Source organism: Syzygium oleosum, unplaced genomic scaffold (assembly GCF_021117445.2).
Source record: "Syzygium oleosum isolate NSW1041296 unplaced genomic scaffold, Sole_v2.1 Sole_v2.06, whole genome shotgun sequence".
NCBI classification, from domain to species: domain Eukaryota; kingdom Viridiplantae; phylum Streptophyta; class Magnoliopsida; order Myrtales; family Myrtaceae; genus Syzygium; species Syzygium oleosum.
In genome coordinates this window covers 12,316,333-12,421,846 of record NW_026607490.1, presented here as the reverse complement: position 1 = coordinate 12,421,846, position 105,514 = coordinate 12,316,333, and the positions used below count along the sequence as shown (strand labels likewise).

At 40.7% G+C, this 105,514-nt stretch overlaps 7 protein-coding genes and 2 pseudogenes across 10 annotated transcripts; all 9 read right to left on the bottom strand.

The window, feature by feature from the left end:
- Positions 1-1,111: 1,111 nt before the first annotated feature.
- On the bottom strand, positions 1,112-1,803 carry LOC115682862 (major pollen allergen Que a 1-like; annotated as a pseudogene).
- Positions 1,804-7,701: 5,898 nt separating this feature from the next.
- On the bottom strand, positions 7,702-8,654 carry LOC115682861 (major strawberry allergen Fra a 1-3-like). Its single transcript, XM_030607220.2, has 2 exons — positions 8,370-8,654; positions 7,702-8,271 (listed from the first exon to the last, which is right to left on the bottom strand). Exons 1-2 carry the CDS (start codon positions 8,548-8,550, stop codon positions 7,976-7,978), a joined length of 477 nt encoding a protein of 158 aa, XP_030463080.1. The 5' UTR covers positions 8,551-8,654; the 3' UTR covers positions 7,702-7,975.
- Positions 8,655-34,685: 26,031 nt separating this feature from the next.
- LOC115666688 (major strawberry allergen Fra a 1-3-like) lies at positions 34,686-35,509 on the bottom strand (annotated as a pseudogene).
- Positions 35,510-37,756: 2,247 nt separating this feature from the next.
- Positions 37,757-38,447, bottom strand: LOC130138322 (major allergen Pru ar 1-like). Its single transcript, XM_056312046.1, has 2 exons — positions 38,205-38,447; positions 37,757-38,107 (listed from the first exon to the last, which is right to left on the bottom strand). The coding sequence occupies exons 1-2, from the start codon at positions 38,386-38,388 to the stop codon at positions 37,812-37,814; spliced, it is 480 nt and encodes a 159-aa protein (XP_056168021.1). The 5' UTR covers positions 38,389-38,447; the 3' UTR covers positions 37,757-37,811.
- A 9,686-nt stretch (positions 38,448-48,133) lies between these two features.
- LOC115663604 (major strawberry allergen Fra a 1-3-like) lies at positions 48,134-49,026 on the bottom strand. The gene is made up of 2 exons (XM_030585593.2): positions 48,736-49,026; positions 48,134-48,637 (listed from the first exon to the last, which is right to left on the bottom strand). Exons 1-2 carry the CDS (start codon positions 48,914-48,916, stop codon positions 48,342-48,344), a joined length of 477 nt encoding a protein of 158 aa, XP_030441453.2. The 5' UTR covers positions 48,917-49,026; the 3' UTR covers positions 48,134-48,341.
- Positions 49,027-50,918: 1,892 nt separating this feature from the next.
- Positions 50,919-51,814, bottom strand: LOC130138321 (major strawberry allergen Fra a 1-3-like). Its single transcript, XM_056312041.1, has 2 exons — positions 51,542-51,814; positions 50,919-51,443 (listed from the first exon to the last, which is right to left on the bottom strand). The coding sequence occupies exons 1-2, from the start codon at positions 51,723-51,725 to the stop codon at positions 51,148-51,150; spliced, it is 480 nt and encodes a 159-aa protein (XP_056168016.1). The 5' UTR covers positions 51,726-51,814; the 3' UTR covers positions 50,919-51,147.
- Positions 51,815-54,101: 2,287 nt separating this feature from the next.
- LOC115663603 (major strawberry allergen Fra a 1-3-like) lies at positions 54,102-103,108 on the bottom strand. Of its 4 annotated transcripts, none has more exons than XM_056312037.1 (4): positions 102,854-103,108; positions 96,848-96,928; positions 68,561-68,608; positions 54,102-54,483 (listed from the first exon to the last, which is right to left on the bottom strand). In XM_056312037.1, exons 1-4 carry the CDS (start codon positions 103,035-103,037, stop codon positions 54,236-54,238), a joined length of 561 nt encoding a protein of 186 aa, XP_056168012.1. In that variant the 5' UTR covers positions 103,038-103,108; the 3' UTR covers positions 54,102-54,235. The 4 variants fall into 4 exon arrangements, with proteins under 4 accessions (XP_056168012.1, XP_056168013.1, XP_056168014.1 ...); XM_056312038.1 differs by lacking the exon at positions 102,854-103,108 and adding an exon at positions 97,027-97,314; XM_056312039.1 differs by lacking the exons at positions 96,848-96,928; positions 102,854-103,108 and adding an exon at positions 68,707-68,983.
- LOC130138324 (major allergen Pru ar 1-like) lies at positions 80,711-81,394 on the bottom strand. Its single transcript, XM_056312047.1, has 2 exons — positions 81,175-81,394; positions 80,711-81,077 (listed from the first exon to the last, which is right to left on the bottom strand). Exons 1-2 carry the CDS (start codon positions 81,356-81,358, stop codon positions 80,779-80,781), a joined length of 483 nt encoding a protein of 160 aa, XP_056168022.1. The 5' UTR covers positions 81,359-81,394; the 3' UTR covers positions 80,711-80,778.
- LOC115663602 (major strawberry allergen Fra a 1-3-like) lies at positions 99,210-100,118 on the bottom strand. The gene is made up of 2 exons (XM_030585591.2): positions 99,831-100,118; positions 99,210-99,732 (listed from the first exon to the last, which is right to left on the bottom strand). The coding sequence occupies exons 1-2, from the start codon at positions 100,012-100,014 to the stop codon at positions 99,437-99,439; spliced, it is 480 nt and encodes a 159-aa protein (XP_030441451.1). The 5' UTR covers positions 100,015-100,118; the 3' UTR covers positions 99,210-99,436.
- Positions 103,109-105,514: the final 2,406 nt, after the last annotated feature.

Below are 105,514 nucleotides of genomic sequence, written 5' to 3'. Positions count from 1 at the left end.
CGCGGTGGTGAGCTGGCGGCGACTGGCTCGGCCAAGGCACGAGCAATCCGGCCAAGGCAACGGTGATGGCGGCTCAGGGTGAAGAAAGCTGGGTGGTGGCGGCGAGCTACGGCAGTGGGACGGGCGACGGTGGCGGCGATGAGCTCGGCGACGAGCTCGGCCAAAATCGAGAGAGGCTGGAGAAGAGAAAAATTGGGGGAAGGGAGGTTGCACGGTGGTCGAGGCGGCACGACGAGCAACGGTCGGCAGCTGGGCGACGCAGGACCGGCCAGCGAGCGGATGAGTGAGCTGCTGGCGTGGTTGCGGGCTGGCAGTCGCAAGGGCGACGGGCGTCGGTGCGGCTCGGCTAGAGCGACAATAGAGGCGGTGGCTAGGCTGGGGCGACGGTCGGGCAACGCCGGGCGAGCAGTAAGCAGGAAGCCAGAGCAGAAGAAAAAACAGTTGTGGCGGGAGTCCAGATAAGAAGGAAAAGAGAGGAAGAAGAAGAAAAGGAAGAAGAAGAGAAAAGGAGGAGAGAGAGTGGCAGGGGGTAGGTCTGCATGGGTAGGGGGGACGTGCGCGAGGGGACGTTGCATGGGGGAGGAGAGGGAGAGAGAGACAAAGGACAGGCGCTGGGGGGAAACGTGCGCGAGGTGGCATGGCAGAGGGGGGAAAGGAGAGAGAAAAAAAGATAGTCAATGCAATGATCGCGATCCAACGGCTCACGTTCGAATCCGAAAATGATCTAACAGTTTACGAAAATCCTAATTATAAATTAGGAAAAAGGGTCAAAGATAATCAAATAAAACACACTACGAGGGAGGTCTACTAGTTCAAATCCGCATCCGATCCAAATTTCACTTTTCACTTATCCTAGGCAATATTGACGCTGGCCACAATAATATCGACACCGTCCAATTAAATTCGTCACAAAACTCCGAGAAAATCGACACCAAAGTTCGGGCTCTAAATAACGGCCAAATTCGATCGAGTGCGATTCTAGCGAAATCTCTAATTTAAAAAGAGATAACCCAAGAGTGATAAGTTCTGGGCGAAATTTTGTTATAAGCGCACTGACGAAATACAAGTTTTATAATTCCATAAAATGGGTCGAAATTCGGAATGTCACAACTTAGCTCACATCACTCAATAGAATTTTAGAAAGGCCATTTAAGAGCAAACATCAAGATTTGCCAAAAGGTACTCCTCAACGGTCTTGTATAGTCCCATAGCTTTGTCCTTGCCCTGCTTTATATCATCTTCCTTGAGCTCGGCGCTATCTTTGGAATGGTACTCACTGGTCATCTTGCAAACACATCCACCGTCATTTGACGTGACAAATTTCACCTCTTAGACGACAAAGTAGATTTTTTCTAACTAAATATCACTTTTGCTCAAAGTATATTTGCAGTAGAAGTTCTCCACATCAAGAGCATCGATCTTGTGCTTGATGTACTTGATATGGGCACCTATTCCACAAATTCATGAAAGTAGATGGTTCAATTCCAAGTTCTATATACTATAGATCAACTTGACATAGTAAAGCAACGTGTATGATCCCACTTACTTTCGCCGAAGTTAGTTTGTTTAATGCTACCAACTCCACCATCTCCCTCAATGAACTCGACACTCTTGATGCCTCCGGGGACAATCTTGGGAATGATGTTGTGTGAGTCAAGGACCAAAGCCTTGAACATCCTCGATGGAGCAACGGCATATGTGAACTCTTGAGAGTAGGTGATGTCTCCCATTTTTTCCTTGTAAGAATTGAAGAGAAATGAACTCGAGAAGGTAGTGGAACGATATGGTGTGAATGCTATTGAAGAAGGCTTGAGCTGATGAAGACGATGAAGAGAAGCAGTTGGTATTTATAGGCAAGTTTGTTTGGCAGTCCATAAGCATTCAAAGTTCGAAGCACTCCAAATTGGCCTGATCAACCTTGCTTTAAGCCTTTCTTCCTTTCTCATTGGTAGACCTGTTAAGTGGGTGGGTTCGGTCGGATTGGTCGGGTCGCAAATGATCTGACCCAAATTGACCCATTAACTCGTTTATGGCCTATTAATGCGCAATGCAATTTTTTTGACCCATACCCGACCCGACCTGACCCAACCCGTATTGCTAAAACACTTCCATATTTAATTAAATCTAGGAAAACTCATACCAAAGCTGAAATGAGAATGCAAAGTGAGTGAAGGCGAGATTGAGTGAGGGCGAAAGGGATAAGTTGTGTTTAAATAAGTTGTAAACCCATTTACAACCCATTTACGATCTATTTATGACCCATTTAACACCCATATTATACATATACCCATTTATGACCCATTCACTAAATATAACTAACCTATTTATGATCCATTTACTAATATATGGGTTAAGAAATTGGTTTATGATCTATTTTGATAGATCTATTTATTGGGGCAGAGCCACCACTAATCTAGAAGATCAATGGAATGGACAAATTCTTTACAGATCAAACATGAAGGACTATAATTCTTTGTTTGTGTCGGGTTCACCGATATGGTGGGCAGTGTGCAATCTAAATTGGTGTATATAAATAGAGATATTAACTTCATAGAAATTATTTATCATGCCGACAATATATTCTTCTATACATTATTACTCCATTTAATGAATGTTCAAGTTCAACATTTAAGATTCTCTGGACATCCTATCATGTTAACTACTACATTCTCAAGTCACTATTAGAATAATTGGACATGTCCATATGAAGCCCCCGGCTATAATATTATTTGTCTAGTAGTGCATTAAAAAGATGTTTCTATGTGATATGCATTGTGGTACAACCAGATTCCAAACTATTGAAAATGATGAAGTGCAATCTTCCACATTATAGCAATAAATATTGGGGTGGATGAGAAATGCGAGTTTTCAAGGCGGGTCTAGATTGACTTCACTTAATAAATCTTTGCATTGCACACAATTTGACTTGTTTTTACCCAAAAAAATTTAAATCTTTCACCACATATAAATGGGAAAATTGCACCAATTGTCCTAAAAGTTGTGCCAATTATGCAACCAAATCCTAAACATTTGAATTATGCAATAAATTTCTAAATGTTTTTTTATCAGCATCAGTTTGGTCCTTCTAAAGAGGTCACGATCGGGTTCAATGATATTGCACACAATAATCCGTCATGGTAGTTTTTAATACTTGTTAGCAATGTGGCGCCACATTAGAAAATATATCAAATATCTAAAAAATAAATACAAAAGAGAAAAAAATTGGAGAAAACAAAAAATTTTAAAAAAATAAACTAAATCAAAGTTAGAGAGGAGAAAATATTCGGTGAGTTAGCTGACGTGGCAAGCATTTTTCTAAATAAACCACTTATTATTTAACACACGTGTCTCAAATAAAAAAAATAGTAAAAAATCTTATTTTCCTTTGTCTTCTTCCTTCATCCAGCCACCTCCCGCTCCCCCATCCAACCACTGTTTGCCCAACCACTCGAGCATCCGGCTCGGCTGTCTCCACCACACAAGCCGCCGCAACCTCCATCCTTGACACTCACCGCCACGCCGTAACCGCTGCGCCCAGCAAAAATTTTCTCCCTCTGCCTTTGTTGCCGCACCTCCCTCATGCCTCCAGATCTAGCTTGGAAGATCCCGACGGAGATTGCAAACTTGACGAAAAGATAGGGGGAATGGCTCGACTTGACAGAGGCTGCCGGGATGACAACCCTTGATGGAGCCTACCGCAGAGACTGCGACACAAGACAAAGCCGAAAACTTCCAGATTTGGCTAAGACTTTTGACGAAGTCGACCACAAAATCCACGATGTAAGACCACAAACAAAGCCAAACTTTCAGATCTGGAGCCATGCCTTCAGATCTTGCGACGGTGGCTCATCAATGGCCCCAAGTCTCGACGGTGAGGTCGAGATGCCATGGATGACGCACCGTGATTGGCAGCACTACGAAATCAAAATGCAAAAAGAAAAACAACGTAATAAAGGTCATGCTTAGGAAGATGGAGTTGACCACGAAGACGATGGAGGCGGTGGCTCGCCTGGACGTGGCGCCGGTGGCAACGGCCGAGGGAAGTATGGAGCCCAGGAAAGGCGATGGCTAAATGTAGGAGAGAGAGAGAAAAGAAACAGATATTTTAGTTTTTTTTATTTGAGACAAGTGTCAAATTGTAAGTGGTTCTATTTTTAAAAAAAAATACGCGCCACATCAGCTAGTGCTGTGGCACTGACAAATCACTGAATATTTTCTCATCAAGGAGAGGGGCACCTTGGATGAAGGCGCAACCCCCACGACGCGAATGAGGGTTGGGATATTTTTCAATATTCAAATAATACTACTAATTTTGACACGAAAATAAAACATACATTTTATTTATATGTAAATGTACATAAATAAGCATTCAAGTATAAAACATTAAAATAATCGCAAGAAGCAAGCGTGAGGAAACAAAACAACCTTCAATGCACAATTATATTCATAAAAGAAAAAATATAAAGTTGATTCATTTCTTTTGTTTAAGGGCGATAGCCACTAAAAATCTTAAATTATGTACACTGTAACATATTTATCCTAAAGTTTTTTTTTCTGTGACACAAAAAATCTCAAACTTGTACCTGCATGATACATGTATCCTTTGTCAGAGTTATGTCAATGACAATCATTAAAAATTTGTCTACACAGACGCTAGAAAGCAACAGTATACATAGGTAAAAGTTTGGAGTTTTTATGTCACAAAAGAAAAGACTAGGATAAATGTGTCACAGTATACATAGTTTAAGATTTTTAATGTCACAAAGAAAAAAGTTCATGGTAAATATATCACAGTGGGTATAGTTTGTAATTTTTTTGTTACTTTCTTCCTTTTTTTAATGGCTTGTCCGATTGAATTACAATCAACTTTGAGTCTCCAAACCATCATTCTTGTGGACTCTCTCTTGATTGCGGTTGTGTTAACACCAAAAAATGCCCTAGTGTTTGGTCGGCAATTTGATCGATAAAAAAGCCTGTTAAGATGGTAATTGTAGCTGATGATTACTAAGTACTGGGAGTATTTAATCGATAATGTAGAAGCGGTTTATAAGAAGACCTGCTTAGTCGATGGAGATGTTGGCGGAAAGTGGCCGAGTGTAGGAGCGAAGAGTCGGTAAATGAGTTAGGTCAATAAGTGTTGCTAAATAATAGGTGTCACAAAGTGAGATTTTAAATACTTGGTAACTGTTTATCATCTATCGCAAGTTATAAATAGTCAAAGTGTATTCTTTCTAAGAGACTACCAATCTATTGAGGATACATGTTCATCTTTATTTTTTGTAAGCGCATAAGTAACTCCATCAATTGGGTTTACAAGTCCAAGCTTAACTCCAACCTGAACTATATTGAAAAAGGAAGGTTGAGTACCCCGAGAGCAAAGGCCCTTTTGTTGGATAACATTAATTAAGACATTGCAACCAGTTTCGAAAATTGCTTTTCGGACGTCGAGGGAATTAGCATCATTGTAGGCGAGAAGAAGAGCTGCTGCTTACACTTCCATCGGCGAGTTCCAATTTTCTCTTTTTGTCTAAGCTAGGACTACCGAGCCGCTAACCGATCATGCAATAATATCTATAGCTCATTCGTTATCTTTCCATGCACCATTTACATTAAATTTCAGCCTTTGATCTAATTGTGGGAGCCAGGGGTCAGGTCCTTTCCCCCAAGAGAATCGGCTCCTAAACTTATTTTCGCGACTGTCCTTGATAGCGCAATAAACGAACATAGAGTCACACCCTTAGCAACGGTGGTCATGGTTGTTTGATATCAAACCTAAAATTTATGTCTAATATAAAAAATTCAATTTCCTTTCTTTGAAAAAGATTGTATCCAGGAACTTCACCTCGTAGACAATGAAGTTGATTTCCTCGAACTTGGTGTTGCTTTCAATCAACGTGTTGGGAGCACGCAATAAAAGTCTAATACCATCACCCGAGGAGATCGCCAAAAGGGAACTCAAGTCTGAGCCCGTCAACATATCTAGTTGGACCCACATTCATTCTCCGATGTGGAACTTCTCTAACACAACTCACACGTGTATCTCAACAATCTCTCTCTCGTGTATGAGCTCAATGTTAGGTCTGTTCCCCCTTAGTTCGGGTATCATTTTGCACCGACTTATACATATCTCATCTTGAATCTTCATCAATATCCAAGTTCATCCCTAGCCTTTTTCTCTAGACCGAACCATGAAGGCTGCCATCGGGACCGCGTTGCTACACCACAGCCCCCACCGCCTTGAAACCGCAATACACATTGGGAGTCTCTTTCTTCAAATCGAAGCATGAAGATTGCTATCGGAACCGCGCTGCTGCACCACTACCCCCACCACCCGGAAACCGCAATACACATTATAAGTTGGTCACCAATCAACCAACGATTCTGATACCATTTGTTGGAAGCATGCAGTAGAAGCCCAATACCTTTACCCAGAGAGATCACTAAGATGGATCTCAAGTCCGAGCTCGTCAACATATCTAATTGGACCCACCTTCACTCAAAAGCTTAAGCCAATGAGTTTTATGCCAACTTGGATATATTAACTGCTCCACACTACACAAATTCTCAAATGTGGGACTTCTCTAACACAACTCACACATGTATCTCAACACAAAGTGTATTTGCAGTAGAAGTTCTCAGCATCAAGAACATCGATCTTCTGCCTGTTTTACTTGATATGGGCACCTATTACACAAATTCATAAAAGCACATGGTTTAATTCTAACGCCTATATGTTATTAATGAACTCGGCACAGTACTACATATATGATCCAACTTACTTTTGCCGAAGTTGGTCTACTTAATGCTACACACTCCACCATCTACCTAGATGAACTCGACACTCTTGATGCCCTCGGGAACAATCTTTGGAATGACGTTGTGTGAGTCAAGGATCAAAGCATTGAACATCCTTGATGGAGCGACAGCAGATGTGAACTCTTGAGAGTAGGTAATGACTCCCATGTTCGCCTAGTAAGAAACAAAGAGAAACGAACTCCAATAGGAAATAGAAGGATCTGGTTTGATGTGATAGAAAAAGGCTTGAGCTGATGAAGATGATGAAGACAAGTAGTTGGTCCTTATCGGCAAGTCCATAAGTTCAGTACTCCATCATCATTCAAAGTTCAAAGCACTCTGAATGGAACGGGCCGAACTACTTTCGGGCCTTTCTTGTTTTCTTATTGGGCGAGCCACCGATCATCCAGAAGGTTAGGAAAGGACAAATCACGATCAAAAGATCGTTTGTCTGGCTCCGATTTGCCTGGATGCAATCTTTTTCGTAAAGAAAATTGAATTTTCCATGTTATGAACTGATTTAGACACGAATCTTAGTCTCATACCAGACGACCGTGACCACCATTGTCAAGGTTTGACTATTCAAATGCCGTGATAGCTACGTCGTCGGACCGAAATTGAGTCTACTCTAAACTGGGATTAATCCACAAAGACAAATGTCTCTCTTGGGACCCTTCTTTAGCTTTTTTTTATATTTTGCTGAGTACTTTTCTACCTTTTATTTTTCTTATTCTTTTCTAGTCAAATGGAGTTTGTTTTTTTTTTTTTGGTCACATATCCTCCATTTTGTTCGGCAGGATGGTTTTAATTAGGTAAACAATCTTAATGTTTGCTTCCATGATTTGCGGAGAAGCACACTATAGCTTAATTCATCAATATTAAATTGCATAGTTCTGATGGATACAGTTAGTGGGAAGATTTTATATTAACAAATCAAATTGGATTAACGCACCTTAATTCACCTTCATGACCCCAAAGGGAGATCTTTTCTTGGGCAAAATCCATAATTTATTAGATTGCTCATTGCTCCTTCAAGCTTTATTTTTTGGCATGGCCTTACACAACAATCAAACCCCTTTAAAACATAGAAATCACACTATAAAAACCTTTCCTCTCTCATAAGCTCCGAGGCAGAGCCAAAGGGAAAACAGAAGTCTCGAAAGGATCTTGACAATAGCATTTAGGCGCAAACATCGGGGTTAGCCACAAGGTACTCCTCAATAGCCTTGTACAATCCCATAGCTCTGTCTTTACCCTTCTTGATGTCCTCTTCCTTGAGCTCACAACCTTCCTGAACGTGGTACTCGCTGGTCATCTTGCAGACGCATCCGCTGCCAGCAGCGACGAACTTCACTTCTTCTACAACACAGTCGATCTTGTCGAACTTGATGTCACTTTCGATCATGGTATATTTGCAGTAAAAGCTACCTGCATCGAGAGCATCGATCTTGTGCTTCGTGTACTTGATATGGGAGCCTGTTATGTGAATTTGTTAAAGTGAAGAAGTTAATTCTTAATTCCGAGATCTCTATATATACTTGACATGGTAGAAATATGAGTATGATCCGACTTACTTTCACCGAAGTTGGTTTGCTTAATGCTACCAACTCCGCCATCTCCCTCGATGAACTCGACGCTCTTGATGCCCCCGGGAACAATCTTGGGTAGGATATGGGAGTCAAGGAACAAAGCCTTGAACATCCTCGATGGTGCAACGACGCTTGTGATCTCCTGCGAGTAGGTGACAACTCCCATGTTGGCCTGTTAAGAAACAAAGAGAACTGAACTCAAGAAGGGTGGGAGAAGGGTTTGATGTAATTGCTAATGGAGAAGGCTTGAGCTGATGAAGATGATGAAGAGAACTACTTGGTACTTATAGGCAAGTCCTCTGTTTAGTACTCCATCATCATTCAAAGTTCAAAGCACTCCCAATTGGACCGAGCCAAACTACTTTCAAGCCTTTCTTGTTTTTTATTGGGAGGAGCCACCGATCGAAGGATTGGAAAAGTACAAATCACGATCAAAGCTCTATTGTTTGACCGTAATGATAACAACGTGAGGTATTGCAATTAATAAGATATTACATATTCATTCGCAGACATTTTGGGCCCATTACGATAGTCTGTACTTGGTGTACCACCTCTCTAGAAAAAGTAATTCAAATCAAATATTTTGGTCATACTGTGAATCATCCATTTTGGTCGGAATGATAGCGTAAAATAGGCGAGTCTATATAAATTAATCATGTCGCAACCTAACCTCGAAGGTGCACCATCTAGAGGTTGACTAATGGATTATTAAGCCTAAACATAGCTCGAACTCTCCCAAGCTCATACTAATTCACGACTTATGTTTCAAATTATTAACATGCAAATCATTTCAGTTTGGAGTTGCCACTAATCTATTTCTTGATGGGTCGATTAAAAATCCAAGTAAAGTATTGGGAGATTTACTTTACTCTTACAAACCAAAAACTATGAGTTCGGGGACATGATTATGCTAGTAGCGACGGAATTTTTTCCGTCACAAAATCCGTCGCAAATTTGATTTGCGACGGATTTTTCCACATTTTCCGTCGCAAATTTCGTCGCTAATCCGGTGTTTTTTTGTAGTGGAGTATGATTTGACTTACTTTCACTAAAGTTGGTATGCTTGATGCTACCAACTCCGCCGTCTCCCTCGATGAACTCAACGCTCTTGATGCCCTTGGGAACAATCTTGGGTAGGATATGGTGGGAGTCAAGGAACATAGCCTTGAACAGTCTCGACAGTGTGACAACACTTGTGATCTTCAAGAAGAGGACATTAAACAAGGCAAAGAAAAAGCTATGGGGTTGTACAAGGTCGTCGAGAAGTACCTTTCTGCCAATCCTGATGCTTATGCTTGATGTGCATTCTAATTAGACCTTTTGTTTTCTAGAAAACATTGTGTGAGGATTTTTCAGTAATCTTTTCTTTCGGGGCATGTTGTATTGGATTTGCTTTGGGAGATCTAAGTCGATCAGTTTGGCACATTGAAATAAATGCATTATTTTGACAAATGATAATTAAGTTTTATGTTATTATTTTTCTATTTGAATTCACTTATAAACGTGAGGCTTAGGGACAAGCTTCTCACACGGATTTGTAAGAATGATAGTCATCTCAGAATCATGGCTACCGGTGCTCAAGCTTATCAACTATTAGGTTCAACTTATGCTTTGAATATCGGCAAACATGTCGATTCAATGCACCGCTGTCAAACTGTCGGAGCATCGTCCCGAACTTTGTCAAGGGAGAATTTTTCACATACAGCCTTATCCATTCTCGATCTGATAGTTAGTGGGAGAGTGATAGTAAGATCCTTCAAATCAAGAATGGATAATACAACTTGTTATAAAATTTTCTTGACATTGGTATAGGCTATAACTGCTCTTAATTACTCCAAAGACATCCTATTTTCCTATGTGACATAAAAATAAAATTCTAAAGAAATAATAATATGCAAGAAATCAAAAGAAGATGAACCTATGTGAAAATAGTTGGGAGAGCCATATTTTGTTTGCGCCCTCTTTTGCAATTATTCCGATCCTTGCCTTTTTTAGACCAGTCTCGATTCATCTAGAATCACAAATTTTCTACCAAAGGTTGTACTTGCTTTGATAGCACTAGCCGAGCCGACTGTGTGATGATGGCTTGGCCTCCTAATATATCACTCATCCAACTCACAGCTCCACCGAATAAGAAAATAACATATCCGCTAGTTAACCTTCTTCTATCAATGTCGCCTCCCCAATCAGCATCCACGAAACACTTCAATTCTAACGCTTGCTGTCCCTTTGAGCTTTTCATGCCTTCATAACATAGCTCAAGATAAGATGTACTGCGAAGGTAACGAAGCACCCGCTTTACTGCCATCCAATGCTCTTTCCTCGGATTGGACATATATCTGCTCAATATTGCTACTGCTTGAGCAATATCTGGACGAGTATATATCAAGGCATACATTAAGCTCCCAACTGCGCTTGCATATGGAACTGTTGTCATCTCTTTAGCTTCATCTTCAGTATTAGGACACTGGAGCGCTGATAACTTGGAACTTGTGGACATGGGGGTTTTCACGATTTTACAATCAACCATGTTGAACTTTTTCAACACACTTTCAACATGTTTCTTCTGACTTAGATACAACCTCCCATTCTCAAGTTCTCTTTTAATCCGCATGCCCAAGATGAAGTTTGCTGAGCCTAGATCTTTCATCTCAAATAGTTTTGGGCAAAAGGACACTATAAGTGCCATAAGTTGTGTACGGAGATCACTTTGGTGCCATAACTTTTTTTTGGATCACTTTGGTGCCAAGTCGGAGGAAAAGAGATCACTTTAGTGACTACGGCCAAAATTCCGGCCGAAAAAAGAGCCACATCAGATTTCCGGCAAGCCACGTCAGATTTCCGGTGAGCCATGTCAGCATCGGAAATTAATAAAAAAAGTGCCACGTCAGATTTCCGGCGGCCATGTCAACATTGGCACTAAAGTGATCGTTTTTCAAAAAAGTTGACACCAAAGTGATCCGAAAAAAAGTTATGGCACCAAAGTAATCTCCATACACAACTTATGGCACTTCTAGTGTCCTTTTGCCAATAGTTTTGCCAACAATCCTTTCACAGTGCTAATCATTTTCGAACTATTTCCAACTAGCAACATATCATCAACATATAAGGTTAAGATAATAAAATCCTCATCTAACCATTTCACATAGACACAATTATCAGCATCATAATGGACAAAGCCAAGCTTCAAGACATATGAGTCGAACTTCTAGTACCACATTCTTGGAAATTGATTCAGGCCATACAAAGACTTGTTTAGTTTGTAAACAAGACCTTCTATTCCTTTGACCACAAACCCTTCTGGTTGCTTCATGTAAATATTCTCCTTCAAGTCATCATGGAGGAATGCAATCTTCACATCAAGCTGCTCTACCTCCAGATTGTATGCAACTGCTGTAGATAAGACAAGTCTTTTGGAATTTAATTTAGCAACAGGAGAAAAAATCTCACCATAATCGACTTCCTCTATCTACGAGTATCCCTTCACAACCAAATGAGCTTTATATCGTTCTATCTCTCTATCTACAGATATTTTCTCCTTGAACACCCACTTGCAACTAATTGCCTTTCGATCAGTAGGTAGTTTTACTAGACTCCACGTTTATGACATTCCAAATTTCGACCCACTTGGTATTTATCAAATGCATGATTTCAATAACGCACTTGTAGCAAATCTCGCATAGACTTGATCACTCTCGGGATACTAACCAGTAGGGAAAGGCTAATTAGGGAATTTAATTCGCGCGGCCATAGAACTTGATCATGGACTGACTTTCGACCATAAGGATTGTCGATGTGATATTTTGGGCTAATATAGACCGATCTAAGGTTGGTCATTGATCGATTTGCAAATGCCATATAACTGGATCGCGGGTGATTCCGCCTCGCCAGGATATGAAATTGCAAATGATCCCAAACCTGTTCCAAACGATCGCGATCTTTAGAACTAGTGATTGATCCTCGCAATTATATGACAATGGAGGTCGCCATGACTCAAGTGAGCTTAAACGTGGTTCGATTTAGTATCGACCACGGGTCGAATACACGAATTTTCCCGGAAGCCGCCCGTTAGTGTGAGATAAGCTCAAGTTGTGTTTATTTGAGTTTAGCTATTAAATAGAGACTGAGTTTGGGTATCGAAAATTTTGATAGTCATGATACAATATTTGGACGACGTCAGAAGTACCGTGGTCAGTTTTGAATTTGCTCGAATTCGTCAGAAAATTGGAATTTTGGAAGAAAATGGAAAATGACCGTTTTGCCTTTGAGATTTTATGAAAGCCAAGTACAAATGAGAGGGGCATTTTGGTCATTTCACACCAACTTTAGAGATAAAAGTTTTTGGACAATTTTGCTCTTGGACTTTTTGTGAAATTCCAATTTTACCCTTGGATATTTTTGGAAAGAATTGATCTTGGCCATCAATTTTTGGATAAGCTTGAATCTTGGCCGTCGGATGGAAAGTAGAGAGAGGGGCAAGATGGTAATTTCGCCGGGGTAGGCTTACACTAGCCTTTTCTCTTCCTATTTATTCTTTTCTCTCTCTCTCCCCTCATTTTCTCTCACGCCCAAACCCCCTATTTCCTCCCGGCCGAGACCCCTCTCCCTCACGTGAAAGTGGCCCGCCAGCCACGCCCTTGGCCGCCACCGCACGTCCGTCCGCCATCGTCTGCCCGTGGCCGCCATGAGCCGTCGGTGGTCCTCGCCACTCGACGCCGTCGCTGCTGCTGTTTCCCCGCTATTCAGCCACCTTTGAGTGCTTGAACTCGCATAGGACCTCGAGTAAGTGATATCCTAAACTTCGCCTAGGATAACGGGTAATTTCGGGTTAGTTCGAGCCCGTTTTAGCAAGTTTTAGGGGTTATTCGTAGAGAAATGGTTGGACTACTTTGGCTGAGCTGTTTGGATGAAATTGTGATGATTTTTGAGGTAGATTGGAGGTTAGAATTGATTGATTTTGTGATTGGAATAATTACGAGTGATTATTGTGACTTATTGCGTGAAAAACGGGCCTAAATGTGCCGTTATAGTGAATTTTCTGTGGTGGCCGAATCACTGTTCATTCTATGGCTGAATTGATGCATATTGGTGTTTGAGACATAGTGCGTGTTGGTTTGGGGTTGTCGGTAGGAGTACGACGCCCGTGAGTGGTGAAATTTGGCTTAAAATGCAAAAATTCGCGTTAAATCGTGCACATGCGAATTGAATTGGTAAAATTGTGAGTTGGCATGGCCTACTGGTAGCCTGTATATGTTGGATGAAGTGTGCGAATTGGTCGTATGAAATTGGCATGAGATTGAGTGCCGATGTGTTACATGGCCATTAAATACCCTAAGGCGTTTTTACGCATGGTCCAGATAATAATTGAAAAATGTGTGCACGTGTGATAACATAATCCCTGAGACATGTTGACGCGGGGAATTGAGCCGTCCTGAGGTGTGTACTTTAACGTGAGACGATGCCCGGTATTGCCGGAAGACCGCCAACCTGAGGCGTGTTCGTTTACGCGGGTTGTGCCGTAGGTGAAGGATGTTGAGCCTGAGGCGTGTACTGTAACGCGGGCTAAGGAGTGTTGTGAAAATGAGACGGTTGTTTATGCCGTAGGTGGAGGATGTTGAGCCTGAGGCGTGTACTGTAACGCGGGCAAGAGACATAGCCTGAGGCGTATACTGTAACTCGGGCTAAGGAGTGTTGTGAAAATGAGACGATTATATGTGGACCATGGATTGAAAGTGGGCCTGAGGCGTGTACTGTAACGCGGGTCAGAAATGAATTGGATGCGTGTGCTCGAGTGAAATGGTAATCATATGATGTTGTGTTTGTTAGGCGAATGTGAGAATGGAAAGTGTTCGGTCTATCGATGATACCTGTGCATACATTGGTCATGTTATGAGGATGAGTGTGTTTTGTGGTGACTGCATGTTATAATGATTGGACTAACGTGCAGGGTGGTGCATGTGCTGAGGTAAGGCCAGTGTGCTTGTGAATGTTATAGCATGTCAATTGCTGATTGATTGTGTGCTTGAACATGCCCAGAGATACGTGTTAGCCTAGGTAGGGTTTAAGGTGTTGCTTACTGAGAAGTGTTCTCACGGTTTTATTTAAAACCATTTAGCCGATAGAAGTTCCAGTGGAGTCGGGAGAGGAGAACAATCTGATTGAGGTCAATGCTGAGCCCAAGTCTTCAGAGGAACAGACTGGCATCGACGAGACTGATTCTGAGTGGACCTCTCTAGGGCGAATAGGGGTTAGTTAGAAGTTTTAGGGGTTGGACAGTTTTGAGAGGTGCCCCTTTTTTGTGGTAGTATTAGTCTACCCGATGCCGCTAGTCCCTTTTTGATATCGGCAGTTGTCAGTGCGGAGGGTTGATGGTTGCGATGGTTTGTATTGAATATTGTGAATATAGTGGGTGTAATGAAGTGGTTGGTTGCTGGTTGTGATGGATTGTAATGGATATTGTATATATCGCAGTGCAAATAAGCTTTTTAGTGGTTTGGTGATTTATTCCTCCCTGTTACCCCTTTTCTAATTCTTGTCCGGGAGTTGTTCTCGTTTCCGCCGTGATCGAACTTTGATGTGTTGGTTTGGGTAGGCGACGTTTCCTGGGACGTCGCACTAATTCGACCGAAGAGGGATGTCACGAGCTTGAAGGAGTTTGGGGCGTGGCAACGTTTCGTTTTTATCTAGTGAGTCCATCTCATCTTTCATGGCTTTCTCCTACTGTTTGTTATCCTCTGCACTTCTTGCTTCCTTGACCATACTTGGATCATCATCTATAATAGACATAGAACAATTCTCATTGCTGGCAAACAGGGTATTCCTCTCAGGTGGTTTTCTCAGCCGTGTGGACATTCTTAAGACTAGTTCAGGTGGTGCTTCAACTTCAGACTCAGTTTCAAAATCTACTACACCATCCGCCTCGTCAAGCTCATCAGCTTTAGAATCTAAATTTTATGTTCTAGCTAATGTAGCCTCTGTCTCTTCCTTCCAACTAACATCTAACTCAACCATCTCTGGTTTTTTAGGAGCTTGGCGAACAATCTGATTTGTGGTAGATTCTCTCACCACATTCCTATTGTAGATGACACGTTTAGTATCAGGATTCCACAGCTTATACCCTTTGACACCATCCTTATACCCAATGAAGATACACTTTTCTGACTTGCTCTCAAGCTTGTTCCTCTTTTCCTTCGGTACATGTACAGATGCTTCACAACCAAACACTCTAACGTGGGATATGTTTGACTTTTTTTCAAGCAGTGCCCCAAACGGTGTCTGATCCTTCAAAGCTGATGTGGGAGACCTGTTTTTCAGATAACATGCAGTAGCCACTGTTTCCGCCCAAAATTCAACTGCTAAGCCAGCACCACTTAGCATACTCCTTGCCTTTTCCATGAGAGACCGATTAAGCCTTTCTGCCACCCCATTCTATTGAGGTATATAGGGCGTTGTCTTATGCCTGACAATTCTACTAGTCGCGCAAAATTGATTAAATTTCGCTGAACATAATTCTCCTCCATTATTAGTCCGCACAACTTATATTTTCCTATGAAATTGATTTTCCACCAAAGCTTTGAACTCGCGAAACTTTTCAAACACATCATCTTTCCTTTGCAGAAAATATATCCACACATATATGGAAAAATCATCAGTAAAAGAAACATAATATCTTGATTTTCCAAACGATGCTACAAGTGTAGGACCGAAGACGTCACTGTGGATCAAATCAAAATCCCTTTCGCTCTTCCTTCTATGGATTCAAAAGATACCCGATTCTGTTTTCCATGTAGACAATGTTCACAAAATCCAAAACCCATAGAATAGCTTGGAATTCCATCTGTCACGTCCTCACTTCGGGGTTATTGATGCGACGTCCCGTTCATTATTATCTTATTGTTACGAACAAGCTGAAGCATATACTCGGGACAATCACAACAACATCAATCAAACAATAGGGTCAGGGAAAAGCGCATCATGAGCAAACCTTATATTTACATGATTGTATTTTACAAGCCCCTTTTCCATGAGCCTTTTTCCCTTTTCAACACAATACACGTGTCCACGTAGGCTGAGGGAAATTCATATCTCCTCTAGCGTGACTACAGTTTCCAAAACTGGCATGAGACTTCCATGCCTACAAATATGAAAAACAACGGAATGAGTCAAGGACTCAGTAAGTAAAACTCACTAAACTCCGGATAGGAGGACGCCTCTCCATCGAACAAAACACATGTCGTAGCCACATCAATTGATAGCAAATCAATAGCAAAGATGTTTCAAACACACTGGTTTCTGTATATATGATGATCTCAACTTGCCTTTCTATTCAAGCAACAACATCTCAACCAAAAGCATGCACACGACGGATTCATCATCTCAACCGTTGGTACAGTTCTTATGGAATTCTCCGGGCAACGTCCCCTAATCCAAGGGCGATGGCTATTCATTCGAACTTAATCGAGTAACGTCCCCTAATCAAGGGCGACGGCTATTCATCCGAACTTAATCGGGCAACGTCCCCTAATCAAGGGCGACGGCCATACTTTTCCCTCATGCGACTATGCCAACAAGCATCATACCAACTTGAGTACTTCACGCGAAGTGTGTATCATAACATGTTGCCTCTAAAGTCTTAAGTCATGTCGGGCACGAAATCAAGTTATGGCCCGAACCAACTAGTCATGGCGCCGACCTACATCAAGCAAGGCTTGGATCGGTATGCCTTAATACCGACCCTCCAAGCAAGGCTCATTCTGACACGCTTCGATGCCGATCCCTACCAAGCGAGACTTGTTCATAGCCCGGGCATGCTCTTAAATATGATGCCAAACACATGAGCAAACCTTACAAATGTAAATGCAAGTACGGCAAGCTATATCAAGTGTTCACAAACCTCGGAATTCATGCAAGCACTACAAGCACATGACTTGCCCAACAACGTAACACGACACCCTAGCCAAGGTTTAGTAAGTCTACTTACTATACCACACAAGCACAACAAGAACATGACTCGTTCAACCAACGTAACACATCGCCCTAACCAAAGTTTAGTAGGTCTACTTACCACCCTCCAAGGTTGATGGCCGGTGGTGGCCTAGTGGCGAACCTGGAGACAGGTGTGGTATGAGCACGGGCGCGGGCAAGGGCGTGGCCGAGAGGAGATAGGGCAGTCTAGAGGATAAGTGGTGTAAGGGAGAGAGAGGAAGAGGGAAATGAGTGATGAAAGTTAGAAATTAAGGGTTGGTGCCTCTATTTATAGGCAAACCTCTCATCATTACCCTTCCATTTTAACCAATAGGAGTTCTTTAAGTGGCAAGCCTATTGGGTTGAGTTGGCTAGTCTAAGAAGAAGAGGTGTCAAGCCTAGTGAGATTGTGTGGCAAGCCTAGGCCTTAAGTGGACATTTGCCTTCTTCATATTGAACCACCTAATGCATGAATCATCCTAGCATTAATGAAGTGTAATGATGTATAAGACACTCAAGCTAGATGACTCACCATCCTTCATTTAATGTCTAGATTTGGTGTAATCATGGGCTTTGGATTTGATTTTATCCAATACTTGCTTACCAAGACAAGCCTTCCTCTCTAGAATCTTCTATTTTGTCTATTTTTCCAAGGAATAAAGCAACCATGAGGACTAGGCCAAAGGAAGTGCTAACTTGGTCGGGTATGAGTTCCTCGTGTCCATCCACGATAGATCATGCCTACTAAACCGAGGTTCATAGCAGAGTCACCATCGAAAATGGCGGGTCTTGGCTAAACTTATTTTGAATGACTAGGTCGGTTGCCCATGGCATAGGCACAATGGCCGACAATGATCAAGCGCGTGGCCTGGCAGACCTAGCACACGGCCCATGTATGGCCTGGCGCAAGGCCTGTCCATCTGGTTCTCAGACTGGACAGGCGCAGGGCCGGGTATAGGACCTGGCACATGACCCCATGCAGATCGAACGCATGGCCCGTGCGCGACCTGGCACACAGCCCATCCGCAGCGTCCACAGGTTGGACGGGTAAATGGTCGGCGCTTGGGCTGGCATTTGGCCTTATAAAAGAGTCCAAGTTAGGCACATGGCCGGCTCATGGCCCGGCACATGGCCTAGCACGCAGCTTAGGCACATGACCCATTTGGTGAGGTCGTCGAACTAATCTGCAACCGATTCACAACTGGTCCATGACCCGTCCAAGTGTCCCATGGTCGATCCATGACCGATCATGGCCAAGCATACTTGTCCCATGGATGACTCTCGATTGTCATGTAGTTGTGTAGGATCGATCGTTTTGTGACCAATACATGGTCACACGGATCAATCCGTGGTCGTCCGTAGTCGATATATGACTGTGCGAAACCACCCGTGTCACGCCCCGCACCCTATCCATCTAGCCTTGGGCGTGCGACACCCCTTTCCTAGGTCATTTAATTGCGACGTCCCAAGAGGCGTCGCCGACCCATCGTATTATTAAACGAATAAGCACGTGCGGAAGCAAATTCTAAATCACCCAACCAACAACAACAACAATAGGGATAGCATATGAAACACGATCACCAAAAGCATAGTTTATATATATATATATATATATATATATATATATATATATATATGCATTGATAACAATCGGACGTTAGCAAAATACAAACCCGCAACTACAGGCCTTTCTTTGATTCAAACAAAAGGGTCGGAGGTTAGACCTAGCTTCTCTACTCATGAGGACCTCCTAAAAAAGGAACACCTCATCGACCCAAATGGTCGTCGTGTGCTCCTCGTACACGATGTCAGTCCCCGGTGCCACAACTTCGGTAATGTCCACCTCCATAGTAACGGGGTACCCAAAACAAACGGTCCGAATATCCAACCCAGAGGCCTGAAAAGAGGTGAACAACAACAAATCAGTAAAACTCAATAAGTAGAACCTCTAAGCCTCAAGTAGGAAGGTACCTCGCCTCGGAAACACGAAGGGTAACTCATCAACTTCGCATGTCCCAAAACCATCAATTAATCACGCATATTTCTTACCTCCCGTCGGCACATCAAATTCACATAACTATTTCACACGCGAAGCCTCGCTTCAAAATGGCATGCGACAATTGCACATTATAATCAAGAACACTCAATATCACATAATAATGCACAATGCATCTACACGAGTTCTGATTATTACGACCGCTCAGGGCCACGATTGACACTCACGTCGGTGGTCTTCCGGCGTAACCGGGCATCGTCCCGCCCCATCGGACATGGCTTCGTCAATCGACCTCACTCGAAGATGGCATTCAATTAAGAGCTTCGTTCCGAAATCCATCTGCAAACGGCAACCGAAATCCATCGGGCGTCCGAAATCCATCGGGCATCGTCCCTCGCAATCATACAAATACAGAACCATTTATGTGATCAAGCAAGCATATCAATCACTCAAGCCAATTATTATCTTCCACTTAGGCTAATGCAAGAGTGTTCCATGCTCACGCACTTAGAACATCTAAATTCCGCACACATAAAAATTTACTAGAGTAATCGCACATTAAAGAAAATAGTGCATCTTTGAAATTGGGTAAATCTGGACCGCTTACGAACTCCAAAAATTCCAAATTTTGGATATGTCACAGAAAACACCTTGATAAACATTCTTATCCAGAGCACAAAACCCAGTTCAATATGTAATCATGTATTTTTATCACTCAAATTCAAACCGTAATCAGCTCGTTAGAACAGACTACTCTATAATCAAAATACATCTCTTTCAGTACCCAAATCACCTTGAAAAGCTTCAAAATTTTTATATATCATAGAAACAGAAGTCCTTAACAACTTTTGTGGAGGAAGTTTGTTGAAAATAGATATGTAAAAATTTATAAAAATTTGGAAAGACAAGAAGGTCAGAGAAACAGCATTTCATGGCAGTTTAAACAAGGTTTGAAGATGGGCTTTCATGCGCCCAAATGACCTCCAAAAATTTCAGATTTAAAATATGTTAAACGTCAAGATGTGAAGAACAACTTTTATGAAAAACACAACTTCAGATTCGGCCCATGAGAATCTCTACGAAAATAGTAAACTGAAAAGGTACAGTAACAACAAATCTGGTTTTCAAACCAAACTTCAAAGATTCAAGCTTTAGTTGGTACCCACGAATCGTCAACCCACAAAACCCGTTTCCAAAAGGTCCAAACCAACATGCAATAGCCACTTGAACATTAAAAACACACATGATAGAACAAGCTCAAACAAGATTAACCTAGGACCGATATGCGTAGAATAGCGCCCTAGCCAAGGTTTAGAGAAACCACTTACTCAACCGTTCAAACTACAAGCGTCAACACGGCATGGACGGCATGGCGAGCGGCTGGCACGGACAGCTTGGCAAGCAGCTGGCACGGTGGTGGTGATGGCCGGCGGTGATGGTGGTGGCGAGAGGTGGTGGTGATGGTGGCCGGTGATGGAGGGGGCATGAGAGAAGGAGAGAAGGGAGGGAGAGAAAGAGAGAAATTAGAGAAATGAGAGTGAGTGTGAGTGAGAAATGAGAGTGTTATCTCCTTAAGGGAGAGAGAGAGAGACCAATAATTCACTTGCACTCATGGCCCTAAGCTTAGGCTAGCCTAACTTTTAAAAATATCTCCATCAAGTCTCATTAATGCAAGACAAGAGCACATGCTTGAAGGTTAAGGGAAAACAACTCTAGAAGCTAACCAAGTGAGCCCTGTTCTCCTTTTTTCTCCCAAAAGTGGCGCCCAAGCTTGCTAGGATAAGACCAAAATTTGTCTCATCTCAATCAAGGCTTCTAAAAGTTGCACTTAAATGAAAACTATAGGTTAAACAATCATAGGACATCGATCATGCACATATTACCTTAATGTGCAATAATATCCTAAAAATAAAGCAAGGTTCAATGTGGTAAGATGGTCTTATCCTCTTGATTGGCGCCTAAACGAGGCCGAATAATCCAATAATATGTAATTAATCGGCATCGGGTTGAGAATGTCATAACCCGCGATCGGAATAAAACTGCGCGGAATCGATCCATGATCATTCATCGATCCGTGGTGGTACAAGACCGTCGCACAACCAACCCTTATAGTCGAAAAGCCGATCCATGGCCGAATAGCTCGAGCCACTTGTATAGTCATTTGATTGATTCACTGCCGATCCCTTGATCATTCCAGGGCCAATCTTTCGATCAGACCATGGCTAATCCCCTGGTTACCCTTCCGATCGGGTTGATCGATCCATGACTTATCCTTGGATTGGTCCATAGCCAATTTCTCCCATAATCTACACGCCAGTTCTATAACCATTTCGTATAGCCAAAATCGTAGATGTCACACCATCCACCATCTTCTTTGAGGTAAGCGTTATCAACCCTTTCTCATCGATGTGACCCAATCTTCGATGCTACAGCATCGAAAGATCTTCTTCCACCTGCTCTGAGATATAACTCTCAGTGCTAATTACCGTGCTTTCCAATAACTTCCACAATTTTTCCTATCGTTTGCCTCTGGCGATTACAATAGATCCACAGGTTAGCTTGCATGAATATTTAACGCCAGTGAAGGTAATGCCAGCATCTACCATAGTTCCCACATAAATAACATTCCTGGTAAGACCAGGAATATGCATCACATCCGGAAGATTCTTAATTGTCTCATCTTTCATCTTTAGCATCACCTTTCTGCGACCAATAATATCAAGCGTCGTGTCATCCCTTATTCGCATTGTACCTCCCTGATATGGCTCATAACAGCATAACCAATCTCTATGAGGCATTGTTGACACCAAAATAAGAATCGGCATAAGTGCTGAATCGGCTTTAATGCCGAATATGGTATGTAATGGAAATCAACCATTTGCCGAAACACGTCTAGACCAAATTCGGAAACATGTTGAAAAGCAAGTGTGAATGGTATCGTATCCCGAATTCGGTAGTTGATGCAAATGGGTATACTTACCGAAATATGGAGAGTTATAGTTCGGGACATTGGAATATTTATACCTCAGGACAACGATACTTTCAAGAAATTCAGGAGGTTCACGCTTCGAGAATGCACTGAAGAATCACAGTCCAATCACGTAAATCACGACAGCAAGAAGTTACGAGCAGAAGTGGGGATAGTGAGCACGAGCATATCATGGGAAGTTACTTGTCCAGATTTGAAACCATCTTAGCGGTTGAGATCAAGTTTTGGCGGACAACAAAACTAAAAAACGTGGTTAGAAAGGCAGTTATTGGAAGCGCCAAATTATTCAAAGTTTGAAAATATGGAAGTAACCGACGAGCAGTTGCAGGACAGGGGGAGATACAAATACTCAGAGGAAACAAAGAAGGAGGACACAACTAACAACAATGCAAAAACACTCAAGCTTAGCTGCACTTTAGTTTCCTATGCATCTTTACTTCCTGTATTTACAGCTTCCTGTAGCTCTATTTAACTTTCGAGTCATTTACAGCTTTCGTAGGAGTATTGTAACGTAGCTTGAAACTCTATTTAGTCCAGATCCATTTTCAATCCATCAGATTTCTATCCATTCCATACAATCCTGTGTTACACTTTACGTTTCACCACAACTCTCCTAGAAGTCAAACCACAGAACCTACCTTAATAAAAACCGAAGATCGAAATTTCGGTGAAGGATATTCCTCGTCGTAAAATGAGCAAACATCTTTTTGGCATGCCCAGTGGGACTTGCGTGGTAAGGTTTGGAGAAATGGTGAGAACCAGGCAATCTGAAGCAATACCGGTCGGTAATGTCAACAATCCAGTTGATGAAGCACGTTCTGAACACTCTGTGGCTAATCAAGTAGAGGAGAATGCCGACATTCCTCGGCAACTAACTGAAGAACAAGCCCATGCGTTGGCACCAGATAACACCTTGGTAGCCACGATGAAAAGGATGTTTGAGGAACAGCAGAACGATCTTACCAATCATATAGTGCGACATGTGACTGATGTGATAAAGCCCATGGTGATCAATGCTATAAATGAGGTAATATCGCGTCCCAGTTCATCTTCTCAAGTTCCACCCTTTTATGCAAATCCTCTTGGGACAACATTATTCCCACCAACATCGGGACCTTCTCATGTGGGGTATAACGGTAATGGGGGATCAAATTCTCAACCTCCTGTTAGGATTATACCAAGGCCAGAGAATCCTACCCCGATAAACCTTGTGAATGGTGTGAGTGCCTATAATTTCCCTCAAAATGCCCCAAATGAGGTTAATTTGGTTAATCCCATGGTCACAAATGCACCACCAGTGATGAATGTACCTTCACCAGTAAATATGCCTAATGTTGATCATATCAGACCACTTGGGCCTCAACCATATCCTCATGTGATAGAAAATCCCCTTTATAGGCCACCACCACCTGTTAATTTTAACATGGAGCAGCAAGGGGTAAATCGACCTCAACAGTTTGATCCTAGGGGTCAAGATCCTTGGTTAGGCCAACAGAATTTAAGACCATGGAACCCAGATAGAGTTGCGGAATTGGTAATGCAACAATTAGGAGCAGAGAGAGGATTGCCAAGGCCATTATATAGGAAGCCACATCCCGATTGGGTTGATAATATACCATATCCAAGGGGTTTCAAGATGCCAGATTTTGCTGTATTTACCGGAGATGAGGATCAGTCAACTGTGGAGCATGTGGGTCGATTCCTAGCACAATGTGGAGAAGCTAGAACTAATGAGTATCTAAGGTTAAGGTTGTTCCCATTGTCTTTGTCCAAAACAGCATTCACTTGGTATACAAATTTGCCTGCGAATTCGATTCAAACATGGTCCGAAATGGAAAGGCAGTTTCATTCTCAATTTTACCGAACGGTACCAGAGGTAACGGTAGCCGATCTGGCCAGAATGTATCAATACGGTACCGAGATAGTAGATCAGTTTATTGCACGTTTCAAGAAATCCAGAAATCGATGTTTAACATCACTCACTGAGAAGGAGTTCACTGATTTGGCTTTTAACGGTTTGAAGTTTAATCTTAAGGAAAGATTTGAAGGATAAGCCTTTGATGATCTCTTTCAGTTAAACGCTCGGGTTTCTAAGTACGAACACTTGTTGAAGGAGAAAGATAAGAAGCCGAATAAGGACAATCGGCAGACAGTGACATTTTCTGAAAGTACCGAACATGGTGCTACAACCGAAGAGGAAAATGAGATAGCCGTAGCAACCATGGTGCTTGAAAAGCCGTATGTATGTCCAGCACTTAAACCGGCTAGGGTGAGAGATGTGTCCAAGTTCAAGGCTAAGGAGACCAATAATTATTCCTTTGATATTTACAAGTTAGATGAAATATTTGACCTGCTGTTGAAAGATGGAATGATCAAATTATCTGAAGGACAGGTAATCCCATCAAAGGTGGAGATAGCAGATAAGAGATATTGCAAATGGCATCATTCTACAACTCATGATACGGTAAATTGCATTGTGTTTAGAAAAACAATCCAGGAGGCAATTCGCCAAGGCAAGATTAAATTTGCCGAAGACAAAGGCAAGGCCCTAATGGAAGTAGACACAAACCCTTTCCCGAAAATGATCAACATGGTTAATATACGAAAGACAACAGACGATAACAACAAACAACTTTGCACTCGTTGTCACCAGGAGCTGACTCAGCAAGATCAGGAGTTTCCCAGGTTCCAATTCATGAGGGGAACGAGAGGGAGACACCGATCGGGATCATTTGTTCGTAGGGTAAGCGGACCACGGGTAAGATCTGAGATTGTATCTACCGAAAATTCTTTACTACAAACAAGAGAGGAGGCAATTTACCCAAGGCAGACAGCACAGGTGTTAGAAAGAAAAGATGTTGGTCATAAGCATGAGAGGAAGGAATATGACACTGATTCATCTCGATTAGCCCCACCAATTCGGGAGTTGGATACGCAAGTTCATGAAGAAAATGAAACATTACCAAAGTCTGCAAAGAAAAAGAGTTTATGGCAGCGATATAAAGAAGGTGATCCCAAGGTTGGATTGCTTGGAGAACCTAGTGGGAAGTTTGACTATGTGGTCTATTATGGAAATACAGACGATTATCCACCTCCATCATTGCCAATTGAGCCAACTGGTTGGGGAGATGAGTTCGATGATCCACCACCATTAATATCTCAGGAAATTCACAGAAGAAAAACGGTTAAGGTACCGTATAACCCTCCCGAGGGAAAATGGTCAACAGTTAAAGCGCCGGGACAGGCGTCTTATAGAACCATCAAGAGGCGTTTCCAGCGAATGAGAAATAGACAAAAGAATTTTGAGAGTGGCCAAGCTAGAGGTATAGCAAGGCAAGGTTTACCTTTCACATCTGTCAGTAGGAAAGGTAATTGGGTTTGGAGAAGAAATCTCGATGAAAAAGATCAGAGTAAATCAGAACCAGGTGATTCGGGAAGTGGCTCTCACATCCAAATGAAAAAGGAGAAAGAAGCTGCTCAGGTTCAACAAACAATTAATTTTGGGCAGGTTACTGTAGCTCTCAACCCAAAGCAACAAGGGAAGGTGGAACAAAAGGACTTGGATCCTAAGTTGTCACAAAAAGACGGCAGGAGTTACCGAACTGGCTATTCCAAGATATCAAAGAGATATGGTTCTCCAATACGGATAAACATGGTCCATGTTAGACTTCCAGCGAAGTATGGAACTAATTTGATAGTGGAAGAAGACATCGAACATATTTCAGAAAAAGAGACAGCCACGGCAGAATTTCAGTTTCCCGACAAAGAAGCTATCAAGTTTGAGAAGGTACCCTCTGAAAAAGCAAAGCATTTAAGATCTTTGATTATTTCAGGAAGGGTCAATGGTAGGCCAGTCGGTAAAATCTTTGTAGATGCTGGAGCTACTTTGAATCTTATATCTTACAAATACTTCAAGAAATTAGGGAAAGATGACCATGACATCATCCCATCTAATGTTCAGTTATCTGATTTTCTTGGGGAAGTTACCGAAGTCAAGGGGGCAATAGTGCTGGATTTAACTATAGGGTCCAGGTCATCTAAAACAACTTTCTTTGTAGTAGAGGCTGATGGTTCATATAATCTGTTGCTTGGAAGAGATTGGATACACTCTAATCAGTGTGTACCATCAACTTTGCATCAAATATTGGCATTTTGGAATGGCGAGAAAGTGGAATATGTTGAAGCAGATTCGGGATATGCTTCAATCGGATGGACTGACATTCGAGATTGTTCACGAGAAGGTTATGCTGTCGAATCACCAAAGACAGATCTACAGTCCTTTGCTTATTGCCGCTTCGGGGATATGAAAGCTGAATGGATCCCCAAGTCAAGCTTGGCATTAGAAGAATTACACATTCTTTACGGAAAACGAGTTTGTATTGCAAGAAGTTTGTGAAAGGTACTTCATATATTTGGCGGAAATGACAAAGCAAAATGTTGAAGCCTCAGATTGTATTGATGAATGGGAAGAGTTGCTAGTCAAAGAAGACAGAACAATGGAGGCTCAAGATCTATTATTAGAGGTTGATATAGGAGAGTCTGGTTGTTTCCGCCCAGTGTATATAAGTACGTTTTTGCAAGGGGGCATGAAAGACAAATTGGTTAATCTGATCAAAGAGTACAAAGATTGCTTTGCATGGGATTATCATGAAATGCCTGGTTTATCAAGAGATATTGTAGAATATCGCCTTCCAATTAAGAAAGGGTTTCGTCTGCATAAACAATTAGCAAGAAGATTTGCTCCAGATGTGGTCGGTAAAGTCAAAGAAGAAATAGAAAGGCTGCTGAAGGCAAAATTTATTGAAACAGCCAGGTATGTTGAGTGGCTTTGAAATATTGTCCCTGTGAAAAAGAAGAATGGAAAGCTGAGAATTTGTATTGATTTTCGGGATCTAAATAATGCCACTCCAAAGGATGAATACCAAATGCCCATGGCAGATATGTTAGTAGACTCAGCGTCGGGAAATGAGATGTTATCATTGATGGATGGTCATTCGGGTTATAACCAAATTTTTATTGCTAAGGAAGATGTCCCGAAGACAGCATTTAGATGTCCTGGTGCAATCGGGACTTTTCAGTGGGTAGTTATGCCTTTCGGCTTAAAGAATGCAGGAGCTACATACCAGCGGGCAATGAACTTTATTTTTCATGATATGATCGGTAAATTCTTAGAAGTTTATATTGATGACGTGATGGTTAAGTCAGCCCAAGAAGATCATCTGGATTATCTCGAACAGGCATTCATTAGGATGAGGAAGTATAAATTGAAGATGAATCCAACCAAGTGCGCCTTTGGAGTACGAGTAGGAAATTTCTTGGGATTTTTGGTCAATCAGAGAGGAATCGAAATTGACAAGAACAAAGCAAGGGCTATCATGGAACTTTCCCATCCTACGTCAAAGAAACAATTGCAGATGGTGATTGGAAAAATAAACTTTCTTAGAAGATTCATTGCCAATCTGTCTGTTAAAATGGAGCCGATGACACAGCTTTTGCGTCTTAAAAATCAGGACGAATTTGTATGGAGAGAGAAACAACAAAAGGTGTTTGATTTGATCAAAACTTATCTAATGAATCCTCTTGTATTAGTGCCGCCAAAGGCAGGCAAACCACTGAAATTGTACTTATCGGCTACCGATATAACTATCGGGAGTATGTTGGCACAAGAAAATGAAAGTGGAAAAGAACAAGCGGTATATTATTTGAGCAGAACACTAACTGATGTTGAAAAAAGATATACCGCAATTGAAAAATTATGTCTATCTTTATACTTTGCTTGTATGAAGTTAAGACATTACTTATTGCCAACTAGAGTGCATGTGATCGGCAAGACCGATATAATAAAATACATGCTATCCCGACTTGTTATAAAAGGGCATATAGCCAAGCTCCACACGATGATGATTAGAAAGGAAATTGAGAAGTTGACGTGTCATCTCAACATCATCTCTAGCTTGAGTACAGGAGTCCTGAGCTTGAGCATATTTCTCTTTGGAATATCGTAATCGGGAAGATTCTTCCTCAACTTGAAGATGAAAGGCGTCAGCTTCCACAATAACAAGCTCTAAATTCCAAATTTCCTTCACATTATGTTCGAATTCATCAAAACTAGCGGGGAATAAAGAGCATAGCTCCCAAACCAGATCCAAGAAGCCAGAATCCGCAGACAGAAACACTTTGGATCTAAAGAAGTTGGTCAAATCGGTAACTTCTACTTTATGCTTGTAATTCAATAATAAAGCATGATGTCCTTGAGATAGTAATTCGTGCAGTCGCTTCCATAAGGACCGATCACCTAGATAGTGGAATAAACAAGTTGTCCATGTTAGATAGTTGTCAAAACCCAAATCTGGTAATGTTCAGTGGAAAATTTACCTTCATAGGAAATGCGATGTCTTGATCGGGACCAGAGAAGCAATTGGGATGAAGAGCCATGTGAAGACATCATGAACAGGACTGTGAGTTTCCAGGAAAGATTTGGTAGCCTGGGCAGTTATAAAGGTAAAGGATATGGAGCAGATCGTGGGTAGTAGTGTGCCAGAGTTCTTTTTGGGAACTAAGATAGAGGCAGAACGTGGTTTATGCATACGGACAAACAGTTATCTTATTTTTAGGAACTAAGATAGAGGCGGAATGTGGTTTATGCATATAGACAAACAGTTATCTTTAAAGTTAGTAATTCCGGAGAGGATAAGCAAAAGGGAAGGTTATTATTTGACTTTTAAGTTATGAAAGTTGCAATGGAGCAATTTTCTTTGAGTTGGTTTAAATGTCAAAGGAGCCGAATCGAGATTAAGTTTAAACTTTGAGCAAGAGGATTAAATTATTGATGTGAACAAAGTACAGCGTCGGGAGTTTGTGTCATCGGGATATTGAGTGAATGTAAAGGAGATCAAAATCCAGCAAGCAAGACTTTCAATTCATTGCCATTTGGCCAACAGAGTTTTGGCCTCGATTACAAAGTCTCTCAATTCAGTCTCAAGCCTATAGTTTTCATCCATGATCTCAGCTCTCTTCTTTTCATGGACTCTGACCACTCCAATGGTAGCATCAAATTCTTTCTCCAACTCCCGACATTGCTTCATTTTGCGTCTGAGTGAAGGACAGAAAGTTGAAACTGTGAGCTTCTGGTCTTCCAATTGAGCATTCACCATCCTCAGCTCTGCCTCAAGCTCTTCTTTTCTGGTCTCCAAGCGTTGAAGTTTGCTCTCTTCAACTTTGAAATTGTTGTAGAAAAGACGAGCATCTTCACGCTTACGGGCTAGCTCATCTTGAATTGCCAGTCCTCGGTTTTCCCCAAAAAGAAGGTGAGGAAGCTGATCAAGGTTGACTCTTATTGTGCTCACAGCATCCACAAAGCCAACAGCAAAGAGATCCATCTTGTCCTGGAAAGGCTCAGATAAAACAAATGATGGATTACCAGAGCACACTTCCTGGAGGAGAATCCTTGCTTGGCATTCCTTATCAGAGTTATTGATCAACTTTCCATAGCCAGGTTCCAAAAAGTTAAAGAGCTTTTCCCATTTAGCTTTGGCTATTTCTCTAGGAATTTTGGCTGATATTGGTAAAGTTGAGGACTCTGGAGAATCAGGAGCTGTGGAAGAGCTAGGATGAGTACCTGTTAATATCCTTTCCAGTTCTGCCTATTCAACTTGAGAAAAGATTTCTGTCTCGGCAGGTGGACTAGGCACAACCTGAGATGTGGAGGGAGGCAAAACAGTAATTGTATAAGTAGCAGGTGGTACACTTGATGCTCTTTCAGGAATTGAGATCTCTTGAGGCTCATCAGTGACTGCAGGTGGTGGTACACTTGGTGCTCTTTCAGATGTTGGAGTCTCTTGAAGCACAGGGATGGGATCATCGGTAATTATTAGTAGTGGCACACTTGATGCTCTTTCAGGAGTTGGAGTCTCTTGAAGCACATGGATGGGCTCATCGGTAATTGCAAGTAGTGGTACATTTGATGCTTCTTTAGAAATTGAAGTTTCTTGAAGCACAGGAATGGTTTCATCAGTAACTACAAATGTTGGCCTATGTATGTTAGACAGCACAGGAATGGTTTTATCAGTAACTACAAATGTTGGCCTATGTATGTTAGACAATAGCATAAAATCTTGAATCAGACAAAAGATAATAATATTTACCGATGAAAGACGAAGAAAAATCTTTTTCAGATCCTATAGCAGGGGTAAGAGTATCCTTTGGCGGTATACTCTCTTTCGGATGTGGAACAGAAGGTGGTTCTTGAATTGATTCAACCTTTGACAACGGAGCAAGAATCAGTGGTGAAAGATTAGAAGCTAGTGGAGTAGGAGCCTTGCCAGGAAGAGAAACCGGAGAAGCAGTACGGGGCTGATAGGTCTTAAGAGTTCCTGGATTAATCAAAAGATAAAAGAGTTAAGGCTGTAATAATCTCCAAAAGTAAAGCCTGAGGATTACCTTTTGGTGTGCGTGGCTTTATCATGGCTTGTAGTGTGGGTTCTGGAGATTGACTCATTGAGGGAGAGCTCTCTGGAGGTGACTCTGAGGATCGAATAAGTACTTTCCTCACCTTGTGTTTTGCTGGTACTTTCTTTGGAGCAGGAGCAGGTGAGTCTGAAGCTTTCCTTTTCTTACTCACTATAAGAATAAAAGGTCAGATTGGAAGTTGAGTATCAAACAAAATACATGGATATGGAAAAGCAGAATCAAGTTACCTTTAGAAGTCTCTGTTGGTTTGGTTGAAGGTACATTGGTAGCTTCGATTATTTTTGACAATGTGAGAGGAATAGCATCCTTTATCTTCAGGAGAATTTGATCCAGAGAATCCAAAAATACGGTCTTTCGATAACCATCCCACCAGAGGTCAAAATCGGCTGAAGCACGGTTAGGATATCCAATGAACTCGACAACACGAAACAATCGATAAACACCCCGAACCAGTGTAGTCAGTTCAATAAAAGGTTGGTTATCTTTTAGCTTGCAGGATATTTTGTCAAAGGAAGCATAAGAAAAGGTATACAGGGCTGGAACAGGAACCCCTTGAATTAGCCCAAGCTGTCTGGCACAGTATTGGGGAGAGTAAATTTCAAAACCAGCAACAAATCTGCCTTTTGTTGAAAATCTTACAGGAAGATCAACAGAAGTCAGAACGGTTTGCCAAAAGTCACTCCTATTCTTCTGGAAAGCAGGGAGGTAGGACTTGAATCGGGAAACGAAGAAAGGAGTGAAGGAATATGGGTTTTCCTCAGCAGAATAGATTTGAGAAATAAAATACCGAAGATAAGAAGATGGCTCTTCGGCAACAGAGATTAATTTCCTACTCAAGGCCTGACAAACTGGATGGTCAGGAATGGAGATCGAAAGGGGCTGAATAACTTGGTCCTTAGAAAACCAGGCAGGGAAATAGAAAGCCGCCCATGCTTGAAGAAGCCACAGAGGACCACCAAAAACTCCACTAACTTCTTCTGAAGCAATGGAGGAGGAAGCATGGGCTAAACCCCGATATAACAAGGCTAACATGGTTTTGCCTAGAGCCAGTGAGGTCTCTGATGCTAGAGTGGAAGCAATAACAACGAAATCATTTGAAATCCTAACTATGGGATGGCAGAAGAGGAATTTACAGAGCCAGTATAAAAGAAAAGCAGTATGCTCCTCGTCGGTAACTACACTCTCCTTTTTGAAGTACTTTTTTATGAATGCCCCATATGCCATTTCAGAATCAGATAGTTTACCAAATATTGAGCGAGAATCGGGAGACAGGGTAGATGGGTATGTACCCAAAGGAGAGAGCCCAGTGAGGCAGTATACATCAAGCAAAGTTACCGACATGGGAGAGAAAGGGAAAAAGAAGCAATTAGTGGAAGGCGACCAAAAGCAAGATAATGCTCTGATTAGCTCACGATTCAAATGGTAATCAAAACAGCTAAGACGCAGAGCATTATGAATTGAAAGGGTATCCCAAAGGGGACCCTTAGAAGGGAGGAGTCGAAGATACCACTAGTAGAAGTCTGGCTCAAAGACAGAAAAAGCCCTAAGGCGAGGTGGACGAGAATGCCACTGATATGCCAAAATAGATGACTCGTGGACTGGAAGCACTTCAAATTGATGACGTGGGAAGTGGCTTGATAGGCACCTTGGAACAGAGAACTGATTGTGCACTGCTGGACCAAGGATGAAAGAATCTTCGAAATCGTTCTCCATAGAGAACAGATGAAATTCTTCGTTGAAATCTTCAGAATCTCGGAATATGTGGTAGCGATCAAGAGCATCTGATGCAGAAAAAGAAAAAGTTTGCTCCTTGGAAGCCTTGGAAGCCATTGGGTTTAGATGAATATCGAGAGAGAATGCAAAGAATCAAGAAGTTGCAGAGAGTCGAAAAAGTGAGAATGCAAGGGCACGAGGAAAGGAACGATTTTTAGAAGAAGGTTTTGAAGACAAAAGGGCAAAGCGCGCGAAGTGAGGTGACGAAGCGATAGCAATAATAAAATGTAAGTGTCTTTTCTTTCGACATTTAAAAAAATTAAAAGTTCTTTTAATTCTTTTAAAAGGGGGCATATGTTGATACCAAAATAAGAATCGGCATAAGTGCCGAATCGGTTTTAATGCCGAATATGGTATGTAATGGAAATCAACCATTTGCCGAAACACGTCTAGACCAAATTCGGAAACATGTTGAAAAGCAAGTGTGAATGGTATCGTGTCCCGAATTCGGTAGTTGATGAAAATGGGTATACTTACCGAAATATGGAGAGTTATAGTTCGGGACATTGGAATATTTATACCTCAGGACAACGATACTTTCCAGAAATTCGGGAGGTTCACGCTTCGAGAATGCACTGAAGAATCACAGTCCAATCACGTAAATCACGACAGCAAGAAGTTACGAGCATAAGTGGGGATAGTGAGCACGAGCATATCATGGGAAGTTACTTGTCCAGATTTGAAATCATCTTAGCGGTTGAGATCAAGTTTTGGCGGACAACAAAACTAAAAAACGTGGTTAGAAAGGCAGTTATTGGAAGCGCCAAAATATTCAAAGTTTGAAAACATGGAAGTAACCGACGAGCAGTTGCAAGACAGGAGGAGATACAAATACTCAGAGGAAACAAAGAAGGAGGACACGACTAACAACAATGCAAAAACACTCAAGCTTATCTGCACTTTAGTTTCCTATGCATCTTTACTTCCTGTATTTACAGCTTCCTGTAACTCTATTTAACTTTCGAGTCATTTACAGCTTTCGTAGGAGTATTGTAACATAGCTTGAAACTCTGTTTAGTCCAAATCCATTTTCAATCCATCAGATTTCTATCCATTCCATACAATCCTATGTTACACTTTACGTTTCACCACAACTCTCCTAGTAGTCAAACCACAGAACCTACCTTAATAAAAACCGAAGATCGAAATTTCAGTGAAGGATATTCCTCGTCGTAAAACGAGCGAACAGGCATCAAGTGGAAAGACGCTCCAGTATCAATTATCCATGCATTGCAGTCATCTTGTGATGAATTGCAAATGAGGTACATGTCTCCCTTACTATTGTCATCATTTTTTTTTGTACTAGAGGATGATGCCTCATCTTGTTTATTTGGACTTACACTTTTGCTTCTGCAATCTTTTTTCAAGTGTCTAGGCTTTTTGCACTTCCAACACGTTATTTCCGATCGATCTATCCTTTTAGATCTTCTTCTGGATTTATTCCTGCCACCAAATCTGAATTTGGATCGTTCACTATTCCTTCCCCTTACGAAAAGAGCCTCTTGCATTGCACTATTAGAACCTGCTCTCCTAATCTCCTAATATAATAGAGCAGCTACAACGCCCTCAAAAGATAATGCACTAATACCAGTGCCAATCGAAATAATTATATGTTCCCATGAATTCGGCAATGAACACAGCAAAATACACACTTTATCTTCCTCATCCAAATTGACATCGATCGATGCAAGTTGCCCACAAATAGTATTAAACTCGTTTAAGTGTGCAGAAAAGAATCACCTTCACTCATCCGCAGGTTATACAGTCGCTTTCGTAGAAAGAGTTTGATCACGAGCGACTTCCTATGATAAAGATTTTCCAGTTTCGTCCAAAGATCCTTCGTCATCTTCTCAAAGGTCACATTCACCAGGACGATATCCGCAAGGCATAGCCAAATTAGGCTTCACATCCTCCGATCACTGCTATTCCACGCCTTCAATTCATCAAACGTGGACTCGACTTCCTTTACCTTCTCCTTGGATTTTTCCTTGAGTTTATCTTCTTCGATCACGTGCCATAGATCTCTATCCATAAGCAAATTCGACTTGATGAACGGTAATCACAAAGGGAGATCTACTTGAGAGAAAAATCCAAGGCAATGCATCAATCATTGAATTGCTCATTGCTCTTTCAAATTTTATTCTGACACGACCTTATACTTAACCAACAAATCCTTTAGAGCATAGAAAGACACTAGAAAAGCCATTCCTCACACAAAAGCTCCAAGCTAGAGCCAGAAAGAAGCATAAAAAACAAATCACCTCAATTTCCGATAATTATCACTCTAAAGGATTTTGAAAAGACAATTTAAGCACAAATATCGGGATTTGCCAAGAGGTACTCTTCAACTGCCTTGAACAATCCCGTAGCCCTGTCTTTACCCTGCTTGATGTCATCTTCCTTGAGTTTTCCACCTTCGTTAACATGATAGTCGCTAGTCATCTTGCAGACGCATCCACCATCAACTGATGTGAACTTCACCTCATAGACAATGAAGTCGATTTTGTCGAACTTGATATCACTTTCAATCAAAGTGTATTTGCAGTAAAAGTTCTCAACATCTAGAGCATCAATCTTGTGCTTCGTGCACTTAATGTGAGCACCTGTTACACGAATTCAACAAAGTGAAAAGATTAATTCTGAGTTTTGTGGTCTATAAATGAACTTGACATGACAGATAAACATTTGTTATCCGACTTACTTTCGCCAAAGTTGGTCTACTTAATATTGCTAACTCCACCATCTCCCTCGATGAACTCGACGCTCTTGATGCCCCCGGGGACAATCTTGGGAATGACATTGTGCGAGTCAAGGACCAAAGCCTTGAACATCCTCGATGGAGCAACGACAGATGTGAGCTCCTGAGAGTAGGTGACGACGCCCATGTTTTCCTTGTAAGAAGCAAAGAGTGATGAACTCAAGTAGGAAATGGAAGGATTTTCTATTGAGGAAGGCTTGAGCTGATGAAGATGATGAAGAGAACCAGTTTGTAGGCAAGTTAGTCGTTTAGCAGTCCGTAAGCATTCAAAATTCAAAGCACTGCGAACTGGGACCAATCAGCCTTGCTTTTTAAGCCTTTCTTGCTTTTTCTAGGGGCAGAGCGACCAGAAATCTAGAACATTACGGAAAATCTCATAGATTATTTAAATTGGCCGATTATTTAAATCTCATAGATTATAATTCTCTGTTCATGTCGGGTTGACCGATTTGGAGGGCGGAGTACTATTTAAATTGGCGAAATTAATAGAGATATCAATTTCACATGCAGATAAAATCTCATAGATTATTTATCATGCCGACAATGTATTCTTCTATATAATATATTGATTACTCAAATATATAATCGTTCAATTCATCATTTAAGATTCTCCAGACATTTAATCATGTATTATCGAGTCACTATACGCATAATTGGCTATATCGACCTAAAAGTTAGGCGGCTATGATATTATTATGCAATAGAAGTTTTCATGTTAAAATGCACTGAGGTACAACTAGAATTCTAAAACTATTAAAATTGACTTTCACTTAATCTAAATCTTGCGGCGCACATAATTTGACTTTTATTTATCCAAAACAGCAAAAACTTTCACAACATATAAATTTGGGAAAATGGCATCACCAGTAGTAAACATTTGTCAATATATACAATCAAGTTCTAAACACTTGAATTTTTGCAATCAAATTCTAAATGTCTTTTATTGGGAGCAATTTGGTCTTTTTTGCCAGGCCGCAGTCAAATTTGATAATATGACATGCCAAAATCCGATGTGGTATTTTTTAAATATTTTTTTCGCATAGTTGGCACTAAAGTGGCACCACATTAGAAAATATATCAAATATTACAAAAAAAAGTTTGAAGAAAAAAATCAAGAAAAAAAGAAAAATAAACAAATAAGCTTTCAAGTAAAATACATTAGAATAATTGTAGGAAGCGTGAGGAAACAAAACCACCCTCAATTTACAATTAAATTACATAAAAAATCAAAATTTATGGATTTTTTTTATGAAGTGACTAGTTTGGATTGAATTATCATCGACTTTTGAATATCTAAATCATCATTTCTATGGACTTTCACTTGAGTGTGGTTGCAATCAAGGGTATTGTTGGGAATGCTTAGTAGAAATTCGATACATTTGTGTGGGAGATCACCATGAGAGAGGCAAAGTCTAAATTCATCAACATATTCAATTGGACCCACGTTCACTCAAAAGCTTAAGTCAATGAGTTATATGTCAATTATGATATATTAACTGTTACAAGCTATACAAATTCTCTGATTTGGGACATTTCTTATATAATTCACACACGCATTTTAACAATCTTCTCCTCACATGCGAGCTCAGTGTTAAGGTCTACTTCTCCTTAATTCATATATCCTTATGAACCAACATGTCTCAATTCAAATCTCCAACACCCACTTTCATTCCAACGGATCAAATCATTAAGGTTAAAATCGAGACTCCGTTATTATATGACAACACCCACCCTCACTACAGGTCTCTTCCATTAGACCACACCATGAAGGCAACCCTCGAACCACATTGGTTAGATTCCTTTCTTGAAATATTCACCAAACACCGATACACTTTGCAAGTGCCACCAATCAACCATTCGCTATGATACCATTTGTTAGGAGTGCGAATAGAAACCCAATACTTTAATCTAGGGAGATCACCAAGAAGTAATTCAACTCCGAGCCTATTAACATATTTAGTTGGACCATACTAATAACCTAATGTGGGCTATGAAGAGGGACAATAGCGTCGTTAACACACCCAAGGACTTATATGTACGAGGATGGTTGGCCCCCAATGGGCATCCAAACCAAGATGCTATAACCAACCATAATCACGTCGGCCTTACATATATCAATTATTCGTCTCCTCAGTCATAGCTAGAGACTTCTTGAAAATCATAAGTGGAAAATTTAGGATATTTGAAGCAACTCTCGTATAAGTCGAGCAGTATTTAACCTTGGTAACGACAAAGGGGTGATCATCTTTTAGGGGAAAATCCAAGCAAGTGCAATCTAATTTAATGGATCGCTCAATTGTCTTTCAAGTTTTATTGTGAAATGACCTTACACAACGTGCTGACCCTTTGGAAACATAAAAGCACATGAAAAACATTCCTCGCAAAAGCTCCAATGGAGCAAGAAAAAGGAAAGAAAAATGCAATCCAATTTTCCACCACTTAGCTCACATCACACAATAGAATTTTGGAAAGGGCCATTTAAGCACAAGCATCAAGGTTTGCCAAAAGGTACTCCTCAACGGTCTTGTATAGCCCCATATCTTTGTCCTTACCCTGCTTGATATCTTCTTTGAGCTCAGCACTATCTTTGGAATGATACTCACCGGTCATCTTGCAAATACATCCACCGTTATCTAACGCAACAAATTTCACCTCATAGACGACAAAATCGATTTTTTCGAACTTGATATGACTTTCGATCAAAGTGAATTTGCAGTAAAAGTTCTCCACATCAAGAGCATCGATCTTGTGCTTGGTGTACTTGATATGGGAACCTATTCCACAAATTCATGAAAGTAGATGGTTTAATTCTAAGTTCTATATACTATAGATCAACTTGACATGGTAAAGCAACGTGGTGATCCCACTTACTTTCGCTGAAGTTAGTTTGCTTAATGCTACCAACTCCACCATCTCCCTCAATGAACTCGACACTCTTGATGCCCCCGGGGACAATCTTGGGAATGACATTGTGTGAGTCAAGGACCAAAGCCTTGAACATCCTCGTTGGAGCAACAGCAGATGTGAACTCTTGAGAGTAGGTGATGACTCCCATTTTGCCTTGTAAGAATCAAAGAGAAATGAACTCGAGAAGGTAGTAGAAGGATTTGGTGTGAATGCTATTGAAGAAGGCTTGAGCTGATGAAGCCGATGAAGAGAAGCACTTGGTATTTATAGGCAAGTTTGTTTGGCGGTCCATAAGCATTCAAAGTTCGAAGCACTCCAAATTGGACTGATCAGCGTTGCTTTAAGCCTTTCTTCCTTTCTCACTGGGGCAGAGCCACCACTAATCTAGAAGATCAATGGAACGGACAAGTTCTCTACAGATGAAACATGAAGGACTATAATTCTTTGTTCGTGTCGGGTTCACCGATATGGTGGGCGCAGTACAATCTAAATTGGTGTATATAAATAGAGATATCAACTTCATAGAAATTATTTACCATGCCGACAATATATTCTTCTATACATTATTACTCCATTTAATATATGTTCAAGTTCAGCATTTAAGATTCTCTGGACATCCAATCATGTTAACTACTACATTCTCAAGTCACTCTTGGAATAATTGGAAATGTCCATATAAAATTCCCCGGCTATGACATTATTTGTCTATTATTGCATTAAAAAGATGTTTCTATGTGATATGCATTGTGGTACAACCAGAATCCAAACTATGGAAACTGATGAAATGCAATCTCCCACATTATAGCATTAAATATTGGGGTGGATGAGAAATGTGAGATTTTAAGGCGTGTCTAGATTGCTTTCACTTAATAAATCTTTGCATTGCACACAATTTGACTTGTTTTTACCCAAAGAAATTTAAATCTTTCGCCACATATAAATGGGAAAATTGCACCAATTGTCCTAAAAGTTGTGCCAAATATGCAACCAAATCCTAAATATTTGAATTATGCAGTGAATTTCTAAATGTTTTTTATCTACATCAGTTTGGTCCTTCTGAAGAGGTCACGATCAGGTTCAATGATATTGCACACAATAATCCGTCATGGTAATTTTTAATACTTGTTAACTACGTGGGGCCACATCAGAAAATATATCAAATATTTAAAAAATAAATACAAAAGAGAAAAAAATTGGAGAAAACAAAAAATTTAAAAAAAACAAACTAAATAAAAGTCAGAGAGGAAAAAATATTCAATGGCTTGCGAGCACCACGTCACTAGCCAACGCGGCAAGCATTTTTCTAAATAAATCACTTATTATTTGACACGTGTCTCAAATAAAAAAAAGTAGTAAAAATCTTATTTTCATTTGTCTTCTTCCTTCATCCAGCCACCTCCCGCTCCTCCATCCAACCACAGTTTGCCCAACCACTTGAGAATCCGGCTCGGCTGTCTCCACCGCACAAGCCACCGCAACCTCCATCCTCAATGCTCACTGCCACGCCGTAACCTCTGCGCCCAGCGCAAGTTTTCTCCCTCTGCCTTTGTTGTCGCACCAACCTCATGCCTCCTGATCTAGCCTGGATGATCCCAACGGAGATTGCGAACTTGACGAAAAAATAGGGGGAATGGCTCGGCTTGACGGAGGCCGCCGTGAGGACTGCGACTTTTGACGGAGCCGACTGCAGAGACTGTGATACAAGACAGAGCCAAAAACTTCCAGATTTGGCTACGACTTTTGACAAAGTCAACCACAAAATCCACGATGTAAAACCACAAACAAAGCCGAACTTCCATATATGTGGCCATGCCTTCAGATTTTGCGACGGTGGCTCATCAATGGCCCCGATTCCTGACGGTGAGGTCAAGATGCCATGGACGAGCCACCATGATGGGCAGCACTACGAAATCAAAATGCCAAAAGAAAAACAACGTAATAGAGGTCATGCTCGGGAAGATGGAGCTTGCCACGAAGACGATAGAGGCGGCGGCAGGCCTAGACATGGTGCCCGTGGCAACAGCCAAGGGAAGTGCGAAGCTCAGGCGAGGCGGTGGCTAAATGGAGGAGAAAGAGAGAGAGAGAAAAAAAGACAGATTTTTTAGTTTTTTTTTTATTTAAGACAAGTCTCAATTGTAAGTGGTTCTATTTAAAAAAAATACATGCTACATCAACTAGTGACATAGCGCTTACAAACCACTGAGGCTGCGTTTGGTCGACCGGATAAAAGCCATGATAGGATATGTTTTATCCTATCCTGTGTTTGGTGGTGGTCCAGGATAGGATAAGGTCGGATATAGACCGGATATAGCCCGGATAAAAAAATCCGAGGGAGGGGGTGGGATAGACCTGGATAGGATTTCTAATACCTACTTTTTCAGAAACCCTACGCTCCACTCGCCGTCATCTTCGTCCCCACACCTTGTGCGCTTTCACCAAAAAAAATTCTCGCCTTTTTTCCCTTCACCGACTCCTCCAGACCTGTGAATAGCAAAAAAAAAAAATTTATCCTATCCGACTTTAAATCCGTAGTCCACCAAACAGTGGATAGGATATGAAGAAATCCCAGGATTTCTTATCCTATCCTATCCAGTCCTATCCTGTTTAGAAATCCGGACAACCAAACGCATTTCAGGATTTCTCGTTAAGGAGAGGGGGCACCTTGGATGAACGTGTAATCCCCACAATGCAGATGAGGTTCGGGATATTTTCAATATTTAAATAATACTACTAATTTTGTCACGAAAATAAAACGTACATTTTATTTATATGTAAATGTACATAAATAAGCATTCGAGTATAAAACATTAAAATAATAGTAAGAAGCAAGCGTGAGGAAACAATACAACCTTCCATGCACAGTTATATTCATAAAAGAAAAATATAAAGTTGATCGATTTCTTTTTTTAAAGGGCTAAAGCCACCCAAAACCCTAAACTATGTCCACTGTGACACATTTACTTTAAACTTTTTTTCTACGATACCAAAATCTCAAACTTGTACTTATGTAACACATTTACCCTCCATCAAAATTATGTCAATGAAAACCGTTAAAAATATGTTTACATGGACACTAGAAAGTAAATAATGTTGATATGACGCCCACGTGATTTAAGTGAAATAAAAACGACGTTGTTTTGGCTGAAAAAGTGTTACGAAACCTTGAGAATTGTTTTGGTGAATGTATTACATAAGTACAAGTTTGAGATTTTTTATGTAACAAGAAAAAGATTATGGTAAATATGTCATTGCAGGCATAGTTCAGAATTTTTGGTGACTTTTACCCTTTTTTTTAATGAGTTGTCCAATGGAATTACAATCGACTTTAAGTCTCCAAACCATCATTCTTGTGGACTCTCTCTTCGTTGCGGTTGTGTTAACACCAAAAAATGCCCGAGTGTTTGGCTGGCAACTAGATCGATAAAAAAGCCTGTTAAGATGGCAATTGTAGCTGATGATTACTAAATACTGGGAGCGTTTAATCAATAATGTAGAAGCGGTTTACAAGAAGACCTGGTCAGTCGATGGAGATGTTGGCGGAAAGTGGCCGAGTGTAGAAACGACGAGTCGGTAAATGAGGTAGGTCAATAAGTGTTGCTAAATAATAGGTGTCACGCACGAAGTGCGAATTTAAGTACCTGGTAACTGTTTATCATCTATTGCAAGTTATAAATAGTCAAAGTGTATCCTTTGTAAATACTACCAATCTATCCAGAATATATGTTTATCTTTTTTTTTTGCACATTTTAATATTTCTAATACCTTTACATTGCTAGCAACAATTGTTCCCAACATTCGTATCTTTAAATTTCTTACCATTTACATTCTTGTCCAAAAATTAACAAAGAACCCTTCAAACCTTTATCGATCAGACTAGTTGGTTTAATTTGAAAGGTATTTCGCCTTTTTTGTTGGTAAATGTTGCAATCACGACCCAAATGGCCCTCTTGTCTAAGAGAATTTCTATGTAAAATCTTGATTAAGTAGTTAAAAGCTTTCTCTCTAGGGTTAAAAGAGTGATTATGGATAAAGAGGCACAATAGCATCATTAACACGCTCGATCTATTAAGAAATGTATTTATGGCTTCTCTTCGAATTAGCCTCAGGACTTATATGCACCAGAATGGTTGGCCCACGATGGGCACCTAAACCAACATGTAATAACAAGCCATAGTCATGTGGGCTTTACAAATATCAATTATTTTTCTCGTTAGTCATGGCTAGAGATTTCTTGAAAATTATGAATGGAAATTTAGGATATTTGAAGCAACTCACGTATAAGTCGAGCGATACTTAACCTTGATTACGACAAAGGGGTGATCACCTTTTAGGGGAAAATCCAAACAAGTGCAATCCATTTAATGGATTGCTCATTTGTCTTTCAAGTTTTATTGCCACCAAACCCTATTCTGAAGCATAGAAATACACAAAAAACATCCCGCACAAAAGCTCAAATTGTGAAAGAAAAAGGCAAAAAAAAATGTCCTACAATTTTCCACCATTTTTAACAACTCATATCGCTCTTTTTGAAAATGCCATTTAAGCGCGAACAACAATGGTACTCACTGATCATCTTGCAGGCACATCCATCGTTATCCAATGTGACAAACTTCACCTCGTAAAAACTTAATCTGATGAGTTATTGGTCAATTTAGATATATTAGCTGTTCCACACAACACCAATTCTCTGATGTAGGACTTCTCTAACATAACTCACACATATATCTTACACAATCTCTCCCTCATGTGTGAGCTCAATGTTAGGTCTGCTCCCCTTATTTCATGTATTCTTCTACACCAACTTATATCCCAGCTTGAATCTTCATCAACATCCTAGTTCATCCCTGGCCTCTTTCTCCAAACCGAACCATGAAGACTGCCATCGGGTCAGCACTTCTACACCACAACTGTCACGCCCCGACCCTCGAGCTCGCAACAATCCCTATTCACTTAGGTCAATTAAATGCGACGTCCCAGGACTCGTCGCCAACCTTTCATTTTATTTTTCAATTATGCATGCGGAAGCGACGACAATCACCCAATCAAAACAACAATCAACAAGGATAGTAATAAAAATCAACAACAGTCGTGCCAAAGCGCCAATTTATTTATTTACTTGATTAACCCCGAGGAAACACATTTACAAGCCCTTCAAGGGCACCTTTCCTCACAACCCTACCAAAAAGATACTGAGCTAGGGGTCAATCTACTCCATCCAATAGCGAGTCATCCAAAAAGAACAGATCCCAGGCATGTCCCTCAAGGACTATCAATATAGTGGTTCGACGAGTCAAAATAGGGCGAGTCGGGATCATGCTCCGACGATTCGTAATTCGATGAGTACACAGGATCAGGGTTGGTCTTCGGATCTTCCATTGACCCTTCAGGTGGGTCAATGTCCATAGGGTCCCAGACCTCCTGCCCAGGGCCCCTATTTGGAGAACCATTGAAGCCCCTCAGAGGGTCGTACAAGCCCTCACCCTCACGGATGAACCATGCTAGGAACTGATATGGGACCCACATAGCTAGGCCCTCATCCACCCACACAGTAGACAGGTGGCGCTAAAAAAGATGCGGCTTGCCGGGAAAATGATAGGTAGTAATAATCCTATCCACATCCTGCGGCACCCAAACCGCATCGGGTGGTTCGTCAAGCTAAGGTCCTGGAAAACAGTTAACAACAACAATTGAGATATAAATCTCAGCAAGTTAATGACCTAAGCCTCGTTTAGTAAGTCAACTCGTCTAGGATGCACCTAAAACATGCAGCAATATAATGATGAAAGATCAATTGCAAAATAACCCCTTGCTTTGCTTTAATTATACATAGTGTCAGGCAACTCAGCACAGCACACACAAACAAGCCATCACACAATTGCAGGCAGCCTTACCTCGCCTTGGCACACGCTTTGCACGTTATAAACCATCATGTGCCATAATAATGCAATAAGCATATAACGTAATTAGAACACATAGCAACTTTCCATACGCAATGCACCCATGCGTGTTCTGATTTTTAAGACCACTCAGGGTCACGACATAACCCCACGAGTTGGCAGTCTTCCGGCGTGACCGGCATCTATCACGGCCGCTCAGGGCAAGCCTGTCCTCGCACGGGGATCTTCTGGTTTAACCGGGTCTTGATCACGGCCACTCAGGGCACGCCCGAAATCCATCGAAGGTCTTATCACGGCCATTCAAGGCACACCCGCACTCATACAGGGATAACGGATTCTCATTATGTGATCACGCAAGCACCTCAACCACTCAAGCCAATTTCATTTTTTTCTCATTTAACCAATGCAGACATGGTTGTGCTCACATAACAAAATACTGCAACTTTCGTGCCTAAAAATGCAGTAATAAATTCACACGTGATCACATACACATAATAAAATCGTCAAACTTTGCATGCTTCCCTATTTAAACACCCCTACCGTATTGAACTTATAAAACTTGACGTATAAACCCGACACCTCGGGGTTTACTATTTATATGTCCACAAAAACCCTTTTAAAAATTAAATAACAAGGTCTCACATAGGGCAATTATTTTTTAGGGCAAAACAAGCATTAAACAGCATGAAACTGGCATAATTCAACACTTAACTCAAGCAGAAATCACCCATATAAAATTCACTTATCGCCCTAATTGCGATAATTTATCATCCAATTAATGATAGTTTATCGCCCCTTGGTGATAGCTTATCATTAAATTAATCGATAGCTTATCACCTAATTGGTGATAGCTTATCACTCAAATACCGATAGCTTATCGTCTCTTTGACGATAGCTTATCACCCTTTTATCGATAGCTTTTCGTCCTTTTGACGATAGCTTATCACCATTTCATCGACAGCTTATCGCCTAACTTTCAAATAATCTATCGCTAGTTGATAACCTATCAACTAATTAATCACCATTAATCACTAATCACCTAATTAACTTAATATAAACTAATCTTAATCGAGTTTAACATACTAATCAAGGGATTAGAGCGTTAACTCACCCGTTAACAATTCCGACGACACGGGCACGACGGTGGCGGTGAGGGCTACGCACAGCTCAGTTCGGAAACGACACGGGGTGGCGACGGTGGCTGGACAGCAGCTTCTGTGGGCTGGTTTGGCTTGCGGTGAAGGCGGACCGGCAAGGGGAGCGGCTCGGACGGAAGGCGCACGGCGACGGGCGGTCATGGTGCGCGACTGGTGGTGGCGGGTGGCTCCACGGCGCAAAACAGCAACCAAGGGGCACAGTGTTGCTGGGCGGCCGAAGGAGGAAAGAGGAGGGAGAGAGGGGGCGAAAAAATGAGGGAGGGAGAGAGAGAGAGAGAGAGAGAGAGAGATGAGAGACAAGAGAGAGAATTGGGAGATATTTCTCAACTTCCCCAGATATTCACTCATCAACTTCCCCAAAGTCTTCACTCATCAAAGCCTTTCCTCTCTGTCTCTTTGTTCAATAATGCAAAAAGGGTATTTTGGTCATTTCACATTTTTGACACAAATTTCCCATTTTACCCTTGGGCCAAAGTCAAGAGATGGGCCTTGGAATGGGCCTAATTAAATAGAAATGGGCTTGAAAAGTTCATGGGTTCAAATTGAGCTTGAATTTGCTATTGGGCTAGAAAATGGTAAAGTGGGCTTAGTGGGCCTCATTGGGCCCACTTGAACTTGTTTGGGTCCAAGTGGCCGAAGTACCTTGGGCGTGAGGCCCAATGGGCCTTCGCTCGGCCCGCTTCGTCGTGGGCTCCAATTCTCGGCCCAAAATTTCCTTTTCCGAGAATTTCGAGCAAACCGATAAACCGGAAGATTAATGAGGCGATGTCTAATAGGTTAGTCTTGAAATCCTTAAAAGTTTAATATCCAAATTCAGATTCTAATTCATAGTCAAAATCGATCAATTGCAATTTTAGTATATCTCAAACTAACGAGCGGCTTTTACGAGTTACGCATATTCGACCCGTGATTGATTTGATATCAAACCACGTTTAAGCTTTCTCGAGTCGTGGGTGACCTCGATTGTCATGTAATTGTGATGGGTCAATCACTAGTTCCGAAGTACACGATCATTAAGAATTGGCTTAGGGTCGATCACAATCCATACAATGGTCAAACAGAATCACCCGCGATCCGATTGTATACTCTTGACGAACCATTCTATAACCGTTCCTTGATTAGTCTATAATAGCTCAAAATTATCCCTCGTCATTCCTTATGATCAAATTGTCAATCCATGGTCGAGTTCTCGAGTCGTACGCACTTAATCCCTTAATAGCCTTTCCCTATTAGTTAGTCCTCTCATGAGTGATCAATTCAGAGCGAGATTTAACTAATAGTGCATCGATGAAATAATCATTTCATATATCTCGAAAATGGTCGAATTTCAGGATATCACAACAACCCCCACCGCCCGGAAACCGCAATATACATTGAGAGTGGGCCAACAATCAACCATCGACTTTGATACCATTTGTTGGGAGTATGCAGCAGAAGCCCAATACCTTCACCCAGGGAGATCGCCAAAAGAAAGCTCAAGTCCGAGCTCGTTAATATATTCAATTGGACCCACATTCACTCAAAAGCTTAAGCCAATGAGTTATGGGCCAACTTGGATATATCAACTGCTCCACACCACACCAATTCTCCGATGTGCGACTTCTTTAACACAACTCGCATATGTATCTCAGCACAAAGTGTTTATAGTAGAAGTTCTCAGCATCAAGAACATCAATCTTGTGCTTGGTGTACTTCATATGGGCACCTATTACACAAATTCATGAAAGCAGATGGTTTAATTCTAAGGCCTATATGTTATAAATGAACTCGGCATAGTAATACATATACGATCCAACTTACTTTCGTCGAAGTTGGTGTGCTTAATGCTACCAACTCCACCATCTCCCTTGATGAACTCCACGCTCTTGATGCCCTCAGGGACAATCTTGGGAATGACATGTGAGTCAAGGACCAAAGTGTTGAACATCCTCGACGGAGCGACAGCAGATGTGAACTCTTGAGAGTAGGTGATAACTCCCATGTTTGCCTAGTAAGAAACAAAGAGAAACGAACTCCAGTAGGAAATAGAAGGATCTGGTTTGATGTGATAGAAAAAGACTTGAGCTGATGAAGATGATGAAGAAAACTACTTGGTCCTTATGGGCAAGTCCATAAGTTCAGTACTCCATCATCATTCAAATTACAAAGCACTCCGAATCGGACCGAGCCGAACTACTTTCAAGCCTTTCTTGTTTTCTTATTGGAAGGAGCCACCGATCATCTAGAAGGTTAAGAAGTGACAAATCACGATCAAAAGATCTTTTGTCTGTCTCCAATTTGCCTGGATGCGATCTTTTTCGTAAAGAAAATCGAATTTTTCATGTTATGAACTGATTTAGACACGAATTTTAGTCCCATACCAGACAACCATGACCTCCATTGTTAAGGATTGACTTTTCAAATGCCATGATAACTACGCCATCGGATCGAACTAAGTCTACTCTAAGCTTGGATTAACCCACCAAGACAAACGTCTCTCTTGGGACCCTTCTTTTCCTTTTTAATTTTATGCTAAGTACTTTTCTACCTTTTATTTTTCTTATTCTTTTCGAGTCAAATGGAGTTTGTTTGTTTCTTTGGCCACATATTCTCCATTTTGTTTGGCGGGATGGTTTTAATTAGGGAAACAATCTTAAAGTCTGCTTCCATGATTTGCGAAGAAGCACACTACAGCTTAATTCATCAATATTCAGTTGCATAGTTATGATGAAGACAGTCAGTGGAAAATTTTATTTTAACAAATCAAATTGGATTAACGCACCTTGCCCCCGCTCTCTTCTTTTTGCAACTCATCTATAAGTCAAACGAAAATTCACCTTCATGACCACAAAGGGAGATCTTTTCTTGGGCAAAATCCATAATTTATTGGATTGCTCATTGCTCCTTCAAGCTTTATTTTTTGGCATGGCCTTAAACACAACAATCAAATCCCTTTAAAACATGGAAATCACACTATAAAAACCTTTCCTCTCCCAGAAGCTCCGAGGCAGAGCCAAAGGGAAAACAAAAGATACAATACAAACTCGAAAAGGTCTTGAGAATAGCATTTAGGCGCAAACATCGGGGTTGGCCACAAGGTACTCCTCAACAGCCTTGTACAATCCCATAGCTCTGTCTTTACCCTTCTTGATGTCCTCTTCCTTGAGCTCACAACCTTCCTGAACGTGGTACTCGCTGTTCATCTTGCAGACGCATCCGCTGCCAGCCGCGATGAACTTCACTTCTTCCACAACGCAGTCGATCTTGTCGAACTTGATGTCACTTTCGATCATGGTATATTTGCAGTAAAAGCTACCTGCATCGAGAGCATCGATCTTGTGCTTCGTGTACTTGATGTGGGAGCCTGTTATGTGAATTCGGTAAAGTGAAGAAGTTAATTCTTAATTCCAAGATCTCTATATATACTTGCCATGGTCGAAATATGAGTATGATCTGACTTACTTTCACCAAAGTTGGTTTTCTTAATGCTGCCAACTCCGCCATCTCCCTCGATGAACTCAACGCTCTTGATGCCCCCGGGAACGATCTTGGGTAGGATATGGGAATCAAGGAACAAAGCCTTGAACATCCTCGATGGTGCAACGACACTTGTGATCTCCTGCGAGTAGGTAACAACTCCCATGTTGGCCTCTTAAGAAACAAAGAGAACTGAACTCAAGTAGGGTGGGAGAAGGGTTTGATGTAATTGCTAATGGAGAAGGCTTGAGCTGATGATAATGATGAAGAGAACTACTTGGCACTTATAGGCAAGTCCTCTGTTTAGTACTCCATCATCATTCAAAGTTCAAAGGACTCCCAATTGGACCGAGCCGAACTACTTTGAAGCCTTTCTTGTTTTTTATTGGGAGGAGCCACTGACCATCTGGAAGGATACGAAAAGTACAAATCACGGTCAAAGCTCTATTGTTTGACCGTTATTATAACAACGTGAGGTATTGCAATTAATAAAGATATTACATATTCATTCCCAGACATTTTGGGCCCATTACGATAGTCTGTACTCGGTGTACTCCCTCTCTAGAAAAAGTAATTCATATCAAATATTTTGGTTATACTGTGAATCATCCATTTTCGTTGAAACGATTGCGTAAAATAGGCGAGTCTAGATAAATTAATCCCTTTTTCAGCTCCGAATTTCCTGGATTCAATCTTTTTCAAAAAGAAAATTGAATTTTTTATATTAGACACAAACTTTAAGCTTCATACTAAATAACCATGACCACCGTTGCTAAGGGTATAACTCTAGGTTCGTTCGTTGCGCTATCAAGGACAGTCACGAAAATAAGCTTAGGTGCCGATTCTCTTAGGGAAAGGCCAGACTCCTGGCTCCCATAGTCAGATCAAAGGCTGAAATTTAATGTAGATGATACATGAAAAGATAACAAAGGAGCCACGGGTAAAATTGCATGATCGGCTAGCGACTCGATAGTCCAACCTTGGACAAGAAGAGAACGTCGGAACTCGTCGATTGAACTGTTGGCAGCAGCTCTTCTTCTCGTCTGCAATTATGCTGAGTCCCTCGGTATTTGAAAAGTAATTTTTGAAACCAATTGCAATGTCTTAATTGATGTTATCCAGAAAACGGTCTTTGCCCTAAGTATTCAACCATCTTTTTTCAACACAATTCAGGTTAGAGTTAGGCTTGGACTCGTAAATCCAGCTAACGAAGCTATTCATGTACTTGTAAATTGGGCTTTTAACGAAGTAGGAATCGCATTTTCATTTCTCTTTCACAATCTATCATTTAAAGTTAAAAATATTATATTAGTAGAGCCTTCTTTAATTTATTATTCTGACGTAGGTACTGCATCCTGTTTGTACTCTGTAATGATTTGAAATGAAAAGATACTTTTAGAATTAAAAAACAGTGGCGGAGCTCTTTTTATTTATTTTTTTAATCGAAGCGGATCTGATTTATTTTGCTTCTGTTTACGAAAGGCAATTTTGCTAGTTTGACTTTTCAAATGCTACTATAGCTAAGTCATCGAACCGAAATGACTGTACTCTAAACTTGGATTAACTCATACAGACAAATGTCTCTATCATGACCGTTCTTTGTTTTTTTTAATTTGTTTCTACCTTTTATTTTTCTTCATTGCTAGTCAAATTTTCTCCATTTTTCTTTGGGAAACAATGCTTGCTTTTCAACTTACCATAATCTATCTAGCTTAGGAAAAGTAGGGATAAGTCCATTAAAAGTCCTAAAACTATTCACAAAGTGCAATCAAGTTCTAAAATTTTTACATAATGCAATCAAGTCCTAAAATTTATCACAAAAGTATAATTGAGTCCTAAAACTTTCAAAAAATACAATCAACGAAAAGATTTAATTTGATCGATTTGATAAGTTTTAGGACTTGATTACACTTTTTTAAAGTTTTCGATCTCAATTGCACTTTCATGACAAGTTTTAGGACTTAATTACACTTTTTAAAAGTTTTAAAACTCAATTGCACTGTCATGATAAGTTTTATGACTTATAATGTACTTATCCCATAAAAGTATAATGAAATGCCCAATTTTCCCTTGCGCTTCATTTTGCCCATACATCTCTTCTTTATGCAACTCATCTATAAATCAAGTGAAAATTCACCTTCATGACCACAAAGGGAGATCTTTACTCGGGAAAAATCCATAATTTATCGGATTGCTCATTGCTCCTTCCAGATTTATTTTTTGGCATGGCCTTATCCACAACCTTCAAACCCTTTATAACATACCAATACGCACGATAAAAAACCTTTCCTCGCCCATAAGTTCCGAGGCAAAGCCAAAGGGAAAATAGAAGATACAATACAAACTTTCCACTCACTTTACTCTATCATCACCCAAAAAGGATCCGGAGAAAAGCATTTAGGCGCAAACATCGGGGTTGGCCACGAGGTACTCCTCAACAGCCTTGAACAGTCCCATGGCTTTGTCTTTGCCCTTCTTGATGTCCTCCTCCTTGAGCTCACAACCTTCCTTGACGTGGTACTCACTAGTCATCTTGCAGACGCATCCGCTGCCAGCCGCGATGAACTTCACTTCTTCCACGACGCAGTCGATCTTGTCGAACTTGATGTCGCTTTCGATCATGGTATATTTGCAGTAAAAGCTACCTACGTCGAGAGCATCAATCTTGTGCTTTGTGTACTTGATGTGGGAGCCTGTTATGTAAATTCATTAAAGTGAAGAAGTTAGTTCTTAATTCTGAAGTCTATATATGTACTTGACATGGTAGAAATATGAGTATGATCTGACTTACTTTCACCAAAGTTGGTTTGCTTAATGCTACCAACTCCACCGTCTCCCTCAATGAACTCAATGCTCTTGATGCCCCCAGGAACAATCTTGGGTAGGATATGGTGGGAGTCGAGGAACATTGCCTTGAACAGCCTCGATGGTGCGATGACACTTGTGATCTCCTGCGAGTAGGTGATGACTCCCATGTTGGCCTTGTAAGAAACAAAGAGAACTGAACTCGAGAAGGGTAGGGGAAGGGTTTGATGTGATTGATAAAGGAGAAGGCTTGAGCTGATGAAGATGATGAAGAGAACTACTTGGTACTTATAGGCAATTCCACAGTTTAGAACTCCATCGTCATTGAAAGTTCAAAGCACTCCGGATTGGACCGGCCGAATTACTTTCGAGCCTTTCTTGTTTTCATATTGGGAGGAGCCACCGATCGTCTAGAAGGTTAGGAAAAAAGGACAAATCACGATCAAAGCTCTTCTGTGTGGCCATTATTTTAAGAACCTAAGGTGAGGTATTACAATTAATGAGAAATTGCATATTCAATCGCAGACATTGTGGGCCCATTACGATAGTCTATATTTGGTATACCGCGTTTCTAGAAAAGGGAAAAGTATCACCTATTGTATTGATACGAATTCAATCCTAAACATTTCAATTAGGATAATTTAGTCATAAACTTTTTATATTTGTACCAATTGAGTGCATTCGGTCAATTTAGGCTAGAATTGGTGACGTGGACACCAGCCGTCCTACATAACACGACCGACGCTGACGTGGAAATTTTTAACAATTTTTTCAAACTTGTTTATTAATTTTTCTTTTCCTTTTTCCTTGTTTTATTTTTCTTTTCGTTTGTGGCCGGCGAGTGTCGCCAAAGATCGCCGGCCACTGGGTGAGGGTCACGAAGCCCTCACTAGCCTCCATGAGGGTCGTGGCCCTTGCTTGGCCTTGTCAGGGCCTAGCCTGACATGAGCGAAGGCGACCATGGCCTCGCCCATGGCTAGCAAGGCTGAGGCAAGCCTTCGCCAACAGCCGGCAAGGCCCTAGCGAGGCCATGGCCACCTTCGCCAACGGCCAGCAAGGCCCTGGTCAACACCAACCATGCCACGTAAGATACCCAGCATCCACGTCAACGATTCCCGACCTAGATTGGTCGAATTAACTCAATTGATAAAAATGCAAAAGGTTTATGACAAAAATAGCTCAATCGAAAGGTTTATGAGTGAATTAACACAAATGCAATCGGTTTAGGACTTTTTTCGTACTTTTCCCCCCCAGAAAAAGTAATTCGAATCGAATATATTTTTTCATACATGAGAATCATCGGTTTTCGTCGGTACAAAAGTGTAAAATAGGTGAGTCTAGATAAGTTATCCCTTTTTCAGCTCCGAATTGCCTAGATACAATCTTTTTTTCAAAAATTAAATTAAATTTTTTTAATTAAGAACTGATTTAGACACAAATTTTAGGCTTGATACTAGACAACCGTGACTGTCATTGCTAAGGGAATAATTCTATGTTCGTTCGTTGTGCTATCGAGTTCGCTCGTTGCGCTATGGAGGATAGTTGCCGAAATAAGTTTAGGAGCCAATTCTCTTGGGGAAAGGACAGAGTCCTAGCTCCCATCATTAGATCAAAGGCTAAAATTTAATGTAGATGGTGCATGAAAAGATAACAAAGGTTCATGAAAAGATAATAAAGGAGCCACAGGTATAATTGCAAGATTGGTTAGCGACTCAATAGTCCAACCTTGGACAAGAAGAGAAAGGTGGAACTCGCCGATGGAAGTGTAAGCAGAAGCTCTTCCTCTCCCTTGCAATTATGCTAAGTCTCTCGGCATCCAAAAAGCAATTTTTAAAATCGATTGCAATATCTTAATTGTTGTTATCCAACAAAAGGGTCTTTGCCCTCGGAATATTCAACCTTCCTACTTCAACACAATCCGGGTTGGAGTTAAGCTGGGACCGGTAAACCCAGTGATGAAGCTACTTATGCGCTTGCAAATTGGGCTTTAATCAAATAGGAATCGTATCTTCTTTTCTTTTTCATAATTTCCCCTTTAAATTAAAAAATATTATATTGCTCTAATATTGGTACTGCTTCCGTTTGTACTTTGTAATTCTTTGTTTAAATGAAGAGTTATTTTTAGAAAAAAGAAAAGAAAAAAGAAAGCGTTTTTTTTCTTTTTTCTTATAATCGAAGTGGATCCGATTTATTTTGCTTCTCTTTACGAGAGGTAATTTTGATAGTTTGACTTTTCAAATGGCACTGTAGCTAAGTCATCAAATAGAAATGACTGCACTTTAAACTTGGATTAACTCAAAAAGACAAATGTCTCTATTATGATCGTGAAGTATAATGAAAGGCCCAATTTTCCCTTGCACTTCATTGTGCCCTCTATCTCTTCTTTATGCAAACTCATCTATAAGTCAAGAGAAAATTCATCTTCATGACCACAAAGGGAGATCTTCTCTTGGGCAAAATCCATAATTTATTGGATTGCTCAATGCTCCTTCAAGCTTTATTTTTTGGCACGGCCTTACACACAACAATCAAACCCCTCTATAACATAGAAGTCACACTATAACAACCTTTCCTCACCCAGAAGCTCCGAGGCAGAGCCAAAGGGAAAACACAAGATACAATACAAACTTTCCATTCATTTTACTCTATCGTCACTCAGAAAGGATCTTGAGAAAAGCATTTAGGCGCAGACATCGGGGTTCGCCACAAGGTACTCCTCAACAGCCTTGAACAGTCCCATGGCTCTGTCTTTGCCCTTCTTGATGTCCTCCTCCTTGAGCTCACAACCTTCCTTGACATGGTACTCGCTGGTCATCTTGCAGACGCATCCACTGCCAGCCGCAACGAACTTCACTTCTTCCACAATGCAGTCGATCTTGTCGAACTTGATATCGCTTTCCATCATGGTATATTTGCAGTAAAAGCTACCTGCATCCAGAGCATCAATCTTGTGCTTCGTGTGCTTGATGTAAGAGCCTGTTATGTATATTCATTAAAGTTAAGAAGTTAGTTCTTAATTCCAAGGTCTATGTATGGACTTGACATGGTAGAAGTGCAAGTATAATCCAACTTACTTACACTGAAGTTGGTTTTCTTGATGCTACCAACTCCACCGTCTCCCTCGATGAACTCAACGCTCTTGATGCCCTCGGGAACAATCATGGGCAGGACATTGTGTGAGTCAAGGATCATAGCCTTGAAAAGCCTCGACGGTGTGACCACACTTGTGATATCCTGCGAGTAGGCGATGACTCCCATGTCTGCCTTGTGAGAAACAAAGAGAACTGAACTCGAGAAGGGTAGTGGAACGGTTTAGTGTGATTGCTAATGGAGACTGGAGAGGGCTTAAGCTGATGAAGATGATGAAGAGAACTACTTGGTACTTATAGGCAAGTCCATTGGTTAGGACTCCATCATCATTCAAAGTTCAAAGCACACCAAGTTGTACTAGCTGGCCTTGATTTAGTTCCACGTCATGACAAGAACGAGGAAGAGAACGGTACAAGAACTCGAGTTCCTCTTGTTGGAGTTGACGACGAAAACACCTAAAGGGAAATTCTTTATTTTTTTCACAGATGCAAAGAATTAAACAGTTAGATATAGTTTGTTTCGCGTAAAATAAATTGGAAAATATTTTTCTAAAAATATTCGCTTATATTACTTGCAATAATTAATCAATAAAAATACTTTCATTATCGAAATAATTTATATCTAAATATTTTCATGGACGATGAAAATTTTTTTGTCTATTCATTTTGTATAAGTAATACGAGAGATCCTTTTCAGGAAAATATTTTCTAAATCATTTATTTTTCGCAAAACAACCGCACCTTTAAACTACTGTCCAGTTAGGGAAGCTCATGCCTCGAGCCATACTTGAAATTTCGGGTTTTCTTTTGCCAAGTTCATATTGGTTGACTTACCACTAGGCCCTTCCAGTATGTTAATCGCCAAATTTTACCCACATATGTAATTTTTCATTTCCATGACAAACAATGATAATCACTCGTGAAAGTCAGCTAATTCGTAAAAGTCAGAGACGACAGAACTTTCAGTGCAAAGAGCTCTTGAAACAGTCGTCGTCAAACACTGTTCACTATCGTTATGGGCCTACCACAAAATTGGTCAAGAGAGAATAATTATCTTGATTAAATTTAGTCTTAAAAATGTGCATGATTAATTTAAGATATTAGCTGGAGAGTATAGACAACGTTATGAAAACATCATTGGTAGCCGTTGGGCCCTTGATCCTTTGAAGGTGTAGAGGAGACTTTGGAATTCGTTGCTCAACCCTTCCAACTTCAATCTTGTCTCCCGGTTGAGTAGGAACCAAAGAAGAGCTCTTATGAGGAAAAAAATCAACAAAATGATGCTAATCCACGATGTTGAGGTACATCTAGTCTAGATGGGTATCAGTGCAATATAATTGCAAACCGTAAAATCGCACATTGGATAGTTGAATTATCGATTAAGTTATGATACATATATTTAACTTATAATTCCTTGGCTTTAATTTTTAAACTGAAACTTTGTCGAATGAGGGGTGCTAATAGTCTCAAATTTTGATTCCCCTCCGGTGATCTCTCGATCATAAGGTATTAGATTTTTATTGTTCATCCTAAAAGGTGGTTCCGGATCCAATAATTGATTAGATAATTTCGTAACATATATGTCACTCAATATTTCCATAGAGGAATATCACGAATCATCAGGATTGTTAAGTGAAAATGGTAGCTATTGATGTTTTGTTTGGCAAAAATATTGCTGTTAAAGGTTGTCGATGTGGGCGATGGTATGATGGCTTATGAAGGATGTCGTTGATGGTGGCAATAGGGTGTAGGCGGTGGAGAGTATTGTGCTAATTCAGTCACAAACCTTTTCTTTTTGCCAATTGAGCCCTAAACTTTTTGCTTTTATGTCAATTTAGTCCATCCGGCCAATTTTGGTAGGAAATCTCTAACGTGAACGTCTACCGTCCTATGTGGTGCAGCAGGCACTAACGTGGACATATTTTAATAATATTTTTCATTTTTTTATTAATTATTTATTTTTCTTTTCTCTTTTGTTTTCCTTCCTTCTTTTGTTTCCCACTGTGGCCGGCAAGGGTCGTCGGAACTCACCGGCCACTGGGCAAGGCCATAGTGGCCATGAGCGAGGCCGCCTCGCCTAGATTTGGGTAATGGCAGCCTCGCCTTGGCTCTTCAGATTGCGGAATATATGTGATTCGATTATCATCTATCCTTAGCACTTGCGATGATCCTCGATTCAAACCTCCTCGTTCGTGATATTTCAGCTCAATCGAATCAAGCCGAAGTATCATTCTCGTGTGGAGCCTCAGGGAATCAAAATCGAAGCCCTAAATGACAGTCGTACGAATGTTTTGGAATCAGAGTTGATACTCGAAGCTTCAGTCTCAAGGGCTTGGAGGTTTCTTGAGAGCATCGTGAGGCAGGGCCGAGGGCAGCCATGGCCTCGTCAGCCGCGGGCGAGGCCATGGTGAGGTTGGCCTAGCCCAGTGGCCAACAAGCTCCAATCATCCTCGCCGGCCACAGTGGGAAACAAAAGAAGGAAGGAAAAAATTAAAAATTAATTAAAAAATCGAAAAAAATATTAAAATATGTCCATGTCAGTGCTGGTTGCGCCTCACGTAATTCGGCTAGCGTTCATGTCACCGATTTCCGGCCAAAATTAGTCGAATGGACTAAATTTACACAAAAGCAAAAGGTTTAGGACTCAATTAGCCAAAAAAAAAGTTTAAGGTTGAATTAGCACAATTGCAATAGGTTTAAGACTTTTTTTGTAATTTTCATATCAATTTTGAGTAAGAAATACCTAATTTAACGTTGGGACAAGGAGACTTGAATCGGTCTGGACAGAGGATCTTTATTAATTCCCACATGTCCTCAGCTGAATTTATTGATGCTTTCAGTCGTAAATTGGATATTACTACCACTAAAAACAATAGCCTTAACTAATGCGAGAAATCATAGTAGAAAAGGTTAAAGCAAACAAGTTTGTGATTTTTAAAATTTGGAAAACAATTAACAAATTTGAGGAGTGAATAGAAACTCTACTAGATATTGTTTTCCTATTTAATTTTGTGATCTAAAAATTGAGTTTGTGGTCCGTTTTATTTGGTCTTACTTGGTATAAGAGTTAATAGAACTAGCCCACGTTGAAGTAATTTTCTCGTGAACAGAATTGTCCATGTGAAGATGACCTTTCTTGACTGAATTAAGCGGGTAAACGTACATGCACAGTCACATGCCTCCAAGTGTCAGCTCCACTATCTTCTCGTCATTCATAGGAAAAAAGTCAAAGACGGCTGCACATTCAGGGCGATGATCCCTTAAAACAACCGTCGTCAAGTTTAAACTAAGTTTCAGACGAGTCCTCACTAGTCACCGTCATCGGGGGCCTAATGGAAAGTTGGGAGATGCCAGTAGTAAGGCTCAAGACGACATAACTTCTCTTAAATCTTCAAATCTCACTATGGTCGATCTTCTACCATTCTTTGTCTCGACGATATTAAATATGTGAAAGGTTAATTTGGATGAACGACGAGGAATACTTTCACTCTCACAATCATGCCCTCGAGGTATTTCTTTCTTTCTTTCTTTCTTTTTTTCTTTAGGTATTTCCTTTTTCACACTCTCCAACAAACTAACACGAAAACAGAGTCCTCTGTTTTTCTCATTCGCTCCAAAGTCCTTTTGCCCGCCTTCCTACTCAGAAGCTGTGCTCTGTGGAAGCCACAAGCAACTCATCCGCATTGACTCCCTTAGATTGCTAAGTTTTCTGGCAGCAATAAACTCCAAATTCATCAAGATGGGAAATGAAGTTATAGTCATAAAGAATAAGGGTCTCATAGTTGGAGAGATTCGAGCATCATCATTTGGATAGGGAAATTTAGTAAAACTTTTCCTTTCGGGCCAGAACGAAATTTATTATAGCTTAAGCATTTGATGTATAGACACAATAAACTCGGGTACAAATTCGACTAAAAAAAGAACTCAGAGTAAATTTAGTAAGTTAACCTTTCTTTTAGTACGCATTAGACCGCAATGTTTTCTTCAAATCCATTCCGTTTTATATTCTCATCCCGGAAAAGCTCAGAGTACATTATGTTCTCCAGCCCCTGAAGAAATTGAAGTTATAAGGACTCCTTGAAATTATTCGTCTCGTTAAGTCATAGCTAGACTTCTTGAAAATTGTAGATGGAAAATTTAGGATATTCGAAGCAACTTAGGTACATGTCGGTCAATGTTTAACCTTGATTAAGACAAAGGGGTGATCCATCTTTTAGGGGACAATCCAATCAAATTTAAGGTCACAGACGACCACTTCCAGTGCAATCTTGCAAAGAGCTCTTGAAACAGCCACCGTCGAGTTCAAGCTAAGTTTCACGCGAGGGGGGTCGCTATCAGCTTGGGCTTTCCCTCTTTCAGTGCGAAGTTGCAACGAGACAATGATTTCTTTATAATATTCTAATCTGAATATGGATGATCTTTTAATTTGTCTTGTGTCAACAACATTTGAAATGGCAAAGGTTAATTTGGATGCTTTAAATTAATGTACGATAAGGAACACCATTTTCACATTTACAATCATGCCCTCGAGGTTTTTTTGTTTTTTTGTTTTTCCTTTCGGCTACCATGCTAAGCTTTTTGGAAGGCACGAGCAACTCAATCGCGTGAATTCCGTTAATTTAGCGTTCGGGCCACAAAAAACTCCGAATTAAATAGGATGGGAAGTGAATTTATCGTTAGTGAAAGGCCTCATATTCGGAGATATTCGAGCATCATAATTTGGATATGGAAATTGACGACAACTTTTCTTTTGGGACCAGAAGGAAATCTATGATAGCTTAAGCACCTGATTTATAAATAAAATAAATTCGTGTTCAAATTGAAATTTAAAAAAAAAACACCTCAAAGTAAATTATGTAAGTTAACTTTTCTCTCGGTACGCATTAGACCACTATCTTTTCCTCCAACCCATTTCATTCTATATTCTCATCCTGAAAAAAGCTCAAAAGTAAATTATGTTCTCCAGCTCCTGAAGAAATTGAAGTTGCAAGAAGTCCCTGAGACTATTTGTCCCATTAGTCGTAGCTAGAGGCTTCTTGACAATTAAAAATGGAAAATTTAGGATATTTGAAGCAACTCACGTATTAACTCGAGCAATACATAACCAATAAACCCAAACAAGTGCAATCCAATGTTCACACGTCTTTCAAATTTTATTGGAAAATGATCTTACGCACATCCAGCAAACCCTCTAGAAACATAGATGGAACACACCGAAAAGCAAGGAAAGGGGGGGAAGTAGAAGGGGGGCAGGGGGAAAATGGGAATGATCCGACTCGACCCAAAAGACCTTTGAAAAGGCCATCTAACCGCAAACGTCAGGGTTTGCCAAGAGATACTCCTCAACGGACTTGAATAGTGCTATAGCCTTGTCCTTTTTTTTTTTTGGTCAGCAAACATTATATCTTATACTAATTCAAGTAAAAGTTTGCGACAATATACGGGTTTCAGAACAAAGCAATTCCAAAAGACAAGTAGGGGGATAAGCGACCCAATTAACCGGTAAATATTTATTACGGTGGGCTTTGGCGACCTAATCCGCAACTTGATTACTTTCTCTTCGGCAATGGGTCATCTTTAAATTGCTGAATAACTTTGCACGGGCTTGGGCTTCGGTGATCAATGCATAAGCTTCCCAACTCACTTGATCTGCTCCCTCGCTCATCATCTCCACCAGATCAGTTCGATCTGTCTCTAACACGATCTTCAGTTCACTTTTTGCTTCAAAATGTTTTAGGGCTTCAAGTATAGCAGCGGCCTCCGCCTAAATCGCCGACAAGACTGTTACCGATCGAGCAAACCCATCTATCAAGATACCCCGGCTGTCTCGGCATACACACGCAATGGCCCCTTCCCCTGTTTCGGCAACAAAAGACCCATCTACGTTAATTTTAATCACCCCGGGAGGAGGAGGGGTCCAAATCGGAGGTAATTCTTTTTGTGTTTGCGGTTTTCCATTCGTTTTCTCTGACCAAGTGCTGAGGTTTTTCTCCGTGGCGATGGCTGAGATGACGATGTGTTGGGGCTTTAACTTATGAGCTCTGAATACCAAGTCGTTCCGAGATTTCCAAATCTGCCATAATAATAAAGCAAGGAGCTCAAAGGATATAGAGGTATGTTTAAAATTCAGCAACCATCCTCTATCCGAGTCACTGCGTACCTATCAACTTCAATATTTACTGATGGGTTGTTCCATATTTTCTGAGTCCAGGGGCATAGCAGAAACAGATGCTCTATGGATTCTAGATTCCGTTGACATATCAAGCAAGTGGCTTCAGGTATGATCCGTCTTCGAACCAGATTCTCCTTAGTTGCGAGGGCGTTTTGGCAAACTTGCCAAAGAAAAAATCTGATTTTGGGTTGTAATTTTGCCTTCCAAATTCTATTCCATAATTTTCTGGGGGTTTGGTACGACGTTGAAGCTTGATTCTGATTTGGTGTTTCTTTTTGTGCTTTGATGTTGTTATACGCACTCTTCGCTGTGAACTGCCCTGTTTTGGTTGGTGTCCACACCAATTTGTCCTCTGGAAGTTGGGGGTTAATAGGAATGGCTAAAATTTCTTGGGTTGTTTCAAAGTCAAACACCTCTCTCACCCTTTTTTCATTCCATTTGGCTTCCTCCCTGACCATTAGTTCGGATACCCGAGTTGGATCCTCTCTGTTCACAGGCCCTCCAATCAAGCCTCTCGACAGCCACTTATCTTCCCTTATGTTGATTTTCTCACCATTTCCAACCACCCATCGAATTGACTGACTGATTACATTACGGCCTAAAATCAAGCTTCGCCATCCCCATGAGGGACTTGAACCTTTTTTTGCATGTAATAAATCTGTATGAGGATAATACAATCCTTTAAAAAGCCGACTCTAGAGAGAGTATGGATTCTAGATTAGTCTCCGTGCCTGTCGCCCCAACATTGCCTCATTAAATGTAATTAAGTCTCGAAAACCTAGGCCACCTTCATCCTTTCTTGCTTTAAGAGTGTCCCAGTTTTTCAGAATTTTTCCACCAGAAAGCTGCAATTTTCCTTTCAATAGTTCGACAAATGGATAGGGGGATTTTGAAGATGGACATTGCATACTGCGGTAGAGCTTGCACCACCGTTTTAAGGAGGATTTCTTTCCCTGCCTTAGATAAAAAATTGTCTTTCCAACCTTCCAATTTCTTATTGACTCTATCGAGGATCCAAGCAAACATTTGTTTTTTTTAGCAGCCCCAGTCGGATGGTATTCCCAAATACTTCCCTGTCTTCTCTATCTCAGGAACTCTCAGCTAGTATGTCATATTTCTTCTTAATTCCCTTGGGCAGTCTTTGCTAAAAAACATACCTGACTTGTTCAGATTTAGTGCTTGTCCAGACGCAAAACAGTATTGATTCAGAACCGCTACCACATTTTGACAGTCAACAATCTTTCCTGCAAGGAAGAGTATTAAATCATCCGCAAAAAGTAGGTGAGATAAAGTTGGGCAGAAGTGGTTTAATTTGATCCCTTTGATACTTCCATTTCCCACCGTTGTCTGCAGCAAAACAGATAGCACATTAGCCATAATGATGAAGAGGTAGGGAGAAAGGAGGTCGCCTTGTCTTATTCCTCTAGTAGGATGAAAGGTAGGTAAAGGTTCCCCATTCATTTTAACACTGTATAAGATTGTGGAGACACATTTCATAATCCAGGAGACCCATGTTTCGCAGAATCCCATTCTCAGCATACTCGCTTCCAGAAAATCCCATTCCACCCGGTCATACGCCTTTTTCATGTCTAATTTGAGCACTGCATGGAATTTCTTTTTTCTCTTTCAAATTCGTAATTGATGGAGTACCTCTTGTACTATCAATATATTGTCTTGAATTTGTCGCTCACTAACAAAGGCGCTTTGCTCCTTGGCTATGAATTTCGGGAGCCACGGTTTCAATCTATTAGCCATAACTTTTGAAATGATTTTGTAAGCGAAATTGCACAAGCTTATAGGGCGAAACTGATCTAGCTTCTCTGGATTAGGAACTTTAGGAACGAGGGTAATAAAGGTTTTATTTAATTCAGGGTTAAGATTTCCTAAACTAAAGAAAAGTCGTACCTCCCTAAATACTTCATTTTGGATGTCCTTCCAGTGATATTGAAAAATTTTTCCACTCAAGCCATCTGGTCTGGGGGCCTTTACGGCGCCTAGCTAGAAGGTTGCCTTAGTAACCTCCTCAAGAGTTACTTCCCTGGTTAAATCCTGGTTGACCTCTTCACTTATTAAGCATGGGATCTGATCAAGTACTGGTTTGAAATCTCGAGCCCCTCTTGTAGTGTATAGCTCTTTGAAATAGTTGACTGTCATGTGTTTCAACTGGTTGGGCTCTCGACTCCATTCATCATTTTCATTTTTCAGCATTGCTATTTTGTTTCGCTGCCTCCTCTGCACTATAGTTGCATGGAAATATTTCGTGTTTTTGTCCCCCCATTTAAGCCAATTAATCCTGGATCTCATTCCCCAATAAACCTCCTCTTGTCTCCACAATCTTTCCACTTCCATTTTCAGCCAATTCAACCTTTCTTTATCAAAGTTTAGGTTTGGACTATTTGTAATCTCTTGTATCTCTTTTTTCAGCATCGAAATTTGTTTTTCAGCATTTGAAAACCTCCTCTTACTCCACCCAACCAACTTCTCAGCCACCTTTGTCAATCTAACTGATAAAGCCACTGACTCTCCCCGAAAAGAATTCCAAGAGTCTGATACTATCTGCCCATACTCCTCATCTTCTATCCAAAATACTTCAAATTTGAATTCCTTTTTTTGTTTACCATACTCCGGAAACAGATTCAATAAAATTGGGCTATGATCCGACCCAATAGCAGGTAACACAAATGCCTCCGCATTAGGGTAAGAAACCCTCCGGTCTATGTTGCACACCGCTCTATCCAGTCTCTCCTTAACCAGAGCTTCCCCTTCTCTATTATTGGCCCAGGTATAGGCACAACCCTTGCTTTCCAAATCCATAAGAGCGCAAGCATCCAAAAAGTCGTGGAAGGCTTTACTTCTGTAATTCTCCGCCAATCTCTTCCCAACTTTCTCCCAGTGATACAGGATCTCATTAAAATCTCCAACACATAGCCAAGGATCTCGGTTTAAGCGACTAATTTGTTGGATTCTGTCCCACAGTCTTAATCTGTCTTGAAAATCAGTAGGTGCATGGACGAAGGTAATACGCATTTTCTGTTTGTTCTCTCCCATAACACAAAGCACATCAACAAAATATGTGGAGCTAGAGTCAATAGAAATAGTAACTTGTTCATTCCAAAATACTGCTAATCCCCCAGCCAAGCCAATTGGGTTCACTACGAAGCATTCTCGAAACTGTAATTTTCGCTGCATCCTTTTAACGACGTCTTCTTTATTTTTCGTCTCCATTAAGAACAGGATAGCGGGCTTTTCTTTAGCCACGAGGGCTCGAATAGCCTGAATTGTCAGGGGTGAGCCCAACCCCCGACAATTCCAACAAATTAACCTCATTTGTACCCCGGTGGCTTATTAGGGCTAGCCACCAAAGCCCGAATTTGAGCTTCTTCCATAGTCTGGATGGGAGTGTCCAATAACCGCTTCTCATCTAACGCCTCTTTGCTAGATAGCTGCAATTTATATGGGGAATACCTCTTCTGCTTCTTACTCATGTTAGCCTTGTGACCTTTGCATTTTTTCAGTTTCTCGACAACCAATGGTCCTTGCTGGTTACAAGCTAAAAGTACCCCTGTGCCACCTTGCAATTCTGATGCAGGATCCAGCATTGTCCTGTCAATGTCTTCCCTAATTATTTCCTCCATCATGACTTTCTTGCCCTTTGCGGCGGCACTACTACTACTTTCCATCTCCGGAGTACCCTCATACACCACTAGCTGCCTTGAATTCTCTGGTGTCTCAGGTATAACATCTTCTTCCATCAGTTCTTCTATCTTCTTTCCATAAAATAGATCCCAGTAGGGGCTGAATTCGTTTGCCTCCGCCTTTAACCATGAACCAAAGGGTAATTCTTTCCTATTTGCAAAACGGTCTTCAGTGAAAGGAACTTCTCCACAATGTTGTGCGTAATGTCCCAATCTTCCGCATGAATAACAATAGTGAGGGAGTCTTTCATACCTAAAGTCCAGCCACAACTTCTTCCCCCTGTTGCTAAACATCGATCCTGGTAAAAGAGGAGCCGAGATGTCCACAGAAACTCTTGCCTTTCCTAGTTTGTAGGCTGTATACCCCCTGGTTTCAATTTTAATATCTGAAACAATACCTATTTCTTCTGCCACTTTTTCTATGACACTCTCAGAGATCCATTCTGTCGGCAATCCATGTATATGGACCCAAAACGTGCAAGACTTAAAGTTGTAACAAGCAGGAGGAGTGTCCGGCTCCCACGATTTGAGCAAGAGTAGATGATTCGCAAAAGACCAAGGGCCTTGCTCAAGAACCTTATCTCTATCCGTTTCCGACCAGAATCGAAACTCAAAGATGCCTGGGGCGATCAGAGATATTTCCACATTCTCCATTCTCCAAACCCTACGCATTGTATTCTGAAATGCCTGAATGTTTATCTTAGGGTTTTGGTAGAGTTGGCCGATTAAAGATAACTGACATTCCTTTATCTTTTCTGCAGAAATCGCCTCATCCGCTGCTTTAATCTTCCTCTTCGACCACAGTCCTCCTAGTCTCTTACACAAGGCAGCAAGACGAATTTCAGACTCCTCTGACTCCTCCATGAAGTGGGCTGGAGATTTTCAGTAAAGGGTCGTAATAACGGGTGAAGAGTGGTTGAAGTAAACAGAGGATGCTCAGAATTATGATTCAGGGATAAAATGTAGAAGATAAGAAAAGGGTGAGGGTTTAGAATGGAAGTAGGGTACTGGATTTAGGGTGGGAAGAAGATTTGTTGGAATGGTTTCTGTGTATCAGCCATCGTTTCGAGCAAATAGAGGGAAAACGGGAGGAAGTAGTCTGCCGGTGAGAGGGGACTAGGGTGTGAGGATGATTTGGGTGAAGAGCGCTACCCGACGGTCGAGAAAGCTCTCCAGCGAGAGAGAAAGATGAAGCTCACAGTACCTCAATAGTTTCAGGCTATTATATCCACAACAACTGCCACGAACTCTACTGACGTAGCCACAGAGAGACACAACAAAGAAGAATCCCAGCTTATCTTTCTATCAAGCATTTTGTCGAACACTAGATCTGCACGTGGAAGTAGCTTCCGATTAGCAAAGGATTGGAGGCTCGATCAAGGCGGTGATGAACTAGATGAGTCAAGCATCAGCTGAGAATGCTTGGTTTCAAGACGCATCAACTAGTAACAACGAACTGAAACCAGCAGTGAAGAAGGAACTGTAACCACGGATGGACAACGACTCAGATTAAATGATATGGCTTTGGGCGGAAGTGGAAGCACAGAGGCGTAGGGTGGTGTAGACGATGGAGGATTGGAGGGGCAATGGATGATGGGGAAGGACTCTCATATCGAAATCGAGAGAGGAAGCTCCCATAGAAGGGAGAGAAAAGCTCGAGAAAACGCCCGAGATTTATAGCCTTGTCCTTGCCCAGCTTGATATCATCACCATCCAGCTCCACACCGTCCTTGGAATGGTACTCGCAGGTCATCTTGCAAACACATCCGCCATTATCCGATGGGACAATTTTCACATCATAAATGGCGCAGTCGATTTTGTCGAACTTGATATCACTTTCGAGCACCATGTATTTGCAGAAGGAGTTCTCTGCGTCAAGAATGGGGGCACCTATTACACGAAAATTCATGAAAGCAGAAGATGGTTCGATTTTGAAAAATATCATAAATGAACTTCACGTGATAGAGATACATGGTATGATCTTACCTTGGCCCAACTTAGTCTGTCTGCTGCCACCAACTCCGCTATCTCCCTCGATGAACTCGGCACTCTTGATGCCCTCGGGGACAACCTTGGGAATGACTTTGTGCGGGTCAAGGACCAAAGCCTTGAACATCCGCGACGGAGCAACGGTGGATGGGAACTCCTGATAGTGGTTGATGACTCCCATGTTTTCCTAGTAAGAAACAAAGAGAAATGAGCTCAAGTAGGAAATCGAAGGATTTGGTGTGATTGCTAACGAAGAAGGCCTGTGCTGATGAAGATGATGAAGAGGGCCACTTGGTTCTTATAGGCAAGTCCCGGATGGAACCGAATCTCCGGATGCCACCGAAACCATGTCCCGGATGGAACCGCAAAATTACTTTCAAGCCCTTAGCTCTTTTTTTTATTGGAGGACCTAACACTCAACTGCACGGTGAGGTAAAAGGACATGGTCACGAACAAATCTCTTTTAAATTTGGCCATTAAAGTCGTTAGAATAACCTAAAGTGATGCATTCAATAAAAAAGAAATCTACATGTTTCGCCAGACATTGTGAGCCTATCACAATAGACTCATATTTGGAATATCACCGCTCGGAAAAAGCAATTTATAACGAAAGTTTTAGTCATAATGCGAAGCATGTGGTTTGAACGTAATGAAAAAGTGAATGATGTAAGATAGTTTGGTAAAATTCAGGATATTGGCTTGCAATTATAACTTAAACAAAAAAACATTTTTGCTAGGGTAAAAGTCTGAGTTCAAGCACAAGAAATCCACGACATTCCCATAGTCATTCTTTAACATCTACATATCTTATAAATGTACATTCTTTTCATAACTAATTTTTGTACAAAGAGGTGATCGCGGGGTTACTGGGCCTGCCTGTTAAGCTTCGACAACCCCCAGAACCTAAGCGTAAAATTGGCGATCCTAGATAAGTTAATCCCTTTTTGGCTTCGATTTGCCTAGACGAGATCCTTTTCGAAAATAAAATTGTATATTTTAAATTATGAAATGATTTAGACAAGAATTTAGGGTTGGTATAATTCTGCGTTCGTTCGTCGTGCTATGAACTACAGTCGCGAAATCGAAGGGGATCCCATTTATTTTCCTTCTGTTTCCAAAAGGCAATTTTGCTAGTTTGACTTTTCAAATGCCATGATAGCTACGTCATCGGATCGAAATGACTGTACTTCAAACTTGGATTAACCCACAAAGACTAATGTCTCTCTTGGGACCCTTCTTTTCCTTTTTTAATATTTTGCAAAGTACTTTTCGACCTTTTATTTTTCTTATTTTTTTCTAGTCAAATTTTCTCATCTTTTTTTGGGCCACATATTCTCCATCTTGTTTGACAGGATGGTTTTAATTAGGTAAACAATCTCAATGTTTACTACCATTATTAGCGAAGAAGCACACTACAGCTTAATTCATCAATATTAAGTTGCATAGTTACGATGAATACATTTAGGGGAAAATTTTATTTTAGCTAATCGAATAAGATTAATTCATTTTGCCCCCTCTCTCTCTCTTCTTTTTGCAATTCATTCTTAAGTCAAGTGAAAATTCACCTTCATGACCACAAAGGCAGATTTTTTCTTGGGCAAAATCCATAATTTATTGGATTGCTCATTGCTCCTTCAAGTTTTATTTTTTGGCATGGCCTTACACACAACCATCAAACCCTATAACACAGAATCACACAATAAAAACCTTTCCTCACCCAAAAGCTTCGAGGCAGAGCCAAAGGGAAAACAGAAGATACAATGCAAACTTTCCACTCACTTCACTATATCATCACTCAGAAAGGATCTTGAGAAAAGCATTTAGGCGCAAACATCGGGGTTGGCCACAAGGTACTCCTCAACAGCCTTGAACAATCCCATGGCTCTCTCTTTCGCCTGCTTGATGACCTCCTCCTTGAGCTTTAGCTCACAACCTTCCTTAACATGGTACTCACTGGTCATCTGGTAGACACATCCAACATTGGCTGCAACGAATTTCATCTCGCAAACGACGCAGTCGATCTTAACTCTCGATGAAAGTGTATTTATAGTAAAAGCTACCTGCGTCGAGAGCATCGATCTTGTGCTTCGTGTACTTGATGTGGGAGCCTATTATGTAAATTCATTGAAGCAAAAAAGTTATTTCTTAATTCTGAGGTCTATTTATAGACTTGACATAATAGAAGTACAAGTATGATTCGACTTACTTTCACCAAAGTTGGTTTTCTTAATGCTACCAACTCCACCATCTCCCTCGATAAACTCGACGCTCCTGATGCCACTGGGAACAATCTTGGGCAGGACATTGTGTGAGTCAAGGACCAAAGCCTTGAACATCCTCTATGGTGTGACGACATTTGTGATCTCCTGCGAGTAGGTGATGACTCCCATGTTGGCCTAGTAAGAAATGAAGAGAACTGAACTCAAGAAGGGTAGTGGAAGGGTTTGGTGTGATTGCTAATGGAGAAGAGTTGAGCTGATGAAGATAATGAAAAGAACTACTTGGTACTTATAGGCAAGTCCATTTGGTTAGTACTACTAGACCATAGTCCTCCGACTCCACCAGAATCATAGCGTGAAATGGACGAGTTTAGATAAGTCAATCCCTTGTTGCTCCAATTTGAATAGACACGATCCTTCCGAAAAGAAATATTGAATTTTTTTTTAATTTAGAATTGATGTAGACACGAAATTTACGCTTCGTATCGAAAGGAAATTTTGCTAGTTTGACTTTTCATAGGCCATTATAGCCACGTCATCAAACCCAAATGACTATAGTCTAAACTTGGGATACCACCTCTCTAGAAAAAGCAATTCGAATAGGATATTTTGGTCATAATGTGAATCATCTGTTTTCGTCGGAACCGAAGCGTAAAATAGGTGAATCTAGATAAGTTAATCCGTTTTTCAGCTCCAAATTGCCTGCATACAATCTTTTCGAAAAGAAAATTGAATTTTTTATATCTTGAACTGATTTAGACAGAAATTTTAGGCTTGATACCAGACAACCATGACCACCATTGCTAAGTTAAAATTCTATGTTCGTTCGGTTTGCTATTGAGGACAGTCACGGAAATAAGTTTAGGAACCGATTCTCTTGGGGAAAGGACAGACTCCGATTCCCACCATTAGATCAAAGGCTAAAATTTAATGTAGATGGTGCATGAAAAGATAACAAAGAAACCATAGATATTATAACACGATCGGCTAGCGGCTCGGTAGTCCCAGCTTGGAAAAGAAGAGAATGTAGGAAACTCGCCAAAGGAAGTGTAAGCAGCAACTCTTCTTCTTGCTTGCAATTATGCTCAGTCCCTGACATCCGAAAAGCAATTTTTGAAATTGATTGCAATATCTTAATTGATGTCATCTAGCAAAAGGGTCTTTGCCCTTGGAGTATTCAACCTTCCTACTTGGATTAACTCACATAGACAAATGTCTCTATTATGACCGTTCTTTTTCTTTTTTTTAAAATATTTTTCCACCTTTTCTTTTCTTTTTTGCTATTCAAATTTTCTCCATTTTATTTGGAAAACAATGCTTGCTTTCCGTGATTTTCAAAGAAGCGCACTATAGCTTAATTAATAAATATTAAGTTGCATAATTATGATGAATACAGTTAGTGGAAAATTTTTATTTTTATAAATCAAATTGGAAAAAAAAAAGAACAGGTTCCCGGTGTATTCTCATCAAAAGCGAAGTGATTCACTGCCACTTCTTTTACTTTCTGGATTGCCAGAGTATAGAATTATTGTCTGATGACAAATCTATCTAGCTTAGGAAAAGTGCAATGAAATGCCCAATTTTCCCTTGCACTTCATTGTGCCCTCTATCTCCTCTTTATGCAAACTCATCCATAAGTCAAGTAAAAATTCACCTTCATGACCACAAAGGGAGATCTTTTCTTGGGAAAAATCCATAATTTATTGGATTGCTCATTGTTCCTTCAAGTTATATTTTTTTGCATGGCCTTACACACAACCATCAAACCCCTTTATAACATAGAAATCGCACGATAAAAACATTTCGTCACCCAGAAGCTCCGAGGCAGAGCCAAAGGGAAAACAGAAGCCACAATACAAACTTTCCACTCATTTTACTCTATCAGCACTTAGAAAGGATCTTGAGAAAAGCATTTAGGCGCAAACATCGGGGTTGGCCACGAGGTACTCCTCAACAGCCTTGAACAGTCCGATAGCTCTGTCTTTACCTTTCTTGATGTCCTCCTCCTTGAGCTCACAACCTTCCTTGACGTGGTACACGCTGGTCATCTTGCAGACACATCCGCTGTCAGTTGCGATGAATTTCACTTCTTCCATGACACGCTCGATCTTGTCGAACTTGATATCGCTTTCGATCATGGTATATTTGCAGTAAAAGCTACCTGCGTCGAGAGCATCGATCTTGTGCTTCGTGTACTTGATGTAGGAGCATGTTATGTAAATTCATTAAAGTTAGGAAGTTCTTAATTCCGAGGTCTATATATAGACTTGACATGGTAGAAGTACAAGTGTGATCCAACTTACTTTCACCAAAGTTGGTTTTCTTGATGCTACCAACTCCGCCATCTCCCTCGATGAACTCAACGCTCTTGATGCCCTCGGGAACAATCATGGGCAGGACATTGTGTGAGTCAAGGATCATAGCCTTGAACAGCCTCGATGGTGCGACGACACTTGTGATTAGACCTGTCAAATGGGTGGGTCGGGTCGGATCTGGGTCAGGTCATAAATGGTCCAACCCAAATTGACCCATTAACCCGTTTATGACCCATTTATGCGCAATGCAATTTTCTTAACCCATATCCGATCCGACCCATACCCGATCAGACCCATATTGCTAAAACACTTCCATATTGAATTAAATATAGGAAAATTCATACCCAAGCTGAAATGAGAGTGCAGAGTGAGTGAGTGCAAGATTGAGTGTGACATTCCGAATTTCGACCCATTTTTGGGATTTATAAAATGTGTATTTCATCAATGTGTTTATAGTAAAATCTCACTCGGAACTGATCACTCTTGAGTTATTTTTAAATTAGAGGTTTCGTTAGAATCGCACTCGATCGAATTTGGCTGTTATTTAGAGCCCAAACTTGGTTGTCGAATTTCTCGGAGTTTCGTGACGAATTTAATTGGACGATGTCGATATTATTGTGGCAAGCGTCGATATTGCCCAGAATTGTTGAAAAGTGAAATTTGGATCGGGTGCGGATTTAGACTAGTAGACCTCTCTCGTAGTGTGTTTTATTTAGTGTCTTTTGGCCAAATCCTAAATTATAATTAAGATTTTTCGTAGACCATTGGATCGACTTCGAGTTTAAATGTGGGCCATCGGGTCTGCTCGGTCACGTCCCTTCCTCCCCCTTCCCCATGCAAACCTCTCTCTCTCTTCCTTTTTTTCTTTTTCTTCTTCTTCTTTCTTCTTTTCTTCTTCTTCCTTCGTCTTCTTCTTCCTCCCTCGCCCTGTTCCTTCTCCCCTCTACCGACCGCCGCTCGCCGACACCCGACCGCCGCACGCCGTCCGCCTGACCGCATTGTGTCGCCATCCGGTCGTCCGTCGCTGCCAGGGCCACCGTCCGTCCATCCGACTCCCCCGACCCGGCTATTCCCCTTCCCCTTTGCACGCGAGCAGCAAGCTTGCCGCCGCGGCCCGGCTCCGCCGAGCCGCCAGCCAGCCTGTCTGGCCTCGTCCAGCCGCCTGCGACGCCGCCGTACCGCCCCCGACCGCCGCCGGCTCGCCACCACCACCCCAGCTTCCCCTCTCGCCCATCCCCCGACCCGGCTGCCCGTCCCCACCATCGTCGCTGCAACCGTCGCTCGTCGCCGTGCAGCCCAGCTCGTCGGCCGCTCTCTTACCCGCCTGGCCGAGCCGCTCAGCTAGCCGGCCAGGTCGCTCGCCGGCCTGCCCAGCCACTCGCCCAGCTCGCCGGCCGCCTGCCCTCATCTCTTTTTTATTTTAGCACTTTTCTAATAAATTTTAGCACTCAATTGCATTTTCATGACTTGTTTTAAGACTTACAATGCACTTATTTTAAAAAAGTATAAGGAAATGCCCAATTTTCCCTTGCGCTCCATTTTGCCCTCCATCTCTTCTTTATGCAACTCATCTATAGGTCAAGTGAAAATTCACCTTCACGACCACAAAGGGAGATCTTTTCTTGGGCAAAATCCATAATTTAACGGATTGCTCATTGCTCCTTCAATTTTTATTTTTTGGCATGACCTTACCCAGAACCTTCAAACCCATTATAACATGCCAAAACACACGATAAAAAACCTTTCCTCACCCAGAAGTTCCGAGGCAGAGCCAAAGGGAAAACAGAAGATACAATACAAACTTTCCACTCACTTTACTCTATCATCGCTCGGAAAGGATCTTGAGAAAAGCATTTAGGCGCAAACATCGGGGTTGGCCACGAGGTACTCCTCAACAGCCTTGAACAATTCCAGGGCTGTGTCTTTACCCTTCTTGATGTCCTCTTCCTTGAGCTCACAACTTTCATGAACGTGGTACTCGCTGGTCATCTTGCAGACACATCCGCTGCCAGCTGCGATGAATTTCACTTCTTCCACAACGGAGTCGATCTTGTCGAACTTTATATCGCTTTCGATCATGGTATATTTGCAGTAAAAGCTACTTGAGTGGAGAGCATCAATCTTGTGCTTTGTGTACATAATATGGGAGCCTGTTATGTAAATTCATTAAAGCAAAGAAGTTAATTGTTAATTCCGAGATCTCTATATAGACTTGACATGGTGGAAGTACGAGTATGATTTGACTTACTTTCACCGAAGTTGGTTTGCTTAATGCTACCAACTCCGCCGTCTCCCTCGATGAAGTCAATGCTCTTGATGCCCTCGGGAACAATCTTGGGTAGGATATGGTGGGAGTCAAGGAACATAGCCTTGAACAGCCTCGACAGCCTCGACGGTGTAACGACACTTGTGATCTTAAGGAAGAGGACAGTAAACAAGGTAAAGAAAAGGCTATGGGGTTGTACAAGGTCGTCGAGGAGTACCTTTCTGCCAATCCCGATGCTTATGCTTGATGTGCATTCTAATTAGACCTTTTGTTTTCTAGAAAACATTATGTGAGGATTTTTCAGTAATCTTTTCTTTCGGGGCATGTTGTATTGGATTTGCTTTGGGAGAGCTAAGTCCATCGGTTTGGCACATTGAAATAAATGCATTATTTTGAGAAATGATAATTAAGTTTTATGTTATTATTTTTCTATTTGAATTCACTTATAAACGTGAAGCTTAGGGACAATCTTCTCACACGGATTTTTAAGAATGATAGTCATCTCAGAATCATGACTGTCGGTGCTCAAGCTTATCAACTATTAGGTTCAACTTATGCTTTGAATATCAGCAAACATGTTGATTCAATGCACCGCTGTCGAACTGTCAGAGCATTGTCCCGAACTTTGTTGAGGGATAATTTTCCATATACGGTCTTATCCATTCCCGATCTGATAGTTAGTGGGAGAGTGATAGTAAGAACCTTCAAATCAAGAATGGATAATACAGCTTGTTATAAAATTTTCTTCACATTAGTATATGCTATTACTGCTCTTAATTACTCCAAAGACATCCTATTTTCCTATGTGACATAGAAATAAAATTCTAAAGAAATAATAATATGCGAGAAATCAAAAGAAGGTGAACCTATGTGAAAATAGTTAGGAGAGCCATATTTTGTTTGTGCCCTCTTACCATTTGCAATTATTTCGATCCTTGCCTTTTTTAGACCAGTCTCGATTCATCTAGAATCACAATTTTTCTACCGAAGGTTGTACTTGCTTTGATAGCACTAGCCAAGTTGACTATGTGATGATGGCCTGGCCTCCTAATATATCACTCATCCAACTCACAGCTCCACCGAATAAGAAAATAACATATCCGCTAGTTGACCTTATTCTATCAATGTCACCTCCCCAATCAGCATCCACAAAACACTTTAGGTCTAACGCTTGCTGTCCCTTTGAGCTTTTCATGCCTTCATAACATAGCTCAAGATCATATGTACTGCGAAGGTAATAAAGCACCCGCTTTACTGCCATCCAATGCTCTTTCCCTGGATTGGACATATATCTGCTCAATACTCCCACTGCTTGAACAATAATATCTGGACGAGTACATACCATGGCATACATTAAGCTCCCAATTGCGCTTGCATATGGAACTATTGTCATCTCTTTAGTTTCCTCTTCAGTCTTAGGACACTGGAGCGCTGATAACTTGGAACTTGTTGACATGGGGGTTTTCACGATTTTACAGTTAGCCATGTTGAACTTTTTCAACACACTTTCAACATATTTCTTCTGACTTAGCCACAATTTCCCATTCTCAAGTTCTCTTTTAATCCGCATGCCCAAGATGAAGTTTGCTGGGCCTAGATTTTCATCTCAAATAGTTTTGCCAACAATCCTTTCATGGTGCTAATCATTTTCAAACTATGTCTAACTAGCAACATATCATCAACATATAAGGTTAAGATAACAAAATCCTCATCTAACATTTTCGCATAGACACAATTATCAGCATCATAACGGACAAAGCCAAGCTTCAAGACATATGAGTCAAACTTTTAGTACCACATTCTTGGAGATTGATTCAGGCCATACAAAGACTTGTTTAGTTTGCAAACAAGATCTTCTATTCCTTTGACCACAAACCCTTCTGGTTGTTTCATGTAAATATTCTCCTCCAAGTCATCATGGAGGAATGCAGTCTTCACATCATGGCTAAACTTATTTTAAATGACTAGGTCAGTGGCCCATGGCGTGGGCACAATGGCTGACACTGACCGGGCACGTGGCTTGGCAGACCGGGCACGTGGCTTGGCGCAAGGCCTGTCCTCCCGATTCTAGGCCTGAATGGGCGTAGGACTAGGCCATTAGCCGAACAGACCGGGCACATGACCCGTGCAGACTGAGCGCATGGCCCGTGTGCGACCTGGCGTGGCTCATCCGCAGCGTCCACAAGTTGGATGGGCACATGGTTGGCGCTTGGGCTAGCCTTTGGCCTTACGGAAGTGTCCAAGTTAGGCACATAGCCGGCTCATGGCCCGACATGTGGCCTAGCACACGGCTTAGGTACATGACCCATTCGGCGAGGTCGTCGAACCAATCCGAGACCGGTCCACAACTGATCCGTGACCCGTCCAAGTGTCCCATAGTCGGTCCATGATCGGTCATGGCCAAGCATACTTGGTCCATGAACGACCCTCGGTTGTCATGTACTTGTGTAGGACCGATCGTTCTATGACCAATACACGGTCACATGGATCGATCCATAGTCGTCCGCAGTCAGTACATGACCGTGCGAAACTACCTGCAACAGGAATAAGACCTCACGGAATCGATCCATGATCGTTCATCGATCCGTGACGGTACAAAACCGTCGTACGACCAACCCTTATAGTCGAGAAGCCTATCCATGGCTGAATAGCTCGAGTCACTTGTATGGCCATTTGATTGATTCATTGCCGATCCCTTGATCATTTCAGGGCCGATATTTTGATCAGACCATGGCTGAACCCTTGGTTACCCTTCCGATTGGGTTGATCAATCCATGACTTATCGTTGGATTGGTCCATGGCCGATTTCTCCCATAATCTGCACGCCAGTTCTATAATCATTCCGTTTAGCCAAAATCGTGGATGTCACACCATCCACCATCTTCTTTGAGGTAAGGCTCATCAGCCCTTTTCTCACTGATGTGACCCAATCTTCGATGCCATAGCATCGAAAGTCCTTCTTCCACATGTTCTGAGATATAACTCTCAGCGCTGATTACCGTGCTTTCCAATAACTTCCACAATTTTTCATATCGTTTGCCTCTGGCGATTACCATAGATCCACAGGTTAGCTTGCATGAATATTTATCGCTAGTGAAGGTAATGCCAGCATCTACCATAGTTCCCATAGAAATAACATTCCTGGTAAGACCAGGAATATGCATCACATTCGAAAGATTTTTAATTGTCCCATCTTTCATCTTCAGCATCACCTTTCTGCGACCAACAATATCAAGCATTGTGTCATCCCCTATTCGCATTGTACCTTCCTGATATGGTTTGTAACAGCAGAACCAATCTCTATGAGGCGTCAAGTTAAAAGACCCTCCAGTATCAATTATCCATGCATTGCAGTCACCCTATGATGAATTGCATACGAGATACATGTCTCCCTTGATGTTGTCATCATTTTTCTTTGTACTAGAGGATGATGCCTCATCTCATTTATCCGGACCTATACTTTTGCTTCTGCAATCTTTTTTCAAGTGTCTAGGCTTTTTGCACTTCCAACACGTTATTTTCAATCGATCTCTCCTTTTAGATCTTCTTCTGGATTTATTCCTGCCACCAAATCCGGATTGGATCGTTCACTATTCCTTCCCCTTACGAAAAGAGCCTCTTGCATTGCACTATCAAAACCATCTCTCCTAATTACAAGAGAAAGAGACTCTGTATAGGCAATAGTTTGATTCAAAATAATAAACCTACTCTAATTAGGAAACCTACTCCAATTAGGAAACCATTTAAGTAGGAAATCTATTCAAAATAGGAAACCTCTTTCTTGGAAACCTATTCAAAAAAGGAAACCTAATTGAATTAGAAAACTTTTCTTTTTTGGACTCAAACTAAAAAGCCCTCTAGCGGATCGGGATTGCTACTCCCGCGACCCTCGCCCGCTCACAGGGGAGTGGGACCCCCGTGCCTTCCTGTCGATGGGGAGTATGAACCACACTCCAACACGACCAAGTAACACCAAAACAGAGTCCTCTGTTTTTCTTATGCTCTCCAAAATTCTTTTTGCCTGCCTTTCGGCTCACATGCTTGCTTTTTGGAAGCCACAAGCAACTCATACGCATCAATTCTGTTGAATTTCTAAGTTCAAGCCGCAATAAACCTCAAATTTGATTAGATGGGAAATGAAGTTATAGTTAGTGAAAATAACGGTCTCATAATTGGAAATATTCGAGCGTCATAATTTGGATAGGGAAGTTCATAATACTTTTCTTTCAGGGCTAGAAGGAAATTTGGCAACTGATGTGAGAATAGAATAAATTCGCATGCAAATTCGACTTGATGAATAGTAATCACAAAGGGAGATCTACTTGAGAGAAAAATCCAAGGCAATGCATCAATCATTGAATTGCTCATTGCTCTTTCAAGTTTTATTCTGACATGACCTTATACTTAACCAACAAACCCTTTAGAACATAGAAAGACACTAGAAAAGCCATTCCTCACACAAAAGCTCCGAGCTAGAGCCAGAAAGAAGCATACAAAACAAATCACCTCAATTTCCAATAATTATCACTCTAAATGATTTTGAAAAGACAATTTAAGCACAAACATCGGGATTTGCCAAGAGGTACTCTTCAACTGCCTTGAACAATCCCATAGCCCTGTCTTTACCCTGCTTGATGTCATTTTCCTTGAGATCTCCACCTTCCTTAACATGATAGTTGCTAGTCATCTTGCGGACGCATCCACCATCAACTGATGTGAACTTCACCTCATAGACAATGAAGTCGATTTTGTCGAACTTGATATCACTTTCAATCAAAGTGTATTTGCAGTAAAAGTTCTCAACATCTAGAGCATTAATCTTGTGCTTCGTGCACTTAATGTGAGCACCTGTTACATGAATTCAACAAAGTGAAAAGATTAATTCTGAGTTTTGTGGTCTATAAATGAACTTGACATGATAGATAAACATTTGTTATCCGACTTACTTTCGCCAAAGTTGGTCGACTTAATACTGCTAACTCCACTATCTCCCTCGATGAACTCGACGCTCTTGATGCCCTATGGGACAATCTTGGGAATGACGTTGTGTGAGTCAAGGACCAAAGCCTTGAACATCCTCGATGGAGCAACGACAGATGTGAACTCCTGAGAGTAGGTGACGACGCCCATGTTTTCCTTGTAAGAAGCAAAGAGTGATGAACTCAAGTAGGAAATGGAAGGATTTTCTATTGAAGAAGGCTTGAGCTGATGAAGATGATGAAGAGAACCAGTCGGTATTTATAGGCAAGTTACTCGTTGAGCAGTCCACAAGCATTCAAAATTCAAAGCACTCCGAACTGGACCAATCAGCCTTGCTTTTTAAGCCTTTCTTGCTTTTTCCTGGGCAGAGCGACCAGGACTGTAGAACATTACGGAAAAGGACAAGTTCATTATAGGTCAAACATGAAGGACTATAATTCTTTGTTCACGTCCGGTTGACCGATTTGGCAGGCGGAGTACTATTTAAATTGGCGATATTAATAGAGATATCAACTTCACATGCAGATAAAATCTCATAGATTATTTGTCATGCCGACAATGTATTCTTCTATATAATATATTGATTACTCAAATATATAATTGTTCAATTCATCATTTAAGATTCTCTAGACATTTAATAATATATTCTCGTGTCACTATACGCATAATTGGATATATCGACCTAAAAGTTAGGCGGCTATGATATTGTTATGCAATAGAAGTTTTCATGTTAATATACACTGAGGTACAACTAGAATTCTAAAACTATTAAAATTGACTTTCACTTAATCAATATCTTGCGGCGCACATAATTTGACTTTTATTTATCCAAAACAGCAAAAACTTTCACAACATATAAATTTGGGAAAATGGCATCACCAGTAGTAAACATTTGTCAATATATACAATCAAGTTCTAAACACTTGAATTTTTGCAATCAAATTCTAAATGTCTTTTATTGGGAGCAATTTGGTCTTTTTTGCAAGGCCGCAGTCAAATTTGATAATATGACATGCCAAAATCCGATGTGGTATTTTTTTTAAAAAAATTCGCATAGTTGGCACTAAAGTGGCACCACATTAGAAAATATATCAAATATTACAAAAAAAAAGTTTGAAGAAAAAAATTAAGAAAAAAAGAAAAATAAACAAATAAGCTTTCAAGTAAAATACATTAGAATAATTGTAGGAAGCGTGAGGAAACAAAACCACCCTCAATTTACAATTAAATTACATAAAAAATCAAAATTTATGGATATTTTTTATGAAGTGACTAGTTTGGATTGAATTATCATCGACTTTTGAATATCTAAATCATCATTTCTATGGACTTTCTCTTGAGTGTGGCTGCAATCGAGGGTATTGTTGGGAGCGCTTAGTAGAAATTCGATACATTTGTGTGGGAGATCACCCAGAGAGAGGCAAAGTCTAAATTCGTCAACATATTCAATTGAACCCACATTCACTCAAAAGCTTAAGTCAATGAGTTATATGTCAATTATGATATATTAACTATTACAAGCTATACGAATTCTCTGATTTGGGACATTTCTTATACAATTCACACACGCATTTTTTAACAATCTTCCCCTCACATGCGAGCTCAGTGTTAGGGTCTACTTCTCCTTAATTCATATATCCTTATGAACCAACATGTCTCAATTCGAATCTCCAACACCCACTTTCATTCCATCAGATCAAATCATTAAGGTTAAAATCGAGACTCTGTTATTATATGACAACACTCACCTTCACTACAAGTCTCTTCCATTAGACCGCACCATGAAGGCTACCCTCGAACCACATTGGTTAGATTCCTTTCTTGAAATATTCACCAAACACCGATACACTTTGCAAGTGCCACCAATCAACCATTCGTTATGATACCATTTGTTAGGAGTGCGAGTAGAAACCCAATACTTTAATCTAGGGAGATCACCAAGAAGTAATTCAACTCCGAGCCTATTAACATATTTAGTTGAACCATACTAATAACCTGATGTGGGACTATGAAGAGGGACAATAGCGTCATTAACACACCCAAGGACTTATATGTACGAGGATGGTTGGCCCCCGATGGGCATCCAAACCAAGATGCTATAACCAACCATAATCACGTCGGCCTTACATATATCAATTATTTGTCTCCTCAGTCATAGCTAGAACCTTCTTGAAAATCATAAGTGGAAAATTTAGGATATTTGAAGCAACTCTCGTATAAGTCGAGCAGTATTTAACCTTGGTAACGACAAAGGGGTGATCATCTTTTAGGGGAAAATCCAAGCAAATGCAATCTAATTTAATGGATCGCTCAATTGTCTTTCAAGTTTTATTGTGAAATGACCTCACACACAACGTGCTGACCCTTTGGAAACATAAAAGTACATGAAAAACATTCCTCGCAAAAGCTCCAATGGAGCAAGAAAAAGGAAAGGAAAATGCAATCCAATTTTCCACCACTCAGCTCACATCACTCAATAGAATTTTGGAAAGGGCCATTTAAGCACAAGCATCAAGGTTTGCCAAAAGGTACTCCTCAACGGTCTTGTATAGTCCCATAGCTTTGTCCTTACCCTGCTTGATACCATCTTCTTTGAGCTCAGCACTATCTTTGGAATGATACTCACCGGTCATCTTGCAAATACATCCACCGTTATCTAACGCGACAAATTTCACCTCGTAGACGACAAAATCGATTTTTTCGAACTTGATATCACTTTCGATCAAAGTGTATTTGCAGTAAAAGTTCTCCACATCAAGAGCATTGATCTTGTGCTTGGTGTACTTGATATGGGAACCTATTCCACAAATTCATGAAAGTAGATCGTTTAATTCTAAGTTCTATATACTATAGATCAACTTGACATGGTAAAGCAACGTGGTGATCCCACTTACTTTCGCTGAAGTTAGTTTGCTTAATGCTACCAACTCCACCATCTCCCTCACTGAACTCGACACTCTTGATGCTCCCGGGGACAATCTTGGGAATGACATTGTGTGAGTCAAGGACCAAAGCCTTGAACATCTTCGTTGGAGCAACAGCAGATGTGAACTCTTGAGAGTAGGTGATGACTCCCATTTTGCCTTGTAAGAATCAAAGAGAAATGAACTCGAGAAGGTAGTAGAAGGATTTGGTGTGAATGCTATTGAAGAAGGCTTGAGCTGATGAAGCCGATGAAGAGAAGCACTTGGTATTTATAGGCAAGTTTGTTTGGCGGTCCATAAGCATTCAAAGTTCGAAGCACTCCAAATTGGACTGATCAGCGTTGCTTTAAGCCTTTCTTCCTTTCTCACTGGGGCAGAGCCACCACTAATCTAGAAGATCAATGGAACGGACAAGTTCTCTACAGATGAAACATGAAGGACTACAATTCTTTGTTCGTGTCGGGTTCACCGATATGGTGGGCGCAGCAGTACAATCTAAATTGGTGTATATAAATAGAGATATCAAGTTCATAGAAATTATTTATCATGCCGACAATATATTCTTCTATACATTATTACTCCATTAAATAAATGTTCAAGTTCAGCATTTAAGATTCTCTGGACATCCAATCATGTTAACTACTACATTCTCAAGTCACTCTTGGAATAATTGGAAATGTCCATATAAAATTCCCCGGCTATGACATTATTTGTCTATTATTGCATTAAAAAGATGTTTCTATGTGATATGCATTGTGGTACAACCAGAATCCAAACTATGGAAACTGATGAAATGCAATCTTCCACATCATAGCATTAAATATTGGGGTGGATGAGAAATGTGAGTTTTCAAGGCGTGTCTAGATTGATTTCACTTAATAAATCTTTGCATTGCACACAATTTGACTTGTTTTTACCCAAAGAAATTTAAATCTTTCGCCACATATAAATGGGAAAATTGCACCAATTGTCCTAAAAGTTGTGCCAAATATGCAACCAAATCCTAAATATTTGAATTATGCAGTGAATTTCTAAATGTTTTTTTATCTACATCAGTTTGGTCCTTCTGAAGAGGTCACGAATACGATCCGGTTCAATGATATTGCACACAATAATCCGTCATGGTAATTTTTTAATACTTGTTAACTACGCGGGGCCACATCAGAAAATATATCAAATATTTAAAAAATAAATACAAAAGAGAAAAAAATTGGAGAAAACAAAAAATTTAAAAAAAACTAAATAAGAGTCAGAGAGGAAAAAATATTCAATGGCTTGCGAGCACCGCGTCACTAGCCAACGCGGCAAGCATTTTTCTAAATAAATCACTTATTATTTGATACGTGTCTCAAATAAAAAAAATAGTAAAAATCTTATTTTCATCTGTCTTCTTCCTTCATCTAGCCACCTCCCGCTCCTCCATCCAACCACAGTTTGCCCAACCACTTGAGAATCCGGCTCGGCTGTCTCCACCGCACAAGCCACCGCAACCTCCATCCTCAATGCTCACTGCCACGCCGTAACCTCTGCGCCCAGCGCAAGTTTTCTCCCTCTGCCTTTGTTGTCGCACCAACCTCATGCCTCCTGATCTAGCCTGGATGATCCCAACGGAGATTGCGAACTTGACGAAAAAATAGGGGGAATGGCTCGGCTTGACGGAGGCCGCCGTGAGGACTGCGACTTTTGACGGAGCCGACTGCAGAGACTGTGATACAAGACAGAGCCAAAAACTTCCAGATTTGGCTACGACTTTTGACAAAATCAACCACAAAATCCACGATGTAAGACCACAAACAAAGCCGAACTTCCATATATGTGGCCATGCCTTCAGATTTTGCGACGGTGGCTCATCAATGGCCCCGATTCCTGACGGTGAGGTCAAGATGCCATGGACGAGCCACCATGATGGGCAGCACTACGAAATCAAAATGCCAAAAGAAAAACAACGTAATAGAGGTCATGCTCGGGAAGATGGAGCTTGCCACGAAGACGATAGAGGCGGCGGCAGGCCTAGACATGGTGCCGGTGGCAACAGCCAAGGGAAGTGCGAAGCTCAGGCAAGGCGGTGGCTAAATGGAGGAGAAAGAGAGAGAGAGAGAGAAAAAGACAGATTTTTTAGTTTTTTATTTTATTTAAGACAAGTCTCAATTGTAAGTGGTTCTATTTAAAAAATACATGCTACATCTGTTGGATCCTTAATCCAACGTTGGGTTATATGTGAAATAATAATGCAATGCATACTGTCATATAAAGTTAAGCCCTTTAAAAGTGATAAATTAAGTTAAGGTAATTTAGGGCTTTAATGTATCAAATAGGTGTGGCCCTTTAATGTGTAGAGACTAAAGGGGAAATTACAATTTTATGATGGGCAAAATTGTAATTTCTAAAGGGTAACATTAGGGTTACCTTATAAGAGCGGTTATGGTCCCCAGAACGTACGTAAGTTACTGATTCCTCTTCATCCCATCGAAAGAGAGAAACACAAAGAGAATTCAAAGGGAACTCTTAAAAAAAACGTATTGTTCTGGAAGGCTATCCGCACGACACCGAACAACAGTCTACGCTATGGATTCAAGTACGCTTCCGTTTGGTTGCTTTCCAATGGTCTACTCCTGGATTGCTTAAATATCTGCCCAACATTCCAGTAATGTACGCAATATCCGGACGCGTACAAACCTGAGCATACATCAGACTCCCTATTACAGATGCATAAGGAATCTTCTCCATTTCCTTTCTTTCAAAATCATTCTTAGGGCACTGATTGAGACAAAACTTGTCTCCTTTAGATACAGGGGTATCAACTAGTTTACAATCTTGCATGCCATACCTTTTGAGAACCTTTTCGATATAGCTCTTTTGTGATAATCCAAGAATACCCCGAGAGCGATCCCGGTGTATTTGTATACCTAATACAAAAGAGGCGTCACCAAGATCTTTCATCTCAAAGTTATTAGACAGAAATCTCTTGGTTTCGTGCAATAAGCCTATATCGTTGCTGGCAAGCAAGATATCATCAACATACAAAACCAGAAAAATGTACTTGCTCCCACAGAACTTATAGTATATACATTCATCAACCAAATTCATCTCAAAGCCAAATGAGACGATCACTTGATGAAACTTAAAATACCATTGTCGAGATGCTTGCTTGAGCCCATAGATGGATTTCTTAAGTTTGCAAACCATACTCTTTGGATCTCCGGATACAAAGTTTTACACGTCGCACCATATATATTGTTTCATCAATGTTACCATTGAGAAACGCTGTCTTTACATCCATCTGATGCAACTCAAGATTGAAATGCGCCACCAATGCCATTATAATCCTAAAAGAGTCTTTCGAAGAAACTGGAGAGAAAGTCTCTTTATAGTCAATGCCTTCTTTCTGTGTGGACCTTGACTTTGAAGAGGAATCTGTTAATGTTCCTACACCTGCCATTGACATTGATCCCACAAATGCCATTGTCATTGATCGGGACACAACTGATCAGGACGATGAAAGAGAACCTCCCATTCAAGAAATTATTCCAGAAAATCAAACTCTACCACCTCAAGAACATATGCCATTAAGAAGATCCACTAGAGAGAGGAGAAGTGCAATGCCAGATGACTTCATTGTATTTCTCCAAGAGCATGATTTTGATATTGGAATGATGGAAGATGATCCAATTACCTTTCGTCAAGCCATGGAAAGTTCTAACTCTCAGAAGTGGAATGATGCCATGAAGGAGGAGATGAAGTCCATGAGAGACAATGACGTTTGGGATCTTGTCCCATTGCCAGAAGGTGTGAAGCCCATTGGTTGTAAATGGATATTTAAAACCAAAAGGGATTCAAAAGGCAATGTGGAGAGATATAAGGCTCGTCTTGTCGCAAAGGGCTTTACACAGAAAGAAGGCATTGACTATAAAGAGACTTTCTCTCCAGTTTCTTCGAAAGACTCTTTTAGGATTATAATGGCATTGGTGGCGCATTTCAATCTTGAGTTGCATCAGATGGATGTAAAGACAGCGTTTCTCAATGGTAACATTGATGAAACAATATATATGGTGCAGCCAGAAAACTTTGTATCCTGGAGATCCAAAGAGTATGGTTTGCAAACTTAAGAAATCCATCTATGGGCTCAAGCAAGCATCTCGACAATGGTATTTTAAGTTTCATCAAGTGATCGTCTCATTTGGCTTTGAGATGAATTTGGTTGATGAATGTATATACTATAAGTTCGTGGGAGCAAGTACATTTTTTCTGGTTTTGTATGTTGATGATATCTTGCTTGCCAAAGAACGATATAGGCTTATTGCACGAAACCAAGAGATTTCTGTCTAATAACTTTGAGATGAAAGATCTTGGTGACGCCTCTTTTGTATTAGGTATACAAATACACCGGGATCGCTCTCGGGGTATTCTTGGATTATCACAAAAGAGCTATATCGAAAAGGTTCTCAAAAGGTATGGCATGCAAGATTGTAAACTAGTTGATACCCCTGTATCTAAAGGAGACAAGTTTTGTCTCAATCAGTGCCCTAAGAATGATTTTGAAAGAAAGGAAATGGAGAAGATTCCTTATGCATCTGTAATAGGGAGTCTGATGTATGCTCAGGTTTGTACGCGTCCGGATATTGCGTACATTACTGGAATGTTGGGCAGATATTTAAGCAATCCAGGAGTAGACCATTGGAAAGCAACCAAACGGGTCTTGCGATACTTACAGAAAACAAAAGGATACATGCTCACATATCGGAGGTTGGATCAGCTTGAGATCATTGGTTATACTGACTCCAATTTTGCTGGATGCCAAGATAGTTTGAAGTCTACATCCGGCTATGTCTATCTGTTAGCCGGAGGTGCCATCTCATGGAAGAGTGCAAAACAGTCCATAACGGCCTCTTCAACTATGGCAGCAGAATTCATAGCATGTTATGAAGCATCCAATCATGGAATATGGCTGTGAAATTTTGTCACGGGACTACGGATAGTGGATAGCATTGAAAGACCACTCAAGTTATTATGTGACAATAAATCAGCAGTTTTATATTCTAACAACAACAGAGGCTCGTCGAAGTCAAAGCATATAGACATCAAGTTTCTTGTTGTTAAAGAAAGAATTCAGAGTAGACAGTTGTCTATAGAACATATTGGTACAAACTCCATGCTTGCGGATCCGCTTACTAAGGGATTGCCACCCAAGGTGTTCCATGAGCATACTGCTCGTATGGGTGTTATGTTTATTGAGGATATTCAGTCTTAGTGGGAGTTTGTAATTTAAATGTTCTTAATATAGACATTTTCAGTTATTTCAGTATATCAATTTTTGAGGTTATTTTCTGCAGAAATATCAGGATTTATTCACACTCTGATTTTGGTAAAGTCTGATCTCACTAAGGTTTAAGGTGGACCAGTTGGAAATAGGCATGTTAATATCACATTTCATGAAATTTCCATGCTACACATCCACATCATAATCCATGTCATTCAGTTGTATCAATTTTGTGACCATTGATGGGTTGAGTTACAATAGACGTGACAAAAGCCGCTTTGATCCTATATTGATATAATTGATGGACCGGATTGGTTAGAGATACATTTCGGTAATGACAGTAAAGTTGAGCTCAAATAGTTGTTATTGCAAAGCATAATTATAAGGATACACATATAATCCAAGTGGGAGATTGTTGGATCCTTAATCCAACGTTGGGTTATATGTGAAATAATAATGCAATGCATACTGTCATATAAAGTTTTTTTTTTTTTTTTTTTTTTTTTTTTTTAAGGTAAGTATATATATAACTTTCTCAAAACCAAATACAAGCTATAGCTCCAACCAATACCTGACCCTAATAGGACATACTGTCCAGAAAGGGTCAAGAAAGGTCCAGCAAGGACTATACAAATAGAACAGACAACCAAGCCCCGAGAGAAGAATCGGGAGCACTAAACAAGGCTAATCCAAAACCAGGACCCAAAGGACTCTACAAGCCAGAGGTACACGGCAACCTGAGACACCGGACCAAAGGAAACAAGGAAAAACAAAGGAAAGAACTAAGAAAAAATGGATGATGATAGCCCCCAACTCCTTTGTAATCTCCTATTCATTGGCGTGTCTGCAACTCTTCCAAGGGTTGAAGCTTTATCCTTCAGCACTTTGATCATATGATTGCGCATGCCAGGAATGAAAATACTCTTGTTGCGGAAGATTGAGTTGTTTCTTTCAGTCCATATTATATGACAAAGGGCACCAAATGAGAACCTGGTGAGACGGTGGGCAAATGATGATCCTCCACAAACCTTCATTGCCCATGTTATATGCTCATGCCACGGACGGTTACGCCATGGGAGATAGCATTTAGTTGCCCAAAACAACGCCAAACTTCTTGTAGAGGAGCATTGGAAGAAAAGGTGATTGATTGAGTCCGGAGTAGCACCACAAAAAGCGCATAAAGCGGCATTGATCCTGCTATTATGAATAAGAGCAGTCTGAGTAGGCAATCGACTGAGGGAAATTATCCATAGAAGAAAGGAGTGTCGAGGAGCAATATGGTGATCCCATATAAATGAATGCCACTGAACCGGCAATCCTTTTCTTCTTATATGGTTCCAAGCTGTCGCCACCGAGAAGGTAGAGGATGGTTGAGGAGCCCAGATCAGCTCATCTTCAATGTCCTCCTGAAAAATAGGTGAAGGTTCCGTCCAGCTCAATATAGCATCCAGAGTAAGTGAATGTTGCCATACCGAGTCATAAAAGGCCCGAACAAGGTGGTGTCCCGGGAATGCGAGACTCGATAAATGTCCGTATCATTGAAGAGAAGGTGTAGGGGGCCTCTATCATGCCACCAATCAAACCACAAGGAGATTGAACGTCCATTACCAATTTTCCAGCGAAAAATAGTCCGAGCATAATCTCGCATATCATGAATTTTCTTCCACGTCCAGGAACAAAAGGTGGGCTTAGGCACAAGCCAGAAGTTAGAACTTTTTATAAAGTTCGTGTGTATCCACTTGCACCACTGTCATATAAAGTTAAGCCCTTTAAAAGTGATAAATTAAGTTAAGGTAATTTAGGGCTTTAATGTATCAAATAGGTGTGGCCCTTTAATGTGTAGAGACTAAAGGGGAAATTACAATTTTATGATGGGCAAAATTGTAATTTCTAAAGGGTAACATTAGGGTTACCTTATAAGAGCGGTTATGGTCCCCAGAACGTACGTAAGTTACTGATTCCTCTTCATCCCATCGAAAGAGAGAAACACAAAGAGAATTCAAAGGGAACTCTTAAAAAAAAACGTATTGTTCTGGAAGGCTATCCGCACGACACCGAACAACAGTCTACGCTATGGATTCAAGTACGCTTCCGTGTTTATGCTTTCTCAATGAATTATACATGTATGATCATGTTTCGTTGATGGTTTTCAACCGTTCATCGGTTTTCGGAATCTAACAACATCAACTAGTGACATAGCGCTTACAAACCACTGAGGTTGCGTTTGGTCGACCGGATAAAAGCCAGGATAGGATATGTTTTATCCTATCCTGTGTTTGGTGGTGGTCCAGGATAGGATAAGGTCGGATATAGACCGGATATAGCCCGGATAAAAAAATCCGAGGGGGGGTGGGATAGACCTGGATAGGATTTCTAATGCCTATTTTTCCAGAAACCCTACGCTCCACTCGCCGTCATCTTCATCCCCACACCTTGTGCGCTTTCACCAAAAAAAATTCTCGGCTTTTTTTCCTTCACCGACTCCTCCGGACTTGTGAATAGCAAAAAAAAAAAAATTTATCCTATCCGACTTTAAATCCGTAGTCCACCAAATAGTAGATAGGATATGAAGAAATCCCAGGATTTCTTATCCTATCCTATCCAGTCCTATCATGTTTAGAAATCCGGACAACCAAACGCATTCCAGGATTTCTCGTTAAGGAGAGGGGGCACCTTGGATGAACGTGTAATCCCCACAATGCGGATGAGGTTCGGGAGATTTTCAATATTTAAATAATACTACTAATTTTGTCACGAAAATAAAACGTACATTTTATTTATATGTAAATGTACATAAATAAGCATTCGAGTATAAAACATTAAAATAATAGTAAGAAGCAAGCGTGAGGAAACAATACAACCTTCCATGCACAATTATATTCATAAAAGAAAAATATAAAGTTGATCGATTTCTTTTTTTAAAGGGCTAAAGCCACCCAAAACCCTAAACTATGTCCACTGTGACACATTTACTTTAAACTTTTTTTCTACGATACCAAAATCTCAAACTTGTACCTATGTAACACATTTACCCTCCATCAAAATTATGTCAATGAAAACCGTTAAAAATATGTTTACATGGACACTAGAAAGTAAATAATGTTGATATGATGCCCACGTGACTTAAGTGAAATAAAAACGACGTTGTTTTGGCTAAAAAAGTGTTACGAAACCTTGAGAATTGTTTTGGTGAATGTATTACATAAGTACAAGTTTGAGATTTTTTATGTAACAAGAAAAAGATTATGGTAAATATGTCATTGCAGGCATAGTTCAGAATTTTTGGTGACTTTTACCCTTTTTTTTAATGAGTTGTCCAATTGAATTACAATCGACTTTAAGTCTCCAAACCATCATTCTTGTGGACTCTCTCTTCGTTGCGGTTGTGTTAACACCAAAAAATGCCTGAGTGTTTGGCCGGCAACTAGATCGATAAAAAAGCCTGTTAAGATGGCAATTGTAGCTGATGATTACTAAATACTGGGAGCGTTTAATCAATAATGTAGAAGCGGTTTACAAGAAGACCTGGTCAGTCGATGGAGATGTTGGCGGAAAGTGGCCGAGTGTAGGAACGACGAGTCGGTAAATGAGGTAGGTCAATAAGTGTTGCTAAATAATAGGTGTCACGAAGTGCGAATTTAAATACCTGGTAACTGTTTATCATCTATTGCAAGTTATAAATAGTCAAAGTGTATCCTTTGTAAATACTACCAATCTATCCAGAATATATGTTTATCTTTTTTTTTTTTGCACATTTTAATATTTCTAATACCTTTACATTGCTAGCAACAATTGTTCCCAACATTCGTATCTTTAAATTTCTTACCATTTACATTCTTGTCCAAAAATTAACAAAGAACCCTTCACACCTTTATCGATCAGACTAGTTGGTTTAATTTGAAAGGTATTTCGCCTTTTTTGTTGGTAAATGTTGCAATCACGACCCAAATGGCCCTCTTGTCTAAGAGAATTTCTATGTAAAATCTTGATTAAGTAGTTAAAAGCGTTCTCTCTAGGGTTAAAAGAGTGATTATGGATGAAGAGGCACAATAGCATCATTAACACGCTCGATCTATTAAGAAATGTATTTATGGCTTCTCTTCGAATTAGCCTCAGGACTTATATGCACCAGAATGGTTGGCCCGCGATGGGCACCTAAACCAACATGTAATAACAAGCCATAGTCATGTGGGCTTCACAAATATCAATTATTTTTCTCATTAGTCATGGCTAGAGATTTCTTGAAAATTATGAATGGAAATTTAGGATATTTGAAGCAACTCACGTATAAGTCGAGCGATACTTAACCTTGATTACGACAAAGGGGTGATCACCTTTTAGGGGAAAATCCAAACAAGTGCAATCCATTTAATGGATTGCTCATTTGTCTTTCAAGTTTTATTGCCACCAAACCCTATTCAGAAACATAGAAATACACAAAAAAACATCCCGCAGAAAAGCTCAAATTGTGAAAGAAAAAGGCAAAAAAAAATGTCCTACAATTTTCCGCCATTTTTAACAACTCATATCGCTCTTTTTGAAAATGCCATTTAAGCGCGAACAACAATGGTACTCACTGATCATCTTGCAGGCACATCCGTCATTATCCAATGTGACAAACTTCACCTCGTAAAAACTTAATCCGATGAGTTATTGGTCAATTTAGATATATTAACTGTTCCACACTACACCAATTCTCTGATGTGGAACTTCTCTAACATAACTCACACATGTATCTTACACAATCTCCCCCTCATGTGTGAGCTCAATGTTAGGTCTGCTCCCCCTTATTTCATGTATTCTTCTACACCAACTTATATCCCAGCTTGAATCTTCATCAACATCCTAGTTCATCTCTAGTCTCTTTCTCCAAACCGAACCATGAAGACTGCCATCGGGTCAGCACTTCTACACCACAACTGTCACGCCCCAACCCTCGAGCTCGCAACAACCCCTATTCACTTAGGTCAATTAAATGCGACGTCCCAGGACTCGTCGCCAATCTTTCATTTTATTTTTCAATTATGCATGCGGAAGCGACAACAATCACCCAATCAAAACAACAATCAACAAGGATAGTAATAAAAATCAACAACAGTCGTGCCAAAGCGCCAATTTATTGATTTACTTGATTAACCCCAAGGAAACACATTTACAAGCCCTTCAAGGGCACCTTTCCTCACAACCCTACCAAAAAGATACTGAGCTAGGGGTCAATCTACTCCATCCAATAGCGAGTCATCCAAAAAGAACAGATCCCAGGCATGTCCCTCAATGACTATTAATATAGTGGTTCGGCGAGTCAAAATAGGGCGAGTCGGGATCATGCGCCGACGGTTCGTAATTCGATGTGTACACAGGATCAGGGTTCGTCTCCGGATCTTCCACTGACCCTTCAGGTGGGTCAATGTCCATAGGGTCCCAGACCTCTTGCCCAGGGCCCCTATTTGGAGAACCATCGAAGCCCCTCAGAGGGTCGTACAGGCCCTCACCCTCACGGATGAACCATGCTAGGAACTGATATGGGACCCACATAGCTAGGCCCTCATCCACCCACACAGTAGACAGGTGGCGCTAAAAAAGATGCGGCTTGCTGGGAAAATGATAGGTAGTAATAATCCTATCCACATTCTGCGGCACCCCAAACCGCATCGGGTGGTTCGTCAGGCTAAGGTCCTGGAAAACAGTTAACAACAACAAATGAGATATAAATCTCAGCAAGTTAATGACCTAAGCCTCGTTTAGTAAGTCAACTCGTCTCGGATGCACCTAAAACATGCAGCAATATAATAATGAAAGATCAATTGCAAAATAACCCCTTGCTTTGCTTTAATTATACATAGTGTCAGGCAACTCAGCACAGCACACACAAACACGCCATCACACAATTGCAGGCATCCTTACCTCGCCTTGGCACACGCTTTGCACGTTATAAACCATCATGTGTCATAATAATGCAATAAGCATATAACGTAATTAGAACACATAGCAACTTTCCATGCACAATGCACCCATGCGTGTTCCGATTTTTAAGACCACTCAGGGTCACGACATAACCCCACGAGTTGGCAGTCTTCCGGCATGACCGGCATCTATCACGGCCGCTCAGGGCAAGCCTGTCCTCGCACGGGGATCTTCTGGTTTAACCGGGTCTTGATCACGGCTGCTCAGGGCACGCCCGAAATCCATCGAAGGTCTCATCACGGCCATTCAAGGCACGCCCGCACTCATACGGGGATAACAGATTCTCATTATGTGATCACGCAAGCACCTCAACCACTCAAGCCAATTTCATTTTTTTCTCATTTAACCAATGCAGACATGGTTGTGCTCACATAACAAAATACTGCAACTTTCGTGCCTAAAAATGCAGTAATAAATTGACACGTGATCACATACACATAATAAAACCGTCAAACTTTGCATGCTTCCCTATTTAAACACCCCTACCCTATTTTACTTATAAAACTTGACATATAAACCCGACACCTCGGGGTTTACTATTTATATATCCACAAAAACCCTTTTAAAAATTAAATAACAAGGTCTCACATAGGGCAATTATTTTTCAGGGCAAAACAAGCATTAAACAGCATGAAACTGGCATAATTCAACACTTAACTCAAGCAGAAAACACCCATATAAAATTCACTTATCGCCCTGATTGCGATAATTTATCATCCAATTAATGATAGTTTATCGCCCCTCGGTGATAGCTTATCATTAAATTAATCGATAGCTTATCACCTAATTGGTGATAGATTATCACTCAAATACCGATAGCTTATCGTCTCTTTGACGATAGCTTATCATCCTTTTATCGATAGTTTCTTATCCTTTCGACGATAGCTTATCACCATTTCATCAATAGCTTATCGCTTATTTGGCGATAGCTTATCACCAAAATTTCGATAGCTTATCGCCTAACTTTCAAATAATCTATCACTAGTTGATAACCTATCAACTAATTAATCACCATTAATCACTAATCACCTAATTAACTTAATATAAACTAATCCTAATCGAGTTTAACGTACTAATCAAGGGATTAGAGCGTTAACTCACCCGTTAACAATTACGACGACACGGACACGGCGGTGGCGGTGAGGGCTACGCACAGCTCAGTTCGGAAACGACACGGGGTGGCGACGGTGGCTGGACAGCAGGTCAGCAGCTTCTGTGGGCTGGTTTGGCTTGCGGTGAAGGCGGACCGGCAAGGGGAGCGGCTCGGACGGACGGCGCACGGCGACGGGCGGTCATGGAGCGCGACTGGTGGTGGCAGGTGGCTCCACGGCGCAAAACAGCAACCAAGGGGCACAGTGTTGCTGGGCGGACGAAGGAGGAAAGAGGAGGGAGAGAGGGGGCAAAAAAATGAGGGAGAGAAAGAGAGAGAGAGAGAGAAGGAAATGAGAAACAAGAGAGAGAATTGGGAGATATTTCTCAACTTCCCCGAAGTCTTCACTCATCATGGCAACTCCCCAAAGTCTTCACTCATCAAAGTCTTTCCTCTCTGTCTCTTTGTTCAATAATGCAAGAAGGGTATTTTGGTCATTTCACATTTTTGGCACAAATTTCCCATTTTACCCTTGGGCCAAAGTCAAGAGATGGGCCTTGGAATGGGCCTAATTAAATAGAAATGGGCTTGAAAAGTTCATGGGTTCAAATTGAGCTTGAATTTGCTATTGGGATAGAAAATGGGAAAGTGGGCTTAGTGGGCCTCATTGGGCCCACTTGAACTTGTTTGGGTCCAAGTGGCCGAAGTACCTTGGGCGTGAGGCCCAATGGGCCTTCGCTCGGCCCACTTCCTCGTGGGCTCCAATTCTTGGCCCAAAATTTCCTTTTCCGAGAATTTCGAGCAAACCGATAAAGCAGAGGATTAATGAGGCGACGTCTAATAGGTTAGTCTTGAAATACTTGAAAGTTCGATATCCAAATTCAGATTCTAATTCATGGTCAAAATCGATCAATTGCAACTTTAGTATATCTCAAACTAACGAGCGGCTTTTAAGAGTTACACATATTCAACTCGTGATTGATTTGATATCAAACCACGTTTAAGCTTTCTCGAGTCATGGGTGACCTCGATTGTCATGTAATTGCGATGGGTCAATCACTAGTTCCGAAGTACACAATCATTAAGAATTGGCTTAGGGTCGTTCACAATCCATACAATGGTCAAACAGAATCACCCGCGATCCGATTGTAAATTCTTGGCGAACCATTCTATAACCGTTCCTTGATTAGTCTATAATGGCTCAAAATTATCCCTTGTCATTCCTTATGATCAAATTGTCAATCCATGGTCGAGTTCTCGAGTCGTACGCACTTAATCCCTTAATAGCCTTTCCATATTAGTTATTCTTTTCATGAGTGATCAATTCAGAGCGAGATTTAACTAACAGTGCATTGACGAAATAATCATTTCATATATCTCGAAAAGGGTCGAATTTGAGGATATTACAACAACCCCCACCGCCCGGAAACCGCAATATACATTGAGAGTGGGCCACCAATCAACCATCGACTTTGATACCATTTGTTGGGAGTATGCGGCAGAAGCCCAATACCTGCACCCAGGGAGATCGCCAAAAGAAAGCTCAAGTCCGAGCCCGTTAACATGTTCAATTGGACCCACATTCACTCAAAAGTTTAAGCCAATGAGTTATGGGCCAACTTGAATATATCAACTGCTCCACACCACACCAATTCTCCGATGTGCGACTTCTTTAACACAACTCGCACATGTATCTCAGCACAAAGTGTTTATAGTAGAAGTTCTCAGCATCAAGAACATCGATCTTGTGCTTGGTGTACTTCATATGGGCACCTATTACACAAATTCATGAAAGCAGATGGTTTAATTCTAAGGCCTATATGTTATAATGAACTCGGCATAGTAATACATATACGATCCAACTTACTTTCGTCGAAGTTGGTGTGCTTAATGCTACCAACTCCACCATCTCCCTTGATGAACTCCACGCTCTTGATGCCCTTAGGGACAATCTTGGGAATGACATGTGAGTCAAGGACCAAAGTGTTGAACATCCTCGACGGAGCGACAGCAGATGTGAACTCTTGAGAGTAGGTGATAACTCCCATGTTTGCCTAGTAAGAAACGAAGAGAAACGAACTCCCGTAGGAAATAGAAGGATCTGGTTTGATGTGATAGAAAAAGACTTGAGCTGATGAATATGATGAAGAGAACTACTTGGTCCTTATGGGCAAGTCCATAAGTTCAGTACTCCATCATCATTCAAATTACAAAGCACTCCGAATTGGACCGGGCCGAACTACTTTCAAGCCTTTCTTGTTTTCTTATTGGAAGGAGCCACCGATCATCTAGAAGGTTAATAAGTGACAAATCATCGATCAAAAGATCTTTTGTCTGTCTCCAATTTGCCTGGATGCGATCTTTTTCGTAAAGAAAATTGAATTTTTCATGTTATGAACTGATTTAGACACGAATTTTAGTCCCATACCAGACAACCATGACCTCCATTGTTAAGGATTGACTTTTCAAATGCCATGATAACTACGCCATCGGATCGAACTAAGTCTACTCTAAGCTTGGATTAACCCACAAAGACAAACGTCTCTCTTGGGACCCTTCTTTTCCTTTTTTAATTTTATGCTAAGTACTTTTCTACCTTTTATTTTTCTTATTCTTTTCGAGTCAAATGGAGTTTGTTTGTTTCTTTGGCCACATATTCTCCATTTTGTTTGGCGGGATGGTTTTAATTAGGGAAACAATCTTAAAGTCTGCTTCCATGATTTGCGAAGAAGCACACTACAGCTTAATTCATCAATATTCAGTTGGCATAGTTATGATGTAGACAGTCAGTGGAAAATTTTATTTTAACAAATCAAATTGGATTAACGCACCTTACCCTCTCTCTCTTTTTTTTGCAACTCATCTACAAGTCAAACGAAAATTCACCTTCATGACCACAAAGGGAGATCTTTTCTTCGGCAAAATCCATAATTTATTGGATCGCTCATTGCTACTTCAAGCATTATTTTTTGGCATGGCCTTACACACAACAATCAAATCCCTTTAAAACATGGAAATCACACTATAAAAACCTTTCCTCTCCCAGAAGCTCCGAGGCAGAGCCAAAGGGAAAACAAAAGATACAATACAAACTCGAAAGGGTCTTGAGAATAGCATTTAGGCGCAAACATCGGGGTTGGCCACAAGGTACTCCTCAACAGCCTTGTACAATCCCATAGCTCTGTCTTTACCCTTCTTGATGTCCTCTTCCTTGAGCTCACAACCTTCCTGAATGTGATACTCGCTGGTCATCTTGCAGACGCATCCGCTGCCAGCCGCGATGAACTTCACTTCTTCCACAACGCAGTCGATCTTGTCGAACTTGATGTCACTTTCGATCATGGTATATTTGCAATAAAAGCTACCTGCATCGAGAGCATCGATCTTGTGCTTCGTGTACTTGATGTGGGAGCCTGTTATGTGAATTCGGTAAAGTGAAGAAGTTAATTCTTAATTCCGAGATCTCTATATATACTTGCTATGGTCGAAATATGAGTATGATCTGACTTACTTTCACCGAAGTTGGTTTTCTTAATGCTACCAACTCCGCCTTCTCCCTCGATGAACTCAACGCTCTTGATGCCCCCGGGAACGATCTTGGGTAGGATATGGGAATCAAGGAACAAAGCCTTGAACATCCTCGATGGTGCAACGACACTTGTGATCTCCTGCGAGTAGGTAACAACTCCCATGTTGGCCTCTTAAGAAACAAAGAGAACTGAACTCAAGAAGGGTGGGAGAAGGGTTTGACGTAATTGCTAATGGAGAAGGCTTGAGCTGATGATAATGATGAAGAGAACTACTTGGTACTTATAGGCAAGTCCTCTGTTTAGTACTCCATCATCATTCAAAGTTCAAAGGACTCCCAATTGGACCGAGCCGAACTACTTTGAAGCCTTTCTTGTTTTTTATTGGGACGAGCCACCGACCATCTGGAAGGATAGGAAAAGTACAAATCACGATCAAAGCTCTATTGTTTGACCGTTATTATAACAACGTGAGGTATTGCAATTAATAAAGATATTACATATTCATTCCCAGACATTTTGGGCCCATTACGATAGTCTGTACTCGGTGTACCCCCTCTCTAGAAAAAGTAATTCACATCAAATATTTTGGTTATACTGTGAATCATCCATTTTCGTTGAAACGATAGCGTAAAATAGGCGAGTCTAGATAAATTAATCCCTTTTTCAGCTCCGAATTTCCTGGATTCAATCTTTTTCAAAAAGAAAATTGAATTTTTTATATTAGACACAAACTTTAAGCTTCATACTAAATAACCATGACCACCGTTGCTAAGGGTATAACTCTAGGTTCGTTCGTTGGGCTATCAAGGACAATCACGAAAATAAGCTTAGGTGCCGATTCTCTTAGGGAAAGGCCAGACTCCTGGCTCCCATAGTCAGATCAAAGGCTGAAATTTAATGTAGATGATACATGAAAAGATAACAAAGGAGCCACGGGTAAAATTGTATGATCGGCTAGCGACTCGGTAGTCCAACCTTGGACAAGAAGAGAACGTTGGAACTCGTCGATGGAAGTGTTAGCGGCAGCTCTTCTTCTCGCCTGCATTTATGCTGAGTCCCTTGGCGTTTGAAAAGTAATTTTTGAAACCAATTGCAATGTCTTAATTGATGTTATCCAGCTAAATAGTCTTTGCCCTCAGTATTCAACCATCTTTTTTCAACACAATCCAGGTTGGAGTTAGGCTTGGACTCGTAAACCCAGCTAATGGAGCTATTCATGCACTTGTAAATTGGGCTTTTAATGAAGTAGGAATCGCATTTTCATTTCTTTTTCACAATCTATCATTTAAAGTTAAAAATATTATATTAGTAGAGCCTTCTTTAATTTATTATTCTGACGTAGGTACTGCATCCTGTTTGTACTCTGTAATGCTTTGAAATGAAAAGTTACTTTTAGAATAAAAAAACAGTGGCGAAGCTCTTTTTATTTATTTTTTTAATCGAAGCGGATCTGATTTATTTTGCTTCTGTTTACGAAAGGCAATTTTGCTAGTTTGACTTTTCAAATGCCACTATAGCTAAGTCATCGAACCGAAATGACTGTACTCTAAACTTGGATCAACTCGTATAGACAAATTTCTCTATCATGACCGTTCTTTTTTTTTAATTTGTTTCTACCTTTTATTTTTCTTCATTGCTAGTCAAATTTTCTCCATTTTTATTTGGGAAACAATGCTTGCTTTTCATCTGACGATAATCTATCTAGCTTAGGAAAAGTAGGGATAAGTGCTTTGAAAATCCTAAAACTATTCACAAAGTGCGATTAAGTTATAAAACTTTTACATAGTGCAATCAAATCCTAAAATTTATCACAAAAGTGCAATTAAGTCCTAAAACTTTTAAAAAATGCAATCAACGAAAAGATTTAACTTGATCGATTTGATAAGTTTTAGGATTTGATTACACTTTTTTAAAGTTTTCGGTCTCAATTGCACTTTCATGATAAGTTTTAGGACTTAATTGCACTTTTTAAAAATTTTAGAACTCAATTGCACTGTCATGATAAGTTTTATGACTTATAATGCACTTATCCCATAAAAGTATAATGAAATGCTCAATTTTCCCTTGCGCTTCATTTTGCCCCTACATCTCTTCTTTATGCAACTCATCTATAAATCAAGTGAAAATTCACCTTCATGACCACAAAGGGAGATCTTTACTAGGGAAAAATCCATAATTTATCGGATTGCTCATTGCTCCTTTCAGAATTATTTTTTGGCATGGCCTTACCCACAACCTTCAAACCCTTTATAACATACCAATACGCACGATAAAAAACCTTTCCTGGCCCATAAGTTCCGAGGCAGAGCCAAAGGGAAAATAGAAGATACGATACAAACTTTCCACTCACTTTACTCTATCATCACCCAAAAAGGATCCTGAGAAAAGCATTTAGGCGCAAACATCGGGGTTGGCCACGAGGTACTCCTCAACAGCCTTGAACAGTCCCATGGCTTTGTCTTTTCCCTTCTTGATGTCCTCCTCCTTGAGCTCACAACCTTCCTTGACGTGGTACTCACTGGTCATCTTGCAGATGCATCCGCTGCCAGCCGCGACGAACTTCACTTCTTCCACGACACAGTCGATCTTGTCGAACTTGATGTCGCTTTCGATCATGGTATATTTGCAGTAAAAGCTACCTGCGTCGAGAGCATCAATCTTGTGCTTTGTGTACTTGATGTGGGAGCCTGTTATGCAAATTCATTAAAGTGAAGAAGTTAGTTCTTCATTCCGAAGTATAGATATATACTTGACATGGTAGAAATATAAGTATGATCCGACTTACTTTCACCGAAGTTGGTTTGCTTAATGCTACCAACTCCACCGTCTCCCTCGATGAACTCAATGCTCTTGATGCCCCCAGGAACAATTTTGGGTAGGATATGGTGGGAGTCGAGGAACATAGCCTTGAACAGCCTCGATGGTGTGATGACACTTGTGATCTCCTGCGAGTAGGTGATGACTCCCATGTTGGCCTTGTAAGAAACAAAGAGAACTGAACTCAAGAAGGGTAGGGGAAGGGTTTGGCGTGATTGATAAAGGAGAAGGCTTGAGCTGATGAAGATGATGAAGAGAACTACTTGGTATTTATAGGCAATTCCACAGTTTAGAACTCCATCATCATTGAAAGTTCAAAGCACTCCGGATTTGACCGGCCGAATTACATTCAAGCCTTTCTTGTTTTCTCATTGGGAGGAGCCACCGATCGTCTAGAAGGTTAGAAAAACAGGAAAAATCACGATCAAAGCTCTTCTGTGTGGCCATTATTATGAGAACCTAAGGTGAGGTATTACAATTAATGAGAAATTACATATTCAATCGCAGACATTGTGGGCCCATTACGATACTTTCTAGAAAAGGGAAAAGTATCTATTATATTAATACTAATTCAGTCATAAACATTTCAATTAGGATAATTTAGTCATAAACTTTTTACATTTGTACCAATGGAGTGTATTCGGTCAATTTAGGCTGGAATTGGTGACGTGGACATCAGCCGTCCTACATGACACGATCGACGCTGATGTGAAAATTTTTAACAATTTTTTCAAACTTGTTTATTAATTTTTCTTTTCCTTTTTCCTTGTTTTATTTTTCTTTTCGTTTGTGGCCGGCTAGTGTCGCCAAAGATCGCCAGCCACTGGGTGAGGGTCACGAAGCCCTCACTAGCCTCCATGAGGGTCGAGGCCCTTGCTTGGCCTTGTTAGGGCCTAGCCTGACATGAGCGAAGGCGACCATGGCCTCACCCATGGCTAGCAAGGCTGAGGCAAGACTTCGCCAATAGCCGACAAGGCCCTAGCGAGGCCATGGCCACCTTCGCCAGCGGCCAGCAAGGCCCTAGTCAACACCAGCCATGCCACGTAAGATACCTAACATCCACGTCAACGATTCCCGGCCTAGATTGGTCGAATTAACTCAATTGATAAAAATGCAAAAGGTTTATGATAAAAATAGCTCAATCGAAAGGTTTAAGAGTGAATTAATACAAATGCAATCGGTTTAGGACTTTTTTCGTACTTCCCCCCCCCCCCAAGAAAAAGTAATTCAAATCGAATATTTTTTTCATACATGAGAATCATCGGTTTTCGTCGGTACAAAAGTGTAAAATAGGTGAGTCTAGATAAGTTATCCCTATTTCAGCTCCGAATTGCCTAGATACAATCTTTTTTTCAAAAATAAAATTATTTTTTTTAAATCAAGAACTGATTTAGACACAAATTTTAGGCTTGATACTAGACAACCGTGACTGTCATTGCTAAGGAAATAATTCTATGTTCGTTCGTTGCGCTATCGAGAACAGTTGCCGAAATAAGTTTAGGAGCCGATTCTCTTGGGGAAAGGACAGAGTCCTAGCTCTCATCATTAGATCAAAGGCTAAAATTTAATGTAGATGGTGCATGAAAAGATAATAAAGGAGCCACAGTTATAATTGCAAGATTGGCTAGCGACTCAATAGTCCAACCTTGGACAAGAAGAGAAAGGTGGAACTCGCCGATGGAAGTGTAAGTAGAAGCTCTTCCTCTCCCTTGCAATTATGCTGAGTCTCTCGGCATCCAAAAAGCAATTTTTAAAATCGATTGCAATGTCTTAATTGTTGTTATCCAACAAAAGCGTCTTTGCCCTCGGAGTATTCAACCTTCCTACTTCAACACAATCCGGGTTGGAGTTAAGCTGGGTCCGGTAAACCCAATGATGAAGCTACTTATGCGCTTGCAAATTGGGCTTTAATCAAATAGAAATCGTATCTTCTTTTCTTTTTCATAATTTCCCCTTTAAATTAAAAAATATTATATTGTTCTAATATTGGTACTGCTTCCGTTTGTACTTTGTAATTCTTTGTTTAAATGAAAAGTTATTTTTAGAAAAAAGAAAAGAAAAAAGAAAGAGTTTTTTTTCTTTTTTCTTATAATCGATTTTGATAATTATTTTGCTTCTCTTTACGGGAGGTAATTTTGATAGTTTGACTTTTCAAATGGCACTGTAGCTAAGTCATCAAATAGAAATGACTGCACTTTAAACTTGGATTAACTCAAAAAGACAAATGTCTCTATTATGATCGTGAAGTATAATGAAAGGCCCAATTTTCCCTTGCACTTCATTGTGCCCTCTATCTCTTCTTTATGCAAACTCATCTATAAGTCAAGAGAAAATTCACCTTCATGACCACAAAGGGAGATCTTCTCTTGGGCAAAATCCATAATTTATTGGATTGCTCAATGCTCCTTCAAGCTTTATTTTTTGGCACGGCCTTACACACAACAATCAAACCCCTCTATAACATAGAAGTCACACTATAAAAACCTTTCCTCACCCAGAAGCTCCGAGGCAGAGCCAAAGGGAAAACACAAGATACAATACAAACTTTCCACTCATTTTACTCTATCGTCACTCAGAAAGGATCTTGAGAAAAGCATTTAGGCGCAGACATCGGGGTTCGCCACAAGGTACTCCTCAACAGCCTTGAACAGTCCCATGGCTTTGTCTTTTCCCTTCTTGATGTCCTCCTCCTTGTGCTCACAACCTTCTTTGACATGGTACTCGCTGGTCATCTTGCAGATGCATCCACTGCCAGCCGCAACGAACTTCACTTCTTCCACAACGCAGTCGATCTTGTCGAACTTGATATCGCTTTCCATCATGGTATATTTGCAGTAAAAGCTACCTGCATCCAGAGCATCCATCTTGTGCTTCGTGTATTTGATGTAAGAGCCTGTTATGCATATTCATTAAAGTTAAGAAGTTAGTTCTTAATTCCAAGGTCTATGTATGGACTTGACACGGTAGAAGTGCAAGTATAATCCAACTTACTTTCATTGAAGTTGGTTTTCTTGATGCTACCAACTCCACCGTCTCCCTCGATGAACTCAACGGTCTTAATGCCCTCGGGAATAATCATGGGCAGGACATTGTGTGAGTCAAGGATCATAGCCTGGAACAGCCTCGACGGTGTGACCACACTTGTGATCTCCTGCGAGTAGGCGATGACTGCCATGTCTGCCTTGTGAGAAACAAAGAGAACTGAACTCGAGAAGGGTAGTGGAACGGTTTAGTGTGATTGCTAATGGAGACTGGAGAGGGCTTAAGCTGATGAAGATGATGAAGAGAACTACTTGGTACTTATAAGCAAGTCCATTGGTTAGGACTCCATCGTCATTCAAAGTTCAAAGCACACCAAGTTGTACTAGCTGGCCTTGATTTAGTTCCACGTCATGACAAGAACGAGGAAGAGAACGGTACAAGAATTCGAGTTCCTCTTGTTGGAGTTGATGACGAAAACACCTAAAGGGAAATTCTTTATTTTTTTCACAGATGCAAAGAATTAAACAGTTAGATATAGTTTGTTTCGCGTAAAATAAATTGGAAAATATTTTTCTAAAAATATTCGCTTATATTACTTGCAATAATTAATCAATAAAAATACTTTCATTATCGAAATAATTTATATCTAAACATTTTCATGGACGATGTAAAATTTTTTGTCTATTCATTTTGTATAAGTAATACGAAAGATCCTTTTCAGGAAAATATTTTCTAAATCATTTATTTTTCGTAAAACAACCGTACCTTTAAACTACTGTCCAGTTAGGGAAGTTCATGCCTCGAGCCATACTTGAAATTTCGGGTTTTCTTTTGCCAAGTTCATATTGGTTGACTTACCACTAGGCCCTTCCAGTATGTTAATCTCCAAATTTTACCCACATATGTAATTTTTCATTTCCATGACAAACAATGATAATCACTCGTGAAAGTCAGCTAATTCGTAAAAGTCAGAGACGACAGAACTTTCAAGTGCAAAGAGCTCTTGAAACAGTCGTCGTCAAACACTGTTCACTATCATTATGGGCCTACCACAAAATTGGTCAAGAGAGAATAATTATCTTTATTAAATTTAGTCTTAAAAATGTGCATGATTAATTTAAGATATTAGCTGGAGAGTATAGACAACGTTATGAAAACATCATTGGTAGCCGTAGGGCCCTTGATCCTTTGAAGGTGTAGAGGAGACTTTGGAATTCGTTGCTTAACCCTTCCAACTTCAATCTTGTTTCCCGGTTGAGTAGGAACCAAAGAAGAGCTCTTATGAGGAAAAAAATCAACAAAATGATGCTAATCCACGATGTTGAGGTACATCTAGTCTAGATGGGTATCAGTGCAATATAATTGCAAACCGTAAAATCGCACATTGGATAGTTGAATTATCGATTAAGTTATGATACATATATTTAACTTATAATTCCTTGGCTTTAATTTTTAAACTGAAACTTTGTCGAATGAGGGGTGCTAATAGTCTCAAATTTTGATTCCCCTCCGGTGATCTCTCGATCATAAGGTATTAGATTTTTATTGTTCATCCTAAAAGGTGGTTCTGGATCCAATAATTGATTAGATAATTTCGTAACATATATGTCACTCATTATTTCCATAGAGGAATATCACGAATCATCAGGATTGTTAAGTGAAAATGGTAGCTATTGATGTTTTGTTTGGCATAAATATAGTTGTTAAAGGTTGTCGAAGTGGGCGATGGTATGATGGCTTATGAAGGATGTCGTTGATGGTGGCAACAGGGTGTAGGCGGTGGAGAGTATTGTGCTAATTCAGTCACAAACCTTTTTCTTTTTGCCAATTGAGCCCTAAACTTTTTGCTTTTATGTCAATTTAGTCCATCCAGCCAATTTTGGTAGGAAATCTCTAACGTGAATGTCTACCATCCTATGTGGTGCAGCAGGCACTAATGTGGACATATTTTAATAATATTTTTCATTTTTTAATTAATTATTTATTTTTCTTTTGTTTTTTTTTCCTTCCTTCTTTTGTTTACCACTATGGCCGGCAAGGGTCGTCGGAACTCGCCGGCCACTGGGCAAGGCCATAGTGGCCATGAGCGAGGCAGCCTCGCCTAGATTTGGGTAATGGCAGCCTCGCCTTGGCTCTTCAGATTGCGGAATATATGTGATTCGATTATCATCTATCCTTAGCACTTTCGATGATCCTCGATTCAAACCTCCTCATTAGTGATATTTCAGCTCAATCGAATCAAGCCGAAGTATCATTCTCGTGTGGAGCTTCCGGGAATCAAAATCGAAGCCCTAAATGATAGTTGTACGAATGTTTTGGAATCGGAGTTGATACTCGAAGCTTCAGTCTCAAGGGCTTGGACGTTTCTTGAGAGCATCGTGAGGCAGGGCCAAGGGTAGCCATGGCCTCGTCAGCCGCGGGCGAGGCCATGGTGAGGTTGGCCTAGCCCAATGGCCAACAAGCTCCAATCATCCTCGCCGGTCACAGTGGGAAACAAAAGAAGGAAGGAAAAAAAATTAAAAAATTAATTAAAAAATCAAAAAAATATTAAAATATGTCCATGTCAGTGCTGGCTGTGCCTCACGTAATTCGGCTAGCGTTCATGTCACCGATTTCCGGCCAAAATTAGTCGAATGGACTAAATTGGCACAAAAGCAAAAGGTTTAGGAC

Bases quoted from the DNA above. Each gene is read 5' to 3' on its own strand.
- LOC130138321 (XM_056312041.1), bottom strand. From the start codon at position 51,725: ATGGGAGTCATCACCTACTCGCAGGAGATCACAAGTGTCATCGCACCA. The intron at 51,444-51,541 runs GTAAGTCAGATC...TTTACATAACAG, and splicing joins GCAAACCAACTTTGGTGAAA to GCTCCCACATCAAGTACACA.
- LOC130138322 (XM_056312046.1), bottom strand. From the start codon at position 38,388: ATGGGAGTCATCACCTACTCTCAAGAGTTCACATCTGCTGTTGCTCCA. The intron at 38,108-38,204 runs GTAAGTGGGATC...TTTGTGGAATAG, and splicing joins GCAAACTAACTTCAGCGAAA to GTTCCCATATCAAGTACACC.
- LOC115682861 (XM_030607220.2), bottom strand. From the start codon at position 8,550: ATGGGAGTTGTCACCTACTCGCAGGAGATCACAAGCGTCGTTGCACCA. The intron at 8,272-8,369 runs GTAAGTCGGATC...TTCACATAACAG, and splicing joins GCAAACCAACTTCGGTGAAA to GCTCCCATATCAAGTACACG.
- LOC115663604 (XM_030585593.2), bottom strand. From the start codon at position 48,916: ATGGGAGTTGTTACCTACTCGCAGGAGATCACAAGTGTCGTTGCACCA. The intron at 48,638-48,735 runs GTAAGTCAGATC...TTCACATAACAG, and splicing joins GAAAACCAACTTTGGTGAAA to GCTCCCACATCAAGTACACG.
- LOC115663602 (XM_030585591.2), bottom strand. From the start codon at position 100,014: ATGGGAGTCATCACCTACTCGCAGGAGATCACAAGTGTCATCACACCA. The intron at 99,733-99,830 runs GTAAGTCGGATC...TTTGCATAACAG, and splicing joins GCAAACCAACTTCGGTGAAA to GCTCCCACATCAAGTACACA.
- LOC115663603 (XM_056312037.1), bottom strand. From the start codon at position 103,037: ATGGCAGTCATCGCCTACTCGCAGGAGATCACAAGTGTGGTCACACCG. The intron at 96,929-102,853 runs GTAAGTTGGATT...TTCACATAACAG, and splicing joins GAAAACCAACTTCAATGAAA to GCTCCCACATCAAGTACACG. The intron at 54,484-68,560 runs GTAGCTTTTACT...CTCTGGATGCAG, and splicing joins GATCGATGCTCTCGACGCAG to GTAGCTTTTACTGCAAATAT.
- LOC130138324 (XM_056312047.1), bottom strand. From the start codon at position 81,358: ATGGGAGTCATCACCTACTCTCAAGAGTTCACATCTGCTGTTGCTCCA. The intron at 81,078-81,174 runs GTAAGTGGGATC...TTTGTGGAATAG, and splicing joins GCAAACTAACTTCAGCGAAA to GTTCCCATATCAAGTACACC.